The 140,226-nt window shown below is 35.0% G+C and overlaps 7 protein-coding genes and 2 pseudogenes across 17 annotated transcripts; 8 read left to right on the top strand and 1 right to left on the bottom strand.

The window, feature by feature from the left end:
• Nucleotides 1–29,003: 29,003 nt before the first annotated feature.
• LOC120090882 (2-isopropylmalate synthase 2, chloroplastic-like) lies at nt 29,004–34,674 on the top strand (annotated as a pseudogene). The gene is made up of 3 exons (XR_016524646.1): nt 29,004–29,648; nt 33,307–33,520; nt 34,505–34,674. The product of XR_016524646.1 is annotated as a 2-isopropylmalate synthase 2, chloroplastic-like (transcript).
• A 5,158-nt stretch (nt 34,675–39,832) lies between these two features.
• On the top strand, nt 39,833–41,056 carry LOC120091946 (small ribosomal subunit protein mL103 (rPPR7)-like). The gene has a single exon (XM_039050118.2). It carries the CDS (start codon nt 39,833–39,835, stop codon nt 41,054–41,056), a length of 1,224 nt encoding a protein of 407 aa, XP_038906046.1.
• A 3,518-nt stretch (nt 41,057–44,574) lies between these two features.
• On the top strand, nt 44,575–48,886 carry TAF15 (TBP-associated factor 15). Of its 2 annotated transcripts, none has more exons than XM_039050208.2 (8): nt 44,575–44,707; nt 44,975–45,128; nt 45,270–45,628; nt 45,751–45,951; nt 46,570–46,653; nt 47,596–47,677; nt 47,755–47,881; nt 48,433–48,886. In XM_039050208.2, exons 2-8 carry the CDS (start codon nt 45,009–45,011, stop codon nt 48,660–48,662), a joined length of 1,203 nt encoding a protein of 400 aa, XP_038906136.1. In that variant the 5' UTR covers nt 44,575–44,707; nt 44,975–45,008; the 3' UTR covers nt 48,663–48,886. The 2 variants fall into 2 exon arrangements, with proteins under 2 accessions (XP_038906136.1, XP_090163759.1); XM_090307633.1 differs by having other exon boundaries at nt 44,706–44,748.
• Nucleotides 48,887–50,049: 1,163 nt separating this feature from the next.
• Nucleotides 50,050–53,483, top strand: LOC120092023 (eukaryotic translation initiation factor 3 subunit I-like). Its single transcript, XM_039050215.2, has 8 exons — nt 50,050–50,487; nt 50,585–50,800; nt 51,494–51,621; nt 52,415–52,534; nt 52,642–52,731; nt 52,850–52,936; nt 53,020–53,099; nt 53,211–53,483. Exons 1-8 carry the CDS (start codon nt 50,304–50,306, stop codon nt 53,284–53,286), a joined length of 981 nt encoding a protein of 326 aa, XP_038906143.1. The 5' UTR covers nt 50,050–50,303; the 3' UTR covers nt 53,287–53,483.
• A 23,770-nt stretch (nt 53,484–77,253) lies between these two features.
• On the top strand, nt 77,254–80,571 carry LOC120089933 (palmitoyl-monogalactosyldiacylglycerol delta-7 desaturase, chloroplastic-like). Its single transcript, XM_039047379.2, has 4 exons — nt 77,254–77,541; nt 77,681–78,031; nt 79,531–79,637; nt 80,200–80,571. Exons 1-4 carry the CDS (start codon nt 77,284–77,286, stop codon nt 80,402–80,404), a joined length of 921 nt encoding a protein of 306 aa, XP_038903307.1. The 5' UTR covers nt 77,254–77,283; the 3' UTR covers nt 80,405–80,571.
• Nucleotides 80,572–82,183: 1,612 nt separating this feature from the next.
• Nucleotides 82,184–94,096, top strand: PTEN1 (Calcium/lipid-binding (CaLB) phosphatase). 8 transcript variants are annotated; one of them, XR_016524245.1, is made up of 11 exons: nt 82,184–82,641; nt 83,377–83,697; nt 84,118–84,294; nt 85,013–85,126; nt 85,761–85,949; nt 86,122–86,355; nt 86,849–86,950; nt 87,427–89,157; nt 93,484–93,625; nt 93,719–93,786; nt 93,868–94,096. XR_016524245.1 is itself a non-coding variant. In XM_090306541.1 (8 exons), the coding sequence occupies exons 2-8, from the start codon at nt 83,419–83,421 to the stop codon at nt 93,901–93,903; spliced, it is 1,131 nt and encodes a 376-aa protein (XP_090162667.1). In that variant the 5' UTR covers nt 82,184–82,641; nt 83,377–83,418; the 3' UTR covers nt 93,904–94,096. The 8 variants fall into 8 exon arrangements, 2 of the variants coding, with proteins under 2 accessions (XP_090162667.1, XP_038903304.1); XR_016524246.1 differs by lacking the exon at nt 93,719–93,786; XR_016524244.1 differs by having other exon boundaries at nt 93,484–93,786.
• A 1,779-nt stretch (nt 94,097–95,875) lies between these two features.
• LOC120090017 (uncharacterized) lies at nt 95,876–100,536 on the top strand. Its single transcript, XM_039047496.2, has 5 exons — nt 95,876–96,179; nt 96,736–96,800; nt 96,899–96,971; nt 97,771–97,836; nt 100,221–100,536. The coding sequence occupies exons 2-5, from the start codon at nt 96,769–96,771 to the stop codon at nt 100,275–100,277; spliced, it is 228 nt and encodes a 75-aa protein (XP_038903424.1). The 5' UTR covers nt 95,876–96,179; nt 96,736–96,768; the 3' UTR covers nt 100,278–100,536.
• A 989-nt stretch (nt 100,537–101,525) lies between these two features.
• LOC120090376 (U-box domain-containing protein) lies at nt 101,526–120,807 on the bottom strand. The gene is made up of 16 exons (XM_039047997.2): nt 119,799–120,807; nt 119,505–119,709; nt 119,126–119,277; nt 118,745–119,039; nt 118,443–118,595; nt 111,098–111,301; nt 110,889–111,001; nt 110,678–110,792; nt 104,239–104,328; nt 103,941–104,144; nt 103,727–103,822; nt 103,497–103,619; nt 102,701–102,793; nt 102,366–102,530; nt 102,050–102,139; nt 101,526–101,963 (listed from the first exon to the last, which is right to left on the bottom strand). Exons 1-16 carry the CDS (start codon nt 120,641–120,643, stop codon nt 101,781–101,783), a joined length of 3,126 nt encoding a protein of 1,041 aa, XP_038903925.1. The 5' UTR covers nt 120,644–120,807; the 3' UTR covers nt 101,526–101,780.
• On the top strand, nt 105,179–107,282 carry LOC150032982 (uncharacterized; annotated as a pseudogene). The gene has a single exon (XR_016524288.1). The product of XR_016524288.1 is annotated as an uncharacterized LOC150032982 (transcript).
• Nucleotides 120,808–140,226: the final 19,419 nt, after the last annotated feature.

Raw genomic sequence — 140,226 nt, 5'->3', positions numbered from 1 at the left:
GATATAATTGGCTAAATGTATGAGATACATTTTTTTGGAGGAAATTAGATATAAATATGATTTATATCAAGTAGAGGAGAAAATACTATAGTAGATATGTAATATCAAACTATAGGGTAAAAATATAATATAATTATATTTAAATATTTTAGTTGGTTAATTATATGATAACTTACCAAAAAATCACGTTCGGACGTGGATTAGTGGGAATGCTTCGGTTATTGTAACCGATGAATTAAAATGAAATTGGTTTTTATTTTGAATCAATCGTCTAAAAAAGATAGAGGAGCGCGCGTTAGTGAAAAGTAATCGATCGCTTAAATATTTCGAAAGCCTATACGATAGTCGCTTTGCGCTTAGACGATCGTCCACCTCACGCCTAAACGATCGCACATTAGTTCCTACACGATCGGATAGCTTCCCTAAACGATCGTATTGTGTGCCGAGTTTGCTAAACGATCGTATACCTTTTCCTAAACGATTCTTTAGTAAAATCAACACGATCGTGTATTTTCTCCTAAACGATAAGCATCGTGCTATACGATAGCGCCTTTTTCCCTTCTACTTGCTTATCGCCTACACAATCCGTTCGTTCTCCTTCTCTACCAAATTCACCAAAGACCATGCTTTGGGTTCTCACTCTGAGAATCTTGGGGCTCTTTTCTGGTGGTGTCGTCCCTGCTGCATTCGTGTTCATGCGGTTGTCCGAGCGTTGGTTGATCGGGTAGAGGCTTCCACTGCATAGAGTTCTGAAGTTTGAAGAACGTCTTCAACTAGTATGGCAACTCTTTCCCTCATTTATTTTTGTTCAAAGCATGCCTTTAATTGACTATTTGTTTGCAAAATTGTTCGTTTGAATGTATACTGTGTACGATCATTATGAAATTGGAGCGATCCGAACGTGATCATGGAAATCTTCGATAAGAGATCATTCAAAGACATACAAGTGGAACATGTTTAAGTGATAACCTAAACGATCTGTAGTAAATGGATAAGGTTGGCTACCTTATCCCGATGACACTATGAATACGGCTTGCTTTGTAGTAGTTATAATTATTGTAAAGTGCTACAAATGATCTAATCCTGATCATTCATGTGGAGACATGTAAGATTGAGCCACAAAATGAATAGTCTCTCTTATAACACCGTTATTAGAAGAGACTTATATTTCACCAAGATGATCGTAGATGACTTTACTTGAATCTTGAGTGAGTTGTGAACTCCTGCCTATGAAGACGGTCCTTTGATTTGCATGGGCGAGAGTGGCCAATTTCGCCGACTCTATATGCCTACCATTTTGGGGATTCATCTGATTGGGAGATGAGAACGGTACACTAGAAGGAATTCACTCCTTTTTTATAATTAGAGTAAGTAGAGAAATTGCTCCCTTAAGGGCTGATTCCGGGACTTGAACAATGTGACGCCACACCTTCTCTTAGCCTGAGAGAGGTTCGGTTTTAGTTGGACAATAACTTATTGTTCATTAGAGAGATCAGTGGTACTTAGGAGTTAAATGTAACTATAGAAGCAAAATGGTAATTTTGGCCCAACTATACTTATGAGTAATTTGTGAAGGGTCAATATATCGTTGATTGGTTATATCCAATGGACATAGAATATATCTGTAGTGCGAAGAGTGCAGCTATCGGTCTTTAGTGGACTGATCGAAGTTAATGGTAGTTGATTAATTTAATTAAAGAGTTTAATTAATTAATCAAGTATCATTAGAGCTTCAATCTATAGGTCCATAAGGTCCCCTTGGTAGCTCAATTGGGATTAATGAGAATCGAATAATTTTGGCTTAATTTGAATAGTTCAAATTAATATAGGGTATTAATTACATATGATAGAATTAATATAGAATTAATTATATGTGATATAATTAATATAATATATATGATACATTATAATATAAAGTTTTTATTTGAGAGAGAATAAAATTTTGAATATGATTCAAATATTAATTATATGAATATAACTCATATAAATACTATGATTCAATTTAATATGAATTTGATTCATATAAAATACTGTAGGTTAAATGAGAGAATGATAAACGTTAAGTTATATTATATGTGATATAATATAAACTATAGCTTATATGTTATATTAGATATAACATGTAGTTTCAATATATGATATATAGTAATTTGGTTATTATATATATATATAATTTAAAATGGTTTTTAAAATTAATTGGTAACTAAAGGGAGTTATTTTGATAAAATCCTTCCCCCTTAATTCTCTCACTAAAAGTGAGAGGTATGGAAGTTTCTTTTGGGATATTATTCTTGTTCCTTTATTGGAACGTAGAAGACAGATGAGAGCTATCCCAGAAAACTTCTCAGCAAAAATTCCCTCCTTGCCAAAATTAAATCGAAGCCCATAACTCTCGACGATTCTCACCCTTTTAGAATACTAAGGTTCAGTAGTGGTTTGTCCGAATTGGGTTCTACTTGCTGTATTTTTTTGCAAGTTTGTGCTCGAATTATTTGTGACTGGAGAAGATTTGGCGAAGAGATTGATCTTCAAAGGTAAGTGGTTCTAAATCCCTTATTTCCTCTTAAAATTCTGTATAGCATGCTTAATTGGAATGGTTTCCATGTTTTCATCCTCTGTCAAGTTGTGAGTTTCTGTAATATTAAAAAATGGGCTACAATCCTCTTCTATATCGGGTGTTCACACATCCTTCAAGGATTTATGTCTTAAATCTCTTGGTTCTCGTAGTTTGTAAACTTGTATGAACAAATTGTTATAATAAAATAAGAGTTATTTTATTTGTACATTAATTCAATCTAATGATCTAAGATTATTTTATGTAACTTAAACATGTATATAATTGACATACAAGTGGATCATGTTTAAGTAAGAACCTAAATAATCTGTAGTATATGGATAGGGTTTGGTGCCTTATCCTGGTGACACTGCAAATACGACCCACTTTACAATTGTTACAGTAGTTGAAAAGTGTTATAAACGATTTAATCTAATCGTTCACATGGGGACATGTGAGTGGAGGTATCCTATACAAAGAGTTTGTATAAGACCAGATCACGAAATGGTTAGTCTCTATTTATAACATTGTTACTTGAAGAGATTAACATTTCAATAGAATGACCATAAGTGACTCGACCTTAATCCTTAGTGAGTTGTGAACTCCTGTCTATGAGGAAAATCTTTTATTCTATATATGTGAGAGTGGCCAGATTCACCGACTCAACATGACTACCATTTTTCGGATTTGTCCGAGTAAGGAGTTGGGAACGTAGCTTCACAAGATGGAATTCATTACTTCTCGATTATAAGGTAAGTAGATGGATTGCTCCCTTAAGGATTGATTCCAGGTCTTGAATAATGAGGTGTGTCACTCTCTCACTGGCCAGAGAGAGGTATAGTTTATAGTTGGACTATAACTAACTGTCCATTAGAGAGTGATCAGTTGTACTTAAGAAGTTAGATTTAACTACAGGGGTAAAATGGTAATTTGATCCACTTGTAGTTACGAGCAATTCGTGAAGGATCGACCTACTATTGATTGGTTATATTCGTGGACACAAAAATATATCTATAGTGAAAATAGTGCAGTTGTTGGTCTTTAGTGGAGTGACCTACAATTAATGAATGCTGATTAATTAATTAATATCGTATTTTTGGAGCTTCTAATCTACATGTCCTTAGGTTCTTTTACTAGCTCACCAAGGATAAAATAAGAAATAAATGGTTTTAGAATAATTTGAATTGTTCAAATTATTTAAGGAAATTTTATATTAATATGACTAACATAAAGTATACTGTCTATTGATATATTATAATACATAGTTAATTATGAATATGATTTATAATTAATACTATGTATAAGAGAGATAAATATTTGAATGAGATTCAAATTAATGTATATTGATATGTCATATATATATATATAGAGAGAGAGAGAGTAATTATAAATATGATTTATAATCAATACTATATAATATACAAGATGAATATATTTGAATGAGATTCAAATATAATTAATATTAATGTAACTCATATAAATACTATAGGTTAATTTTAATATGAATGAGATTCATATTAAAACTATAGGTTATGAGGAGAATGTCGTTTGAATATAATTCAAATTAAATTAAATATATTATATTTAATTATTAATTAATTAATATTTTTTAATTATATATATATATTAAATGAGATTTAATATACATAAATATTGTAAACTAAATAAAAATATAATAACTCCCGGGAGTTATTATATGTGATGATAGGAAGAAGTTATAACTCCTCTCCATATTCAATCCTCCAATATTGATTCTCTCCTAATCTATCAAATACAAGAGTTCTGTAAAAAGTTACAGACAACAACAAGCACAAAAACTCTCTTAATAAATTTCTCTGGAAATCCTCTCTTCCCCTCTCAAAACCATAAAGGATCCCACAATTCATTGTTCCTTGCTTGAGAATAGCAAGGAAGCACAAGTGGTGGTGTCCCCTGTAACTTGTTTGGTTCATGGGAAGATTTTGTAGACTGAGGAGTTCGAGTTTCGTGTTATTTTCTTTCATGGAAAGGAGTTACGAGAAGAAGTAGTCGAGGGTAAGTTTTTCTCTTCTTCTTTATCTTCTCGGTAGTATACTTATATATCGATGTTTGTTCTATTTGTTTTCTCTGATTTATGTGTTTTTCCAAATTGTTTATATATCGACACGGCATTTACACGCTTCCGCGAGGAATTCAATTTCTTCAATTGATATCAGAGCCAGATTATGCCTTTTGATTTTCAATTTTGAATCGAAAAATTAGAGAAAATGTGGGTTGTTTTCTCTGCTTTTTGAATGTGAGTTTGGAAGTAGTTGTTTTCGAATTGGCATTATAGATTACTGTTTTTACTTGATTTAATCATGTAAGGGCATGGTTTTTTGGACGTTTAATTCAGTAATCGAGACTATAAGTCTATGTCTTAAGTTTTGACTAGAGTTTTTGAGGAAGGAGATGAAAAACGAAGGTTTTCAAGCGAAATCGAAGCAGAAAAGTGGCTTCTGTGTCAGAGCGCGAGCAAAGTGCCACGATGTGACAACACAGAGGGCCTAGCGCCACGGTGCAGGCAAAAGCGCTATGGCGCTACATGCAATGTTACAGATTGGTATATATTTTAGCATCACATTATATCATCAAAGTTTGGGCTTTCTAGTGGTTAAAGGCATGCCTAGATTATTGCAAGTTGTGGGTTCAAATATTAGTAAGGATAGTTTTCATTTTTAATTTTTTTGGAAATCAATGCAATTTTCATTTTTATTAATTAAATTAAAATAATATGATTATATTAATTTGATTAATTTTTTAAGCAATACCAAATTCGGTCTGTTTTGCTATTTAATTTAACTTATACATGTGATGTTTGAATAAACTAAAGTATGTTGCATAATGTATGCCATATAGATTGAAATCCCGCCTTAGAATAAACATGTTCATACATCATATTTAATATAAATGTTATATTATATGGTTGCATGATAAAATAAACATGCTCATGCATCATATTTAATATAAATATTATATCATATGTGGTTACATGTTTAAATAAGCATATCCATGCATCATACTATAATATAAATGTTAATTGTATGATGGATATGTATGATTTTTTTATTAGAGATTAATATAAATGTTATATTATATGTGGAAAATTGAGATGCATTGAGCATGACATTACTTAGTAAATATAATTGTTATATTTGGTTCATGTCATTAGAATGTATGTTATAGGTTTAATAATTCATTAATTTAAAAGAGTTATAAGTTTAATGTAATAGATTAAATTCTACAATAAAGAGTTGCATGCAAACATAAGATATTAATTTGTTTTAAATGGTTTAAGATTAATTCACCTAGACCTATATTAAAATATTTTTAATATGATTAGAAATAGGATAATCCTTTATATTTTATTTAATAGGATTAAAATGAATGAAATAAAAGATTAAATTTATAAAATATTTGCCTATAAGGGACCTTTGTCTAAGAAAGGTTTTATCTAGGATTGGGGTATTTAAGTGACCGGAATACCCCTACCTAGGAACCGGCCTAGAAGGTGAATTAGATAAATATTTTATAAGCATACAAAAGATGATTAGAATTTATTAAATTTTTTAATAAATGATAATCATACATTACTAAACTATCCAATATAAGAGTTATGTTGGACAAATTTAACAAAGAACTTAGATAAATTATTAGCCGGATTTACCTAAGTAATAAACCCTAGGTTTTAAAATACTTTTTTTAAAAAAATACTTACTGGAAAGAAAAAATGTATATGATATATCATTTTTCCACTCACGTTCACCTTTAAGGTTCATACCGTGAGATTTATGCTCGGTCTTGAGGTGTCTAGGAGCGTCTCCCTTCAGATGGTGTTTACATGGTTCAATATCAAGGTGAATGGAGAAAATATTTATAGTAAGTGGGAGAATGATATGTGTCACACGTCCTACGGTCTCCTTCATTGGTTTGCATCGTGAGATATTTTTGAATGGCCTCGAGGCACCCTGGGAGCATCCCCTTTCGGATGGTTTGTGCATTAGGTCAATATCAGCGCAAACTCCAGAAATGGATAGGATTGTTTTAATTTTTCCCTAATCGGTTTTTTCCCTTTAGTTGGCTCATTGGGGCAGAACTCTAAGGTCTAAAATAAAGAGTCATACTTACGAGAAATTTTTAAGCAAGTTAATGATTTCTTGACCAAATCAATGGTAACTAATTATTATAGGAATAAGAGTTATTCTAGTGTAATAATTGATTGAGAGTGTCTAAGTTCAGTGAAGGGGTGACTGATCACCATTCGGTGGCTTTTATCCTAAATCACTGAAGCATCATTGCAAATTTAGATGTAAAAGGGTTCATTAAAATTTTTGCTAAAACTTAATTGGATTTAGAACAGTTATACTAAAAATTAATGTAGAACAATTTTTTTTTTTTCAGCAATATGTCAAGTAAAGTTCTTACAATATTAGCCACTATAGAGTTGACCAATGAAAACTATAAGACTAATTTCGTTGTTGACGACCTAAATTTTTTCTTGACTGAAGAATGTCCTCCAGTCCCAACTCCTGAGGCAACATGAAATGTACGTGATGCATATGTAAAATGGACAAAGGTCAATAATAAGGCTCGAGTTTACATCTTGGCTAGCATATCTAATGTCTTAGTCAAAAGATGTGAAAGTATTGTCACTGCATATTGGATCTTGCAGTCATTGCAAGAATTATTTAAGTGGAAGTCCTCACATTTCAAGTAGATTAGGATTGTATTTGACAAAATCAGTAATGTCAACTTCCTAAATAAACTCCAACCCTTATTAAACGTCAAGGGACAAGTAGGGGAAGCAAATGTTGCCAACTTTAATGAAGTTTAACAAAGTGGTTTGACCTCTGTGAGTGGATTAAAGTTGATCCCACTATTCTCCATAAAAGGAAGAATTCCAACGATGGTAAATGTGATTTTCTTATCTTGGAAACGTGTTTAGTGAAGAATGATAATTCTCCCTGGATAATTTATTCAAGGGCCACTAATCATGTATGTTCTTTCTCTCAGGGATTAGCCTAGAGGCAGCTAGAAGTTGGAGAGATGAATTAACATATGACGTAGGTGTTGTTTCTAAAATTAAGAGAAATTTAATTTAAGTTTCTTATTTGATTGGACAAATGTATTCTTTCTTATTTGATTGGACAAATGTATTCTTTCTTTTTCTAAAAATAAAGTATTTATTTTTAAGAATGAAATTGAGATTAGTTCTGCTTCAATAGAAAATAACTTAGATGTACTAAAGTCATTAGTTACAAAGGCTATCTTAAATATTGAATTTTCATAATGGTAACACCAGCCAAAAGACAAAGAATTTCTCCTAAAGAAAATGTCCACCTTCTGCATCTACGATTGGGTCATATTAATCTCAATAGGATTGAGAGATTGGTTAAGAGTGGGCTTCTAAATGGTTTAAAAGAAAATTTTTTACCAGTATGTGAGTCATGCATTGAAGGCAAGATGACCAAACGACCTTTTATTGGAAAAGGTTATAGAGCCAAATAGCCCTTGAAGCTTATAAATTCAAATCTATGTGGTCCGATGAATGTAAGATCAAGAGAAGGGTATAAATATTTCATCTCTTTTATAGATGATTATATAAGGTATGAGTATCTTTACCTAATGCAACATAAGTCTGAAACCCTTGAAAAGTTTTAGGAGTATAAGACTGAAGTTGAAAACTGGTTAGGTAAGAAGATAAAAACACTTCGATCTGATCGAGATGAAGAGTATATGGACATAAGATTCCAGAACTATATGATAGAACATGGAATAACGTCTCAGCTCTCAGCATCTGGTACACCTCAACAAAATAGGTTATAAAAAAGGAGAAATAGAACCCTGTTGGACATGGTTCAGACTATGATGAGCTATACTCAACTTCTGTTTTGAGGATATGCAGTGGAGACTACAATTTACATTTGAATAATGATCCATCAAAGAGTGTTTTTGAAACACATTTTGAGCTTCGGATAGGTCGTAAAGGTAGTTTATACCACTTTAGGATTTGAGGATGTCTGGCACATGTACTAATGACAAATCCAAAGAAGTTTGAACATCGTTCAAGAATGTGCATATTTGTAGGCTATCCCAAGGAAACAAGAGGTGGGTACTTCTTCGATCCTAAAGACAATAAAGTATTTGTATCGATAAATGCTACTTTTTTTAGAAGAATACCACATGAAGGACCAAGAACCACGAAGCAAAATAGTGTTAAGTAAAATTTCCAATGGAACTACTGAAAATTCAACAAAAGTTGTTGAAAAGGCTAGTACATCAATAAGAGTTGTTGATGTTGGTTCTGTTGGATCGACATCATCACGCAGCGGATGAATTCAGGATCTATAAAAATTTTAATTCATTAATTTTGGTTGAAAAGAAACATGTTAAAACAGAGTATAATGGGTTTCAAAAACATACCTTAGCCGAACCATCGAAATCTCCATTTTTCAGCTGCAAAATCCTCTAAATCCTCGTGTAGACCACCACAAAATCTTCCCTACTATCCTCTTGGTGCTCTAGATTGAGTTGTGGGACTCAAAATAAGCCAGAATCAAAGGGAATATGGAGAAAGCTCACTGAATCAACCCATTGAAGAACACCTTCTTCATCTGAATTTTTCAGCAAAAATTCAGTCGGTTCATCCTTCATTCTTCACTCCAATCTCTTCAATATATTGCAAACTATCATGCAAAGAGATGTATTACATGGGATATAGCTCATGTATCACACCCCCTCCCAGATTACCTTTTTCATCTGGATGAGGATATGACCGTGGTAGTTACTAACCCTACTGCCAGTACCCACCACCAAAGCCTTCTAATCTAAATACCAACCTGTTTAACACATTAGTAGTATATGCATACAACAAGCCTCCCTTAAGGTTCTACAAAGATACATAAACACATGCATAAAGCCATGTCATAACATCTACGGAAAAATATTCACAAATGGCCAGAAACATTCTTAACAAAGTCCTAGTCCCTCTCAAAACATGTGTACATAAACAAGCCATCAACCTAAGTTCTTCTGAACAAGCCGGGCTTTTCAGTGGCAAGCAGCAGCAGGATCAACTTTGAGGAATCTAATCGCTACCTGAAAAGGAAAACATTTGAAAACGTGAGCTAAAAGTCTAATGAGTGACTTAATAAAAACATAAATCTCATGCTTAAACTGAAAGCTCGAAAACATAATATTGGAACTAAAATGTACCAAGCAAACGTGTACACAAAACCTTTAAAACCACCATTAAACATCATTATTCCTTAGTTGAGAACGAGCATACATCGCTCTAGCTCCCAACATCTGTTACCGGCCAAGAGACCCATAATTCGGCCTCTCTTTGCTGGTATATAGCCTATGAGACCCATACTTCGACCTCTCTTTATCTTTAGTTGAGAGTGAACTACAAGATCTAACCCTTAATGTCAACCTTAGTCGGGGAGAACCCTTTTTTTCTCAATCCCTCAAAGTTAACCTTAGTCGGGGAGAACCCTTTTTCTCAATCCCTCAAAGTCAATCTTAGTCGAGGAGAACCCTTTTACATAATCCCTCGATGTCGTATTACCAACGTGCACATGGTGTTTTCTATGTACCGTCAACACCTTCGGTACATTTATTCAGATACCGTCCTTACCTTCAGTATCCGGCTCACTTAAGCTATCAAGTTCTCGAAGAGCATTAAAAGAATAGTTTTCAAATATAACATAGAAAACTCTTTAGGATACCTTCCCTACCTTCAGTATCCATTTTCATTATGTTTAGAAATACCAATGTATGTACCTTGACAACCATAGGTATTTAAGCATAGTACATCAATACCGTCGTACCTTAGATACTTAACTAGGATACTTTCTCATTGTCTTTCAGTATCTATCATATAACTAGTCACAAAAATTTAGTTGAACACTAAGGCTTAGTGCTCAAATCATCATACTAGTTCATCATGAAAACGGAGTTACTAAAACATGCTGAAAGTATTTGGACAAGATAACATATTTAAATCGTGTCAATTTCCGTGGAAAACATGCTTTATTTAGCATGAGAAATAGCTTCAAACATATGGTGCTTTGCACTTCATTTGAACACTTAGCATGAGAAATATCTTCTAAAAAATCATAGTTTCTAAATTATTAAAACATTAAATTATCACACAGTCACTCACAGATCGTTGGCCTCTTAATGGGTTATATGCCTCTCCTAGCTCTTCTTGGCCTGAAAGGACATAATTTCGAGGTTAAACTACTCAGAATTCTTAGCAAAATACTTCATATAGTTCATTTACTAATTGAATTTCCATCATCAAAGACAGCTTTACTAGCGAGATACTCATCATGAGTGCATTCTTCTCATAAGCGAGATCCTTCTCATGAGCGAGATCCTCAGGAGCGAGATCCATCATCCTAGTGATACTCACCTTTCCAGCGAGATTCAGCCCAATTTCTAGCGAGATTTCCTTCTAGAGCGAGATTCTCATCACAAAATTAGCGAGATTTCCTTCATAAGCGAGATCCTCATTCTCCATATAAGTTGTTTGCTTGTTCTTCCTAAGCAGTTGTTTGCTTGTTCTTCCTAAGCAGTTGTTTGCTTATGCACAGCTTCTCTATTACAATTTCAAAAGTTCATAACTCAAAATCCAGCCCTCTTTTGAAGAAACTTCCTTCTACAAACATGTTTAAAACTGAGTTACTTTCTTACCTTAAAATTCCAACCAAAAATTCCTTATAGTTTGGCCTAGAGCTTCCAATCTTCATCTCGGTCCCTGATTAATCCGCGATTCTGCCACTTCTACAAATTCCTCACTTTTTGTTCTTCTTCTTCTGCAATCTTTCTTCTGCAAGACAACCTCGAAAACTAGATTCTCTCAGCTTTCAAACAGCATCAATTTCACTAAATTTGCTCATGTAGATTTCCGAAAACCAAGCCTTCGAAATTCCTTTTCCCTATTAATCTTCCTGCCGCCTCCCGAATTCAAGGATTAACCGCTACGTGCCAAACCAATAAATGAGTTTCCTTATTTAACATGTTTTTCCTTTCCTTTCTCAATAACTCCTATAAATAACATGGATTTTCACTTATTATATATTTAATATATCATTCCTTTGGCTAAACATGCTTGTTTAGGAAACATAGAATTCAGGGTTTACACTTAGTTACACAAGAACTTATTTCTTCTTGCTTCCATCCTCTATCCCTCCTAAAACATGGCTTCATTTAACTTACTAGAAAACATCACATTACTTACTCTTACTTAAAGTAATTAGGGTTCGGGTTTTACATCATGCTTGGAGTAAATCAAAGAAGAGGTGGTGGGTTCCTTGTAAGATACTTTGAAGATGAACTTGAAAAACCCATTTTTCAAGTTTGTGTGATTTTTCAATTTCCAAAATCTATTTTGATTTTAAAATCATATTTTATTTCTAAAATCAAAATTTATTAATTTTACAAATTAATTTCATAAATTAATTTTTTAAAAAAATTAATAAACAATTTAAATAATTCTAATTAATTTAATATCCAATATTAAATTAATTTTTACACAAATTCATCTTCATTTATTTAAATCATATTTAAATATATTTTCTCCAATTCCGTTTCATTCCAATTTGAACGTTTCAAATTAACTTATCACACTACTCTAGAACTAATCCATTTTCGAGTTAGTAGGGGAACCTCATGGACTTACAGATCATGGGCTCCAACGATTCGAAATTAAACGGCTAAACTCATTAGACCGATCTAACCCCCATTCGTTAACTAATGGGTCACTCCACTAAACCCATAGTTGAACTCCCCTCATTGTAGATATATTATGTCCACTTGATATAACCATGGTTTGTAAGTTAACCCTTCACAGTTTATTCGTAATAACGGTTGGGTCAAATCTCTATTTTACTCCCGAAATTACCTCTTGCTCCTTAAGTCCCCACTAATCCCCTAATGAACAATTGTTTTGTGATCCAATCACAAAATCAAGTCCCTCTCATACCAAATGAGAGGGCGGGATCTCTTGTTCAAGCCCCAGAATCAACACTTAAGGGAACAACCACTCTACTATCCTGAAAGCGAGTAGGAGTGAATTCCCTCTTGCACCCTATGTCCCCAGCTATCTATCCAGTCTTACCCTTGAAATGGCAGTCTTATTGAGCCGGCGCTGTTAAGCCAACCCTCACCTATGCAAATTTAAGGGCAATCCCGAATAAACAGGAGTTCATAGTTAGCTCAGGATTAAGGTCAAGTTACCTAGGTCATCGCTTTGAAATAGTTAGTATTAAACAGTAAACAATGTTATAAAGTAAGAGTGACTCATTTCGTGGTCCGATCTTGTACAAACTCTTTTGCACAAGGAAACCCCCACTCCTCATGTCCAACATGAACGAATTAAGATCACTTCGTTTGTAGCACTTTACAACTCCTTGTAACAACTACAGAACAGACCGTATCCAATAGTGTTACCAGAATAAGGTACCTAACCTTATCCATGTACTATAGATCATTTTGACTATTTACTTGAACTTGATCCACCTTTATGTCTCCACATAAAGTTCAAGTACTCTCCAATAGTCAAAGGACTTTTAGGTTTATTGGATTTCTATTCAAGCAATAGATCTATTCAATAGCACCTTTATTGAATTTTAAAAATAAGCTCCATTGTTTACATACCACGAGTTTTAGGACATAAAAGCCAAAAAACTCCCACTTGAACTAAAACTCCAGTGGTAACTTATACATCCAATATATAAGACTGAGTTTCTAAGTTGTATAAAGAAATACAATAAACTAGGGCATCCCATACCCATCTTTTACCATTTGGTATCTCTATACCCGATATTTCTCCCACTTGTCCTAGGTTATCTGGTATTCTTAGTCCTACTAGGTAATTCTCAAACACTTTAGTCGAACGAATTATTGTAATAATTTTAGTATACAATAGTCTTTTGATAAAACTATAAGGGGATTGCATCTTAATCTCAATAATGGCCAAGAAGCACACTTTCCTCCCACTACATTGAGGTACTCTCAACTCTTTAAGCAAGATGCATCTGACCTGTCTCAACAACTCTTTGTTGACAGTCAGATATAGAAATCTTTAAATTTTCTATACTTTGATCTAGCGATTTAGATATCTGAATATCTAAAAATGGATTTTAATAATTTGATTCTCAACAGAGGTTGCTAGAACAAACATAATTTTTGAAAATGAAATTTTATTTATCAAAAAAATATATACAATTTGTTCTATACAAGTTTTAACAAGTAAAAACAAGTAGCAACTTCTCACACTGGATGACCTGAGCAAATGGTCCCAGGGTCAAGTTAGCCTGGTTACCTTTTCTCTGCTCTCTTCTCAACAAGATATTAAGGGCAGTGTCTCCTCTAGTGCCCTTTTTCGATGCAGTGGAAATATTTCCCTTTGTAGCGCTATCCTTGCCTTTCAATCCAGTAGGCTTCTTCTTCCCTTTCCCTTTGCCTTTCTTCATAAGAATTCTCTTACTCTTCGAAGAGGAGGAAACTTCAGGCTTGGAGGACATTCCTCACTTCTCGGTAGTAGTAACATTTCCTTCTGACACCAGACCCTTTTGTTCTCAACATTGTCTGGTAAGTCTGTAGCTCACTCAGTAGAGTAGTCAAATTTTATTCATAAATGCATTCAAAATTGCAGAAAACTCTTCGGAAGAGATTCTATAATAAAACCAACTTGACTTCTTTCGTTCATGACACTACCGTTTACTTCTGCCATATGAAAATGGACTATCATGTCTAGGACATGTTCACAAACATTGGTCTCCACTTTGATGCGACTGTTGTAAACGTCTTAATGGCATCCCTCGCAGAGATTCCATAATCTCTTTGGCAGTACTCATATCCTCATGCTTCTTTTGTCAACACATCAGGTAAGCTGGCAAGGATATAAGCATAGGTTATATCATTAGCCTTGACCCATCGGTCATATACATCCCAAACATTTCAGTTTGTGTTAAAGCTAGAAATGGGAGAATAGTCCTCAGTTAAGATAAACCGCAAATTGTCTATCACAAGTATCGTGTTCAAATTTGATTTCCAATTCTTGTAGTTATCCCTGATAAAGTTTATCTGACGCCAACACTTGTATTAATGAACTTGTCATTCTAAAATTTTATATCCAATCAAATTTTAGCAATTTTAATAATTTACCCAAGATTATTCTTTTGCAACGATACTACATCAAGACATTCTTGACTAAATACTACCTCCAGAATAACTCATATTCTCATAGTCATTTAGGTACCGCTTTTGGTCAGACATTATTAACACTTAATAATTTTGTAAGTGTAGTCTCGCCATTTTCGGATCTTATAGAACGATATGAGTATCACTCCGAAATGGAAAACAATATCCAGACAGAACTATAAAATCCTATTTATTTTATTGAAGTTTGGGTTGTTCCGAATCCTATGTTACAACCCTCCGTAGGGATAACCGTCGTTAAACGACTAGCAAAGGGCCGCCTAAAGCTAACCAGCAGGTGAAACATAAGAATCTCACGGTTCAGACTAATGGAGGAGATCGTAGGATATGTTGACACATTTCCTTCACCCACTTACTGTGAACTACTTCCTCCGTTCACCTTGGTATTGACGCATACATCCGCTCTCCGTAAGGAGGTCACTCCTAGGGTGACACGAAGCGTCATATGAATTTCACGGTGTGAACTATGTAGAGACATGGCAGTTGAAATCGTACACTGGATTTTTGTTCAAACAACTTTCCCTTATTCACCAAAGTCTAAATTTAAGCTAACAAATACTCTCCGTAGGGAGGTCACTCCTAGGGTGACACGAAGTATCATATAGCAGTTATTCACTACCACTGAAGTGTTCTAATGTTTAGGTAACCTTGTACTTAGTTCTTTTTCGGCTAATAAAAATAACCCATAATCCATGTATAACTCTTATAAATGGACTTAAATCTACGATGTCTAGGTGATAAACATTTTTATTACCACACATCGCTCACGAATACTCATAAAACTGGTTACCAACGCTCAATTATTTAGCCATAATCCCAAAGTAGGAGGTGTTCGTAGACTGTCAACTTAAATACCCCCAACCTTCGACAAGATTATATACCAATTGATTTTGTAACCCTAGTTTTACAAGTTTAACGACTTATTTTAAAAAATTAAAACAAGTGGTTAACCTATGTGAGCATGCAGCTATTCTTCGTTATGGATTTTAAATGTCTAACCCAATTTTATAAAAGTTTATAAAACTTTAGACATGCTAAACATCCACAACAAACAGGCATTCAATATCTAATATAACACTTATATTAAATACAAGAAACCCTAACATGCATACTATATATTATAACAAATTATAACATACTTTTAATGCATGTTGCATGCTTCCTATGGTGGGATTTTAAATCTAAATGGCATACTATATGCACATACAAGATTTATTTAATTATAACATACATCCAATGCATAAATAATTAAACAAATACTGATATGGTTTTAGTTTTGGCAAAAACAAACAAACAAAAGCCTAACTATTATAAAAACAGTTTCAACACCGTTTAAGCCACTCCAAAACCGCTTAAACCGAACTCGAACTGTCTGAAGCGGACCAGTAGAGTCTGAACCAGACCAACCACAAACCATTTGAAGCTAAATCGGACCAGACCTCAAGAGAACCGGCCAAGCCGACTTCTTTTGCTCTCACCCAAAATCTTGCTAAGTCTGATTGTTTAGCAATGACGACCATCGTCATGCATTAGGCTTGATCGTTTAGCAACTAACGACTATCGTTTATCAAAACTACACGATCGTATAGTATTTGCCTTCTATCATATAGTGTCATCATCTAGCGTCGGAGGAAGCTACACGATCGCTTAGTGTCAAACACTATCGCATAGCTCCATCGTTTAGCACGAACAATTTACTACACGATCTTTTAGCTCCCATTGTTTATCATCGCGTCTTGATCGTTTAGTGTGCGCCCGAGGAAAGTGATCACCTAGTGTTATCGCATAGCAATCGACGAATCGCCCAGCTACCGCGCAAAGGTAAACGATCGTGTAAGCGATTTCTCAACGCCATCGTATTGTTGGATTTTATGTCCTAAAACTCGTAGTTTGTAAATTAATAAACATATTCTATTTTGTTTTTTGATAAAGTTGTTATTGAAATTGTAATCTTGAATCCAATAAACTAAGGTCCTGGGGCTCTTTAATGTAGTTTGAACTTTATGTAGTGACATAAATGTGGATCTAGTTCAAATATATAGCCAAAATGGTCTATAGTATATGAATAAGGTTGGGCGCTTTATTCTGGGGACACTATGGATACGGCCCACTTTGTAGCTAGTACAAACGATGTGATCCTGAATCGTTCATATAGAGATATGTAAGTGGGGGCATCCTATGCAATGAGTTTGCATAAGACTGAACCATGAAATAGTCACTTTTTACGTTCTAAATGCCGTTTTATGTATAACACTGACTATTTCATTAATTGATGACCAAGGTAACTTAATCTTAATCCTGAGCTAACTATGAACTCCTGTTCACTCGGAATTATCCTTAGATGTGCATAGGTGAGGATAGCTCAATATCGCTGGCCCAATAAGCCTTCCATTTCAGGGGTAAGATCGGGTGGATAGTTGGGAACATAGAGTGCAAGACGAAATTCACTCCTACCCATTATAGGGATAGTAGATAGGTTGTTCCCTTTAGTACTGAACCCAGGTCTTGAACAAGGGGCCCCACCCCCTCCTTGGCCCGAGAGGGATTCGGTTTATAGGTTGACCTTAAACCAATTGTTCATTAGAGGATGAGTGGAACTTAAGGAACAAGATGTAGTCTTGGGGGTAAAACAGTTTTTATGACCCAGCCAAGATTACAAACAACCTGTGAAGGATTAGCTTACTAATCATGGTTATATCAAATGGACACAAATATATCTATAGTGAGGGGAGTGCAACTACGAGACTATAATGGAATGACCCGTTAGTTAACGAATGTTGATTAACTCCGTCTAAAGAGTTTAGCCAGCTAATCTCGGATCGTTGGAGCCCATGATCTATAGGTCCATTAGGTTCCCTTACTAGCTCATATGGAATAAACTTATAATAGTATGATAGAATGATTCGAATTAGGTGAAGAGAGAGAAACCGACAAGTATATGTGATATAGTGGTCGGGTTTTCAGTTTAGAGATACAACTTTAATATTTAAATGTAATTTAAATATCAAGAATATGAATACGTTCATATTCGGAAGCTCGAAAATAATAGAAATGGTCAAAGATGTAAAAAGTCAAAGAGTTGACTTTTTATTTGAAAAGTCAAACTTTGACCGACCTTATCAAATGTGATTTGAATTTCGAGAAAAGAATGCGGATTCATGCTCGGGAGGTCAAAATTAGTCAACACGGGAAAAATCATAAAAAGTCAAAATGTTGACTTTATGGTCAAAGTTTGACTTTGACCAAATGACTATTTTGCCCTTTGACTAAAGTTAGTGGGAAAATCCAAACTTTTGTTAGATAATTCCACTAACAAAATAGTGGGCGAGGTGCTGGCTTATAGTGGAGACATTAAGCCCACTAAGATAGTAGATTATAGGTGTTGGATTTTTATAGATTTGGTTCATGCAATTGTTGCATGGTTTTTTCCACAAAATAGGCTTTCATTTTGAATGAAAAAAGTTTTGCCAATTTTGCCAAATAGTTTTTCAAAATTCGGCTGAAAAAAAGGAAAACCCAAATCCAAAACTCCATTTCTTTTTTCCATCTTTTTCTCTCTCTCGGTTTTCTTCATCCACCGGGTTCCACAACTCGGTTCTGAGTCCAGAGGATAGTAAGTCAACTCTAGTGGTGGTCTGGAAGAGTTCGAGTTGAGATTCAACGAGAAAAAGTGGTGTTCGGGAGCTACAAAGGTAATTATAATTACTGTTTTTCCTTCAAATTGCATGTTTTTTTCCTTTAAGTTAAAAGCAATTAAATTGTAATTAGATCCTAATTCCGCTGCGTATGTCTCGTGTTCCATCACGCATAGCTCTTCGCCGCATCACTTAGCTCTGATCAAATGTAAACGATCGTGTAAGCGATCGCTCAATGCTATCGCATAGCTCTTCGCTGCATCACTTAGCTCCTGATCAAAGGTAAACAATCGTGTAAACGATCGCTAAACGCCATCACATAACTCTTCGTCGCATTGCTTAGCTTCCACCCGAAGCTACACGATCATGTAGTGCCATCGCATAGCAAAACAATGCATCGCTTAGCTCCCGAGGTAGACGATCGTCTAGCGCACAACACCTAAACGATTAACACCCGAAGTTACACGATCGTTTAGATTTTCCTTCATGTCGTCTAAAGCATGATGCTAAACAATCATTTAGCTACTGAAGCTCAACGACGATATGAACAGAGGTTAATCGTCTTGAATCTACAACTCGATCCCTTCACTTGTTTCTTCGAATTATAGCTTAATTTCAACTCTAATGACTCCAAATAAATTATAGGCTCTTGGGAAGACATTAAAGCTCATCAAGCAAGAGCCAATTACAAATTTAAACGGGCAATAAAAGAGAAAATAAAGGCCAAATCTCAGAAAACCATATCATTACAGCAGTTTCATATTTTCATACAAAACATCCACCAAACCAGAATTAATCTGAATCGAATGCTTATAAGATGCTTTGATACCAGTTGTTGGATCGACACCATCATACAGCGGAAGAGTTTAGGATCCATAAAAAATCTAATTGATTAATTTTGGTTGAAAAGAAACATGCTAAAACAGAGTATAATGGGTTTCAAGAATATACTTTGGCCGAACCATCGAAATCTCCATTTTTCAGCTGCAAAATCCTCCAAATCCTTGTGTAGACCACCACAAGATCTTCCTTACTATCATCTTGGTGCTCTAGATTGAGTTGTGGAACTCAAAATAAGCTGGAATCAAAGGAAAAATGGAGAAAGTTCACTGAACCAACCCATTGAAGAACACCTTCTTCATCCGAATTTTTCAGCAAAAATTCAGTCAGTTCATCCTTCATTCTTCACTCCAATATCTTCAATATATTGTAGACTATCATGCAAAGAGATGTGTTGCATGGGATGCAGCTCATGCTAGGAGTAAACCAAAGAAGAGATGGTGGGTTCCTTGTAAGCTACTTTCAAGATGAACTTGAAAAACCCATTTTTCAAGTTTGTGTGATTATTCAATTTCCAAAATCTATTTTGATTTTAAAATCATATTTTATTTCTAAAATCAAAATTCATTAATTTTACAAATTAATTTTCTAATAAAATTAATAAATAATTATTTAAACAATTTAAATAATTCTAATTAATTTAATATCCAATATTAAATTAATTTTTACACAAATTCATCTTCATATATTTAAATCATATTTAAATATATTTTCTCCAATTCTTTTTTATTCCAATTTGAACGTTTCAAATTAACTTATCACACTACTCTAGAACTAATCTACTTTCGAGCTAGTAGGGGAACCTCATGAACCTACAGATCATAAGCTCTAACGATCCAAGATTAAACTCACTCGATCTAACCCCCATTCGTTAACTAATGGGTCACTCCACTAAAGCCCATAGTTGAACTCCCTTCATTGTAGATATATTTTATTCACTTGATATAACCATGATTAGTAAGTTAACCCTTCACAAGTTGTTCGTAATAACGGCTAGGTCAAATCTTTATTTTACCCCCGAAATTACCTTTTGCTCCTTAAATCCCCACTGATCCCCTAATAAACAATTGTTTTGTGATCCAATCATAAAACCAAGCCCTCACATACCAAATGAGAGTGTAGAATCCCTTGTTTAAGCCTCAGAATCATCATTTAAGGGGAACAACTTCTCTACTATCCCTAAAGCGAGTAGGAGTGAATTCCCTCTTGCACCCTATATCCCCAGCTATCTATTCAGTCTTACTTCTGAAATGGCAGTCGTGTTGAGTCGAAGTTGTTGAGCCAACCCTCACCTATGCAAATCTAAGGGCAATCTCGAATAAATAGGAGTTCATAGTTAGCTCAGGATTAAGGTCAAGTTACCTAGGTCATCGTTTTGAAATAGTCAGTCTTAAATAGTAAACAACGTTATAAAGTAAAAGTGACTCATTTCGTGGTCCGATCTTGTACAAACTCTTTTGCACAAGGACACCCTCATTCCTCATGTCCAACATGAACGAATTAGGATCACTTCTTTTGTAGCACTTTACAACTTCTTGTAACAACTACAGAGCAGGCCGTATCCAATAGTGTTACCAGAATAAGGTACCCAACCTTATCCATGTACTATAGATCATTTTGACTATTTACTCGAACAAGTTCAAGTACTCATCCAATAGTCAAGGGACTTTTAGGTTTATTAGATTTCTATTCAATAACACCTTTATTGAATTTTCAAAATAAGCTTCATTGTTTACATACCACGAGTTTTAGGACATAAAACCCAAAAGGTTCATCTAGTCAAGCACATTTATCTCAAGAGTTTAGAATGCCTTGACATAATTGGAGGGTTATGAATCCACATATTCGCTATATGGGTTTAAAAAAAGCCCAAGACATCATATCTGATGATGAGGTGTAGGATCCATTAACTAACAAGCAAGCAATGGAAGATGTCGATAAAAATGAGCGAATTAAAGCCATAAATCTAGAAATGAAGTCAATGTACTTCAACTTTGTCTGGAATTTTGTAGATCAACCTGATGGAGTAAAATCTATAAGTTGCAATGGATCTACAAAAGAAAAAGAGATGTAGATGGTAAGGTACAGACCTTTAAGACTAGACTAGTGGCAAAAGGTTATACCCAAATTGAGGGAGTGAACTATAAAGAAACTTTCTCACCTGTTGTCATGCTTAGATCGATCTGGATTCTCTTATCCATTGCCACATATTATGATTATGAGTACATAAGAAAACGTAATTGCAAGAAAGGTTAAAAGATCATATATTTACTTAGATTTTGTATTAAGTTTTATAGATCTAAAGTTTCCTACAAATAACTCTCTTATCTTTCTCTCCAATCATAAAACAACAAGATTAAAATCTTCATTCTTCTCTTTATTGCTCTTTTAAGATCAATTGGTCAAAAGAATAGTGTTTTTAGTTGTAGAGTTTTTAGCTTAACCTTTTAGTGCAAATTACTTTGAGCTATACAACGTTTCAGTTGAGTTGTTGTATACCAGATGGGACAAGTCAGAGAATATGTTGCACTAGTAATTGATATTATAAATACAATACACACTGCAAATGGAATTTTTTTAAAATAATGTTATTTTAATATATATTAACAAAAATAGGGTAGGGCTGAAAAGATGGACAAAAATAGGTGTTTTAATTATAGGGTTGAAAAGATTGACAAAAATAGGTATTTTAATCGTGTACCCAGTACATGATTAGATCTAAATCGTGTACCCGGTACACGAGTGCCTGTAATCTTGCACGCGGAGACTGCCAATGTGACAGTCATGCAACGTTGGCTGAGGTAATCGTGTACAGGTACACGATTACCCTAAGTCGTATATCGAGTACACGACTTCATTCTCCATTAAACCGCGGTGCCTCTTCTGCTTCCTCCTGCTCCGAAAACCATCTGAATCCTTCTTCTTCCATCTTAAAACCATTACCATCGTAGCCTTCTTCTTCCTCCAATTCCGTGAGCCGATCTACCGAAGGGTTTTCTCCATCCGAAACGTTTTCTTTGATCGAGGTAAAGTTTTTTCTTTAAGTTTTCCCAATATATGATTTTGTTTATAAAAATGAGGATCAAGTTCGAAAATGTATAGTTTATGGATCCATGATTTAAATGTATAATCTTCATATATATATAATTTTGTTTGCATTTGGGCTGAATTAAATGTGTAGTTTATGGATCCATGATTTATTTTTTGGATATATATTGAACTTAGAAATTAGAGTTTGTTGGGCTATTTTTTTGGATGATTATGTTGGCCTATTTGTTGCGCTAATTTAAGAAAATATATGTATATGTTTATAAAAATGAAGATTGCTTCATATATATATATATATATATATATATATATATATATATATATATTAGACTGAATTAAATGTATGATTCATGGATATACTATTTTATTTTTATTTGGGTTGATTTAAATGTATAGTTTATGGATCTTAGATTTGGGTTGATTTAAATTTATAATGTTTAGATCTTATATGTTAACTTAGAAATTGGATTTTGTTGGGTTGACATAATAACATATTTTTTGTCAACTATAATAGTTGAAAAAATTATAATAAATATGTCGATGCGTCCTGAAGATTTAGTTGTTCTTGAACCTAGAAATAATGGAGACGGTGATATATGAATTATTTGGAAACGATAGTAGTGGGGAACATGATCTTAAGTTGGTACCGTCAAATATGTTCACTCAAATAGATTGGAAAATTACAAATTCAACATGTGAATAAGGGTCAACTTTGGAGGAAAAGAGTATATGTGTAGATAATTGTAGTTTAATACAGAAAGGAATGTTATTTAATACTAAAGAAGATTTACAGCTTGCTATAAAAAAATATTGTGTGACAAAACACTATGAGATTATTGTAGTGGAATCAAATCAAGATCTTTGGTATGTCAAATGTAAACAGTGGAAGGATGGTTGTGATTAGAGGTTACGGGCATGTCGGCGTGAAACTCATGGGATGATCGAAATCACCAAATTTCAAGGGAACACTCATGTTTGTTTTCAGAATTAACACATGATCATTCACAGCTTGATTCAAATTTTATGAGTATGGAAACACAAAATTTGGTTAGAGCTGATCTGGGTACCTGTGGCCCTACTCCAAGAATCAATTAAAAAACAATATAGCTATAATGTTAATTATAGACAGGCATGGTAAGCCAAGGGAAAAGCGTTGATTGCTGTGTTTGGTGATTGGGAGAAATCATATTCAGAGCTTCTGTATTGGTTGAGTGCTCTTGTTCATTACAATCCAAGAACACGATCAGATTGGTATTTCCTTCCGTCTAATGTGCCAAATACGACTATTTTTTGTCGAGTTTTTTGGTCCTTCGGTCCTGCAAGAGAAGGGCTCAAACATTGTAGGCCATTAATCTAGATCGATGGAATTCATCTCCACGGAAAGTATAAGGAAAAATTATTGACCGCCTTATCTATTGATGCAAACTGGCATATATTTTCCCTTACTTTTGCTATTGCTGAAAGTGAAAATCCGTCATGTTGGTTATGGTTTTTGTGGGCATGGTGTGAATATGTTACCCAAAGAGATGGTATTTGCTTGATTTCTGATAGACATGGCATTTTTACCGCAATTAATAATGAGGAAATTGATTGGAATGAACTTAGAGCGTACCATCAATATTGTCTTCACCATGTTACCAGTAATTTCAATACGAAATATAAATCAAAGCAACTAAAAGATTTTGTGTTTAAGGTAGGAAATCAACACCAAAGGCGCAAGTTCATTTGGTGCATGAAAGAATTGAAACAATTGAACCTTGAATGCCTTGAATATTTTTCAGATATTAACTTGGAAAAATGGACCCAATCACATGACGGTGGGTACCGCTATGAGTGAATGACAAGTAATGCAATTGAATGCATGAATGGTGTTTTTAAAGGTGCTAGAATGTTGTCAATTACTTCTTTGGTTAGGCTAACATTTTATCGCACAATACTGTATTTTGAACGTCGAAGACAAAAGATCAGTGAAACACTCGATCATGGGGACATGTATACAGAATATGTCCTGAGAAAATTAAGAGGTGGGAAAAATGAGCATCTACGCACACAGTGACATCTATTGACAGGGAAACTCAAGCTTTTGAAGTACAAACTGACATAAGTATGATTTCTCTCTATAAAGGACAACACACACAAGTTTTGAGCTTGAAACAAGGAACTTGTTCTTGTAATAAGTGGTAGTCATTCAAGATTTCACGCTTTCATGTAATTGCAGTTTGTAATCACATGCATTTGACATACATACCTCTTATTGATGAATGTTACAAATTGTCCAATTTCAAGTGATTTTATGAAGGTCGCTTCCATCCAATAGAACACCCAGATTATTGGCCAGAATTATTATTTACAGAAGTTTGTTCGTATGCGGACTTACTAAGAGAACAGGGTCGGCTAAAAAATACGTGCATTCATAATGAAATGGATTGCAGAGAGGCAAGTCAAAAAGTTCAATGTAGAATTTGCAAGACAGATGGACATAACAGACATACTTGTTCACAATGTACATTAGGTGCTTCGTCTTCGGGTCATTAGGTGTATTTTTTATGTACTTATATTTTTTATGTAATTGTATATTTTATGTACTTGTATTTTTTATGTAATTGTATTTTTTATGTACTTATATTTTTTATGTAATAGTTTCATTTTATGTAATTGTACTTTTTATGTAATGAATTTATTTTTCATGTAATTGTATCTTTTTATGTACTTTTTATGTATCTTTTATGTGATGGATTTTATTATGTAATATAATTTGAACTTCTTAGGTAATGAAGTCTGGTCCTTCTAATCCTGTACAACTATATCAACATAATACGCATCGTTCACAATTGGATTTATACACTCCCAGCACTACACCAGATTGATTTGAGAGGTAAACACGACCAAGAATGGTGTCAAATTCACGCGGAATATATATCCTACTAGCATGGACGATATGATCGATGTGCACAGGGAGAAATAACAAATGGGCCAGCGGTATCAAATGACAACTTTTCCTAGTACGATTCAATCACGAGGCGATGCTTACTATTACTGCATGGTAAGAGATTTAAAATCAGATATTTCCATATATATGACATGAATATTGTTTAATATTTATTTTTTCATCGTATAGAATAATTTTATTGGAGATGTACAACAATATTCAGTGCAGCACAACTTACCAGAGTTGGGTTCAATGTGTCACCAAACATTAGTCAACATAGAAAAAACAAGACGACTCAATGTTGCTGACACTGATCGAAGACGTATTCATCGTAGACGACAACGACAGCAGAGTGAAGTTAATTTAGAGGCACACGAAGACAACCCCATGTGGGGTAAGGACCAGTGGGGTCGTCTTTAACTTTCTTGTAAACTTCAATTTTCAAATTAAAGAACTATTTATAAATCTTCTTTAGTATCATAACATCTTTTTTTTTGTAATATGAGTGCAGAATAATTATGTTTTCATTGTAGATTAAATATATAATTAAGTTTAATAATGAAGGAATTTGTGGACCGGTCCTAAAGTCTTAATATTGTTGTACATCTCCAATTAAAAAAATAATTAGTCCATGCGACCGGTCAACCAAGTCAACCGATGTGGTGTTGACTGGATTAAATGCTAATCGTGTACCCCGATTCTTCTAAATGCTAATCGTGTACTCTGTACACGATATCTCTACCCTACTTTTGTCAATACTTTTCATTCCCACCTATTTATAAAAATACTTTTCCATATACCCAATTTTTGTAAATAGTTTGAAAATACACTATATTTTTTTTAACTTCATCCCCGCAAATGACTTGAATCTCAATATTCAAGAGGGAAAAATATCTGCCTATATAACCTAATTGTTCCCAATATTTACTCCAATTTCTTATATTATTTATGTGTGTGTATGAAAAAGAATGCATAAACTTTATGAACCCTTTTGATATTCCAAACTATAGTACTTTTTAGAAGGAAACAAAGACGCATCTCATTGGAAATCAATTAATTCCTATTCACATTACCTGAAGAAATTACAAATTAGTTTTAACCGAGGATGAAAAGATTGATGTTAATATTGATATCGGTAACTAAAAAATTTTAATTTAGACAGAGCAAATGTAGGAGCCCTGATATAGTAAAAGTTTTTTTTTTTCTGAAATAAATATGATAAATGGTTAGAAATTGTCTCTTCAAGCTTTCATTTTACAAAACTAACACACATTTTGAAAAGTCATTCAACTAGTTTTTCTTAATCCATTTCAGATAAGATTAGCCATCGACATTTAATTAAAAAATTAACTTTTTCTTACTTATCGGCCTTCTTGATACATCTCGGCCATTATCCACCGAGATTCAGTTAATTTTTTCAAATATTATATAATCTTCCCAAATCTTATATACTTTCAAATATTTTCGTAATTAACTTATCTTTACTAAATATTATAACATAATTTTTCAAATATTTTCCATAATTATATGAATTTCCAAACTTTCAAATGGATTTATCAATTATATAAATGGATCTCAAGTTATTACATTTTAATTTTTTAAATTTTGCAAAAAAAGAAAAATGGTAAGATATGGAAAATATATAAAATCTATGTACTAATTTAGGGTAGATTAACACCGATATTTTATATATTTGAGCTTTCTCGATGAATTGTCAGACAAATTAACACCAAGATTCTACATATTTCTCATATTTTACTTAATTGTTTTTGCAAAATTTGTTTTTTTTTTATCAAATTTTAAAAATCACAATCAAATCACTTGAAAATCATTTGGATAATTCTGAAATTCAATGTAATTGTGGAACATAAATGGGGTTAAAGATTTGAAAAGTTATGTAAATATTTGATATAATAATTGGTTGAATTTGCAGAAATTTTGAAAATATATAAGACTTAGTATGAGATTTTGGAAGATAATATAATATTTAAAAAAATTAATAAAATCCTGGTGGCTGAGATGTATCGAGAAGGTCTAAATCAATTCGGAAGTAAAAGAAAAAAAACTATTCTAATAAATTTTAAAAAAACATGCTAGTTTTGAAAAATGAAAACTTGAAGAAGCTATTGTTTATAATTTTTCGATAAATATAGTAAAGATTCTAAATTATCTAAATCACAAATTATGTATTTTTAACCCGTAAATATGGTTGAATGGTTAAATTAGGTTATGTATTGAAAAAAAATGGTTGAACTAGTTATCTCCCTTTAAAGTTTGAATGCCCAAAGCTCAATATTACTCTTTTTTTTTCCTCGGATCATAACAAATTCGTACGTAAGTTGAGCTATCTACCTCCTCCTCCGTGCTCTCATTTATTTTAGTTAATATATGAAAACAATATATTATTTTATTATAAGTAATTGTTTTAAATAGTAAAACTGTTGAAAATATTTTGAAACATAACAAAATATAATGTCATTATCTATCAGTGATAGACTGCAGTAAACTTCTATTATTGAGCAAGTCGTGATAGAAGTTTATCGCGATCTAATGACATTTTATTATATTTATAATTAAGTTGACTTATTTTTCCTTATTTAAAAATAAACCTTTTATTAATTACTAATTTAAAAGTTGGGGAGGTTATAAGTTAATAGCTATTTAATGCTGTCTCTAATGGAACCGACTTGGTGGATATGTGAAAAAGATTGGTAATGCATTTACCAAATTGATTGATTTATTTGTCCCAAACTAGACGTTGAGATCTAGAGGTCTCTACTCTATGTGTTCAATTATAAGAACCATTTTAATTGTAAAAAAGTTGAGAAGATTTATGAATTCCTTAATTATTATTAGTTTTTTTGGGTTTTTTTTCCTTTATAGATATTTCTAATCTAATTTTCACAATACTTATTAAATTTCCAATATGGAAAATGATTATAAAATTAGCTTTGATTTTATCCTACCATCCCATGTTTCTATTTTTATTGAAAAATATTAAACTGAGACCTATTGGCTATTTAATTTGGTAACATCCTTGATTCTTGTACTATTAAAAATAAAAAATAAGAATAAGATAAAAATAAACCTTGATTTTTTGTTCTAGTTTTCTGTTTTTAATTAGGGCAAAACTGTATTTGATAACTTTTTTCATATCTTTTTTATTAAAAAATATATAAGATGTTTCATAGACATTTCTTGTCTTCTGTTTTATGAAATTATGAATTAAAAAAATTAATAACGTTAAATAAAAATTAGTTTTTAAATTTAAGAAATTTGTTACATTAGAATGAACTTATTAAAATAGCGAATTAAATTTTAAAACAAAAAGAATGAAGTTCTTCAATTTTACACCTTCTAATAACATTTATATTTTGATTTGAATTTTAACATAAAAATATAAAATTAATTTAAAACTAAGGCATTCTTTAAAAAAAAGATTAAATAAAACATAGGAATAAAAATGAGAATACAATTCTGAAATTTGACCTTTTATTAATTATTTTATAAAACAATTTTGACTTTTTGACTTGTTATGAACGATATTTTTTTCCTCTCTATACTTCCAAAAGCAAGCTGCAAAATTTCACGTGTAAGATTTGAGTTGTCTTCTTTTTTCAAAATATCAGAAGCTACTTTTCCTTTTATTATTCAGCTATAGAGATACCAATCTGTTTTTTTAAAAAATACGATAAAGAATATGTACTGCGTTATTTTATGTCCACAATTATATTGGTGTACTCAAATCACTCCAACAGAGAGAAGGGGAGACCTCAAAGATAATTTTCATTAGCCTTTTGCTGCCAACGTCGATGTCGATTTCGATGTTGATACCGATGACATTGTCAATACCTAATAACTATGTTAATATTGGCCGTCGTCCAATAACATCATGTTGTGTAGCTTCTTCGATTCAATAACGTCCACCCTATATCCCGAATCACATTCCGGATGCTTCCTACGTTCGCGTATTCGACACTACTCTTCGTGATGGTGAGCAATCCCTAGGTGCAGCTCTGACGTCGAAGCAAAAGCTCCACATTGCCCATGAGCTTGTGAAACTCGGTGTCGATGCAATTGAGGCGGGGTTCCCGACAGCCTCAAGGTAGGACTTTGAGGCTGTGGAGATGGTTGCGAAAGAGGTCGGGAATGTGGTCGGTAAGGACCGGTACGTGCCAGTGATTTGTGGTTTCTCGAGGTGTATCGGAGTGATGTTCGAGCTGCATGGGAGGCTGTAAAGTATGCCAAGAGACCAAGGATACATATGTTCATAGCAACAAGTGAATTTCATTTGAAGCATAAGCTTAGAAAGACAAGAGGGGAAGTGGTTGAGATTGTTAGGAATATGGTGAGGTTTGCATGACGTTGAGTTTAGTCCTCAGGATGCTGGCAGGTAATTTCTTCTTCATTTCTACATGTTGTCGAAAAATAATAAAAATACTAACCTATCGACACGTTAGTAAAGATCTTCTACTAATCAATAATCACTACAACAAAATCCATATATACTAGTTTCAATTTATGGTGATCACTTATCTAAAATTTAATAAAACCAAAGAAAACCAAAAATACGAAATAACTCGAAATCCCACCGTTCAAAAAGCAATAGAGAGGGGAAGAGAGAGAGAGAGGGGAAAACAAAAGAAAAGGGTAGAAACCTCACCTAAAAATTGACTAAACATGAAACTTGGCCATGGCCCACGGGTAAGGCCTAAACCACACTTTGACACATTAAAATCTAAAGCACCTACCCTCCCTCCTTTTTCTCAATTATTGGCTAAGTGAAAAAAAAATATATTTGGTTGTATCTCAAAACTGCATTCAATTACACAATTTAAAAAGACGTTTGGACAAGAGTTATCATCAAAATATAATAACCACCTAACTATTTTAAAACCTCCAATTAGCTACCATTAACACTATTTCAAAATCTCCATTTGCTACGATATTTACTATTTACTACAGGTTCTACTATTTTATATTCATCATTTTTTTATTATTTGCTATGTGTTTACTATTTCTTTCTCAAACTAAAATAATTTACACTTCGAACATATACTATTATAACCCAAACTAAAATAATCTACACCCGAACACAAGCTATCATAACCTAGAATTATAATAACTAACTCATTGCCCCAAACGTTCCCTAAATATTTAACTATAAATTGTCGTGGGGCAAGTTTCTCTTTTTTTAAGAAAATTTATATTTTTTCTTGATTAAAGAAATGTATGAAGATGGATATAGTTAGCATTACTCTAAGTGATTATAGATTTTATCCTTTGGTTTCCATTCCATTTGAGTACCATATCCCTCCTTCCCATCTTTTTGTTTTTTGTTTTCCAATTATTTAGAGTCCGCCATTTCTCCCTTTTTTTTTTTTCGTTTCTAATTTTTTTTGTCCCTTTTTTTAAGAATTAGAAAGAGAGACGTTAATAACTATCTTTAGTTCTTACTTCTTGAAAAAAAAAATGTAGAACCAAAATTATATTTGATAAAGTTTCTTTTTTCTTGTTTTTTAATTAAACAAATTTATTGCACATATTAAAGTATCATTTTGTTCTCTATCATTTCAAAATTGTTCGATTTTATTCCATATACTTTCAAATGTCCACTTTTAGTCCATGTACTTCCAATAAATCTTAACGTTGCACTACTAGTTCATTGTTGACTTTTTAAAATTAACTTTTGTTATATATGAGCATTTTCATAATAAATTTTGATAACATATTCACATATTGTATATTTTTTTTACATGAAATTATTATTATTATTTATCTAAATTCAATACAAATTAATTTTGATCAATTAAATTTAAGATTTATTAAAAATATATAAGTATTAAATTTGAACGAACCAAGATTAAAATGATACTCTAACCTAAAATATATAATGTGGATTATATTAAAACAAATCTACAGCCATTACAAAGAGTTTATAGCATTTAATACAATTTCAAGCCCAAAGCTAGATTTTTTAAAAATATAATTCTAATAAATTTTATCCCTCAAATATTGTTCAAATTTGATCTACATTGTATATCTCACTCCAATCAATTTATGTTAAATGATGTCGATTTACACGAGTTAGTCCAAATTAGACTAATTTATTAATTGTCCGACAAGTTTTATAAATTAAATTTTCAACAACATATATCTATGTGTTGACTTGTAATAAAGATATTTAGAACAGAATATCGAGCATACCCCATATTTAATTCAATAATAAACTTTATTCTTATCAAATAAGCCCTTAGGTTAACTATCTATTTTTCTTTTTTCTTTTTTTTTTCTCACCATTTCTTAATGGTAGTCTAGATCTTCTCTATGATAAACAAGATTTAAATTCTACCTCAAACTCGAAACAAAAATAAGTTTTAAAAAATTGTAATCTCGTTCAGTAACAATTTTATTTTTTATTCTTATTTTTAAAAATTAAGTCTAAGACGCTACTTCCACTCCTAAATTTCTTCTTTTGTTATCTACTCTTTACCAATGATTTAAAAAACCAAGCCAAATTTTGAGAACTAAAAAGTAGTTTTCAAAAAGTAGTTTTTGTTTTTGAAATTTGACTAATTTTTAAAAACAAAAATAAAAAACCAAATGGTTACCAAACGGGGCCTACATTTTCAGTTTTCAAAATTAAACACTCATATTGGGTAGAGCACTAAAACATAAAAACCAATAAAGTGAAAACAATATTTTTAGAAAATTTGACTAAAAATTCAACCATTGTATTAAAGAAATATGTAAAAATGCAGATGTAATGGGCTTAATTTTTAAAAACAAAAATAAAAAACCAAATGGTTACCAAACGGGGCTTACATTTTCAGTTTTCAAAATTAAACACTCATATTGGGTAGAGCACTAAAACATAAAACCCAATAAAGTGAAAGCAGTATTTATAGACTTAATTGTCAAAAAGAAAAATAAATATCATATGAAACCTTTAGTGCATGTTTGAGAGTGATTTTGAAATTATTAAATTCACATTTGTCATATTCAAAATCACTTTGAACATGCCTAATTGAATCACTCTAAATTAATTTAATATTTAATTTTACATTTTTAAATGTAATTTTCTTATTATCAAATTTGATTAATGATTAAAAGCATCTTTCAGAATGATTTTGAAAATGTCAAGAATAATTTTAACTATTTTAGAATCACTCCCAAGACAATCTAAATCTCATGAAAAATCTTTTATACCTAGGGCAATTTATTTTTTGGGAAGGTAGGTAACCGAAATCTTAGATACCGGAATTATAGATGTCCGACATCTTTACATTACCATGTTTGTTTTGTAGGAATATTTTTGCAGCTGAAAATATTTTTATAATGCCCGTACGACTATTTATTAATTTATAATTAATTTGATATGATTTAAACTTATATAAGATATTTGTTTTTATCAATTTGAATTTCTTTTAAAATTAATACAATTTATATTATTTTTGTATGTTATTTTTCTCAACAAAATAATATATCATAACTTAAAAATTTCTATAAAATAAATATTTATTTAAATTTCAATTTAAATATATTGCTAAAAAATAATAATAATTACAATATAACCGAAAATATATGTTATATATGGTTGATAGTATATATGTGTGTGCAAAATAAAATAAAAAGGAAGAACAAAAATGGAGGGTAATGCCCTCAACTTGGGAATCTGGAAACTCATCTTTTAGGAGGACATCTTCAGATGCCCTCCATTCGTGCATCCTAGGATGTCCAGAAATCTTTAGATGTATAAACATTTTACAATACCGCAAAACAAACACGCTAATCCAGATGTCTGCTCCATAGAAATCTAGGATGTTCGTGAAACAAACGGCCCCTAAACGTGTGTTTGGTCCAAGGAATTGAATAGTAGGAGGTGTAAATTTCTTTAAAGTTACTAAGAATCATAGCAAGTAAGTTTATCATTAATGAAATTCAAAGTAGTGAACTAGATTGGAAGAATAACCAATGTCCTATAAAATAAATAAATAAATATATAATCAACTGTTTATGTAATTTGGTTTTGTTGTGTTGTATATGATCAGATCTGATAAAGAATTCCTATATGAAATTCTTGGTGAAGTCATAAGAGTTGGAGCAACTACTCTCAACATAACAGATACAGTTGATTATACTGTGCCATTTAAATATGGGAAGTTGATTGCTGATATAAAATCTAACACTCCTGGCTTTCAAAATGTCATCATTTCAACACATTGCCAAAATGATCTTGGACTAGCAACTGCCAACACAATAGCAGTAAGTATTACTAATATGCCCTTTTTTTTTTCTTTTTGCCAAACACCTAATATTCAGTTTCTTTAAACCCAAGTTTTAAAAAAATAGTTTCAAGAAAGTTGTTTATATTTTTAGAATTTGATTAATAATTCAAATATTTTCAAATTATGAAAAAAACAAGTACAAGTAAAAATTATAAAAAAAGAAAAATTAAAATTGTTATCAAATGAGGTTTAAGAAGCATGTTTTATTGACATGATAGAGCTACGATCATTCCAATATATATACTTTTAGGATATAATCATAATTCTAATTATTTATATTATCAAAATTAGTTTGCATTCAAGGGAAAAATATCTTTAATACTATTATTGTCTAAAAAATTTAGGTCAATTTTGATAACTATTTGATTTTTTGTTTCTGTTTTTTTTTTTAAAATTAAACATATTTCATCCACATTTTTTACCATGGTTTGCGTCTTTAAATACAGGGGTTGAATTCTTAGCCATTAGTGAAAAGTAAATAACAAAATGAAGAAATTTGAAGTTTGAAATAGTGTCCATAAGCTTAATTTTAAAAAATAAAATGGTTACCAAACGGGACAATATTGTTTGTCAAGAACATTTGAAGAGACTCATAAAATAAAATAATATATTATCTAATGATTAGTCCAAATATGAGTGAAAAAAAGTATATGTGTGATGATCGCAAAATCCGGATAAGGAAATTCACTTGACCTTCACATGCCTTGTAAATTTATTATTTTGGAGAAGAAAGACAATCTACAAGACAAGAAAAGAAAATACCGGTGTGGTGCCTATCACAGAACGTTCGATGTTTAAGTTAATGTCTAGCAAAAGAGATAGAGCAAGCTAGAGTTGAACGAGTAGAACTTACCTTTTGCAGGGTTGTCATGCTCTATTTATAATGGAGCATAGGGGTCTTTTTTATCCCTTTCGGATTTGGAATCTACGTCCTCTACTTATTTGAAAATCGAACATTTAGGACTGGATTTGGACCACTAGGGATGTTCCAGAATAGAGGGTCGATCCGGATTGGCCACTCGCGAGGGATTACTGAGTTTGGCGTCAGTTTGACCTGGGCCTCAACTATCGAGATCGAGACGATCCAATCGGGTCTTGGCCAAATTACCTTTTCTCCCTATTTATTATAAATCCTCCTAGTCCTACTACCGGTCACTTTTGGATTTTTTTTTTTTTTTTTGGATTAACTCTCTTAATTTTACTTTTATCTTTATGTTTTACCGATTTGAAATTATCCATAACAACGTGTAAGAAATCTTTTCTAAGATATAGACTTTTTTTTATCGGTTGATCTTTGCTCCAAGTTCCAAGATAAGGCAGGTTTGATTTTGGTCTCTTTGGTGCAAGGCAAGTTGAGGTCACAATAAATGGCATAGGTGAGAGAGCTGGAAATGCTTCGCTAGAGGAGGTAATTTATTTATATCTATCATATATGGGACTCTTATATCCTAAATGAACTAAAAGAAAACAAAATTTGCTTTAATTAACAATAAAATTTATTTGAGGAGAAACAAATTAGATCGTATCATTATCAAATTGAAGGTAAAATAGATGCATTTTTTTCCTATCCCAAATCCCGAAAGTTACCTAGAGACACTCACACTAACCTGCTTAATTTGGTGATCAATAAACACGATATATATTTACTTTTACCAATGAAATAATATTGTTTTCTAAAATTTCATACCATTTTATCCTTAGATGACAACAATCATATCTAACATCAAATAGAAGTTCAAAGCATCTTTTAGTTAAACATATTTATATCCTTTAATCTTATTGTAAGTTCATCGTTACGTGGTTTTTTATTTTCAATACTTGCGAGATAGGAAGATGAAATATCGACTTTTGATATGATAATAGACATCTTTATCCACGTATCTATTTTCGAGTTGAATCTAAATTGCTTTAATATCAAATTAATAGAACAACTTAAAGCAAAAACTATTATGCGTAATGAATATATAGGAGTGTTGATATCTTCAATTCCAATTATCATTTTAATTACAAAAAGAAGTTATTAAAAATGATGTGATAAAATTATTGAAAATAAAAAGGGTTATTTTAAATTAAATGAGAAGGGTAGGTAAAATTGAGTGTTATATATTCTTCAGGTAGAAGAGTATGATTGAATCTACAGCCACACAAAGCTATTGTTGGAGCTAATGCTTTTGCTCATCAAAGTGGCATTCACCAGGTCACTCTTCATCTATTTTTACTCATTGATACACTTTTCTTTGGTCTTATCTTCATTTTAGATATATAAATTATCGTAACTTTACTTTTAATTTCTCGTAAAAGAACCTCGTATTACTAGAGATATAGTTTTCATCACTTATATATTATGGATCTTTTCCCTATCTAATAATCTTGGGATTTTGATTGCGCTTCAACAATATTTCTCCTCTCGAATAAAAGACGACCAAAGTCTCCTCTCGGATAATGATTTGTTAGTGTTTGCTCTCAAACAATCACTTTTAGCTAAACAACTGGAGTCCATTACTTGTTTGATTAGCACAACTGAGGAACATAATGACTACGTTATATATCGATGCACACACCTATACACATATCTAAGTAAAGATTGTAGCTTTGATACCATTTCTATGTTAGGGCATAGCTTACCTCTCTATATCTCTATGATGGCTTGTGATATTGTCTCACTTTGAGCATAAAATTAAATATTACAGTTGTGTTTTTGGAATCCCCCAAAATGTCTCGTATTAATGGAGATATTGTCCCATTCTCTATTTATATATGATATCTTCTCCTTTTTTAAGTTAACGCGGAACTTTGGTCACACTTCCAATAATTCTTTCCTTGAATGAAGGACCTCCAAAGTCTCTCTCTAGAGATTTATTTGACATTTTTAAATAAAATATAGAGACATGTTAGATCTAGTATTACAAGTTTAAGGACCTATTAGATACTTGTTAAAATTTATAAATTTATTATGAAACTTTAGGAACTTAAATTGTATGGTTAAATATGATATTTGGTAAACAGGATGGGATGCTTAAGCACAAAGGTACTTACGAAATCATTCCTCCTGAAGATATTGGCTATGAACGATCCAATAATGCTGGTATTGTTCTAGGAAAGCTTAGGTATGCTCTGTTTCTTTAATTACTGTTATGGGCCCTGCTGGTTTAAAAAAGAAGAAGAAAAAATGTTCAACTTAAGACTTCAGTTTTCAAAGACATTTTAAATAAATAAGCTTAGTTTTAGTTTAATGTGGTTTGTTTTATGGGAAAATAATTTATTTCACTTTGGTAATCTTTTTGTTGTTTATTTTTTATTTTTGAAAATTAAGTATATTTCTTTCTCATTTCGTATCATGATTTGTATCTTTCGTAAATATAATAATGGTTGAATTCTTAATTAAATTGGAAAAAAAAAAAAAAAAACATGAACAAGTATTGAAAAGCTATTTTTTAATTTTCAAAATTTGGTTTGGTTTTTTAAGCCTTAGTAAAAAGTAGATATAAATGAAGAAATTTGGAGGTAGAAGGAGTGGTCTATGGACTTAATTTTTTTTTAAAAAAACAAAATAGTTATCAAACAAGACATTTATTTTTAGTTTTCTATTTTTGAAATTTATATTCGTTTCCTCTAAAATTCCTTACTATGATTTTTATTTCCTTAAAAAAATATTTAAATTCTTCATTAAAATCTAAGTACGATAACAAGTATTCTAAAACTATTTTTTTTAATCTTCAAAATTTGATTTGGTTTTCGAAAATATTGATAGAAAATAGATTAAACAACATAGAAATTTATGGGTGAAAGTAGAATTTAGAAACTTGATTTTCAAAAATAAAAAATAAAAAAACGAAATGATTATCAAATAAAACTTGAAAAAAAAAATCCCCATGTTATATATATATTTCTAATGAAACTAGCATTCAACATAAGAGATATTATAATAATATTAAGGGAAAATAGCAACTTATACCCCTAAATTGCAGAGGTTAGTATCAATTATAATCTTAAACTAATAATTATATCAATTTAAACCAATTTTTGTAAGTATATCAATTTATATTGTATGTTACGCTACATTTAAAGAAACATTATGTGTCACTTGTAATTTAACAATTAAACCCAAAAATTAAACTTTCATAAGTAAATCAATTTAAATTCTCACAGGATATAAGGTTACAAATTAAACTTTCATAAGTAAATCAGTCTCACGGGATATTTTCTAAACAAAATTGAAAGAAGGTTACAAATTTGATACACTTACAAAATAGGTTTAAATTGATACAATTACTATTCCCAAAGTTAGATTTTGATAAGGTTTCTCTTTTTTCCAACGAGAGCTCAACCCTTTGACTTTCTTATGTTTATTTATTTCATAACATTTTACAACAGTGGACGTCATGCTCTTAAGAGTCAACTTCGAGAGATAAATTGGGATCTCTCTCTATCTGTTTATATATATGTTATGTTTTTCTCGTTAGCATTAGATAATGTATATTATGCATATATTATTGTTGTAATATATGGATGAGAGATTCAACCTCCAACCTCAGGATTTATGCTCATGTTAATATTTATATGCGTGTTCGTTTTTTCAGCTTGGTTATGAGATGGACAATGACAACCTCCACAGTGTATTCTGGCGTTTCAAAGCAATAGCTCAACAGAAAAAGGTAATTAAATTAAATTAGTTTGCAAATATAATTAGCTGATACCAATTGGAATTCTACTAATTCGACTTACAATTACTTGAAGAACACATAAATTATAATTACTATTCATCAATAAATATTTTCGTATAATATTTTATTTTTTTACATTTCAGGAAGTTACAAATGAAGATCTTCTAGCATTGGTATCTGATGAAGTTTCTAAGAAAGTTGACATTAAGATGGCTGAAAAACAAACATCATCTAAATTATTTTAGTAAAGTTGATGTGTGTTATGTGAAAAATTGTATGTGCTTTTTTTTCCTTTTTTAATTTCTTTTCTAGGGAAATTTTTGTACAGGAAGTGTGGATAAATTGGTAGCTCGAATTTCGGATTTTCCCAAATTTCTAAAAATTTCTATGGAAATTTTAAGGTATTTTAAAAAAAAATAGCAATTAATTATACTAGCTCAATTGACGTTTCCTCTCTTTTACCATAAAAAATTTTCATTTTCAAAAAATTACATATTTTCATTCAAATCTTCTAAATTTTTATGTTTTTTACATTCTTTAGGTTTGATGTTATGATTTCTCTATCCTTATTATGCTATGTTAGTCTAATGCTATGATTTTTTATTTTCGTATCTACTTCATTTTATAATAAATAATTTATAATTATTTTATATGTAAATATTTTATGTTCTTTAATTTTGTAATTAAAGTTTGATATTCGATATATTTTATAATTATTTTCCCTTTTTTTTTTTAATTTTTACTCTCACATCGACCTTTACAAAAAAAAATTTACATCAAAATGTTGTCTCATTTTATAGAAATGATAATTGAAAATGGTCAATTATAATCTAATTTAGTCACAGTCAAAATTTCATTAACTAATTATGATAATTTTCATCCATTTCCATAAAGTTTCGCAAAATTTGCAATACTTCCATCGAAATCTTCCGACTCTATTTCTCTTCTAATATCTTTAGTTTTCCACTTTTCTCGATCAACTAGATTTTCTCCAAGCTAGAAAATTATTATACATAGATAAAGCATATAACTTTTAAATGAGACATTAGTATATTCAGGTTATGTTTGGATGTATGTCCTAAAATCTCAATAAATTATAATTTATTATTTAAAAATAATTTTGATTAATTTTATTTGCTTAAACGTTAGTTTTTTTTTTTTGGGAAAAAAATTAAAATGTTAGTACAAACTATCATTTAATCATTTTAATTAATTTTATTTTGATTAACCCTAATGGACTAGAAGTGTATGAATACCTGAAGTATGGGAAATTTTTCATAAATTGAAAAATGATTATTTTTAAATATAAAAAATGAACTAAAATATTTACAAAAGTTAGCAAATTTTCAAAATCTATGAATGATAAATATTGATAGATGCGGATAGATTGGTCAATCACCGATAGATACTGATAAATAGTTTCGTTATTTTTCTATTTTTGAAAATGGGCCTAAATTATGTGCTATTTTCCTAATTTTTATTATTCATTTTCTTTACCTCCGGTTCTCACTCGCCTACCCGATACAGTGGGATTCGGCATAACACACAAAAATGGGCTAAAGTTAAACCCTACCATCGCCATTGAAGACTGTGATTTTCACATCTAAAACCCTTCGCCATCCGCCATGGCTGCGGCTCTCTCCAGAACTCCAAGACGCCTGTTTCTCCCCTCCAGATTCCATTCTTTCACATACTCAACTACTCCTACTCCACCGCTTCAACCGAACTCCGATTCCCCTTTCGCTTCATTTCGTGCTGCTAAATCCGCCATTTTGTCTCAATCAGATCCCGAAAAGCTTGCCCAATCCTTCATCCAAGCTTCCAAGCTTCCTGCCTTCCGTCGCTACCGCCCAATCTACCACCATTCCATCCGCAAACTCGCCCGTGCTCAACGCTTCGACCTCATCGATGGCATCATTCAATCCCACCACAAATCCCCCTCCGCCATTTCTGAAGGATTCTGGATCCGCCTCATCATGCTCTACTCTAGCGCCGGCATGGTCGATCAAGCTCTCCACACTCTTGATCAGGTAATCCTTCACAAACCCTGTGATTTGTCAGAGAAATCGCTTTCTGCTGTTCTCTCTGTTTTTCTCGACAATTCCATGCCTGAGAAGGTCCATGAGATGTTCAGATCCATTCCGGAGAAGATTAGTGTTACTCCGACGGTGGTTTCTTACAATCAGGTATCGAAGGCTTTTGTTCAGCAAAACGATCTTCAATCGGCTCGGAATTGGATCGATGAGATGTACAAGGATGATGCTAAGGTCGTCCCTAACATTGACTCCTACAATATTTTGCTAGGAGCTCACTGGAACAATGGCGATTTGGTCGGATTTGATGGGATTGTGAAGGAAATTTCAAAGAGAGGTTTGGATTTCAATTTGGCTACTTACAATTACAGGATTTTGAGGCTGTGCAAGAATAAGGAGTGTGCTCGGGCTAAGAAAGTGATGGATGAGATGGTTTCAAAGGGTGTGAAACCTAATTCTGGTTGCTATGATGCAATCATCCATGGCTACTGTAATGTTGGGGATATAGAATCGGCTATGAAAATTCTGAAGAGTATGCTGGAGGATGGCTATGCTTCTCCCAGTTCCCGGAGCTATTATAGTTTGATTCGAAGCATGGTTAAGGAGGGGGAGTTTGATTTGGCATTGGAGACATGTAGAGAGATCATAAAGAGGAGATGGGTTCCTCCATTTGAGGCAATGGAGGGTCTGGTTCGTGGGTTGGTGGATATGTCGAGGATTGAAGAGGCAAAAGAGGTTGTTGAGAAGATGAAGAAGAGGCTCAAAGGGCCTGCTGTGGATTCATGGGGAAAAATTGAAGCTGCTCTTTCCCTGTAGACTGAATGTTGGGTTGGGATTACAGAGATGTCTGTGAGACTGTGATGTGTTTTACATCCACGCACATATTTGATTTTGATATGTTTTGTAGGTTATAAGGGCTAGCGAACGAGCGACTACTGTAACTGTTGGATTTAGATTCAAATAACCATTAGATATAGACTCAAAATGGGTTTGGTGCAATACTACCATTTCATGACATGGCCTTGTTTTATACAATGCTACTCATTTGAAAGATTTGAGATGTGATGGTGATTATATTTATGTAAGCCGGGCAACTGGATGGTGATTGAAGTTTTCTATTTAACAAGAGAAAAGGCATCACAGTCTCACTTATATCTGGCTTTGTTGCTGCTCCACTCGTCTATCATACTGTATGGAAGTTGTTACTCGTTTGCTCTTCTTCTGCCTGTTTTTCCTCTGTTTTAAAAGAAAGGAATGATGAGTTCTACACTGTCACTACAATTTTCTTCCTTGGGACTCCATGAGTTGAATAATAGAGGTTAGAACCAACAATTGAATTGAGTACGAAAGAAATTGATAATAAAAAGAGGAACTCATCTATCTTATAAATATTGCGAGGTTTTTTACTATACGAGAGTTTTAACATGTCCCTCAAGATGCTGAATATTTGGATTCAACATTTTTTAATCGGATTTTAATTTTATTTTTTGGATTGAATGCCTGATTGAGCTAAAATTAGGTATCATTTATCTCAAAATCAGTTGACAATTATAGAAGAGTAGATTATTTATCTTATAAATATTATTAGGTCTCTTGATTTTTGGTGAGCTAAACTTTGGTCAGAGAGATTGAAGCTGCACTTCAAGATTATTGAATGAAGGGACTATGTAATAAGTTATTAGATATAGATTCATTCAAAATATGTTAATCATTTATCTCTAGCAGGTACATTGGCGGTTTATGTGCTGTTTCTGATTCTCCATTACTTATTTTTAAGTGGAAAAAAGGAACAAATAGGAATGATAGTTCATTTTCCTCGGATTTTAAATGAGACTATTTTTGCTAATTTTAATATAATTCTCCATTTTCATATTTTACGTTAGATATCGTAAACGATAGTGTAGTGGTGATAGTAAAAAGACAATGACCGCATGGACCATGGTAATATAAATGATTCCCATATTGTAATAGTAACAATGATGGTGGTGGGTTTCATGTAATTTTCAAATACAATCGATGTTGGGTTCCAGTAATTTTCAAATACAATCAAATTAAGCATAGTTGTTTTAATTACAAATTTGGAGATAGGTCCAAAATTCATTTCTATTACAAACACAAAGATAAATAACTAATCAAATGGGGCCACATTTTAGATTATCATCAATATATCTGCTGTTTTCAAAATATAGGAAAATGAATCAAAATATTTATATATATAACAAAATTAAAATTTTATTGTCTAGAGATAGACTTAGATTGTGATATTTTACTATTATTTATAAATATTTTTTTTTTTGTTATTTTGTCATTTAAAATAGGGAATAAAACTTTTTTGGTCCCTAGGTTTTTATTCTAGTTTCTATTTTATCTCTAGGTTTTAAAATGTTGCACATTTAAGAGTTTTGAGTTTTGTTTCAATTTAGTCTCTATGTTTCAAAATGTTACAATTTTACCTTTGAGATTTAAATTTTGTTTTAATTTGATCTATCGATTTCAAAATTTTACATTTTTAATCTCAAATTTTCATTAAATACTTACTTTCAATCATTGACTTCAATTTTTATAGACTAATTAAAAACAATTAGAACTAAAATTTTAGATTTAATTTTAAAAGTGATAAAAATAGTAAAACTAAACTAATTATAATTTTTTTTTATGATTTTTAATTTATTAACATAAATTAATCCCAAAAGACAGAGTGGTAAACCTAAGAGACCAAATTAAAACAAAATTCAAATGGGGTAAAATTGTAGCATTTTGAAATCTATGACTAAATTAAAACTAAATTCAAATTAAATGTGTAATATTTTGAAATCTATAAACTAAACAAACTCTACCCAAAATCTTGGAACCAAAAATGTATTTTCCCCTTTAAAATAACTTCCCTAAAATTTATGGAGAAAGTTAAAAAAAAAATACAGTTGTTTTTTTAAATAATGACAAAAATGGGGTATATGATAATTTAAAAATATATATATATAGGTGGGAATGAAAAGTATTAACAAAAATAGGATAGAATTGGTGAGGAAGGGAAATCGTGTACCCGATACATGATTAAGCTTTAATCCGGTCAACGTCAGCACGGACAGTGGACTGGTCAACCACATACTTGTTGACAGGGTCCACGATTGCTTTTTTTTTTTTTTTTTTAATAATTATATATTTAACCGTAAATTATATTTTCTTTTTTTCTTTTTTAATCAATGTAACGATTCATTTTCTAATTTTTAAGTAATCCTCAATTTTAATCAATAAAAAAAGTTGTGACTTCACTAAGTAGTATATCTCTTTACAAATGAATAAAAAAATAAAAAAAATATCATGATACTAAAGAAGATTTACAATGAGATTTAAGGACGACCCTGTAGCCTTTACCTCACATGGGTTTGTATTTGTGTGCTTTTAAACTAGCTTCGCCATGTTGCCGTTGTCGTCTACGACGAATACGTCTTCGATCATCGTCAACAACATTGAGTCGTCTTGTTTGTTGAATAATAGTTTCTATGTTGACCAACGTTTGGTCACACATTGAACCCAACTCTGGTAAATCGCGTTGTACTTGTACTCATTCGATAAAATTATTTAATACGATGAAAAATTAATATTAAACAACATTCATATCATATATTTGGGAATGTCTGATTTTAAATCTCTTACCATGCGCGCCGTCAATTGTGATAAGTGTCTCTTGATTGAATCGTATTAGGAAAAGTAGTCGTCCGATACGAATCTAATACATTTAAATCAGTCTAAATCTATAAAGTATAGATAAATAACCCAAATCATATAAACAAATAAACTCAAATCATACATGAATCTATCTATAAAGTATACATAATCATATAAACAAATCTATATATAAATCAGGCCAAATAAGGCCAAATCAGACCAAGTATACAAATTTATAAACAATTATATAAAATCATATAAATAAATCTATAAATCAACCAAAATAAACAAATATATAAAAGCCCAAATATACAAATTCATATATTAGAAAAAATAATTATTTTTTTTTTTATTTAAGGTAGATGGTGATGGTAAATCGCTTTGCGGCGGCGGTGACAGAGGGAGACAGCAGACAACATGGCGACCGGCGACAGTGGGAGGAAGAAAACGTTTCGAATGAGAGAAATAAGAGAAAGGGATGGGTTTAAGGACCACTAAGTTGTATGGGTAATCATGGACCCGTCAACATTGCATGACTGTCCATGTGGCAGTTTGCAACGGATACAATTACAACACACAATATTTTTCACCCAATCCTATTTTTTAATAATTATTAAAATAACATTATTTAAAAAAAAAATTCAAAATTTATTATTGTTATTTAAAAAAGGAAAAAAAGGTTTTGATTTCATTTCATTGTGAGAACCCGGTTCACCCCATCAAAGCCACAAGCAAGGGACTGAGAAAAAAAAGCAGAAGCAAACCAAGAATCGAAAGTCTAAACGCAACGCAACTCAGGTAACCCTATCGCTTGTCTCTTCTCCATCTTCCTCGTACCTGTATTTGCTTTGAGATCCATTCTCTCCACTACCCATTGATTCAAATTTGTTGCCTTCTTTGTTTTTCTTCATTATCACTCCATGATTTCTGTTTTCTCTGCTTTTCAATTCGAGATCTATTTTCTTACAGTCCCCCTCACGAAGATTTATGTTGTCTATATTGGGTTAAATTTTAATTTACTATATACAGTTTCTCTTTATCTAAACTGGCGCATCTTTTGTGTAGGTTGTAAGTTTGATTTCATGAAAATTGGTAAATAATGGCTAGCTATGCGGGTAAAGGATCCCCCTCAAATGGGTCTGTCTACATCTGCAATCTTCCCTATGGGACAGATGAGAATATGCTTGCTGAATATTTCGGGACAATTGGGGTATTAAAGGTTGGGAATTTTGCTTGCCCGTTTCTATGCGTATTTGCCTTTTTGTTCTATTAATATTAGGCTATCTCAAGATGCTTTACTGTCCTTTTATAATAGTTATTGCACTTTTTTTTTTTTTTGTCGCTTGTTTAATCTTCAAAGAAAGACAAGCGAACAGGTAGACCAAAGATTTGGTTGTATCGTGATAAATCAACGAATGAGCCTAAAGGAGATGCTACTGTAACATATGAGGATCCGCATGCAGCCTTTGCGGCTGTTGAATGGTTTAACAATAAGGATTTTCATGGTAGCATTATTGAAGTTCATATAGCAGAGTCTAAAAGTAAAGATGATCTTTCGTTTAATGCGGGGGTGGAACCAATTGTTGCTGCTGGTGATGATCTTGGTTTTGAGGAAAATGCTGCGGGTATGAACGGGGGCGGTGGAAGGGGGAGAGGTCGTGGTGATGCTCCAGGAAAAGCATGGCAACAAGAGGGAGATTGGCTGTGTCCAAATACAAGGTCTGTGATGTGATATTGGTGAGCAGCTCCTTCTTGCTTCTTTCAATTAATCTATCTCTGTTGCCTTCTAGCTTTCACTTATTGTTGTTTAAATGACTTCTCATGCTTTATCCTACTGGCAGTTGTTCCAATGTTAATTTTGCATTTCGTGGTGTGTGCAATCGATGTGGAAGTGCTCGACCTTCTGGTGCTGCTGGTAGTGGTGCAGGCTCTATAGGTCGTGGCAGGGGTCGTGGCACTAGCAACCAGGACTCTGGAGGCAATAGTCGTCAAGTTGGTGGCCCTACTGGGCTCTTTGGTCCTAATGATTGGCCATGTCCAATGTAAATAAAAATTTCTTTTACTTATGTGCTACCAGTATATTCTACTTTGCATTAGGTTTAGTCTTACAGGAATGTATTACCTTTGCATTTCCTTTTATGCAATATCATCATTTGGTATGTTATGAATTAGAGTCAAATTTTGTAAAACCTACTTAAATTAATTGATTCTTTTCAGTGCATATACAGATCAAAGTGGACAATATTTAGTTAGAACTTAGAAGATAAAATCCCATCCAAATAGAAAAGTAGAAGAAGATAGTATGGTTTAGTATTAAACGGCAGGAAGTTCTCTCTGCAATAATTGATTCCGCGCATCTTTGTATCCTGTCTTTCCTGCTTATCATAAGGAATAGAATAAGCATTAAAGAGGATATTGCCGAGACATTTAAATTTATGAAGTTTTTGCGTCATAATTTTACTTTCTTGTTTCTTTGGGTGTTCTCCACTTTGCCGCCGCCACCCCCCCCCCCCCCCCCCCAATGTTTTTAAATATCATGGGAATTGAAAGGATGCATCTCTGGAGAAGGATCTGAAGGAGCTGTTTCTAGATACTCGTTCTCTGCTTGGATAATACTGCTTGCTTGTATAACTGGTTCTTCCTTGGGCTTCATGTTTCAGGTGTGGTAACATTAATTGGGCAAAGCGTACAAAATGCAATATTTGTAACACAAACAAACCTGGTCACAATGAGGGTGGCGTAAGGTATAACATGAACTTTTTTTTTTTGTTACATTTTTTCTGAAAAGCACATGATCTTATTTTCTGATGACGAGTTTTGTTTTGTTATAATTCCTTTTTGACTTTTGATAGAAAATGGACTTATGTATTTCTCTAGGGAAATGCCACCTTTTATTTGATTAAGATGTCCTCTAGACTTTCTAACAAATTGACCTGAATTTGACTTTCGAGATTGACTTCTGAGATCAATCAATACAATTTAAAGCAAATTTATGATACATATGCAGTGTTGTGAACTTTAACTTTTTGGTATATCTAACACAATAGTTTAGAAAATGGAAATCAAGACCTGTTGTTGAAAATGAAAATGGGAACACAGACTTTTACTAGACCTTTGAACATTTTTTGTCTTGAAAATATGAGACTTCATGCCCCGACCAGGAGGTTAGAGGTTTGCATCCTCCCACCCCCTCTTGTTGAACACAAAAGAACTATGAAATTCTTACTACTTTGATAAACTTTTAATCTTTGGTAGTGGTCTCTCCGATCATACAAATGAAATGATTTGTAGATTAGCAAGGAATGATTTTGAAATGGTAAAAATCTCTTAGGGTGATCTATTTGGGAATGGTTTTGAAATGGTTAAAGTCACTTTTATCATTCTTTAAAATCATTTCGAAACATGTTTTTAAGGATTTAAAAGCAATTTTAATGCTATGAAAGTCGTGTTTAAAAGTGTAAAATTAAACATTAGATTGATTTTGAATGATATTTCTTAAGTGATTTTGAACATGAAAAAAGTGATTTGAACAATTTCAAAATCACTTCCAAATATGTCCTAATTGCCTTACCACGAACTCACTTGAATAGATCTGTCAAATTGGTTGTGTAAGTAAGTACTTGAGTTGTACTAATAATAATAGCCTACTACAAAATTCTCTTATTTTTTCAATTATGATTGAACAGAGGAGGGCGTGGTGGAGGTTACAAAGAACTTGATGAAGAAGAGTTGGAGGAGACTAAACGACGGCGACGAGAGGCTGAAGAAGTAAGATGATGGACCATTATTTTGTGAAAAAACAGTTTTCTGATTGCGATTTGACAATCTTTTAATTATAATCTCAGGATGATGGTGAGATGTATGATGAGTTTGGAAACCTTAAGAAGAAGTTTCGTGCCAAATCCCAGCAAATGGAAGCTGGTCGGATACTTCCAGGTGCTGGACGAGCTGGATGGGAAGTTGAGGAACTAGGTACGAATCTGTTCTTAAACACCATGTGGTTGAACTTGAAATTATTTTGAGAATTCTGCTTGTGTGTGACTGTTAAATAAAAGCTTGCAATATCGTTGGAAAATTTAGCCCCCCAAGAGGCAGTTAGGATCTGCCGTCTCTTAGTGTTACTACTTGAAGATCGCATGTTCGAATATATTTTTCTCTCTTTTTGATGAAAGAAACAATTTCATTGATGGTATGAAATTACAAGAGAGGAAAGACCCGAAAGGGAGTTACAAAAGACCTTTGAAAGGGGTCTTTGAGTTACAAAAGACCCGAAATGGAGTTAAATTCTCGATGTCTCCAAAGTTTGGGCCTTGGGGCTGGTCGGGCCTAATAAAATTGTCTGGAAATTTTCGTGTTATGTTTTTGAAGTTAAAAGGAAATTGTAAGGAAGGAAGTTTGATGGAGAAATGGAATTTATTATGTTCAAAATCCCAAATATTATGATCGTACTGATTATCCTGATAAAATGATTTAGCTTGAAATAAAGCAACCTAATTACATGGTATGTAAACTTCTTCTTCCAGGTGTAGTTGAGAAAGATAGGAGGGAGAGAAGTAGAGACCGAGGAAGGGAATGGGATGACCGAGACAGAGACCGAGACGGCAGCAGAAACAGAGAAAGAGAAAGCAGGGAAAGACATCGGAGTCGAAGTAGGGAGCGAGATAGGGGAAGAGATCGTGATCGAGATTACGAGTACGAGCGAGATAGAGAATATGGGAGAGACAAGGACCACCGGAACAGGCACCGATATTGAGATCGAGTGCGGGTCTGTCTGTGAATTGATAACCTTTGGGAATATAATTTTGTCGAGGACCTTGGTGGGAATGGTTGAAACATTTGGTTTAGAACAATATGGTAGAACCTCATGGGTCTTATTTTTATGAAAGATATTCTATTTAGTGCTGTGATACAGCTTTTTGTTACTTGAAGAAATTCAATCAGATTCGTAATCGAATTTGCGAAGCGATTGTAATTGTCTTGGCTGGCCTCTGACCAACAATTCCAAATTTGGTTTGAGTTGCACTGTTTTTACTGTCTTTTGCATCCTTAATAAGTAATAAAAAGATCGGATCAGAAAAGAATCATGAAAAATTCGAGCGTTGACGTATTTTCATCCGGCCGACTAATGAAATTAGGAAAAGAGAACTCATTTTCATTAACTAATTAACAAGTTTTTGATTCTAGTAAAGTAATAAAGAATAATAATAAGGAAAGGAATGGAACCTTGATTCTATATCAGCTTTTTCTATATCATAGGAATCGAAATAATAAATCTTCTTATGATTCTTGATGTTTCGATTTTATTTGTTTCAAAAACATTTTGTGTTTTCAAATCAAATAAATAATTTTATCTACGATTCATTGGAACAAAAAAAGCCTGACTAGGTAAGGTTTGTGATAGCAACAAACGATGGATAATTCAGAATTTATGATGAAAGTATGCCCTACCCACCTTCCATGAACAAATGGATATCCAAAGCCTTCTTGATTAAGTTACAATTATACTCGAGAATCCTATACAAGTGAGAATAATTATCTCAAAATTACGAGAATTTATGTCTAAGATAGATATCTTTTGTGGAAATAGGTGTGAATCTTCCATCTTTACAACCTAAGGACTAGAAAGTAAAACTAGTTGTATTCAAATTGAAGTACAAAAATGTTCCATCTTAACAACGGACTAGAAAGCAAAGTCAATTGTATTCAAATTAAAATACAAAATAATCAGAAGTGCTATGAAAACCAACTAATTAAAAAATAGCTCAAGATACTATGGTCTATCTTACAACTTTGGTATATTCTAATTTCTATATTTTGAAATTGTTAATTTTAATTGTAGTATTTTAGCTTTGATTCAATTTGGTCCTTATACTTTTAAAAAGTGATAATTTTTGTCTATTCATTTTCAAGAAATCGAAACCGTCATTTTTTTTTAAGTTCAAGAATTAAGATGAAAATTTTGAACAGGAACCAAAATAAATCCAAACCAAAGTTATGGAGACAGAATAAATAATATTTGAACCAATTTTTTTTTTTTTTTTTTTTTTTTTACTATAACACCACTTTTTTAAAATATTTAAACAATAGTATTAAAATTAGGGATTCATGCCAAACTCGCTCTAAAATCGGCACTAGGTGATGGGGGCAGGCAAAGATGAATCGGCTCGGATCGGTTCAAATCCAGAGCGAACCGAATCGTTAGCCGCTCATGTTAAGCCGCATAAATACCGGGCCCAAGCCCAAATCTAAATTGTAAGAACATCTACCCTAACCCTAAATTTCCCACACTTCCTCTCATTCCCCATCGCCGGCGTCTGTTGTGGTTTGCAGCCTCACCTCCGCAACCGGCTCTATATTTTCTACGAGCAGATTTTAGCTTCGAACTTCATCGAAAATGCGCCCAATCTTGATGAAAGGCCATGAACGGCCATTAACTTTCCTCAAGTACAATAGGGATGGCGATCTTCTTTTCTCCTGCGCTAAGGATCACAACCCCACCGTCTGGTACGCCGACAACGGCGAGCGATTGGGGACTTATCGTGGTCATAATGGTGCCGTTTGGTGCTGTGATGTCTCCAGTATGTTTTACCTTCTTATTTTTACCTTGTGTTTATTCGGATTGGCTAATGGAGTAATCTGAGTCTGAACTTGTGTCCGGCTCTACTTTAATTTCAGGAGATTCAATGCGGCTTATCACTGGAAGTGCGGATCAGACAGCAAAATTGTGGAATGTACAAACTGGACAGCAACTCTTCTCCTTCAATTTCGATTCACCTGCTAGGGCAGTTGATTTCTCTGTCGGAGATAAGCTTGCAGTTATTACCACTGATCCTTTCATAGAGCTGCCTTCTGCTATTCATGTCAAACGCATTGCCAGAGACCCCTCGGAACGTAAGCTATGTTTTTTTCCCAATTATTTCTATAAGCATCATTATCTGGTTCTTATGTACTGTGGTTGTTCTTCGAATATGAATTTCATTCAATTGAAGATACTTCTTTTCTTCTTTTTAGGTATCAATTATGTACTTCGTTTCACGATTTTGAATTCTCAATCGTGCACTTGAGTCGTATAATACATGTTATAAGGGTTTTGGTGGATTGCATTCTGTTTGCTTATTCGTGAATATTGTTTACTTCAGCATTGTTCTTTTTAAGCAAACAAATATTGATTGTGAGCGAGGATCTTGTTGTAGCTAACATGAAAGCTGTTTTATTGTGAAGTAATAGGATTGTCGTACACATTTTCAGATCTTCAACATGCATATTTTCACGCAATAAACTTACAATAGCTTTGAGGAAATAAGCAATTTTCTCTGTCGTAGAGATACTAGGTCACAAGGCCCCAGGAGTATCTAGATGATATAATTTGTGTAAGATTACTGCAGATTTCTTTGCGTTTTATCGGTTTTGATGCTTGTTCTCCCTTATAAACAATTAATGGGCTTATGCTACTATAAGTTTGTTTTGAAATTGATGTCTCAGTGAATATTGCTGAATTCAACAATTTTGGGATTAAAATGGATATTTGTTTTTGGCTCTAAGCGATTTGTATATGCTCATTAAAGTATTTCTGATATGCTGCAGAGACTGGTGAATCTGTGCTCGTTCTTAAGGGTCCCCAAGGAAGAATCAATAGAGCTGTTTGGGGACCTCTAAATAAGACCATTATAAGTGCAGGAGAAGATGCTGTTATTCGCATTTGGGATTCTGAGGTAATGATCGTGCTACTGGATGCTTGTCAAATAGTATAATAATTTATTATGAATCCTATTTTTTTAAATAAAAGTATAAGAACATTCTGTAGGTATTTTATTGGATGTTGGACTAACATTCAGTAGGTATTTTATTGGATGATGGACTAACATTCAGTACGTATGTTATTGGATGTTGGACTAGATCTGTCATATTTGAATTGTTGAAGATGTATTGCTTTGTTTATTTTGATCTGAGTAACTAGGGCGAGTGGGTGAAGTGTTGGGAACTTGGACAAATGATGTCTTCCTAGCCAAGTCGCTTGTTCTAACCATAACCCCAGCAACTTGTCTATTATGCTCTCCACATAAAAAAGTTGCATTGCACTTCAGACTACAGTAGTAGAGTGTATGAAGAAAGTTGAAACATTGGTCAAGTGTATTGTCTATGCTATATTTATAAACTTGTTTGCTTGAGAATTATTGTGAAAAAATTGCAATAACAAAAACTAGAAAATTGAACATTGTATGTAAGAGGTAAAAATTAATATATACTTTTGGAACTGAAGTCTTTATATTACATTCAAAGGCTCTAAGGTAAAGGGCCAACAAAAGTTTCCCCATTGTTTACACTCTTATGTGCAGTAAAGGAATTCATCTCTGATCTATAATCAAGATGTGCGGTTGCTGAATTTAATGATCTAACTTTTTGTTTATTGTTTGTGACTTCTACTTATATTTATAACTTTTTTATGTTTCTCGGTGAATCTGGTTTATCCTCCACTTGATGCTTAATTCAATAATTTAACTGCAGACAGGTAAACTTTTAAAAGAATCTGACAAGGAGACCGGCCATAAAAAAACAATAACTTCCCTTACGAAGTCTCCTGATGGTTCACATTTTATCACTGGTTCTTTGGACAAGTCTGCAAGGGTACCGTACTCAGATCTCTGATTCTTCAAATCCCCCTCCCTCTCCTCAACATTTGGTTAATAGATTAACATTTTGGTGGTTTAGTATAACATTGTTTTTAAATCCAGCTGTGGGATACAAGAACATTGACGCTTATCAGGACATATGTGACAGAACGCCCAGTCAATGCAGTTACAATGTCTCCACTTCTTGACCATGTATGTATGAGTGAATTGCCAAAGTAGCGTTGCTAGAGTTCTGTTTGTGAGACATTTGTGCTTGATTGTCTGGTATGTTGTTTAATATCTCGACTCAGATTGTTTTTATGGCTTTTAGGTGGTGCTTGGTGGTGGTCAGGATGCATCAGCTGTGACAACAACTGATCATCGTGCAGGAAAGTTTGAAGCTAAATTTTATGACAAGGTTCAATCTTCTATTGGATTTTTCTTGTGACCAATAGAGTTAGAGTCAGTTCGGTTATATGATATTTCTCTTTTGTCTAATAGATCCTTCAAGAAGAGATTGGAGGTGTGAAAGGGCATTTTGGACCCATCAATGCCCTGGCTTTCAATCCCGACGGAAAGAGGTATGGTGTATTGCACTGCTTGCATGTGAAAAACGAACCAAACCATTGCATTGATTGGCTAAATATTGGACAATGATTTATATGCTTATTATGGATTTGGTTTTCTTTTAGTTTTTCAAGTGGAGGTGAAGATGGTTACGTAAGACTGCATCATTTCGACCCTGATTACTTCAACATCAAGATTTAAATTTGCTGAGCGGGGAGAAGGAATATTTTTGTTGCTTTTTGGGATGCAGTTCTGTATGGAGGCCTCGGTGATGAAATTTGCACAGCGATGTATTAAAAGGATGGGCTTTACGTGTAGTCAAGAAACCTTGCCTCATAGATTTTTTACATGGTGATTAATTCAAATATCTTGTGGAATGATATTCATATTTTGTGTGACGAGAGGCAGAGTCTTAAGAGCAAACGCTCTGCACTTGGAATTCGATTGCAGCATAACTTAAAGAGGATATGTTGAACTAGTAGGCACCTTCAGTTCGTTATAAATTAAAGCTAATCCCCTAGGAGAGATTCAAACAAAAGGCACTAGTTTTGGCTGGAGACATGCAAGATTTGTAATGAATGATAAGAGAATAATTTTTTGCCATGTGGATGACTTACCATCAAAATCATAGTTGCAGATTTTGAAAGGTTACTTCCTAAATTTCCTCTTGTGAAGGTTTTATAGTGGAAGTACTTTATCCTCGTTATCCTTGCTAATTCTCCAACTTTCACTTGACAAGCATAGCTTAATCTTGCAAAAATTGAGGCATTTCTTAGCATAGGATAGTTGGAAGCTTAAAACAACTCAACTATTAATGTACTGAACATTTGGTACTTAACATGGAAATTTGAGATTGAAGTCCTAACAATTGTCTGGTTTGTCTTGGAGTTCTGTTGTTCATCTTTTACATTAATTTCTTTATTTAATTACTTCAATTTCATTACCTTTCATTCATTAAATAAAACTGGATGTTAGTATTTGCGGGTACTTACATGAGTTAGAAACCCAATTCGAAAGATAACTCATAATGTGTACATCGTGTTATAACTTGATCCCTACAATCGCATTAGGCATTTTTATATGCTTCGAGCACGAACTCAAGATATCATATGTGTGTCTTACTTTTTGGTGGTCAAAGCATACAAATTTTAGAGTTAATTAATCACATTGACTGAAATGAACAGTTGTTAGATAGATTATTTCACTTTTTTTAAGGTATGCGAGTCTCAAAAGTATTCTGACAGGACCTATGTTGGTCAAGAAATAAAATCTCCACTCTTAAGGTCCATGTAAGTCTATAAGGATGTTTCAAATCATGAACTTGGACTCTTGCACTTAACTTTGCGTCTTAGTAAGGCAGTTGAATAGTTTGGAGCTTTGTTGTTCAATTAAGCCTTCCCTTTTGTTTTCCATTAACTTTGCTTAGACTATAGCTTAATTTTCCCTTATGTTTTCTTAGTTATGTTGGTCAATTACGGTGTCTTTTCTCCATCATTTGTGTCTGCACTTTGTGTATGGCGTGTGTGATGTTGAAGTTTTAACATACTTAAATTTGTTGTGGTTCCATTAGTTTAAGGTTCTGAGTTGATAGAAAAGTTTTAACATCATTTGTGTTTGCACGATAAATTTTTTCCCTTTTTTTTTTTTAAAAAAAAATCAATTAACTTAAATTATTACTATGGAAAAAGATATAATTAAATAGTCTAAGTTTTTCACTAATTTTTATATGATTAATTCCACATGGACAATTTAAATTTAAAGAGAGATTACTCAAATTTTCTAGTAGAAAGAAATAATTATGAATCTATCTATCTATATATATATAAACATTCAATTTAAATATATTCATTATCTTGACTATTAAATAATTAAATTTGAAATTTAAATATACTATTTCTATAATAATAATAATAACAACAACATAACATTAAATTATTATAATAAATAAATAAAGGTTAACGTGGCGGGATTTGAGATTCCTATTCTTGTTCTCATCCTCGTTTACCTTACAAGAAATTTTTTTTTCCACACCCTCCCTCATTTCTCGCCCAAATGGAATACACCTTGAGCCCATTCTAGAAAATGGACATCTCTACAAATAACACTAGTTTTAATGAAGAGTTAAATGAAGGGATAGTTAAACCGAAAATAAATATAAAATAAATGATATGAAGTATTGGCCGACTTGAAGTAAATGACAATATGAGAGTCAAATTAAGAGGTGTTAATGGGTTGGGTTGGTTGGATTGAAGCACTTTTTAGACTCAATCTAATCGTTTGGACTGTAAATTTCTTCAACTCAAACAACCCAACCTAACCCAACCATGAAATATTTGGGTTGGGTTGGTTCGGCTTAATTTGGCCATTATTTAAATATTTATCTTAAAAAAGTAGTAACATGTTAATATGTAAAAGAATTTGTTTAATTATTTTCACATATTAAATTAAGATTAAAAATCAATTTTAATTGTATTATGAAAAACTTATTTCCATATTGTTAAAAAGATATTTTAAATAATTGGTGGATAATAAATAATCTAAAAAGATATGAAATTAAGTAAAATTAAAATAAATATATGTATATATAATTGTATTGGAAGTAAAAAAATGTTTAATATTAATTATAAGTTTGGGTTGATTCGTTTATTCTGAACACAATCTAATCCAAATGAATTAATAACTCAACCCAAATCGGATGGATTGAATTGGGTTGATCGAATTTTTTTAATACCCCTATTAAGATGCATAGGCAAGTAAGAAAATCGCCTGAGGTAACCGATTTTTGGATGCCACGTTTTCTTCATATACATATATATATATATATATATATATATAAGAAAATCAGACATGAGGATTTCCATGAGTAGCGGAAGGATCGTTTCAAATCCATTCGAAATTGAACATAAACAATTACAGTATAAGAAACGGAAACTAATAGGTCATGCATAACAAGAAATTGCAACATGCTTTAAGAGAGAGTCAAGGGATAGAGTATGTATACCTTTGAAGAAACATTCTTCACGATTCTCTCGATCGATCTCCAAGCATCTAAGACAACAATACACAACCCTCGAACAACACGACCGGTGCACAACACGAACACAACGATCATGAACCCAACAAACGACCTCTAGAACCTCGAAATTAATCAAGTTGAGTGAGGACACCACCACAATAGTTACCTTGGTATTCTTAATGTGAGAATCCAGGAGTGTGGGCTCTGTATAGACTTGGTTAAAGAAAGAGATAGGAAGAACAACAATCGTGTAGACGATCAAGCAAGTGGGAGATGGTATGTTGTCTATCGTATAGACGATGTGATTGATCGTGTAGAAGATGACAACCTATCGTATAGACAATACCACGCGATCGTGTAGCTACGACCAGCTGAATGAATTATCGTATAGTTAATGTCCACGATCGTTTAGTCTCTCTACTAGCTATCGCTTAGTGAAACATTTTCACTTGATAGCTTTTCTGTGAGTACTTTCTGAATCAAGTAACTTCTAATTTTAGGTAAACATTTTTCCTTATATGTCACGGTTACCATAAAACCACCAGTAACTTCCCACTCAATTGGTTATTAGAGAAAAATAGATAATTATCAAATAATTAATATTATTATAAATAAATATGATAACCAACTTACCATATTATATTTATAACTTATAGTTTTAATATTTCATCTCATGAAACATATAAAGCATAGTTCTTTTTCTATTTTATGGTACTTAATATAAATCATATTTACATTAATCATCCACTTGATGTATCTCATACATCACACTAATTATATCATATATAATTAAATTTTCTCTTGTCAATTTGAACATTTCAAATCAACCCCAAAAACTGATTCTCAACTTGAATCCATTGAGCTACCAAGGGACCTTATGGACCTGTAGCTTGAAGCTCCAATGGTACGTGAATAATTGACTGAACTCTTTAGTTACGGGATCCACCATCGTTTTACGAAAGCAACATACAAGTAGGTAGTCGATAAGGTTGCGGTAAGATTGTCGGTATTTTTTACTTCACTTCTGGTAAGGCTCATCGGTCTTCACGTTAACTGCCGGATACTCGATTAAAGACCGACAGCTGCATTCTTCTCACTACGAATATATTTTGTGTCTATATCAACCAAACAACAGTGTGATAATCCTTCATAAATTGCTCTTAAGTACAGCTGGGCCAATTTACTGTTTTGCCCATGTAGTTCGAATCAGCCCTTTAAGAGAGCAATCTATCTACTTACCCTTGCTTTGGGGAAGGAGTGAGTTCCATCTTGTGTAACTAAATTCCCAGCTCCCAAATCAGACAAATCCCCATAAAGGTAGGCCTGTTGGATTGGCAATCTGGTCACTCTCACCTATACTAATCAAAGGACTGTAGGAGTTCCCAAAACACTCAAGATTGAGGTCATGTCTCCTATGGTCGTTTAGGTGATATGTAAGTCTCAAGTATCAACGACATTATATAAAGAGACAAATCATCTCGTGGTCCAGTCTTATACAAACTCTTTGTATAGGACACTCTCGCTCGCATGTCTCCACATGAATGATCAGGACTAGACCATTTGTAGTAGTTCACAACAATTGTAAGCCTCTATAAAGTGGGTCGTATCCGTAGTGTCACTAGGATTCCAAGTAAATTAACAGTTACATATATATATATATATTTCACCGGGCAGGAATACGAACACACACTGAATCAATTATGGTAGCTAGTTGTACAGGACTATGGTATTTTTTAAAAATGTTTGTGCTAAGAGTATTTTGACAACTTTAGAATCCCAGGAAATCCTCAATCCCAGCTTAATCTAAATCATGGTCGCATCTATATTTTAGCTTGAAAGAGATGGTTGGGAGAGACGTCCAATAGTTTGAATTGGTTGGTATACCGTAGACATTCAAACCTCAAATCTTTAATTGAATACATGTCTCTAATTTTTTTTCTTTTAAAAAAAAATTAAAACATTCGTCAAAATCCCTATCAACAAGACAGGTAAGCCCATTCGAAAAATTGTCAAGTCATAACATTGAGTGGCAGAGAACACCTCCACCGGCCAAAGTGTCGGCCACCACATTGTAATTTCTACTCACGACGTGTGAATGTAGCCAGTTTATTTACAGAGCTGCTTTATATTGGTGATGTCTCTATTGATATGGCTTAAGAATTTGTGTTTCTTTTATTTATTTTTATTTTTTTTATTTTCATGTACACGCAAACTTTAATTATCACATTAAAAAAGAAAATTGTAGGGTTGAAATTTTAAAGATTGTTTTAACTTTCTCCCGAAGTTAATAGGAGTTATTTATAGTTCAAACTAGATAAATAAATAGTATTCAATGCTTTGTTTTCGTTTTTTCTTTCCTTTTTTTTATCAAATTTTTATATAATCTTAGAAGACCAGATATGAAATTAGAAATTAAGAAGATGAGAAATTCAAATCTACATCGACTATCTTACTATTTTGAGTTATATTGTTCAGTCGGGAAAATAAACAAATAAATAAAATAACTAAAATTATGAAAATTAGATAATATGAAAAGTTGAGTGGAATTTTGAAGTGAATTTCTCACCAATATGTGTTATTTCAAGATCCACCAAATGTTATTATTTATAAACAAAGTGGCAAATAGGATGTGGTACACTTTGGACACTATGCATAAGTGGTTGAATGACACATGGACAACATATGTGGTAATGGAAAAATGAGATTTGACATTGAACACTAAGTATGGACATCTAACACCTATTTATAATACTCCTCCTTAGATGACCATTGTAAATATATGAAGTATGACTCATTGAAAAAAAATCCAATGAGAAAAAAATCCTAGTGAAGGAAAAATAGTACATATTTCATATAATCGAATAATCCTAAAAGAATGTAATATATTCGCTCCCCTCATGGAAACATCACTAAGATCTCTGAATCACCGCATTCCAATGTTGTGTACCAATTTCTCAAAGGTTGCGATAGGTAATGCTTTTGTAAATAAGTCGACTAGGTTATCATTCGAACAAATTTGTTATACACATGTCACCATTTTCTTCGAGACCATGAGTGTAGAAAAGTTTTAGTGAAATATGTTTTGTTCTATCTCCTTTAATATATCCTCCTTTGATTTGGGCTATACATGTTGTGTTGTTTTCGTATGATATTGTTGGAATATTTTTTTAGAAGACAAGCCACATGTTCTATGAATGTGCTAAGTCATTGATCTTAACCATACACATCCTTGACTAGACTCATGAATTGCAAGAAGTTTAGCATGATTTGACGAAATGACCATTATGGTTTGTTTCACCGATCGTCATGATATAACAGTTCCTTCACGTGTGACCAGATAACCTATTTAAGATCTAGCTTTGTGTGGATCAGATAAATATCCAAAATCTGCATAACCTAGATCAAAATTTGATTTATTTGAATAAAACAAACTCATATCAATAGTTCCTTGTAGATAACGAAATATATGCTTAATTCTGTTCCAACATCTTTTTGTTGAAGAGGAAATATATCTTGTTAATACATTTACTAAAAATGTAATATCTGGTTTTGTATTATTAGCAAGATATATAAGTGCACCAATTGCACTAAGATATGGTACTTCGGGACCAAGAAGTTTTTCATTATCATCTTGAGGTCGAAATATATCTTTCTTCACATCCAGTGAACGAACTTCCATTAGAATGTTTAATGTGAAGGAACTCTTAAACAAGAGTATCCATGAGCGGGTTTGAATCTTTCCTATTTGATTGTGACCGAATTACCACACACTCATTCTAACAAACAAATATGCATTTTAAAACTAATTATAGGTATGCTTTGACAAATAAAATACAACAGATTGAGTATATGTACCAGTTGAAGACAATCTTCACTTGAACTCAATCCAGCGAAAGTGACTCCTTTACGATCCAAATCGCCCAACAATCAATCGCCTGACAGCACCACGATCATCTATACGAATGGTAGCGCACGAACAAGTAGCAACCGGGGACGACACCATCACTTGAAGCCCTTGGTATTCTGGAAGTGAGAATCCAAAGAGTGGACTTTGATGGAATTGGTAGAGAAGGAGGAAAGGATGATCGTGTAGAACGACAAGCAAGTGGGAGATAGTAGGTGACTATCGTATAGTTAGGTGCTTGTCGCTTAGAGAAAGGTATAGAATCGTATAGGTTTTACTCAACAATCATCTAGCAAATAGTAAACGATCGTTTAGGAAAGCTCGGCGCGCTAAGCGATCGTTTAGAGAAGATGAGCAATCGTTTAGAGAATGTGTGCGATCGTTTAGTGCGTGGGTGTGTGATCGTTTAGGCGATGAGCACTATCGTATAGGCTCTCAACTAAGTGATCGTGAAGTTTCCACACTGTGAGCGAACTTTTCGAACTCTTTACAAAATGAAAAAAAACTTCATTTTATTCTTCAGTTACAATAACCGAATTCAATTTTCCTACTTTCGCACGATTTAGGAGAAATTCACGACCAATTATCTCATAACCGCCTATTCAATTAAATAATGAATATAATCATATTATATTATTAACCTATAGTTTGATATCACATATCTACTATAGTAATTTCTCCTTTACTTGATATAAATCATATTTATATCTAATTCCCTCTAAAATAATGTATCACATACATTTAGTCAATTATATCATATATAATCGAACTTCTTCTTGTCAATTTGAACATTTCAAACTGACCCAATAACTGATTCTCAACTTTATCTAAACTACTAAAGGGACCTTATGGACCTGTGGCTCGAAGCTTCAACGGTACATGAATAGCTGGCTAAACTCTTTAGCCACGAGATTCACCATCCGTTAACTTCCAGGCATTCCACTAAAGACCAACAACTGAACTCTTCTTACCACAGATATATTTCTGTGTCCATTAAATATAACCAATCATGAGTACAATGACACTTCATAGATGCTCGTAAGTACAGCTGGACTAATTTACCATTTTGCCCCTGTAGTTACAACTCACTCTTTAAGTACCACTGATTCCTCTAATGAACAATACAACATAGTCTAACTATGTGTGAATACCTCTTGGACCAAAAAAAGGTGTGTGGTGCCACATCGTTCAAGTCTTGGAATTAGCCCTTAAGGGAGATATCTATCTACTTGCCCCTGCTTTGAGGAAGAAGTGAATTTCTTCTTGTGTAGCTAAGTTCACAGCTCCCAAATCAGACGAATTTCCAAAGTGGTAGGTTTTAGTCGACGACCTGGCCACTCACACCCATGCAAATCAAAGAACCACCCTCAATGGCAGGAGTTCCCAACCCACTCAGGATTGAGGTCATGTTACCTATGGTCATCCTAGTGAAGTGAAATCTCTGTCATGAACAGTGTTATATAACGAGACGTTAACACTTCGTGGTCAGGTCTTATACAAACTCTTTGTATAAGACGCCCCCGCTCGCATGTCCCTTACACGAATGACCAGGATCAAATCATCTGTGACAAGTCACAACACTTGTGACCATTCCACAAAGTGGGTCGTATCCGTAGCATTACCAGGATAAGGTTTCCCTCCTATATCCATATACTACAGACTATTTTAGTTATCACTTAAGACACGATCCATTTGTATGTCACCACATACATGCTTAAGTTACATCCAGATAACCAGGGATTTTATGTTTATTGATTTGTGGTAAAGAAAATAAAACAATTAACTAAAATCAAGAATTGAAGTAAAATATCATATATTATACATCACAAGCGTTCGTACAAACTGTTTACAAACTATAGAACATGAGACTTTAGGGCATCAACTCCAACAATCTCCCACTTGTTCTAAAGTGAAGTAGGGTGTACAAAAACTAGTACAAAATAATAAATTAGGGCATAAAAGCCTAGTATAAGAAAATCTTCCACTTGCCCTAGTCCAGTTTGGGCGATCCTGTAGACCCATGCTCTGAAGGTGACCCTAAAATACTGTAGTCGTGAAAGCCTTCGTAAATAGGTCAACAACATTGTGCTCCGAAGCGATCTTCGTGACAATCACATCCCCTCGATGCACTATCTCGCGGATCAGATCATACTTCTGCTCTATGTGTTTGCCACACCTGTGACTCCTAGGCTCCTTGGAGTTCGCCATTACCCCACTATTATCACAATAGAGAGTAATGGGCCTAGACATATCTGGAACAACTTCCAGTTCTGTCAAGAACTTCCTGAGCCAGATGGCTTCCTTAGCAACTTCTCAAGCCACTACGTATTCCGCCTCCATAGTGAAGTCGGTGATGCACCATTGCTTAGTGCTTCCCCACACTACAGCTCCTCTGTTAAGAGTAGAAACTGACTTTTACGTGGACTTGCGAAAGTCCTTATTAGTTTGAACGTCAAAATCCGTGTATCTAGTAAGGATTAAATCCCTAGATTCATACACGAGCATGTAGTCCTTTGTTCTCCGAAGATACTTGAGGATGTTCTTCACTGTGGTTCGGTGACCCTTGCCTGGGTTAGACTAATACCTACTGACTATGCCCACAGCGTAGTAGATGTCTGAACGAGTACAGAGCATCACATACATTAAACTGCCAACGGAGATGCATATGGGACCCGTCTTAACTCCTCAACCTATTGAGGTGTCTTAGGACACATGTTCTTAGACAAAGTGACTCTATGCCTGAACGACAGTCCTCTTGGAGTCTTGCATCGAGTACTTGAGCAACATCTTGTCAATGTACAATGCCTGAGACAGTACTAACACTTTGTTCTTTTGATCCCGAAAGATCTGTATACCTAGAACAAATTGAGTCTCTCCCAAATATTTCATTTGGAATTAGGTCACTAGTCAGTTCTTAACTGTAATTAGTAGACCTATATCATTCCCAATGAGTAGTAGATCGTCTACATACAATACTAAGAATACTATTGAAGTGTTGATAATCTTCTTGTTGACATAAGGTTCATCAACGTTCTGGTTAAAGCCATACGACTTGATTGGAGTATCAAACTGTATGTTCCAAGATCTAGACACCTGTTTCAGCCCATAAATGGAACGATTCAGCTTGCAAACTTTTATCTCTTGACCTTGGGCTATGAATCCCTCGGGTTGCACCATGTAAATGGTCTCCTCAAGATTGCCATTCAGAAAGGCTGTCTTGACGTCCATTTGCCAGATCTTATAATTGTATAAGTTGCAAATGACAGGAGGATGTGGATTGACTTTAACATGACAACAGGCGAGAAAGTCTCCTCATAGTCAACTCCCTCTACCTGGGCATAACTCTTTGCCACAAGTCGAGCCTTGAAGGTCTGTACCTTCCCATCAGCATCCCGTTTGTGCTTGTAGATCTATTTACAACCTATAGGTCTTACCCCATCAGTCTGATCTACAAGATCCCATACTGAGTTGAAGTATATCGACTCCATCTCGAGATCTATGGCCTTGACCCATTCATCCCGATCGACATCCTCTATTGCCTTCTGATAAGACAACGGATCCTCAACATCGCCATATGCTACCATACCTAGGATTTCCGTGAAACCCAGATAGCGAATGGGCGGGTTCACAACCTTTCCACTGCGTCAAGGTTTCATCTACTCTTGAGGGGGAACTGACCTACTAGATGAACTACCCCATCAACAACAACTCTTGCTGATGAAGCAGACTTTTCAACAACTCTTGTTGAAGTTTCAGTAGTTTCATTAGAAAGCTCATGCAACACGACTTTACTTCGTGGACTATGCTCCCTAATATGATCATTCTCCAAGAAAGTAGCGTTCGTGGAAACAAACACCCTATTTTTTCGACGGATCATAAAAATAACCCCCTCGTGTACCTTTGGGGTAGCTTACAAAGAGGCATAACCTCGACCGTTGTTCCAACTTCTTGGGATTTTCCTCAAGCATATGTGCAGGGCAACCTCAAATATGGAAGTGACGTAAACTAGCTTTACGCCCGTTCCACAACTCCAGAGGTGTTCTCGCAACACTCTTGGAGGGAACAGAGTTGAGTATGTATACCGCAGTCTCCACTGTGAAACCCCAAAACGAGTCCCGTAAGGAAGCGTAACTCATCATCGAACGAACCATGTCCAACAAGGTTCTATTTCTCCTCCCCGCTATACCATTTTGTTGAGGTGTACACTGAGAGTTAGGAAATGATTCCATGTTCTATCAAATAGTCCTGGAATTACGAGTCTAAAAACTCTCCACCTCGATTTGATCGAAGTGTTTTAATCCGTCTATCCAATGCGTTCTCAACTTCAGCCTTGAACTCTTTGAACTTTTCAAAGGATTCATATTTTCGTTGCATAAGATAAACATACTCGTACCTAGAGTAATCCTCAGTAAAACTGATAAAATACTTATAGCCACCTCGTGCTTGCACATTTATTGGACCACAAAGGTTAGAATTTACTAACTCAAGAGACTCTTTGGCTCGATCACCTTTTCCAGTAAAAGGTTGTTTAGTCATCTTACCCTCAAAGCAAGATTCACACACCGGTAAAGAATTTTCTTCAACTCACTTAAAAGTCCATTCTTCACCAATCTCTCAATCCTATTGAGATTGATGTGCCCTATTTTAGAGAAATTCATTGACGTTTAGATTGAGTTACGACAGTTTTAAACAATTCTGTAATATGGAGGGAACTAATGGCTAATGGTCTTAGCACATACAAGTTACTTTCCAGATATGCTGTACAAATATTAACACCATTTTTATGAATAAACGCTTTACCCACATTAAATGAAATAGTGTATTTACATTGTAGCAAGCACTTTACAAAAATAAGGTTCCTCTTAAGTTCAGAAACAATATATACATCATTCAAAATTAGAAACCTATTATGTAAAGATAACTGGATCCCTCCCACTGCCACAGCTGAGATGATGTGCCCGGTGCCTACTCGCATCGTCATCTCACCAACCTTCAGCTGTCGCCAGGATCTAATCCCCTAAAAAGAAGAATAAACATGGTTAGTGGTGCCCAAATCAATTATCCAGGCAAAATCTTCATTCTTCACTAAACAAGTTTCAAGTACAAGTAAATCATATTTACCTTTATCTGCCTTGACCTTAGCCTTGGCGGCCTTCCTTTCCTTAAGCCAGCGAGGACAGTTCCTCTTCCAGTGTCCATCCTGGTTGCAGTAGAAACACTTTCCCTTTTCAACTTGTGGCAGACGCCTTTTTGGGGCAACAGGAGGCGGGTTAGCAAGCACCTTCCCTTTCCCTTTACCACCCTTCTTCTTCTTCCCCTTTGTAGAGTTAGATGTAGAAAGTGCAGACTTCGTTCCTGAGGTTGAAACTCTATGAAACGTCCTAGAAGATGAAGCAACATTTGCCTCAGCTTTCTTCCTCTCTTTACTTTTCAGTAACAATTAGTAGGTCTGCAACTTGTTGAGGAAAGTTGTAAGGGTGTATTTCACTTTGTTAAGAATCACATTATTAACAAAGTGCAGGAAGCTCTCCGGCAATAAATGCAGGATTATGATAACTTGGCTGCCCTCATCAATGATAGACCCATTCAACTTCACCACATTGAAGTGTACCATCATGTTAAGCACATGTTCATGAACAGAGGTGCCTTCTTCCATTTTGGAGTTGAATATATAATTTAGAGCCTCGTGCTTGAGCTGTTCAGACGGTTGTCCAAACATCCCCCACAGGGACTCCATGATCTCACGCGCTGAGACCATGGGCTCATGCTTCTTGGCCAAGACGTCATTAAGACTTGCCACGATATAGGCTCGGGATTCGCCCATGTCCATCGCTCATATGCCTCCCGAACATTTCGAGTTGGCATTCGAAGCTAGAATAGAAGGACAGACCTCCGTAAGGGCAAACATGAGATCTTCGATGAGTAGTATCGTTGTGATCATATGTTTCCATGTTGGAAAGTTATCGACAGTTAATTTTTTGGCGCTAAGCAAAGCAATTGTGGTTGTGGCCATTTTTCAAAACTTGTTGTTGAAAAATGAACAAAACTTTTATTAGATTTTGCTAAACTACATTTTAACCAATTAATTTTGCAAAACAGTTTCAAGTACCCTAAGTGAAAAACTTCTATTTTGCAATGATGCCCCAGTGAGGCAGGACAAACATCACCGGTGAGGTGATCAGATGCTCCTTTACTGAGATGAGACTTTCTCAACCATTAGGCAGAACCAACTCTTGGAACTGGACCCAACAGCCACCATTTATTTGGTCCAAAACTGTTAATCTTTAACAATTTCGCGTAAGTGTGACCCTTCTCTTTCGGTACCAGAGTCTCGCCCTAATGAGCCCACCGTAGAGAAGAAGCAGATTAGGACAAGAGACTAATGTGAAACCCAAATTTCCATTTTCACTACTTAAACAGGTAACTAAGGGAATTAACTAAGTGAAAGTTAAATCCTATGTTGAAGAGAAGGAAATTTCTAAGTGTTGAATGAGTTTTCCTTGAGTAGTTTGCCTTTATTAGTGGAATTTGGCTGAGTATAAAGTCAAAAGGAACCATGTGTTTGGTGTTAACGCATGAGATGGGGCTAAGTGTAGCCGAAGGCAACCGTGCGTGAGCTGGTGAGGTTAAACACATGATTGGCCGAGGTGTTGATAAGAGGCATTGCCTAAGTTGCTCATGCATTTAGGCTGTGTGAGCGAGATGTTGAGTGCAAGGTGCTAGGCAGACGATCATGTAGCAAATAAGCGATGCTACAAGATGAGGTAGGCAATCGTGTAGCAAATGAGCGGTGCTACACGATGAGGTAGGCGATCGTGTAGCAAATGAGTGGCGTTACACGATGAGGTAGGCGATGAAGAAGGCGATCGTGTAGCAAATGTCCAGAGCTAAGCGATGCGCTAGACGATCATGAAGATGCACACAGCGAGAAGTGACGTGCTAGACGATCGGGCTATACGATAGGCATTAAGCACTACATGATCAGTGTAAGCCCTAGACGATAGCGTTAAGCATTAGACGATGCGCGAACGCTAAGCAATAGACTATACGATGGCGTTATGCGATGGGCGTGAGCGCTAGATGATAGCCGTGTTGTGCTAGACGATGGGCGTCAGTGCTACACAATGGGCGGAATACTAAGCGATGAGCGGATGCATTAGACGATAGGACGTCAGTGCTAAACGATAGAGGTAAACGATGGGTACGGCAGCTAAGCGATAGGCTATGTGCGAGATCGTTGAGAGTGAGATCGTTTACTAAACGATTGAGCTTCACGATAGGGTGTTGGAGCTAAGCGATAGATGCAAGAACTAAGCGATAGAGCGGTGCTGATGCTTGCGTTACATAAGGTTGATGAGCTCATTTGGACAAATGGCTATACCCAGAGAAGGTTCAACTTGAGTTAGTATAAGCTAGATGAATTAAGTTTCATGTAAAGAAAGTCTTATGCATAATGAAGACAACTAAAGTATATGAGTGGCATGAGAGTAGGTGAATGTCAAGGGAGTAGGTGGTGGCAAAACATGGTGCAAACACTCCAAAGTAGGAGGTGTCTTGCGTTGAGACTTGGTAATGATGATAAAGATCATTTCCTTTGGCCTATAAATACCACCACAAGATGTATCTTCCATTCACAAGCCAAATCCTTTTCAAAGAACGTGAGGAAGAGTGTTAGAAAGTAAATTTGAAGGAGAGCGTTGGAAGTGAGATCATGTGTCGGTCATGAAATTCCAAAAGGAGAATATGCTATCAGACAGTGAAGTCTGGAAGTAGTATCAATTTGGGATGAGGATTTCTCCCAGAATACTCGTGTATTTAGAGTGATTTTAAAGCCACTTGAAAGATTTGAGAGTTTAGTTCTTAGAGTAGGGCTGCCAGAAAAGAAGTTTCGAGGAATTGGTCTGAAGAATGAGGAAAAGACAGAAGGGTCGAGCTGTCGAGTAAGCTTGAGCCAGTATTGATGTTTTGATGATTCTGGCCAGACCATGAGGAGTTCTAAGCTAAGTTTTTAAGGTAAGATTCTTGAGACATTGTAGAGAATGTTTGTAGAAGGAAGTATCTCGAGATAAGGCTTAGAATTATGAGTAATATGAGCTTTAATTTGAATATGGATCCTAGGGTTCAAAAGGGAGCCTAAAGTGATCAAGGAACTTTTAGAAAGGAAGACTCCAACTTTACCAAGGTGAGTGGTACTTTCCTTTAAGTCTTAACCATATCTCTTAGAGTAAAATGCATATGCTGATGTTGTGAATGAGTAATTAGCATGAAAATGAGAACATATGATCGGGATGGTCAGGGGGTCAATAGACCTAGTTCCTGAGCCCCAAATGGAACCTCACAAAATGGTCAGGGGACCGAGAGGTCTAGTTTCTGAGCCTGTGGGAACAGCCTCGTATGGGATGGTCAAAGGACCGATGGGCCTAGTTTCTAAGCCCATAAGAGGGGAGCTATGTGCACATAGGGAACAAAGGGAACACAAAAGAGTAAGCATTTATAATTAGTAACAATTAACTATCTACCGTGCGTGTAGATAGAAGGTGAGACCAGACTCATTCAAAGATGAGGTTTGAGTACTAACCTTGTATATATATGATATGCTTGTTATTTATGAGTTGAAATAGATTCTAGAAGTTACTTACCACTCACTGAGCTTTGTGACGCTCATTCTTTTCTTTCATGTTTTCTTCCCAGGTAGCGAAAGGTGAGGAGTTCCAGGATGCTGCTAAGGTCAAGGACTGCCACAAGCCATAGTTACACTTCCAGGGTTTTAGAGTTGTTAATGTAAACTTTGTAGTTAAGTCGTGGAGTTGTATAAACATTATATTGTTGTAATAAACCTACTCAATTGGTTATTGTTTATCTTCTTGACTTAAAGTTTACTGAGAGCAATGAGGTTTAGTTGAACAGTAGGTATCACAAAAGAGTAATATCTTCGGTCCCTCACACCTCTCCTTGGGTTCAGGAGGCGGGCTCAGGGCGAGGTATGACAATTAAGTAACCTTATCCTCTTACAGGAGATCCAAAGAAACACGCAAAACTGCCATCCTATAGGAGGACACTCTGTACCGCAGGTTTTGATAGGTATGATTGATGATGTTCTATGCTTGAAATGATGCGATACTACTTCTAAATATTCGTTAATTATGGATGTTCATGTAGCATGCCATGCGTTGTCACAAGCTTCCTTATGATAGAACCAAGTGTAATTCCACCGCAAGTTTCTCAGTGTGATCCGAGGTCGAACACGGGGACTGATTTAGGTTATTGTGGTATGTCATGATATATACGACCAAGTTTTCAATCTTTAAAAATGTGTTTGTACAGGTATATAAATTGTGATAAAATAAAGTAAAGCAGTAAAGATGCGATAATAAAATGAAATACAATAAACCTAAGTTAGATGATACAAGATACAGGCTTCATGTTACACAATGTTGGGGTCAAGGCTGGCTGTGAAAGTTGTGCAAAGACGTGGAATACGGCGACAAGTCTTATGAACAGAATAGAAAGAGAAAGAAAAATAATATAAACAACGTAAGTTCTCAATTGCATTGAAGCTACAAATCCTGTTCCGCTCTTCTCTTGGCATATACCTTTCAGTGATCGGCCGCGTTCCCACATGTCTGTGGTGAAACAGACACTAACGTATTGAACGTAAGGTTGCTTCTATGTCTGGAAGTACTACTCGCTTTAGTTAACGCATTCTTCTGACCTTCTCTCGATAGATTAGAATAGCATCTTCACTTCTGCTCTCACAGGTGAAGATGTCGTCCAGCATGCCTTAGCTAAACACATTTTATATCTTTAACACAGATTAAGTACTTAGTTAATTCATATTGCTTATCAGGGAATTAAGAAGACATCATGAAGAAAGTGATTGACGGGTGAACAGAAATAGACAGAAAATGATAAAGGAAAGCTATCGAAACGTTTAATATCTCTATTAAGCGTTTGATACATGGTGTGAATGAAAAGATAATGAGAAAGTGAAATATAACGATGAAAGAGATAGAACAGATATAAACAAGTGCCAATGTCTTGGCATAGATTCGATGAAGATCTGCTTGCCAGATAGGATGGATTTGATGGTAGGAAGAGCTTCCCTCTCAAGCTTGCTCCACCGGTAGCAGGGATCTTTGCACAGAGCTTTCAATCGGGTGTTTGGCAGGGTAGATCTGAGATTCACCTCTCGGCCTTATCTCGTCTTCTTCCCGAATTTCTTTACTTAAGCACTCAGCTCAACCTTTTCTCTCAACAGTTTTGCAACATTTACCCCGTATCCCATAGCATTCTTTTTCTCTGAAATCAATGGGTTATTTATAGGTGCAGATCTTTGACTCTAGCCTTGTGGTCCCCACTTGATTGTCATTGTAATTCCGAAGATGGAGGGATATTATTCCTTCTGTTATGCAATCAGACCGTCAATTCTGCACAACCATTAGTTGTAGACGTGTCTCAATCCTCTGCTTTTGCATTGCTCAACTGCATCTTTCGATCATGGATTCACATGCGGTGTTGTTTTTATTACCGCATGCGGTTGCATACTGCTCTAGATCGACTATCACATTGCGCCGTCATTGTGATAATCGTCTCTTCATTGTTGACTGACAGGCGCAATGTGACAGAGATGCGTTGATCAGTTTCTCGTGAGCCTTGAGCGCAAATGGTGACTTGGTCTCCTGCAAAATAGAGTAAAATTCAGCTTGTCTTCCATCTTTATGGTGTTAGTGGGTGTAATTGCAAACATTTATAATTATTGTAATACTAGGCTAATTTTCATACAATCGACGTATATTCACTAACTTTTGGCTGCAATATCTAGATAAGGTGGCATAAATAACTTGTATTTCTACAAGTTATCACACTCCCATGGTGCCTCGAGGCGATGCGCAGAAACTTTATTCAATCCAACGAATGAGACCGTGGGATATGCTGTCACACTTCCTGCTCCCATTTACTATGAACATTCTCTCCATCCACCTTGATATTGACCTACCTAAACACCATCCTTTAGGGGGACACTCCCAAGGTGCCACGAGGCCGAGGGTAGATCTCACGATGTGGACTATATAGGAGAAACGTGAAAGGTTTAAGTGAAGCATCATATGCCCCAAGTACTTCCCATTGAATGTTCTACCTATGGGTTCATTAACCTAGACAATCAGCTACTGATTTTAGTCTAAGTAATCTTTTTAAGTCCGCTCATAAACAACTTTTGTCTATGAAAAATGAACAAGTTCAAGTAGTCACATTTAAACACTTTAATGAACTGTCATTAACTTGCATGCATGCATCAAATATATCTAATTCACCTTTCCAGGTAGGTTCCCAGGTAGGGGTGTTACATTTTTGTCAACTTAAATACCCCAACCTAGACAAAACCCGCCTTAGACAAAAGGTTTCTTATAGATAGATTTGCTACACTTTAACCTTTTATTAGTCAATTTAATCCTATTAAACTGATTAAAAGATTAAAGCTCAAGGGTTGCTAATCATATTAGAACCATGATATTAGGTCTATGTTATCCAAGTTTTTAACATTTTAAAACCATGAATTAAACTTAAGTGAGCATGCATGTCTTTCTTATTACTTTTAGTTCTAATTTCTCTTTAACCATTAAAAAGAAACAACTAAAATACATTGTGCATAACTAGGTGTTTATAACGCTTATAAAGAAACCTATATGTCATGTTTCATGCAATGTCCGATCATTACTATACATAACTTTTATATACGCGTAATAACCAAGCAAACATGCTTTCCATATACCCTTATACTATAACAATTATATTATAAAGATGATGCATGTCAATGCTTTTATGCATGCATAAATATAACTCTTATATTATATGATGCATGAGCATGCTCTTACTTAATTAAATCATGTTTCTCTAAATTATAACATTTACAATAAAGAGATGATGCATGACCAATGCATAACCTAAGGTGTGATTTACTATATGTGCATACCCTATGACATATAAATAATCATACATCTCATGTATTAAATCAAGGATTAATGGACCAAGATGAATCTTTACAAAAACCAGAATGAAATAATTCTATCTACTACAATTTTTACCGAGCAAACCATTTCACAGGCGAACCGGGTCTTGAACCGCCAGGAGAAAATCCATTGTTTAGTAAACGGCGTAGGTAAACGATCGCTTAGCGCACACTAGACGATAACGTGAAAAAGCTACGATCACTTAGATGACAATGAGGCTACAAAGTTTGATCGTCTAAGCGATCGCTTAACGCGGAAAAGGTAAATGATTTACCGTGCGATATTCCATGATCGATTAGTCAATTACTAAGCGATGATGCTTGCTGAGCTAAACGATTGTCTAGTGCGTGTGCATGAAATGATGCCCGATCATCCGATATTCAGTGATTGCTTACCTCATCGTCTACATGACTCGATCAACTCTTGATCGTCTTCTTCCTTGAAGACCAGCAACCCTTGCTCTGAACTTCTTCATGAACGACTCAAGACTCAAACTGACTTTGAATTACAGGCTCGATAACAATTAATTGTGCCAAAAAACGCAGGGGCCTTTACAATTAACCGAAAATGCAAAAGAATTAATCAAACTGAGGTTACATACCAGAAAATTCCATGAGTCCGCACATCCACAAACAATTTAACAATTAAACAGAGAGCAAATATGCACCCACCACGAATGTCTATGTAATTCGTTGCATCAATGAAATTGGAATATCAGAACCTGGCTCTGATACCAATTGAAGGAACTCTTAAACAAGAGTATCCATGAGTGGGTTCGAATCTTTCCTATTTCATTGTGATCAAATTATCACACACTCATTCTAACAAACAAGTATGCATTTTAACACTAATTATAGACATGCTTTGATAAATAAAATACAACAAATTGAGTATACGTGCCAGTTGAAGAAAATCTTCACTTGAACTCAATCCAGCGGAAGTGACTCCTTTACGATCCAAATCGCCCAACAATCAATAGCCTAACAGCACCACGATCGTCTATACGAACGGTAGCGCACGAACAAGCGCAACCGGGGACGACACCACCACTTGAAGCCCTTGGTATTCTCAAAGTTAGAATCTAAAGAGTGGACTTTGATGGAATTGGTAGAGGGAAGAGGAAAGGACGATCGTGTAGAACGACAAGCAAGTGGGAGATAGTAGGTGACTATCGTATAGTCCGATGCTTGTCGCTTAGAGAAAGGTACAGAATCATGTAGGTTTTACTCAGTAATCGTCTAGCAAATAGTAAACGATCGTTTAGGAAAGCTCGACGCTAAGCGATCGTTTAGAGAAGGTGAGCAATTGTTTAGAGAACGCGTGCGATCGTTTAGTACGCGGGTGTACGATCATTTATGCGATGGGCGTTATCATATAGGCTCTCAACTAAGTGATCGTGAAGTTTCCACACTGTGAGCGAACTTTTCGAACTCTTTACAAAATGGAAAAAAAAATTCATTTTATTCTTCAGTTACAATAACCGAATTCAATTTTCCCACTTTCGCATGATTTAAGAGAAATTCATGGCCAATTTTTTCATAATCGCCTATTCAATTAAATAATAAATATAATCATATTATATTCTTGACCTATAATTTGATATCGCATATCTACTATAGTAATTTCTTCTCTACTTGATATAAATCATATTTATATCTAATTTCCTCCAAAATAATGTATCACATACTTTTAATCAATTATATCATATATAATTAACCAGTTCAATTATATCATATTCGAACTCCCTCTTGTCAATTTGAACATTTCAAATTGACCCAAAAACTGATTCTTAACTTTATCCAAGCTACCAAGGGGATCTTATGGAATTGTGGCTCAAAACTCCAACGATACGTGAATAGCTGACTAAACTCTTTAGCCACGAGATCCACCATCCGTTAATTGCCAAGCATTTCACTAAATACCAACAACCGAACTCTTCTTACCACAAATATATTTCTGTGTCCATTGAATATAACCGATCATGAGTACGATGACTCTTCACAGATGCTCGTAAGTACAGTTGAGCCAATTTATCGTTTTTCCCCTATAGTTACATCTTACTCCTTAAGTACCACTGATTCCTCTAATGAACAATACAACATAGTCCAACTATGTGTGAACACCTCTCCGGCCAAGAGAAGGTGTGTGGCGCCACATCATTCAAGCCCTGAAATCAGTCCTTAAGGGAGCTATCTATCTACTTGTCCCTGCTTCAGGTAAGGAGTGAACTTCTTCTTGTGTAGTTGAGTTCCCAGCTCCCAAATCAGACGAATCCTCAAAGTGGTAGGTTTGAGTCGGCGATCTGGCTACTCGTACCCATGCAAATAAAAGGACTGACCTCAATGCCAGGAGTTCCCAACTCAATCAGGATTGAGGTTATGTTACTTATGGTCATTTTAGTGAAGTGAAGTCCCTGTCATAAACAGTATTATATAAAGAGACGTTAACACTTTGTGATCAGGTTTTATACAAACTCTTTGTATAGGAAGCCCCCGCTCGCATGTCCTCTATATGAATAATCAAGATCAGACCATCTGTGATAAGTCATAACACTTGTGACCATTCCACAAAACGGGTTGCATCCGTAGCATTACCAAGATAAGGTTTCCCTCATATATCCATATACTACAGACAATTTTGGTTATCACTTAAGACATGATCCACTTGTGTGTCACCACATACATGCTTAAGTTACATCCAAATAACCAAGGATTTTAGGTTTATTGATTTGTGGTAAAGCAAATAAAACAATTAACTGATCAAAATCAAGAAGTGAAGTAAAATATCATATATTATACATCACAAACGTCCGTACAAACTGTTTACAAACTACAGAACACAAGACTTTAGGGCATCAACCTCAACCATTTCCTGCTTGTCCTAAAGTGAAGTGGGATGTACAAAAACTAGTACAAAGCAATAAACTAGGGCAAAAAAATCCAGTGCAAGAAAATGTGGTAGAGTCGCCTGAACAGATGCTTTATCCATATAATGGATGTGCTTTATCCATATAAAATATTTTCAAAACTTTTCCTGTATAAGTTGACTGATGAACAAATATCCCATCTGCTAAATGCTCAATTTCCAAGCTAAGGCAAAATTTTGTTTTTCCTAGATCTTTCATCTCAAATTCTTTCTTAAAATACTATATTGCCTTTGAAAGCTTTTCAAGAGTCCCAATTATATTTAAGTCATCAACATATACAGTCATAATAGCAAATCCTGACTGTGATTACTTTATAAAAACACATGAATACATTGGATTGTATTGATATCCTTCTTTCAAAAAATATCCATTCAAGCAATTGTACCACATTCATCCTGATTGTTTCAATCCATATAGCGATCTCTATAACTTTATTGAATACAATTCCTAGGAACTTGATTTATATGCTTTAGGTACCTTAAGTTCTTCTAGGATTCTCATATAAATATCATTATCAAGAGATCCATATAAATATGTTGTGACTATATCTATAAGATGCATGTTCAGATTTTCATACACAATCAAACCAATTAAATATTTTTGTGTAATTGCGTCACCACCAGAGAGTACATCTCCTCATAATTAATACTAGGTCTTTGTGAAAAACCTTATGCAATGGAAGCTCGTGCTGATAATGTGTTGTGAAATTTAGAAGCATAATAGAAACACAAATATAGAGAAAATATAATATAATAATATACAAATATAATAAAAAAACTAAAATTATGAAAAATTGGATAATATGAAAAATGGAGTGGGATTTTGAAGTGGATTTATCACCAATATGTGTTATTTCAAGATCTACCAAGTGTCACTATTTATAGACAAAGTGACAACTAGAATGTGGCACTTTGGACACTATGCATAAGTGATTTGATACATGGGCAACATACGTGGTAATAGAAAAATGACATTTGACATTGTACACTAAACACGAGCATCTAACACCTATTTGTAATATTTATAATAAATACTTTTTTATTGTAATTTTATTTGGTTGTTATATTTTAAAATATTATTTTTTTATCATTTGTTTTGAGTTTAGTATCGCTTATCCAAAATTTTTATGGTTGAATTTTCATTCATGCTCATTTTTAAGTTTTAGTGTTAATTTTCGATTTATTAATTTAAAAAATAAATTAATTATAATTAAATTAATTTTCATTAATTTTTTATCCTATTAAAATTAATATAGAAATCCACTTAATAATTCTTTTAAATTAATTAATTAAAATTAATACCACGTGAATGAAAGGCAAGCATTAAGTTTTTCAAAATGAAAAAAAAAAAGGAAAAAAAAAGAGGCAAGCATGAAGTAGAAGTAAAAAGTCTAGATATATAGGGACCAAAAATAATTACAATTCATTTATGAGCCGAAGAGTTATTTTCATTTTCAAGCTGTGTTTTCGGTCAATTACATATTATTCGATATTCAAATGTAACATTTTAAAACATAAGTGTCAAATGAAAATTAAACTAAAAAGTTATAAAGGAAAACTTATATTCAAAATTTAGGGATAAATTTTTTTTTTATAAATATGGTAATGGAGAGGTCATTGGAAAATTTTGAAGTTTCAACTACACTCAAAACTTAGTATCTAAGGTCCCGTTTGATAACCATTTAATTTCTTTTCAATATTTAAAAATTAAGCATATTTCATCGACATTTCTTACTATGACTTGCATCTTTCAAGTACAATAGTTAAATTCTTAGTCAAATTTAAAAAACAAAAACAATTTTTTGAATGCTATTTTTGTAGTTCTCAAAATTTGGCTTGCTTTTTAAACCATTGGTGAAAAGTAGATAAAATGGTGGAAATAATGTTCATAGACTTAATTTCCAAAAACAAAAACAAAAAAACAAAATGGTTACCAAACGGAACCTTAGTTTTTTTTGTTTTTGTTTTTGAATATTAACCTTATAAACACTACTTCCACCTCCAAATCTCTTTTTTTGTTATCTACTTTTTCTCAATGGTTTAAAAAACCAAGTCAATTTTTGAAAACTAAAAAAAGTAGCTTTTGAAAATTTATTTTTGTTTTTAAAATTTGGCTAAAAATTTAATTAACCATTGTACTTAAAAAAAAATACAAATTATTATATAAAATTGAAAGAAAATAAGCTTAATTTTTTTTAAAGAAATGATTACTTAACTAGGCTTAAATTAGCTAAATTAAACTCAAAACGTAGCTAAATTAATCAGTTCAACAAGTCTTAAATTATATATACACACACATGGGGGTTAGAAGATATATAGTCTAATCTTTAGCAAGCCCTTACGAAATGGCAAAGCCTTCTAGGAGAGAATGGACGAAGATCGACAAAGGAATGGCTTCCTTTTATTTCTTTGTTCATGTGCTTTGTATTTTTGCCCCATTTTATTTCAATTGGAGTGCATTTTGGGTTGCTTTTGCATTACATAACATTACGGGACTTTTCGGTATTAGTATTTCATATCATAGAAATCTTTCACATCGAAGCTTTAAGCTCTCTAAGTTCTTTGAATACTTATTTGCTTATTGTGGAGTTCATGCATTACAGGTTTGACATCTAATAACTTATATAATTACTTATATATCAACATGAAGATGGATTGTTACATACAGTTGGCTAACTTAGTATATGAAAATATATCTATTGTCTAATAAAATCTTTCATTGTTTCTCTTTTAACGTTTTAGGGTGATCCAATCGGTTGGGTGAGCACGCATAGAAGTCATCATCAGTTTGTTGATACTGAAAGGGATCCACATAGTCCTGTTCAAGGATTTTTGTTTAGTCATATGACTTGGTTGTTTGATTCCAATTTTTATGCTAAAAAAGTTTGTTCAAATCCGTCCTTTAATAATTTTAAAGAGATTGAAAAAAAGAATTTTTTAAGTGTTAGGAAATATGGGAGAGCAGATAATGTTGGTGACTTGGAGAAGCAAACTTTCTATAGATTTATTCACAAAACCTATCTTCTTCATCCAATTATTCTTGCAATCCTACTTTTTCTTGTTGGGGGAACTCCTTTTCTCATATGGGGAATGGTAAAATCTCTCACTTAATTTGTTTCTTTCAATTATTATTTTTTTCTGCGAAAATATTTCTTTAATCTCTTCGTTTTAGATTGAGTTTTTATTTGGTCTCAAGGTTTTATAATGTTATATTTTTACTCTTAAATTGTAAGATTAATTTCTTTTTTATCTCTAGATCTCGGAATGTTACGTTTCTATCCTTAAATTTTGTTTCAATATATAGTCTTTATAGCTTCAAGATTTATATTTTTAACTTAATTTTTCACTAAATATTCACTTTATGTGTCTGTGACAATGTCTATTAATTAATTTAAATGAATTACAAATAAGTTAGTTCTCACTCATGAATATTCCATCACTATTAAAATTAATTAAAAATTTTAACATCACAATTATTTCAAATTAATTAACTTATATCTTATGTCAATTTTCAAAGTGAGCATTAGGAAAAATTTGGGGATAAAAATGTAAATATATGTTGAGATGTATGACCAAATGAAAATTGAACTCAAAACTAAGGGTAAAAATATAATACTATGAAATCTAGTGATAAAATGAAAATTAAACTCAATATTAAGAGGTAAAAGTGTGTGATTTTAAAATCCAAGAACCAAATAAAAACTAAACTCAAAACTTACAGACTACACGAATAATTTTATTTTAATTTTTTAAGTACAATAAATAGAAGGGTGAGATTTGAATTTCCAACCTCATCAGAAGTATTACATATTAATTACCATTTAATTAACTTGTGTTTACTTGCTCCATTATCAATTTATTAATCATGAAAAAGTGTAGATTATTTTATTTACATTAAAATCATTTGATTAGCGTGTAAAGAAAATCAACTCCAATTTAATCAAATGATCCTCAAAACATAATATTTTTCTAAAAAAATATGAAATCTAAATATGTTTAGTTTATAATTAAAATATAAGCCTACCATAAAGTATATAAATCTGAGATTTAAAGATCCGTGATTCAAATATCTCCTTCAATATTGAACTCAAAATAATAATAATAATCAAATGAATCAAACTACTCTTTTCTTGTTACGTGAGTTCGGTGTGCTAGATTTATTATTGAGGTTGTAACACCTAAATTTCAACTTTACATTCATTTATAATGTAGATAAAATCATTCATAAATTTATAGAAAGAAACCGTGTATGACATATGATACAGGGATGAAAATATTTGCAGATATACAGATATGTCCATGGATATTAAATATTCATGGATATCTCCAACATCTTTTATAAATGCTCGTAAAATATAAAAAAAAGGTCATTTCTATTTAGACTAATACAAATATGATTACTAATAATAATATCTACAACTTAGTTTTGGAATAAAAACAAACTTAATTATCAATCTAAATAAATTTTATAAATTCCGCGACTAATAGAAATATTTGTCTAGATCGAGATTTTATCGATTCATCTGTAAAATTACAATCTCAATATGAACATCAATATTTTAATCCTTGGTATGATACTCGTTTCCATGCAGGGCGTGAGGATTGTAACGCTCCTACACTCAACATTTATGGTAAACTCAATATGTCATACATGGGGAAAGCAACCATGGAAAAATAACAATTTATCTACAAACAATTGGTAAGTGTGAAAAATAACATTTTTTTTTAAATGCTCATTTTAATTTAACATTTTTTTTCGGTTGATTTTAATTTGACAAAACTTATAGATAACAGTAAGTAGTTTGTTTATTATTTCATTATTAAACTATAATGTAGATCGATCTATATTACACTTCTAACAAAAATAATTGTCAATTTTTTTTTAAAAGAAAAACTTCCAAATTACTAATATATTTGTATTAACTTATTTATTTATATGACTTTTGGTATAGAGTATATAAAAAAGTATCATTAATTTATAAGTCATAAGATAATTTATCTATTATTCAACTAATAAATCATATATATTCCTTTAGATGTCACATACTCTTAGTCACAATTTTTTAGTGACAAAAGTATTGTAGTTTATTGTTTATGATATACATTATTTCAAAATTGAAATATTTATCGATATATTAATCTTAAAAAGATATAATTTATTAATTTGAATATGCGGTCGGATTTCAAATTTTATCGATATATATTTATATCGAAAAATTGAAACTTCGATCATATCGATGTTTTAATGTTTGATGATATAGGTTACTGGGTTTGGTTGTATATGGAGAAGGGTGGCACAATAATCACCATGCTTTTGAGTATTCGGCTAGATTTGGACTAGAATGGTGGGAAATCGACTTTGGTTGGTATGTGATTATGTTACTTCAAGCCATTGGAGTGGCCACTAATGTCAAACAGCCTTCCCAAGCCCACAAACAAAGAATGAACCAAAATGCCTCATTGTAGGTATATTAATGAATGTATGATCCAAACTCATATAATTATTATTAACGTTTTGAACATCAATGTGAAATATGGATAAAATGTTATCTTGATGGATATCTTTAAGAAAAAAGATATTTAAATTAATGACGAACCATTTCAATAAATAAGTATAAGTTTCTTGTTATCAATTTAAACTTTCTACACTAGTGATATTTTATTGATATATTTGTTATATTTTATTTACTTTTTAATGATAAAATAACAATGTTGGCTCTTAGGGGTGGAAATGGTTCGGTTCGATTTGGTTTGGTGGTCAAACTGAAACGAATCAAATTTTATAATATGTGAAACCGATGTTATATTATAAAATTTTATAATATCTTAAACCGGTTCGATTTGGTATATATGCCGTTTAGTTCGGTTTCAAATTCGATTTTTGCATTTTTAAAAAACTTATGTTATATTTTTTTTTTAATTAAAAAACGGTTTGGTTTGGTTCGACTCGGTTTTAAATTCGGTTTTGTTCTTTAAATTAAAAACGATTCAGTTTTAAATTCGGTTTTACTCTTTTTTTTAAAAAGATATATATTATAGTTAAAAACGGTTCGGTTCGGTTTCAAATTCGGTTTTCAAAATTGAAACCGAACCGAACCGAATTAATTCGGTTCAAATTTTTTTCAAACCGAATCGAATCGCATTTTTCGGTTTCATTGAGTTTTCGATTCTATTCGGTTTGGTTTTTAAGAATGGCCACCCCTATTGACTCCCCGTCCTTGTGGTGGTTGAATCAATGAATTTAAAAAAGATGAATGTAACTTTGATTGTTATAATGTTGGTATAATATATTATATAATGGTGGAACTTGGGATTTATCAGTTCATTAAATTGAGAAAAAAAATATTATATATTTTATTTGATGATGTATGCGACTCAATCTTAATATTGAATGAGTTATGAACTCATCCAAGATCCTCAAATCAAACAAAGAAATCTCTAGTAAAACCAAAAGCTTATTGGCCAAAATTGAAAATTCATTGTGCAATTTTCTACTTCGACCTACACAAAATCATGAAAAACACAATAATAAGTTCCATAATCAAGAATGGAGACTATTCTTACATCCTCACAAGATTTCTTTTCAATTTCAATGGAATTCACTAATTGATAAAGTCAAAAGTATTAAAAAAAATATATTTAATAAGTTCGATTTAAAAGCTATAATTAAGATATATCAGTCAAATATCTAAATTTTAATTTTGGATGATTGAAGATTTCAGTTATTTAAATTTGCTTTATTTGTTTGAATGTATAATAAAAAATGAAAAAAATATTTAAAAAAACGAAAACTTGTTGTTGAATGAACGACATTCAAAAGGTAATAACGAAACTTCAAAACGTACATCTATTCTTGATATAAAAGAGACTATAAACAAGAATCTTTACGTCTTCATTTTGATCTTATATTTTTCTTAAATTTTTATTATACCCAAATTGATGGGATGTGATTGATTGTAAATGTCTTTTTAATTCAATCAACACAATTGATGCTAATAAAACACAACTTTGTGAGTAAAGAGATATTGCTATTTGTCCTTATATTTAATGGTATATAATATACGATTGTGTTACAAAAAATATTAGTTTAAAATTTTGAAAATGTTTAATTCACATTTATTATAAATTATGTTTATCTTTCTATTTTATAAATTGAGCTATAGAAAAGAATTTTTCTAATTTTCTATTTTGGCTTTAAAATTTTGATAATAAAACTATAAATTATGGCACGTGTTATGAAGCAACATCCAAATAAAGGTAAATTAGAAATCGGTTATAATGGGAAGAAGAAGAGAGCGGGGAGTTCATATTGTGCCGCCAAAAGCAACGGTAAACGGAAGTTGCCCTCAAATTGCTTCCATGTTCCATAACCATCAACCCTAAAAGCTTCCAATTTTTAGTGTTTTGCCCTATAATGGCGGCCATTTTTCCTCCAAATTTGGGGCTGAGAAATTCCCCCCTAAACTCTCTCTTCTACCTCCTACATATCATTCCCTTCTTAATTTTACCTCCCACTTCCTGTCTTGCCCTAATATGGACGTCTTCTTCACCTCCCGGCCTCCTTGAATCCCACCTCTATTTTCTTTTCAAGCTTTTCTAGGGTACTCCAAATCTCTCATTTTGCACCCTCTTTACCCAATTGGGTGCCCTAGAACTGTCTTCTCTTTCTTTTCATCTCAGCAGCTTATGATCTACCATTCCTGGTAATTACTTCCTTCTCGTTTCCTATATTCTCTTACCTCTGGTTTGTTTACACCTCTGCTTTGCTTGAATTTTGTAACGTTGTTGAGAACCATCAGATGACATAATTAAATTTACCTTCATTCATCGACTTTTGGGTCAATAATGATTTTAAGATCGTATCATACCAGGGTATTCAACTAGTGTTACTTCCTTTCTAATTAATATTAGTTTTCACTTATTATATCTTCTTTCATATTTCAAGCCCATGAGCAGAGGAGTGTTAGATAATATAATTAAATTTACCCTCATCCATCAACTTAAGTTTTTGGGTCTATCAGTCATTTAAAAAGAACATAATGTCTCTTTAGAAATTGGAAAAATTATAAAATGGTTTGTTAATCTTATGGAAAAAGATAATTGCAATTGTTAATTTTGTGTAAATCACAATCCTTTCACTCTACTGGATCAAGGAAGATAAATCTCTTTTTCTCAAGTAGAGTAAGTTTTGGTTCATTGCTCGAGATCTTGTTGAATGAAGTGATTTAAATTCTTAATCACTTATTTCTCCCTCATCCTCCGGTAGCTAAGTACAGCAGTTCAATTCGTCATTCTTCAACTGCAGAACCCGTAAATGCCACTTTATGAATGATTAATGAGGGTAAAATATTGAAATCAATCGTCTTTTATACGAAAGGGGCTCCAAAAATAGTAATTGATGCATGTATGCTATTCTGGACTAACTGCTTTCTTGACAGGTAGCTTACTATCTATGAGGAGGAGCCTGTCATAGAGGTCAAATGGGATTTAAATTTTCAAAGCCAAGTCAGGGGAAGGTGGAAAACCTTAGTCTGCAACACCACCTGATCAATTATCTCTCTAAAAGCTTTTACATCCGTAACTTGGTATCCAAGCAAAGGAGGCGCATGCTTGTTGCTGGCTATGATCTTGACATGTCATACATCACTGATCATGTACTGGCAATGTCATTCCCTGCAGAACGGATGCGCGCAGTGTATCGTAATCCCCTATGGCAAGTTAAGTCCGTATTGGACATGAGGCATCAAGGACACTACAAGGTATCATTTTGTGTTTGCCTGCTTAATAATAAATCATTCAATCTACCATTTCTTTCTACTTGGTCTTGCTATAATTTAGATGTCGTCTAGGCTCTTATTTTACTACCTTAGGAAGTTAATACTTCTATACACAACCATATTGCAAGGAAACTGATTATAACCATAAATTTTATGTTAAAATTGCAGTTTGTAATGTACAGGTATCCTAATGGAATTTTAACTAGCATGAATTTATATATTATTCATGAGGATGATTTTTCCTCTTGCGGTCCTTATGATTGCTATATTTTAAGAGCTTATCACTTCCTGTACAGTTATGCATTTGCCATCCAATTTTATTTCTCTAACTATTTCTAGTTTGTGCCATGTAAAACCAACATGACTCATGTGCATCTTGATATTTCTTTTGGGACAACACAGATCTATAATCTCTGTATTGAAGAATCATATGATCCATCACATTTTCATGGACGCGTGGAGTCATTTCCTTTTGATGATAATCATGTTCCGCATCTACAGATGATCAAAATCTTCTGTGAAAATGTCTCTTCATGGCTATCATCCCACCCAAAGAATATTGCGGTTATACATTGCATGGTAATTGTGACCTCCTAGACAAGTCTAAAATGGTTGTTCTACTGGAACTCAATATTTTTAATTTCCCCAACCCATTTCAATGCTATACATTGCATGGTAATTTAGTATTTCTAGTATGATCAAAATATTTTGTCAGTTGAAATAGTTTGAACTTTGGAAGTCTTTGCTTATATGCATAATGATAATGATCTGATGCCTTTGCTCTATTCAAAGAAACTGAACCCTTGTCATGAGACATGTAACACGTTGGCCTACTCTGTCCCTTTAGCTGAAGGATTAGATGGGTGTATGATAATCAAATTTTACCAATAAATCAGCCCGGATGGAACAAGCCTATCCTCTCAGTTTCGGGCTGAAAGAGGTCATTTTGTTGCTAGTATTTTTCTTTTGATTTCTTGCAATGCTAAAAAATGGTTATCATGTACAGGGCTAATTTCTTTTGCCATTAATGAGCATAAGATCTTAATTAGTTTACATTGATTCCTACTTCTAGAAAAGGATCATCAGATATCTTTACTTTAATATTTGGTGGATGGTTGAAATCCATCATATAGCTAACAGACAATTGATTGAAAGCCATGGGAAGAGCATGACTGCTGTTTAATTTTTGACATACTCTGGAACAAGAAAAACTAAGAAAAAAATCTCACCTCTTTATCGTACTTATTTTTTTGCTAACTCCTTTTTTAGTTTCAAATTACTTGTAACTATCGTTCAGGCTGGAAAAGGTCGAACGGGATTGATGGTATGTGCCTACTTGGTTTACTGTGGCATGTCAGTCGAGGATGCACTTCAGCTGTATGCTCAGAGGCGGACGACCAATAACGAAGGAGTAAGTCATGTTAGGTGCTAGAGTTTAATGGTAGTAGATGGATGGATTTAGTAGCATAAAACTATTGATTTGAAAAATCAGGTCCCTTTTGTAGTTAATATTGGACTACAATGTAATTTTAGCAATCTTAGGCTGAGAGAGGGATAAAATATTGACCTTGCCTTGTGCTAAATTACTATTGAACCCAAAAACTGAATTTGTTGGACTATAAGTTTGATTTCATTACATTCTTAACATTTTTGCCCAGTTGTGAGCTTAAATTCCAGTTATTTTTCATGATATTTAACACATGGATTATTGATATAAACTAGAATAAATATCATCATTTAATATGATCTCAACAAGACTAGGAAAAAGTTGTTATGACTTAAATCTATGTAGGCAGATAAATAATATCCGTCTGGTAAATAAAAGGATGAAAAGACAAGTAATTCAAGGTATAATGTGAAGATTAAAAGTTTGGTTAACGAAAGGGCGAATTGAAGCTATTCTCTAAAACAGTCTAGCTCAATGAGCAATTTGTTATGTATGTTTCTCTTCATATCTTTTCTGAAGTATATATTTGTAAATCAAATATAAAATGTTGAGTGTGGTGCTTGGTCTATCAGAATAAGTTTGCTTCTAATGTTAACAGGTATCGATTCCAAGCCAACGACGGTACGTGGGCTACTGGTCAAAGTGCCTTTCCTTTCCCAAGGGAGTTTATAATGGACCTCCTGAGGTGAAGTTGCCCAAACCATGTAGGAGGGAGTTGCAGAGAATTCGTCTTTATGACACAGTGAACACTGAATCAATTTTCTTTGTGGTCTCAGAATTGCAGGAGGTAGTTTAAGTCCATGTGAATTACTTCTCACACTCTCCTTCCATAAATTGATAACATCATCTCTCCATTGCTTTTATTGCGATCCTTAATTTGCTAATCTAATGAAGGGAACAAGTGATTATATTATCCTCTTTTTTATGTACATTAAGACTTTATTCATTAATGTTTGTAGGTTCCTTCTCAGCTATACCGTCCATCTATGGAACTTACCAGGAGTTGTTGCAGACGATTTAAGAGAGGATATGAGAGAAGTAACAGTCCTCGTTATTTTCTATCTTTTGTTGAAGGCGAAAATGAAGGGAGCAAGTCCACAGTAGAGCCCCATCTCATTGTTCAAATGGATACTGAGAGTTCCGCACTATACCATAAATCCTGCCTTGACTACAATTTTGAGAAGCCTTTACCAGTAAGTAACAAAAAGGCAGCTTTTTTCTATCATTACGCTTAACAATCAGTTGAATATTCGTCATTTCTTGCCCATAATGTACACATAATTTGAGAAAAACTGATGTCCTACACCTGGTTTACTAAATTTGTTTTGGAAACAATTCAGCAGGCCTCTGTCAAAAAGTAAAATAGAGTAAAATCACTAGGTCTTGCCTCGGGAACACATTGATTGATCTACTGAGGGCGAGTTTGGTAAGACTTTTAGAAGAGTGAAAATTGATTTTAGCTTACTAAAATTACTTTTCCAAAATTTTATAGCGTTAGTTTTGTTGACTTAATTAAAAAGCACTTTAAAGTCTTTTTAGAGAAACCCCTTAATCTCTCAATGAAAAACATGCTCATCCAGAAGTACTACTTTGATAAGTTATCTGAAACTCACTCTAGAAGTTATTTGTATACTTTGAATTTTGTTTGTCCTTGCTTTTGAAAAGCTATGTAATTTGACTGAACAGCTAACTGGAGATGTGCGCATCATATTCTACGCAAAGATGTTTGGAGGGCGTCTCTTCTATGCTTGCTTCAACACAGCTTTCATTAAAAACAGCTTGCTACAGGTACCCTGACACTGATTTTCTACTGGTTTTAAATCCTTGCTCTGCGCTTGAAAACCATCATCTCGTACAACATGGTTATTCTTTGTTTGAGAAGGCTTCAACTTGCAGCTGAATGCTGTGATAGCATTCTCACATTTAAGGCTGACTTAGAGAAAAAGAACTAGATTAAGTTACCAATTTAGTTCTTATGGTTCATGCTTGGTTCCAATTTAATCCCTGTAGTTCTACAATTTTCCTTCTCCCTCTCCTTATCCGAAGTGGTTTGTTTTGTTATTGTCTCTTGATGTAATTCTGTTGGTTGTTTGTGTGTCATTCCCTTGAAAAAGGGGAAAAACAAACACTAACTATAGGACTAAATGGTAATTTAACCAAAACACTGTGATGGATAGCCTAAGCAAACTTTTCCCAATATTGAAGAACTAGGGAAAGTGAGAGACTTTTTATTCTCACCCTTTAATTGATGGTGCTTGTTGCAGCTAAGGTTGCAGGATTTGGACAAAGTTGGGAAAAAGGGAAGGTCACTTTGTGGTCCTTCCTTCTGTTTGGAGTTGGTATTTGGTCCTGCCAATGCAAAACACTCGTATTTGACTTCATCGGATGACGACGAAGATCCTCAAAATGATTTGTCTTAAAATCTCAAAATGTAGAATAATTCTTCTTCATTCTTCTTCATTCTTCTTCTTCTTCCAGACAGACAGGGAGAGAATAGTTTTAAACACATTATCCCCTGTAATCAAATCATCTTCTCAGAAAGCAAACAACCCTTGTGAAAACCATTTGTATTTAATTGGACTTTTTATTGGTGGAAGGAAGGCATTAGGAGGAATAAACACAAATTTTGTATTTTAGAGTATAAGATTTTGCAGGTCCCCGTCCCTACCACACCCCCACCCCCCCACCCCCCAACAAAAGAAATGTCAGTTCTGTATATACTTCAAAGTGATCACAATTCAATTTTTATGAACTTGCTCTTATACCTATTTTAAGTGAGTTTAAGCAATTCTCATTAAGGATTATCAATGGGGGAAAAAGAACTAATAGTCAAGTGTTTATTCTTTTAAATATTTTTAATGCACATTTTTTATATGTAGCAATATCTCGCGAAAAAAAAATTGTGTAAAACTAATCCAAGATAAAAGAATGTAATTTTGAACTCATTATTCAAAGAAAACAACAAGGATACTATCTTGAAATAGCCTTGAATTTAATTGTAAAACAACTCCTATAGAATGTTAAAATTTGACCTACAAACTTACTCTAGAAATTAGACTTCCAAATGATAAAACTTATTTAAGTGTTCAATTTTTATCATTTATAAGTCCAATTTCTACAATTATTATAAATTTGAGGTCTAATTCTACTACTTGTATAAGTTTGAGAGCTTAATTTTTACAATTAAACGTTTTAGGGTTTAACTGTAACTAATACCGTACTTAATGGGTGGCTCATACAATTTAACCCAAAAAAAAAACCCTTGGAAAAAATTAGTATTTTTACCCATTTTGGAAGAATATGATATTAGTATACAAAACTTAGCTATGAATAGAGGTGTTCAAAAAACTTGATAACCCGACCAACTCAGACTAAGGGTTGGGTTGGGTTAAAAAAATTTAAAAATTTTAAATTTTAAGTCGGGTCTCGGGTTGCTCACATTTAGGGTCAGGTTGACCCAACCTGACTCGTACATATATATATATATATATATATATACATACATACACATATATATATATTACATATTACATATACAACAAAGTAGAAAACCGGTTCACGCAGACGCTCCTTCGCATATTACATATACATACACATATATATATTAAAAAAAAAAACAAAGCAGAAAAGAGAAAAGAAATAGAAAACCCTTGCCTTGCTAGTCAGTTGCCCTCCCTCGGCCTCACCCAGTCGCCCTCACGTCGCGAAACGCAAACGAAAACCCTCCTCTCAGTCTCACTCAGTCGCTTCGCTCGCCCTCACCGAACAGTCCGAACTCCAAAGTTCGAATCCTCCTCTCAGTCTCAGTCGCTAGCCCTCGTCTCAGTCTGAACTCCGAAAACGAAAACCCTCCTCTCACTACTCTCAGCCTCACTCAGTCTCAAATCGCTCGATCCGGTCTGAGCGCCTTAGTCCCCTCGTCGCTCCGGCCCATGCCTCACGCTTCCGGTCCGGTCTCCCCTCAGTTCCCTCGCTTTCACTAACTCACGCTTTCGGTACATTTTTTTATTCTGGGTACTTTTGCTTCTTTATTTAATTTTGGGATTTTTATTTGGGATTTGTGATTCCATTCAAACGTGGATTGATTAATAAATTAATCGAACAAATCGCATTGTCTTTTGCTTTTTAGGTAGGATTGGGAATTTTAGATACTTTTGCTTGTCTATTTAACCGAACAAATCGTTATTCCATTCAAACGTAGATTGATTAATAAATTAATTTTTGTTCAACCTCACAGTGTCTCGTTAATAGTTAGATTCTTCAAAGTCGTCATGATTGATGATTGATCTTTATACATGAGTTGTTAAGAGTTGAGAAACTAGTGATTGTTTTTTTTTTTTTTTTTGTTTTACTTGTATAGGTAAGTATAATTAGTTGTTTACTAGTTTCATTTATTTTATAGTGGTAATGCAAGTGGAATCGGTAATAATGAAATGTATCCTCCTCCTCTCCCTCCCAATGTTAACCAAACTCCTAAAAATATACCACCCCTACCTCCCAAGTCCAATCGAAAGAGACCTAATAAACCAACTTCATGGGATCATTTCACAAAAATGGAAGCGAGTGCTAATGATGGAGCAAGATGCAAGTATAACTATTGTGGTAAAGATCACGCATGTGATAGTAATATTTGTGGAACTAGTACTTTATGGAAGCACTTAAGAAATCAATGTAAAAAGTACCCATATAAAGAAGAAGAAAAAGAACAAACTATACCTTCAAATGATGGAAATGAGTCAATGCTAGTAATTTTGTGATGACATTGTTTAGCCAACAAGCGTGTAGACTATCATGCACTAAGATGATAATTATGAATGAGTTGTCATTCAAATTTGTTGAGACAAAGGGTTTTAGACACTTTTGTAGTGTTTCGTGTCCTAAGTTTGATGTTCCATCGAGAGTCACAATCGCTAGAGATGTATATCAACTTTATTTTGAGGAGAAAAAAAAAAAAGTTGAAATCATTTCTAGTTAAAAACTCTCAAAGAGTTTGTCTTACTACTGACATATGGACTTCGTTACAAAATGTGAACTACATGGTCATCACTGCACATTTTATTGATTCTGAATGGGTTTTGCATAAGAAGATTTTGAGTTTTTGTCAAATTACTAATCATAAAGGGAGACTATTAGGAAGATGATTGAGAGTTGTTTGTTGGAATGGAGGATTGAAAAAAAAAAATTCCATCACCGTTGATAATGCAAGTTCTAATGATGTGGTTATTTCTTATGTTAAGAGTGAAGGATCTCAAATCGAGAGTTCTATGAGCGTGTTCAGATCGTTCCAATTTCACAGTGACCGACATACAAATGATATACATTCACATATACAGTTATGCACATTAATCTAATTATCGACATGCTCAGAACAAAATGAATAATAGGGAAAGGGTTCCATATCAGTTGAAGACTCTCTTCGAACTTCTGAACCCTAAGCAGCGGATCCCTCCAACAGATCTACCAATACTCGACGGGAATGTCAACTGCAATAGCACGATCAATACGAACACGAACACTGCAGCGGGGACGACACCACCACTAATGAACCCTGGGTATCCTCGGAGTGAAAACCTAAAGAGTGGGCTTTGGTGAGTTTGGTAGAGGACAGAGGACAACGAGTCGTGTAGACGATAAGCAAGTGGAAGATAATATTGTGCTATCGTATAGCGGAAGTGCTTATCGTATAGAAAAGCTACACGATCGTGTATGAAAAGCTGAATGATCGTTTAGATAAAAGTATACGATCGTTTAGAGAAATCATGAGGTAAACGATCGTTTAGACGGAAGAGCTTCTATTGGGCGGTCGAAAATAATGAATGCACTATACAAAAAATGAAAACTCTTTTCATTTTTAACCCACCAGTTACCATAACCAACGCTGTCCACTACCCACGTCCGAATTTGGAAAAATTGATTAATTATCATATAATTAATCAATCAATTAATTGATAAATATAATCATATTATATTTATATCCTATAGTTTGATATCACATATCTACTATAGTATTTTCTCATCTACTTATATAAATCATATTTATATCTAATTTCCTCCAAATTAATGTATCTCATACATTTAGCCAATTATATCATATATAATTAACCAGTCCAATTATATCATATATAATTGAACTTTCTCTTGTCAATTTGAACATTTCAAATTAACCCAAACACTGGTTCTCGACTTTATCCAAGCTACCCAGGGGACCTAATGGACCTATGGTTCGAAGCTTGAATAGTTGACTGAACTCTTTAGCCACGAGATCCACCATCCATTAACTGTCAGTGATTCCACTAAAGACCAACAACCGAACTTTTCTTACCACAGATATATTTCTGTGTCCATCAGATATAACCAATCATGAGTACGATGACCCTTCATAGATGCTCGTAAGTACAGTTAAGCCAATTTACCGTTTTGTCCTTGTAGTTACATCTCACTCCTTAAGTACCACTGATTCCTCTAATGAACAATACAACATAGTTCAACTATGTGTGAACACCTCTCAGTCCAAGAGAAGGTGTGTGGCGCCATATCGTTCAAGCCCCGGAATCAACCCTTAAGGGAGCCATCTATCTACTTACCCCTGCTTCGGAGAAGAAATGAATTTCATCTTGCGTAGCTAAATTCTCAGCTCCCAAATTAGACGAATCCCCAAAATGGTAGGTTTGAATCAGCGACCTGGCCACTCACACCTATAAAAATCAAAGGACCACCCTCAATAGCAGGAGTTCCCAACTCACTCAGGATTGAGGTCATGTTACCTATGGTCATCCTAGTGAAGTGAAGTTTCTGTCATGAACGGTGTTATATAACGAGACATTAACACTTCGTGGTCAGGTCTTATACAAACTCTTTGTATAGGACGCCCCCGCTCGCATGTCCTCAACACGAATGATCAGGATCAGACCATTAGTGACAAGTCACAACACTTGTGACCATTCCATAAAGCGGGTCGCATCCATAGCGTTACAACGATAAGGTTTCCCTCCTTTATCCATTTATTACAGACCATTTTCGTTATCACTCAAGACATGATCCACTTATACGTAACCACATACATGCTTGAGTCACATACAGATATCTAGGGATTTTATGTTTATTGGTTTGTGGTAAAGCAAATAAAACAATTAACCGAGCAAAATACAAGATGTGAAGTAAATATCATATATTAACAACACAAGTGTTCGTACATACTGTTTACAAACTACGGGACACATGACTTTAGGGCATCAACTCCAACAAAGAGAATACTTAAAAGTTGGAAATCGGTTGTTTTAGATGGAGAACTATTACACATGAGGTATTGTGCCCACATTATTAATCTTATTGTGAATGATGGACTGAAAGATATGCATGATTCTATTTCCAGTGTTTGTAATGTTGTGAGATATGTTCGATCATCACCTAAAAGAATGGAAAAATTTTAAGTTTATGTGAAACAAGAAAAAATTCAGTGTAAATCTCTTGTTTGTTTAGATGTGGCAACTAGGTGAAATTCTACTTATTTAATGCTTGAACACGCAATTAAATTGGAGAAAGCTTTTACAACTTTAGAGCAGAAGAAAGAGAACTCAGATTTTGTTGATTACTTCAAGGAAGATGATCGTGGAAATAAAAGATTGGGGCCACCAAGTACATCTGATTGGTTGACTATAGGTGTGTTTATTAAGTTTTTAAAAAGGTTTTATGAAACCACCACAACGATAAGTGGATCTTCATGTGTGACTTCTAATGTTGGTTATAAGGAAATTAATAAAATTCAGTTTGCTTTAAACAAATGGAGCAACAATACCAACTCTGTTTTAATTATGATGGCTATGAATATGAAGACAAAGTTTGATAAGTATTGGGGTTCGCTTGAAAAAATGAATAGATTGACGTTTGTGGCTATAGTGATTGATCTTCGGTACAAGTTAAAGTACTTGAATTATTGTCTTTCCAATGTTTATGACAGTGATGTGGTTAAGAATATGGTTGAGAGTGTGAAATTATATTTGTATCGTCTATATGACTTTTACAAATCACATAACACTTCGTCTCGAGGTAGTCATAGTACCAATGATTCTCAACAATCAAAGACTGTCATTATAAATGAAGATGATCATAGGGTGGACGAAGAAATAGATGATTCGTGGATAACTTTTAAGAGATTGAAAGAAGAAGAAAGTTCATTGGAAGTGGAGAATTATTTGACTTTTTATTTGTCTGACAAGGTTATAGAAATAAATATGATTTTGAGATATTGTACGGGTGGAAAATGAATGACTACAAATATCCCATTTTATCTATCGTCGATTCTGAATCTGCGTTTAGTACAGGAGGGAGAATTCTTGATTCCTTTCGAAGTTCTTTGACTCCAAAAACAGTGGAGACCTTGATATGTACACAAAATTGGATTCGTGGCAAGTTACTAGATCTCCATCCACAACCTGAAGAGTTAGAGACTTGTGAAAATGTTGAGTTAAGTAATTAAATGAATTTTTATTGTACATATCTAACATGTATCATGCTCAAATAATTAATATATTTAATTTTGCATGATTTGTTTTATAGAGAGCTCATCATCCTCTGTTATTTTGAAATAAGGAATTAGATTTGGAGCATAATGAATGATATTAATAGTAAGGTTTACTACCATAAGATCAAATATTATTATTACTTATAAACGATCCTCTTAGTTTAATGTATTTGTAATTTTTCAGGCATTGAGAGGTGAAAAGACCAAAGATGAAGAATAAAAGTCACTCAAAAACTTGGACTTTTGTAGACTTTAAATATTTTGAGTAGTGATTTGAACTTGAACATTGAATTGAATTATTTGAGGAAGTTTCTTTTGAAGTTTATATTGAATTATGGTGGTTGTATTTTAATGTAAATGCTAAAATTTTGCATAGATTATATGTTTTTTATTATTAAATTTTTATTAATTAATCTAATATATTTAGAATTAGTTCACTTTTGTAAATACGAAGTTTTATTGACCCACAAAAAATGCAGTCAAAATTCAATTTAAAAAAAAAAAAAAAAAAAATTGGATTGGATTGGGTTGAGCCTTAAAAAATTAAGGATTTTTGGGTTGGTCCATGAAATTTTTTCCATTGGGACCATCTACACCCTAGCTATGAAATGAGGTTTATGTTCTCACTCAGTAAATACTACAGAAATAAATATTTATCAACTATTTTTACCTACTTTACCTATTAAAATTGACTGAGAAATTGTAAAACTGGACTTTTGTTCCACATTTTCAGTTGATGCAATCCTCTTGAATCAAATAATTCTTTTTTTTTCTAAGTGTATAAACTTCTTTAACGAAATTTCCTAAAAGGATTATTTAAGATGATTTTTTTTCTTTAATCCTAAAAATCTAAAAAAAAACAAATATATAATTTATTTAAAATACAAAAATATTAAAAAGGAAAAAAAAAACAGCAGTTGATTTCTAAAAACAATAAATCTGATCGAAATTTATGAATCTTGGCGAGAATCATGAATTGAGATTGAAATTCTTGAATGTCGATCGAAATTTGATCAGAATCCATGACTTCCGGTAGGAAATTGACTATAATTGATGAATTTCTGTTGGATTTTGCTCGGAATTCATCTAATTTTACTGGAATTAACTGAGATTCAAGTTTTTTTTTTTTTTTTCAATTTTAAATCTTTAGTTCTAAAAACCCAAATCTTGTTGAAATTGATCGGAAAATTAAAAAAGGAAAAAAACTAATATAACAAAACAACTTTCAAACTCAACCTCAAGCGCAAGATAACTAACTTAAATCTTGTATTTTAAAATAATAAAAGTAAAATGCTAACTTCAAATTATCTAAAACTTATCGGATTCTGATAATATTATTAATAGGAAATTTGAAAACAAATTATTCATACTTATATTTTCATTTTCTAGATATGTGTTTCACAGCATATTTAGAAATTATATTCTAATTTAAACCATGATTCTATCTCTATAAATCATAACTATAGATATCTATTAAATATTAATTGACAATAGATGTTTATTGATTTATTTACGAACACGTTAAAAAAACATTTCAATTATTATTTTATAATATTATATAATTTACAATACATATTGTAAATTCTTTTTTTAAAAAAAATAATTGAACTTATAATATGACATGTTGTATTTCTAAATATTTTTATGTTTATTTAATATAATTATACATTTTATAATTTAAAATCCAAAATGTAGATACTTTAAAAATATAATCTCGTTTTTAGATTTTGCACGATCATAAAATCTGAAAACAAATTTTAAAAACATATATTCCCTACATTTATACAATATGAAAACATAAAATATAAATTAATTACAATTATAAAATGAGAAATTTTTAGTAAGAAAAATGTCAAACTATTTACAAAAATAGTAAAAGAAAAAGCACTAATACACATTAACAAACTTTTATCAACCTCAATGTAAACTTATATCAGTTTCTATCACTGATAATATCAATAAAAGACTTCCATTAATTTTTATCATTGTTAAACATTTCTATCCGTGTCTATTACAACTATAATTAAATTTTACTATTTGTGTAAATATCTTTTTCTATTTTTCTATTTTTCAAAATTTTCTAATAAAATAGGTATTTTCATTGTATATAAAATTATTATATTAAAAAAACGTGTCATTCAAACTAAAATATAGGGAGACTATTTTTACAATAACCAATTTCCTTTTTTTTTATTCGAAACAGCAATAGTCCAATTTTCAAACACTTCAATTCTAATTTCCAATGCATTTCATATTCATGGTAAATTAACCTAAAATAAAAAATATATTGTCTAAAAAAAACGAAAAATATATAATTTTTGTCTAACCTTTCGTTAGAAAATCCATACTCATAACTCCTATGTTCAGTGATTAAACCGACCTCTCCGCTTCCCTTGCTCCTCCATCGTCGCTCTCCCTCAATATCGCCGTCATCGCCGCTGCCGCCGGCGTGGAGCGTCTGCCAGATTTCAGAAGCCAATCTGTTCACTGGCGACAGTGAGTTTCATTTTTATTCTTAACGCTTTGTGCTTCCGCCTTCTCATTCTAATTCACTTAGCCATTAATCAATTGATAGACGAGATAATTTGGGTGCAAAGCGTAGCATATCTTGCTTTGTCATAGTTAGAATCCACTTTCTTGCCAATCTCAGTCAGATAATTGATTTATTATGTTAATGTAATAGCGAGTTCTTACCGATAATCAGAATCAAGTGTCGTAGAAGAGTATTATTCACCATCGTACTATTCTCTGTTCGCACCTATCTGAATGTTGGACAGCAATTTTAGTTTGATAATAACTTCGAGTTCTTGTTTGTGTTCCAGTATTTCTAGGATGCTTTTATGTCAATTACATTATTGTTTAAAAGTTGTTTTCAATGGAGGATGTCACAAACGGGAATCTGATTGCCTCAAATTGCTTGTTTTTTTCTTACTGGATCGTATTTCATGAAACTCGTCCAACCAATCTAAATAAATAATCCCTTTTAAGCTTTGCAAACTTCTACATGTTCATCACTGATTTAGAGTGGTTTTTTGAAAAATTGAAATCTTAGTTTTGGATCCTCTTGAAGTCTAAAGCTCTAGGAATGGACCCCAAGCACACAGGAGAGATTTTGAAGTAAGTTCTTTTCAACGAACTTTTTTTTGTAATCCCTTTAGTATCTTTGGATATTGGATGCCGATCAGTGATCATTAACTTCTGATTTTATGGTGCAGGCATTTGGAGAAGCAGGATGAGTTTCTTATGGATGCTTATAGATCAATGTCCCATGAACTACATAAACTTCAGGTTCCTTTTTTTTTTTTTTTCTCTGGATTTATAATTTATTTGATGAACCTGTTTTACTGATTTAATATTATTTTATCTGAGTCCGTTCTAATGCAAATGTTTGAGCTGTATTGCACACCTTTCTAAGGTTTTACCTTACCGAAAAATTTGGAAGGAAACTGACATATTAATACATCTATGATTTCATAACTCTTGTCTTTACGTAATTACCTGACTGGCATCCGTGAATATTTCATTCAGTTTGAGACTTTATTTCATTTGACTTACATTTTTTAAGTTCTTAAGGTTGTAGACCTCTAACTTGTGTTGTTTTGATTGCTGGATATAGTTCTTTTAGAAACTGCAATTATAATGTTGTTTTAGTTTTTTGAGTGTTACCAGTATTTCATCGATTTTGATATGGTTTTTTATGATAATTTTGTACTATGAAGAGAGAGCCTGGGAGGTAGGTTGCCAACAACATTTGAGTGTGCTTAGTTTCAGATGTAATCAATTAGGATTACAAGATGAAGTATTTTCTTTTTGGATCATTGAAGTAACTTACCGTTGTCATGTTGCCTTGTTATTACAAGTGTAGAAAAAAGAGAAGTAACTGGTATTCACATATGCAAACGAGTCTTCATTTAATGCAGTTGAAAATTCAAAATCAATGTAATATTGTTTTATTTTATTAGTCTGTAATATCAGCTCTTGAGATGAATCGTTGCTTTTTGAGAGAACTCCTGGAATTTCGGGCTAATATTTGAAGGTTGTTGGTTCTGTCGCTAGTGCTTAAGTAATTGGAATTCTAATATTTCAGGTAGAAGAAGAAATGCTCATGCGCAAGTTTTATGAAATAATGTCAGCTCATGGTCTAACAAAGAAGGTAATAATATCCAAATTGCTCATTATTATATCTTGGATGTTCTTTTTATGTGCTCAAAGAGCTAAAATGCTTAATAAATCTGATTTAGTTATGAATCTCTGATCTACCTTGAGAACTGGATAAGGTGGCTTAAATGGCTAAGTTATTATCTTATATATATATATATATATATATATATATATTGGTAGGAAACAAAAATTTCATGAAATGGCTTAAGTATTGCAAGCTTTCCAGTTACCACGAACTCTACCTTTTGTCTAAACTAGGTCTCGTATAACTCTCAGGCCTGGCTAACCAATTAATTATTGAAGACCACAATGGACATTGTGAAACATAAAAGATATTGAAGTACAATCAGGACAGTATGATAACAACCTATGCATCACTCAGCCCTAACTAGGATTTAACTCATCTTTTGATTTAAACAGCCACAAAAATGTACATAGAGTGGGAAACATATAGATTATCCACAATGCATGTCAAGTTGGCGAGAGATATGTTCACTGGTACTTTCACTAATGGGAAAGAAGGGAAGTCTGGGTTAATACTGTAAAATACTTTTTGTGGAATATATGGCTTGAAATGAATAATAAACTCTTCGATGATAGGTCTAAGGACTGAGGAGAGGTGCTTACCGATCTAAAGTTAGTTGTTCTCATTTGATTAACAGTAGTTGTTGGAGGTATTTCTTCACTAATGAGGTAGGGTGTGACTTGTATTCCTGTTTCTGGTATGGTTCTTGTGACAGAGGTGATTGGCTGTGTTTTGTTTGGTTCAATCTTTTTAAATTTTCGTTGGAGTTTCTTTCTCCAAAAATAAACTAGAATTAAATTCAGAAAAAGTTGAAGCATCATCAAGAAAGTATCTAGAGTGTAATAATCATATAGATTTTGTGTGAAAATACTAGTTAGGGGTATATGGATAATATTAGTATAATATTGATAAATTAGCTAGGAGTGTCTTGGTTATAAATAGGAGGGTGCTAGTGTCCTTAGAGGTGGGAATCATTTTAGTGAGAGTTTCCATTGTGAGACTTTGGGAGAGGATATCTCTCTTGAAAGTCTATTTTAGTATATTGTAACTTCTCTTGATAATGCGATTTGAAATGATGAGTGGATTTACACCAAGAAAAAGCTGAAATCAGAACCAGTACTCAACTCATAGCTTTGTTGTTGGAAGTGTGGTGGTTTTTTTCCTTCCAGAGCAGCCAGAACTTCTGCATACAGCATATATAGTGCCAGAGGGTCCAAGATGACTGCCAAAAAGGTCTTTTGAGCTGAATGCCTCCCTCATTTGGCTCTAAAAGTCCACCACAAAAGTACAGGATATAAAGAGGTGGTTTTGATTTTGCCCACTTTTTTTGCAAATATAGCACCAATTTGGAGAGGTGAACTGGTAGGAAGTCTCTTTCAAAGGCTATCCCCCCTGTCTACTCCTTGTGCAAGCTCTCATAGAAAGAACTTGGATTTTTTGGGGAAGGATCCTTTCCAAATGTAATAAAAAAGAGGCCTTTTCTTTCTTGGATTATGAGCAATAAGTTCTAGATTGAGAGATTTTGCCATGATACTTGATGTGGAGTCCATAATCCATTTCCATTCTTCCGATCTCTCATTTAGCACAATTTTGGAAAACAAATGCTCAAGCAATTCTATGATTTTATCCTCCTTCAGGTTTCTTCTAATGTCAAGCAACCAAGAAATAGAATCAGGGTTCCAATTGTCGTGAACAGTAACCCTTGGGCTATTAGATAAGCTGTATAATTTAGGGGAGTCGGAAGAGGCAATCAAATTCCACTGATCTGTCCAGAAAAGAACTCCCTTTCATAGCCAATCTTTATCCGAACTCTTTGCTGTACACCGCTAGACATCTTAGAGATGTAGTGCCAAGGGGCTGTAATTGTGCTTTTACTATTCGGTATCGGTCATTAGTTCTTTTTTATGTCAGATAGTATTTAGCACAAATCAATAGCCGTGAACAGTAGCCCTTGGGCTATTACTTAAGAGTTACCTAGTTGCATTGTGAACTACACAAAGCTATTACGCCTACTTTAATCACTATAGCTAAATCACAACAATTTATTATTACTTTTCCAAATACTATAATCTATTTCACGTATAAGATTGAAATTTATCAAACTCTAATTTACTTTATATTTGAGCTGATTTTTTTTAAATTACACTTGCGCGAGCAAGTATTAGGAAAGGTTAAGCCATTTCAAACTAAGCCCAACACCCTCCTTATAACTGGTTTAACTTTTTAGTAAGTTACCAACTAATTCCTTAAACTCCCCTAATGTCATTCTTAGTAATATGCTCTAACCTATTGTCTTGTTCCACTTGTTTACTTTGTTGGAAAAAAAAATGTTATTTATTTGTGCTTTGCAGAGAGAAGATGATCATAATAGTTCTGGCAGCGTAAGGAATGGCGATAACAACAACTAATACTGACACCAAATGGAACTGGAAGGTAAAATTTACCAAAGCCACTCTGTCCACCGGAAAAGGAAAGTCTCGATGTGACACATGTTTTTACATCTTTTTTTCCATACTATAAATGAAACATTTTGTTCAAATATAGGAAATGAAAGGGAAAAAATTATATATTTGAGTCATGAATTATTATAGCATGTATCAATAATAGTAAACCAAATATGTATATTGATATAATAATAATTAATAAATAGTATTGGATATCAAAAAATGAAACTGAACTTAAATAATTTATGATAAGAATATTTGGTCAAATTCGTAACTCAATAATATGATGATGCTCTTCAGGGTATTAAACTAATATTAATAGAATTGATTTGATAATGATGGTATTTCTCCCCAATTCATTATATCTTCTTAATTTTTGTCATAATTTGAAGTTTACATGCGAGTATCACCGATCAATTCTTAAGATTGATATCATTACAATGATACATTCCATCAAACCATGTCTCATTCAAACAAGAATGCTTTGAAGAATGAAGATTTTGTAGAGGTTGAGAGTTTTTAGTTTGGTTTGGTAAAGAATGAAATATAAGACTGGCATATATTTCAATGTATGATGAAATTGTTGGCCTTCACTATTAATACTACAATCATTTGAATGAGTATAGTTACTGTTGCTTTACATTGCCCTTGTTCATATTAGATAAGCGAGCGCTCTCGTCAAATTGAAAATCATAATTCATGGGCCTTCTTCCAATGAAAGGTTTTTCTCTCCAATTCTTGGTCCATCAGTCCTATATTCATGTATGACGTGCAAATTGCAATTCCCCAATGAAGGGCCAAGTCTTTCATATCCTCCCCTCGCCTCCGCATCATCATAATTGTTACCGTCACTCGCATTGTTGCATCAGTATTGCTTTGATCATACTTTTGCTCTCTGTAGTTGTTAAGTTATAGTGTGTGACAATATGGTTTTAGCTACTGTTACTATTGTCATACTTGGGAACATTTGCGAACATAATTGAGTCTTCATCAAATTATAGTTACAGTACTTTTGGATATGATAGTTACAGTTCCTTGAGAACTGATGAAAATGTCAAAGGTAGATCTCCTCAGTATCTAACTCAAAGTCACAGCTATACCGACAGTTTTTTTCTTTTTTTTGAGTTTGTGAATGAAACTTTGGTAGCTAATTCAAGGGATAAACTATTATTTTAACTTTAGTAGCTTGTAAATGATCAAATCAAATGTGCCTTTTTCTCAACCTATAGTCTCATTTCATTTCATAATTTCATCATTCTTCCTTTCGGATCATTTTCCAGTTATTACTTTCCTGATAAGTTACAAATCTTTATTTTCAAATATTACAACTTACAAGGTTAGGCAGCATAAGCACTGAATAGAGCCCAAAGATAATAATATAAATCATCAAATATAAAAATCTTTCAGAAAATATTTAATTCCCAGACCATAAGATAACAAGCAATTATGTTATTTCTCTACTTTTAATCAATCAATCAACATTTCTCCGATTGTGGGTTGGATGGTTGCCTTGCTGCTCTGCATTGCAACCCCTCCATCCAGTTGCTTCTTCAGTTCTTGTGACCTGATAAATTCTTCAATTCTTGCTTTCAATTCTTCATTCGGTATTAGCATGTCTGCGGTCAGATGAGACCGATTGAATGGGTCAGTCTGCAAATTGTGTAAAGTTTAGCAAAGAAAACCCAACACTTTATTTCGGTAGGAGAGATGTTATTTGACGGAAATGAAAGTCTTACACTATCGCTGAGGAGATGTCTTTGAATGACGGGTCTGTCGACTGTGATCCTCGAAGAAGGTAAGATCACAGGGTCCTTCATTAAAGTGTACTGCATAAGAGGAAAGATAATCTTTAACTGGTTTATCCCCAACATAGGTATCGGTTTCATTTTTCTTAAGCTTCAAATATGTCTGATCAAAACCATTAATTCTTGAGGCACACATCAAAAGCTTCTTTAGCTCAGTGATCATACATAATGAAATCAATAAATTGGTAACCCGAAAGAGTGATTGAAACGCGCAACATAAACATATAATGAGTGGAGCAAAACATACTTGGATTGGGTCGAGGAATTCGTCCGGTATATCTCCTAGAGTAGCTTCAGCATCCATGGCCTCGGAAGCTGCATCCTTGGCTTTGTTACCAAGATCAATAAACTCTTGTATTATCCTACCATCTTCTCCAATTCGGTTAAGTACAACTGCTGCGGCAGTGAACAACTGGAGAAAGCTCCAATATTCAGGCAGAAGATGCACAATGATAATAATATACATTTCTTTATTTAACTGTGGACAGACACTGTACTTATACTAGGACGTTCTCTTTTCCTTTCAGTTCAATGGAAGTATCTTCCCAAGGGTTTATCACAAAACAAGCGTAAATAAATTACCTGCTCATTGTACGATCGGCCGTCCTTTGAAATGGCAGCTGGGAAAATATTCTCCGAATCGCCTCGTGCCAAATGAACATATATGTGAACAATCTTCAAAACCAAACAAAAAAAAAGTCGGACACCGAATGCACAACCCAAATAATGAGTTAATAATAATAACTGCCTAAACTTCCTTTCCAAGTGCCCTAAATACATCTGCGCTATTAGCAGGGAAGCATTTCATATTATTTCATCATAGTAAACAAAAGGGAAAGACAAAAATTGGCTAGAAATTGAAAATGACACATCGAATTTAAACAAGGATATCTATAATTCAAAATTATAATATATATATATCATAAGGTATGGACTCTATATTTCTCATGCATCAAACTCTGCATTTCGCCTAATAAGTAATAATCAAGAGAATGTATGTGGAAAATGTGGGTACATGAACTTACCCACCTTAGATAACATTAAAATAGCTAATCCTTTTTTTTTTTTTGAACCAATCGACTGCAGCCACTCGAAATACTTCGGGGCACGTCAACGAGGACGAGCTAGCCCGACTGTTTGATGCCCGAGCACCAACATTAAAATAGCTAATCTTAGTTGTGATGTTAGATCCCATATAAATTTAATTACTTTTCCCCCACATGATTACATGAACAAATAATCCAATCATGCTACCACTCCCTCAAGTACAGACAAATTACAAGACAACAATTACGTCTATTTACGCTAATGTCACATTAGAAGATGGAATAATCTAGTTGCCTATAATAATAGAAACTAGAATCTAATTTTCACGTACCTGCTTAAGCAACTCTTTTGGACGGAATTCATACTTTTCAGGGTCTTTCAGACTAAGAGATCTTCGCTGAGGACCAACAAGTTGTAGGAGAAAATAATTAAGCATGCTGGCCACCCTTTCAACCTGTAAGGAAAAATTGGAAGCATAATTACCAAATGTGATAAAATAAAGAGGAAACTGTAGTGAAAACGCATAGAAAGTATGCTTTGTGGGCAACAGTGGGAGAGTACCATCTCCGGAAGTAGGAAAGGAGCCGTGATTTGCTCTGAAGTAAATGCCAGCATGCTCACGTCCTCATTTGCTAATTTCATATCAATTCGAATGATCTGAGAATATCAAATAATGATAGAACCAGATACTCAAAATTCAAGATCAATATCAAGGCTTTGAGAGTAATTTACAACAGTTGACAAGGTGCATTCATAGAAGGGTCATCAAACCAACATTCTCTTGGGAGTGAAACAGCCGAGTTCTCTCCTGCCTCTCTTGAGCAGGTCTCCGTTCCCATTCTGCGGTATTTGACATTTCAGCTTCAAGCTCTTTAAGTTCAAGAATCTTATTAAGGCTTTCATCAAGAAGATAAATGCTATCATTGATTAGGAAGTTCAAGAAATTCAAGTAGACGCCCTTCTCTTCTTCCTTGGCAATCTGGGATGGCAAATTAAGGGAAATGACATGTAAAAGATAGAGCCATAACGCCAATCAACTAAAAAATTACACGGAGGAACAGGAAGAACTTTACCATTCTCCAAGCATTGCGATGACTAGGAACCTGCCAAAGGTACTCGAGAAGTTCGGCAATATTATGACGGATGTTGAACTTGTCATAAAACTGCAGCCGAGGAAAGAAGACCGGTCAAGCAACGTTGAAAATTCCCAATTCCTCAAAATTGGATCAGGCGTAACAATAACTCAATCTCAATTTGAGTAGACAAAATGAAGGTCTCATAGCCTTAAAAAAAATGATAACACATAGCCTTAAAATAATATCCAAAACGTTTCCTAGACTAATTTTAAGATCTTGAACAAGAGGGCAGCTTATTTTGTTATTTTTGAATGTAAGTCATTAGTCATTTTTGTTATTGCATCGTATACATTCTAATATCCTGCAGGATCAGCTTTGAACTTGATAAAAGCATAAATCTGTTAGGAACCAAGATAGTATGGGATGCCTTTGTCCCACATTGGTTAGAATGGGACGACCGATGTGGTACTTAAGTGGCTTGGCTCTCCCATCCCAATTAGCTAGCTTTTGGGTCATCCCATTATAACCAATGTGGGACAAAGGCATCCCATACTACCTTGGTTCCTAATAATACCCCATCCCCGAAAAGTTGACGTCCCAACGACTGCTCCGGCTGTACTTCACTCTGCCACACCCGGTCAGAACCCTCCCCTGGTTCCACTCCAGAACGTCGACAACCGACTCTGATACCATTGTTAGGTACTTAAGCACCTTGGAGAACCTATAAGACCACAAATTATTTATACTTACAAACGAAGGAGTAAAAAGGGAATTGAACAATCATCTATGGGAGCAAAGGAAGGGAGTGTTGAGTAGGGGACCACCAGATGGTTATAAAGGACAACAATGGTAAGGGAGGAGGTCAAAGAAGAATTTGGTAAAAGCTAAGCAGGCTTTTTGGTTGGAGAGAAATGCCCGGCTCTCTCAAAGGTGCTGGGAGTGATATTTTCCTTTTTTTGGTCATTAGCCTCGAGAGTTTTAGAGGGAGTGCTAGTGTATTTTGGGAAGGAATTGCAAGGGAGTTTCTTTGTCTATGTTAAGTCTTGAAGAGGAAGTATATAAATAAAGAAACAACCATTGTTTTGCCCTATTATTCTCTGTTCTTTTCTTCTTTTGTTCTGTGTTTGTTAGCTGTTTCTGTGTAGGGAATCGAAGAGTCTTACAAGTGATATCAAAGCCTGCTTCATCCTGGGGCGAACACGAGCTATGGCTCAAAAACAAATAGAGGAAAGAATGGAAAAAAACGAGAAAGAAGTCTCCGAAATGAAGGAGATGCTGATGGGACTTTGTAAGAACATAGAAAAACTCACGGAGGAGATGAGAGAGAGAAATGTTGCTCGAAAGGCTGAAGAATCGGGAACAACTGAAGGACAAGGAATGAAGCTTGGAAAGATCGACGAGGCCGATTCAACACCCAGAATGGAGGGGGAGGAGCCGATAGAAGCAAATACAAAAGGTTAGAGATACTTGTGTTCGCTAGAGAGAACCTAGAATCATGGGTGTACAGAGTTGAGCATTATTTTGAGATTCACGAGTTGTCCGATCAGGAGAAGGTGAAGGTAGCAGTCATCAGTTTTGGGCTAGATGAAGTCGACTGGTTCCGATGGAGCCACAACCGAAAAGCAATCAATACTTGGGAGGAGCTAAAGTGGAGAATGTTTGAATATTTCAGACCTACCGGAGAAGGAAGTCTTGGCGCGAGGTTGTTAAGGATAAAGCAAGAAGGATCGTATACGGACTACGTGAAGAAGTTTATGACATACTCAACCCCCCTGCCTGACCTGGCCGAAGATGTTCTCAAGGATACTTTCATAAATGGGCTGGAACCAACGTTGAGAGCAGAGGTTATCAGTAGAAGGCCAAACACCTTGGAAGAATGTATACACGAAGCCCAGCTGGTGAGCGATAGAAACATGGCCCTAAAGTTAGCTTTAGCAAACCTAGGGGTAGTTGGGCCAGGCAATAAGGAAGCCCAAGTGAAGGAGAGTGTGACAACAAACAGAAAGAGCGGGAAAATACTAGAGACTCAGGCGACTAAACGCATAACACTACCTATGAAGGGCAACCTCATGAGGAAGGACCCACCGATGAAGCACCTCTCTAACAGTGAATTTCGGGACCGACTTGATAAGGGACTATGTTTTAGATGTAATGAGAAGTATGCACCTGGACATCAATGCAAAGCTAAGGAAAACCGCGAGTTAATGTTGTTTATTACCAACGAAAGAGAGGAAACAACTGGAGAAGGGGAGGAAGGAGAGGAACCGAGAGGAAACGAAGACCTAGAAACAGAGGAGACGGCAGAGATCACGTTGAGGTCTATGTGTGGGCTGTCTGCCCAAGGCATAATGAAGTTGAAAGGAAAAATGAAGGGGAAAGAAGTGGTAGTGTTGATCAATTGTGGAGCAACCCACAACTTCCTTCACCAAAAGATAGTGGAAGAGTTGTAACTTCCATTGAACAAGAAAAACTTCTCGATGATGATTGGGAATGGTGCAACCATACGAGGTGAAGGTTTATACAGAGCAGTAGAATTGAAGCTTCCCAACCTGACTGTAAAGGCAGATTTCCTGGCAATCGATCTAGGACAAATGGACCTGGTGTTAGGGATGCCATGGTTATACACAACAGGGTTTATGGGAGTTCATTGGCCATCGCTAACCATGTCTTTCTTGGCAAGGGAATCACAAGTCATGCTGCGAGGTGATCCATCATTGACCAAGGCAGAGGTGTCCTTCAAAGCATTAACAAAAACCTGGCAAGCGGAGGATCAAGGATTTCTAATAGAATTCCATAACTTCGAATTCGAGAATGAGGAAGGAGATGAGGAGATGATCGAACCAAATGAAGATAAAAGTCTACCAGTCATGATCAGAGCCCTATTGAAGCAAAACCTAGACATATTCGAAGAACTCACAACATTTCTCCCTAGAAGAGCAATTGACCACCGCATCTTGATAAGTCCAGATCAAAAGCCAATTAATGTGAGACCCTACAAATATGGCCATAACCAAAAAGAGGAGATTGAAAAGTTAGTGTAAGAGATGCTCAAGGTCGGAATCATACGACCAAGCCGCAGCCCCTACTCCAGCCCTGTTCTGTTGGTGAAGAAGAAAGATGGTGGGTGGAGATTTTGTGTCGACTACCAGAAGCAAAACCAAGCGACTGTGGTTGATAAGTTCCCCATACCAGTAATCGAAGAGCTGCTAGATGAATTGCATGGAGCGGCGATTTATTCTAAACTCGATCTAAGGTCGGGTTACCACCAGATCAGAATGAGTGAGGTGGACATTGAAAAGACAGCTTTCAGGAATCATGAAGGCCACTACGAGTTCTTAGTGATGCCCTTTGGTCTCACAAATGCCCCGGCCACCTTCCAATCGCTCATGAACCAGGTATTTCAACCATTCCTTCGTAGATTTGTCCTAGTTTTCTTTGACGACATTCTGGTGTACAGTCCGGACATATCAACTCATGAGACACATTTGGGAGTTGTATTCAACATCCTTCGTGATCACCGGCTGTATGTCAATCGAAAAAAAATGCACATTCTGCCAAACCAGGGTCCAATATTTAGGCCATTGGATATCACCCCGAGGGGTGGAAGTGGATGATGGGAAGATCAAAGTGATGAGAGAATGGCCCCAGCCACAAAATGTATCCAAACTGAGGGGATCCTTAGGGCTCACAAGGTATTATAGGAGATTTGTTCAAGGATATGGAAGCATTGCAGCCCTCCTTATCAAGCTCCTTTAGATGGAAGCATTGCACCCCCTTACCAAGCTCCTTTAGACGAATTCATTCAGGTGGGGCGAGGAAGCCACTCAGGCATTCGAAAAGTTGAAGCAAGCCATGGTGGCAGCTCCGATATTAGCCCTCCCTGACTTCTCCAAGACCTTTGTAATAGAAACTGATATGCTTCTGGATTTGGGTTAGGAGATGTGCTATCGCAAGAATCGAAGCCTATAGCCTACTTCAGTCAGAAACTATCAGCAAGGGCTCAAGCCAAGTCCATATATGAGAAGGAATTGATGGTTGTAGTCCTAGCCTTACAGAAATGGAGACACTACCTACTGGGAAGCAAATTCACGGTGATATCAGACCAAAAAGCTTTAAAGTTTCTGATTGAGCAACAAGTACAAACCCCAGTTCCAACGATGGTTGACAAAGCTACTCGAGTACGACTTTGAGATCCTATATCAACCAGGCCTGCAAAACAAGGTGGCGAATGCATTGTCTAGGGTGCCGGCTTCTGTGGAATTGTGTGTCATGTCAGCCCCAACTATAATCAATATTGAGGTAGCACTCAAAGAGGTTGAGGAGGACGAAGAACTTCAAAAGATCATTGCCATTTTGAAGGAAAATCCGGAGGGGAAACCGAAATACAAATGGCAACATGACAGATTGACATATAAAAACAGGTTGGTACTCTCTCGAAGGTCTAGTTTGATTCCTTCGTTACTTCATACATTCCACGATTCAGTGTTAGGTGGACACTCCGGATTCTTAAGGACCTATAAAAGGATGAGCCGAGAATTATATTGGCAAGGGATGAAAACGGACGTGAAGAAATACGTGGAAGGATGTGAAATCTGCCAAAGAAACAAATGTGACGCTCTATCTTCGGCTGGTTTATTACAACCCCTCCCATTCCTTGTCTGGTTTTGGAAGATTGGAGCATGGATTTTGTGGAAGGATTACCGAAAGCAGGGGGTTATGATTCCATAATGATGGCAGTGGACCGTTTAAGTAAGTATGCACACTTCATACCCCTCAAACACCCCTTCTCGGCCAAACAAGTAGCTGAAATATTTATCCAAGAAGTGGTTTGACACCATGGAGTCCCCTTATCAATTTTAACAAATAGAGATAAAATATTCTTGAGTAACTTTTGGAGGGGGATGTTCACGACCATGGGGACTCAACTGAAGAGAAGTACTTCGTTCCATCCCCAAACAGATGGACAAACTGAGAGAGTGAACCGCTACCTTAAGACCTATCTACGCTGTTTTTGTAATGAACAACCGACGAAATGGAACAAGTGGATAGCTTGGGTACTATGGTACAACACGACCTTTCACATCTCTATTAAGACAACCCCATATCAAGCAGTCTATGGAAGGCCTCCTCCACCCCTAGTCACATATGGAGATAGGAAAACCTCCAACAACTCGGTAGAACAGCAGCTACAAGAACGTGACCTAGCCCTCAATGCCCTAAAGGAAAACTTAGTCATTACGCAAAACTGAATGAAGAAACAAGCAGACAAACACCGAAGATAGTTGACTTTTGAAATTGGGGAAGAGGTTTATTTGAAACTACGACCCTACAGGCAGAAATCCTTAGCAAAGAAGAGGAGTGAGAAGTTGGCACCAACATTCTATGGTCCCTATCAAGTAGTCGAACGAGTGGGGGAAGTTGCTTATAAATTAGCCTTACCGGCTAAAGCTGCAATCCACAATGTGTTCCATATATCGCAATTGAAGAAGAAGTTGGGTCAAGGCCATCAAATCCAACAACATCCACCCATCCTGACAGAAGAATTTGAGCTGCAAACGATTCTGGAGACAGTCTTGGGAGTAAGATGGAATGGAGACTTAGCTACCAACGAGTGGCTTGTCAAATGGAATGGACCGACTGAGAATGAAGCTATTTGGGAAGATGTGCGGATCATGAACCAACAGTTTCCTCATTTCCACCTTGAGGACAAAGTTCACTTCGAGAGGGGAGGTATTGTAAGACCACAAATTATTTATACATATAAACGAAGGGGTAAAAAGGGAAATGAACAATCATCTATGGGAGCAAGGGAAGGGAATGTTGAGTAGGGGATGAGGTTATAAAGGACAACAATGGTAAGGGAGGAGGTCAGAGAAAAATTTGGTAAAAGCTGAGCAGGCTTTTTGTTGGAGAGAAATGCCCGACTCTCTCAAAGGTGCTGGGAGTGATATTTTCCTTTTTTGGTCGTTAGCCTCGAGAGTTTTAGAGGGAAGAGTGCTTGTGTATTTTGGGAAGGAATTGCAGGGGAATTTCTTTGTCTATGTTGAGTCTTGAAGAGGAAGTATATAAATAAAGAAACAACCATTGTTTTGCCCTATTATTCTCTATTCTCTTCTTCTTTTGTTCTATGTTTGTTAGTTGTTTCTGTGCAGGGAATCGAAGAGTCTTACAGAACCACATCCCAAAAGCTAGCTATTGGTGGGAGAGCCAAGTCACTTAAGTACCACATTGGTCATCCCATTCTAACCAATGTGGGACAAAGACATCCCATACTACCTTGGTTCCTAATAAAATCATTTCAAGCGTTCATAGAATAATTAGTGCAAGATTAATAGAATATTATACAGAAACACATGGAAAAAGGAGCCGAGCTCTCTCTGAAAACAGAACAATTGCCTTTGCCTACATTTAAGTTAGCTGTTCAACCGTGCTGTACCTGCGTATGCGAACCAGTGAACTCAATGTCTACATAGAGTTTTAAAAGATTCCTAACAAGATACTCGAGCGATAGTTGGTGGCCTTCAAATAATGTTGCTGTTACAGATGAACCACTGCATGTAAACAAGAAACCCGTACTCAACTTCAAAATGAGCACAGAAAAAATATTAATTGATCAATATATGTATATATCAAGCACGTAAAATAACCTTCTACGAGGAATCCAGCAATTCAGAACTTCAACCATCTTTGCTCTTAAGTAAGGATTTCTGATATATTCTGGACTTGCCATGAACATAATAATGAAGTTCATAAAATCATCCTGTCAAAATGAAAACAAAATATAAAAATTTTCCACACAACAGGACAGATGCTCAGCTTTAAGATATGCAAGAATTGATTAGGATCAGTTAAATACCAAATTGATACCATCCAAAGCTTTTGGAATCCGAGAAGCAAATATAAGCAATTCCATCGCATCTTCCACAAAATGTTCTGGCATGGATGCAAATTCCATTGGGCAAGTTGATGGAAGAGGCATTTTAAATCCACCAACCAAACCAACTAACCAGACAACCATCAATCGATAGAAAGTAAGAGCTTGCTGGATTAGTGTCCCATCCTGTAAAGAGGACAAAAAAATAACCACCATTGTTGGCAACGGTCAGTTACAAACATACGGTCAACTGATATACCCAAAAATCAACCACAATCAAGTTCATAAAGGTTAAAATTATCTCTCAAGTTCCTAATTCAATTCAAGATCAAGAACGATCTCAACTGGGAATCAAATGTTTTGTAGCAAAAATAAAGATCACATTTTTTGGTGTAAATATTATCTTTAAATTTTCAAATAAAGATGGTGAAGGAAACTGCAGATGTGTATATACAATGATAGCTTCCAGTAGATGAGGAAGGTTGAGGATATAATAATTACACAAAGGATGAACTTGTAGGTCTTATAGTATCCATTCAATTTCAATTCACTAATTGCAATCAAACTCATTATATATATAAAAAAATAATAATAATAAAAAAAAAATTACAAATGAAGATTTCAAAATCTCAAAAATCATAAATTATATATATATAAAAATAATTGTTGAAATATGTTGAATTAGCCCCAAGGGCGTTTTTGTAGTTTACTCTATATTTACTAAATTAGGGTTTCCCCTCATCCTATTTATATCTGAGGTTGGGGTCTCTTGTAAGCATGACATTAAAATAATAAAATATTTTCTATCGTGGTTTTTCTTCCCTGAATTAGGGTTTTCCACGTAAACTCCTTGTGTCGTTTCTTTCCTTTCTATTTCAATATGGTATCAAAGTAAGGTGATGAAACCCTAGCCCCGATAGAAGAAACTCAGTCATCAAACTTGATAGGTGAAGGTACACTAGCAAACAAGACTAATGTGGCTGTGTTCAAGCAGTCGTTGATCGATATCTCCGAACCATCTTAAACCCAGCGCAACCCAACCCATCTGGAGCCCCGCTGCCAGACTTCAACAACCCAGTCAGCACGCACCTTGGACAGCTTCAATCGTCGAGCATCACCAACCCAGTCGCCGTGCATCTCGGACCTCAGACTCGACTTGGATCGCGATCGACACGGGGCTCTGGTGGGTTCGCTCTAGCCGGCACGCCGAACATCTCCCAGACTCAACGTACGAGCCCGTTCCACTCAAACATCGCCGATGGGGGTCCTTCGACTTTGCACACGATCGGGTTCGCTCCAGATGGCCGTGGGTTCGCTCCAGCTGCCGGGTCAAGTCAGATCGACGTGTTTTCTTCAACCTCGCAGCCAATTGCCGAGCCCTCTGGCCGTTACCCACCATCATAGCCATCTGGGAGCAACGCCGATCACGGGCCACCGTATTTTGCGCCAGTGGAATTCCAGCAATAGCCTCCTCACAGTACCATGGTGGACAGCCTCTTCCTCATGTGTACCCAGTTCAACCTCAGTTTCGAATGGGCGATTCCGTTGAAGAAAATTCCATGACCTATGGACAAAAACACCCCAGATCTGAATCTCATGGGGAACTCCAACAACAAATGGCCGCTCTCGGAGCCAGATTGAATGGCCATGATTCTTCCTTGATTTATTCAGAAAATCCGATAACAATGTTTCCTACTCTTCCTACTACTAATCTTTTATCTGAGATTATAGGAAACTCTGCAGGAATGATCACGGGAGAGAAGATAAATGAACAAAATTATTTCTCTTAGTCCCAAACAATTAAAATGGTTTTTGAGGGACGCCATAAGTTTGGATACTTGACTAGAGAGATACCACGACCGAATCCTGGGATCCTCAAGAGCGTGTCTGGAAGGTAGAGGATTCATTGCTCTGCTCAATGTTGGTCAATAGCATGGAACCACAAATTGGGAAACCTTTACTCTATTCAGCCACTGCCCGAGATATTTGGGATGCAGTCCGACGGTTATATTCGAGGCGTCAGAACGCATCCCGCCTGTATACTCTACGTAAACAGGTTCATGAATGCAAACAAGGGAGCATGGATGTAACGTCATACTTCAACAAGATGTCTTTGTTATGGCAAGAAATGGATCTATATCGAGAGATCATCTAGAACTGCCCACAAGATGGAATTCAGTACTCGAAGATAGAAGAGGTTGAGCGATGATTTTCTTGCGGGGTTGCACCCCAAATTTGATATAGTTTGGAGTCAAATACTAGGGCAGAAACCAATACTGTCTCTCGTGGAGGTTTGTTCAGAGGTTAGATTGCAAGAAGATAGATCAAGTGCAATGAATGGGCCGGGTGTTACCACTGTAGAGTCAGCTGCCTTTAGGGTGAAATCTGCTGGATCTGATGGTGACAAGCAGAATAGTAAAACACCCCCAGTATGTGAGCATTGTAAAAAACAGTGCCACACGAAGGATCAATGCTGAAAACTGCATGGTCGACCTCCAAATGGTAAACGTCACCCTCCAAATGACAAGTCGAAATCTGGTCGTGCTCTAGTGAGTGAATTGGTTGAGGGGGCCACACAACCTCAGACACAGCCTCCAATGACCAACCCGGGTGATTCAGGTACCATAGGGATCGAAACAGTTGCTCAATCAAGTAACCCTCAATCTTTTAGTTTCCTTGTTGAAGGGAATGAGTTATGGATTCTAGATTCAAGAGCGATCGATCACTTGACTGGCTCATCCGATCGATTTCTCTCATACTATCCAAGCGCTGGAAATGAGAGGATTCAAATTGCGGATGGGTCCTTCGCTCTTGTTGCTGGAAAAGGCAGACTATCACCATTTCAGGGATTAATTCTACAAAATGTCCTACATGTGCCCAAAATTTCTTACAACTTGTTATCAATAAGTAAAATAACAAAAGATTTTACCTGTAGAGTTGTCTTCTCACTAGATGCTGCTTTGTTTCAGGACTTGAGCTCGGGGAAGACGATTGGCACTGCCCGATATGATAGAGGCCTCTATTTCCTTTCTGAAGATGCTTCCTCCAGGAACTTGTTTAGGACTAGCCTTTTATCCTCTTTTACTATGCCTAAAAAAGATTATTTATTGTGGCATTTTCGTCTTAGACATCCAAGTTTCAATATATGCGATATTTGTTTCCCCACTTATTCCATAATGTGAATATTTCTTCGTTATCTTGTGATGTCATTATCTTGTGATGCCTATATACGTGCTAAACAACCTCGTGTGTCTTTTGTTTCTCAACCCTATAAACCTACCCAGCCTTTCCACCTAATCCACAGTGATGTTTGGGGTCCCTCAAACATCTCTACCCTGTCTGGTAAATGGTGGTTTGTAACTTTCATCGATGATCATACCCGACTTACATGGGTATATCTCCTTGCTGATAAGTCTGAGGTTCCACCTACCTTCAAACAATTCTATGCCACTATATTAACACAGTTCAACACAAAGATTGTCATTCTTCAGAGTGACAATGGTCGTGAGTTTGTCAATCACACCCTCCAGGAATTCCTAGCATCAAAAGGGATCATCCATCAAAACTCGTGTGTGTATACTCCACAACAAAACGGGGTGGCTGAACGGAAAAATCACCATCTCATTGAAGTTTCTCGCTCCTTGATGATTCCAGCATCTCTCCCTTCGTACCTGTGGGGAGATGCAGTGCTTATCGTAGCCCATCTCATTAATAGGATGCCTTCACGAGTTCTAAAGTTTCAAATACCTCTTGAGTGCTTCAAAGAGTCCTGCCAGTCTACTTGTCTTATTCCTGAGGTTCCTCTTCGTGTGTTTGGGTGTACAGCTTTTGTTCATACTCATGGTCCACACCGGACTAAGTTTGCCTCACGAGCTCAAAACTGTGTGTTTGTCGAGTATCCCCTTCATCAGCGAGGCTATAAATGCTTTCACCCATCTTCCGGAAAATACTTTGTCATTATGGATGTCACGTTCCTTGAAGATAAACCGTTCTTTCCCATTAGTCATCTTCAGGGGGAGACCACAAGTGAAGAGACCAACAGTTCCACATACTCTGTACCTATTAGCTTCAATCTTGAGCCTAGTCCTAATATTCCTGAATCCAGTCTACCTAGTCTCGAACCTAATTCTGCTCCTGCTATTCCAGTGTCTGTCCTTCCTACTAGATAAGTGCCCTGGATAACATATTATAGGAAGAATCTCAGAAAGGAAACTCAGGAAACCCTTGATGTTCCATCGGAAAGTGTCCAAGCATCGGAACCAGCTCAAGTTCAAGATCCTGTTGTTTCAGAGGAGATTCTTGAAGAGAAGTCTGGGAACATAGAAAATGATGAGACGAACTCAGAGAAGGTTGAAATTTTAGGAGATAATAAGTCCTCAAGAAGATGCAGAATTGTCTCAGAAGTCTGATACCGGAGAGAGACCGACGAAAACTGGCAATTATGATACCACTCTAGATATGCCAATTGCTCTGAGGAAAGGAACCAAGTCATGTACAAAGTACCCTCTGCATAGTTTTCTGACCTATAGTAACTTATCTCCTAGTTTTAAGGCTTTCACTACCTAACTGGATGCTCTAGCAATACCTACCAGTGTACATGCAGCCATGGAAGTTCCCGAGTGGAAAGCGGCAGTAATGGAAGAAATGAGAGCTCTTGAGACAAATAAGACTTGGGAGTTAGTAGCTCTCCCTAGAGGTCACAAAATAGTTGGTTGCAAATGGGTGTTCACAGTGAAGTATAAGTCTGACGGAACGCTCGAGAGATATAAGGCCAGGTTAGTTACTAAAGGGTTCACTCAGACATATGGGATTGATTATTCAGAAACATTTTCCCCAGTGGCTAAGTTAAGCATGATCCGTGTTCTTCTGTCTGTTGCCGTAAATAAAGATTGGCTCCTACATCAACTGGATGTAAAAAATGCCTTCCTGAATGGTGAGTTAGAAGAGGAGGTTTACATGAGTCCGTCTCCAGGTTTCGAAGCTAAGTTTAGGAATCATGTTTGCAAACTTAGGAAGTCCTTATATGGGTTGAAGCAGTCCCCTAGGGCATGGTTTGATAGGTTCACAGTGTTTGTTAAGTCCCAAGGGTTTGTTCATGGGCATTCTGATCATACCTTGTTTACCAAAAAATCACCTTTAGGGAAGATTGTTGTGTTAGTGGTGTATGTTGATGACATCATTTTATTAGGAGATGACACGACATAAATTGCTAAGCTGAAACAAAGGATGGCAAGCGAATTTGAAATCAAGGATCTTGATAGTCTGAGGTATTTTCTCGGGATGGAAGTGGCGAGATCAAAAGCAGGAATATCTGTATCTCAACGGAAATACACTCTGGACTTGTTGACGGAAACAGAAATGACCGGATGCAAACCCATTGACACTCCTATTGAGGTCAATGGCAAACTGAAAAGCATTTCGGAAGGAGTTCCTGTGAATAAGGAGAGGTATCAACACCTGGTAGGAAAACTGATTTACTTATCTCATACTAGACCCGACATCTCCTATGCTGTGAGTGTGGTAAGTCGGTTCATGCAGAATCCATATGAGGAGCACATGGAAGCAGTGACTCGAATTTTGAGATACCTGAAGTCTACCCCTGGGAAGGGCTTAGTGTTCAAAAAATATGACACACGGAGCATCGAGGCGTATATTGACTCAGATTGGGCCGGATCTGTGACTGATAGAAAGTCAACCTCAGGATACTGTACCTTTGTGTGGGAAAATTTGGTGACTTGGCAGAATAAAAAACAGGGTGTAGTGGCTGGAAGTAGTGTTGAGGCAGAGTATAGAGTTATGAGTCTGGGAGTGTGTGAAGAAATCTGGTTGCAGAAAGTTTTGTCTGATCTTCACCAGAGTAGTTCGGGTCCCATGAAATTGTATTGTGATAATAAGGCTACCATCAGTATTGCTAATAATCCAGTGCAACATGATAGAACCAAACACGTGGAAATTGACGGGCATTTTATTAAAAAGAAGTTAGACCGTGGAGTTATCTGTATTCCCTATGCAGTCCAACAAGTTGCAGATGTTCTTACGAAAGGGTTATCGAGACAGACGTTTGAAGCTTGTATTAGCAAGTTGGGGCTTGCCGATATCTACGCCCCAACTTGAGGGGGGTGTTGAAATATGCTGAATTAGCCCTAAGGGAGTTTTTGTAGTTTACTCTATATTTACTAAATTAGGGTTTCTCCTCATCCTATTTATATCTGAGGTTGGGGTCTCTTGTAAGCATGACATTAAAATAATAAAACTTCTTCCATCGTGGTTTTTCTTCCCTGAATTAGGGTTTTCCACGTAAACTCCTTGTGTCGTTTCTTTCCTTTCTATTTCAATAATAATAATAATAAATAAATAAATAAATAAAAGAATGAAAGCTTCCGAGCTAAAATAGGGTGATTCAACACGAGTAATTATTGTTGCTCTCTTACTGCCCATGAAAGGCTTCATATGTTAAACAAATTCTATGAGTAAAAATGGTATAAATTAGCTAGCAAAGTTCATATCATTACAGCGATCAATCGATCATTAAGGTTCCAATGCCACATCACCCTACCTGCAAGTCCCCTACAAGTGGACTTGCCAAGACTAGAGGCAAGAAAAGTGTAGGGAAATTTTCTTTTTTTTATGCCAATGGGTCAAATTGTGGAGCTTTTTCTTAAAACTCACTTTACCTTTAATTCATCCAAATGAACACTAAACTCAAATGAGCATTCTTATTGTATCTTTTTTCTTTTCTTTTCTTTCCTTTTCTTTGATAACCGAGAGTCATTGCTTTGCTCCTCTATGCTCAGGGGTACCTGCGCCTGGCCCAAGGCCTAAACTGGGGAGACAACAAGTATTTTTAGTATTAAGCTCTCCTTGAAGGTTTGAGCTTGGGACCTCTAAGTCAATATGACCAAGAGACCCCAAGCCATTGCCAACAGAGCCACCCCTCGGGGGTACTGAGCATTCTTGTGATTTATGAGACTTTTTTGGTGGATATTGATTTATATAATCGCTTTGGATGGTTTTTAGCTGGGTTTCACCATCTTATTGTTAGGTGGGAGGTTCTTACCTACTTGATTTCGTAGCTTGATTGATGAATTTCAAGTTTCAGTTTTTGGGTTGAGTTTGCATGATTTATCGATTGGTTCTTGAGCAATTTTCTAATTTAGTTTTCAACACTAATTCAAGTTTAAAGTTCAATTTTACAAAATAAAAGGTTAAGTTAAAATTGATTCACTTAGCCAAGTATAGTGTAAATGTGTAATATTATTTTTTCCCAAAATTCAATAATGCAACATTCAATAACCCAATTCAAATAAAGGGTGAAACAGAAATATACCCTCAGTATTTGAGCTTCATAACAAAGCTTTTCCTGTGAATACAACTCTATTTCCTTCTCAAGGCGAGCTATATCCATTTCAAGCTGTGGGGCAGGCCCTTGTCCCTGCATGGCTTTAAGCGTGGACAGTGTATCTTCACACCTAGATATATCCTGAACAAAAAATTAATTGAATTGAAAAGGTCCATCAAACAGAACAAATGAAAGACAAAAATATAAAATGAATATAAATTATTAACCAAAAAAATCAGAAAATTGTATGCGGCATTTCATTTATCCACCAATGCATGATTTATAGCTACCTGTACTAAATGCTTGAAGTCTGAAAATGCTTTTAACAAGCCCAAATTCAGCACCCTTGCAGTCATAAAGAAGCACTCACATATGAAAGGGTACCTAGTTTTATCACTACTCAATCTTGCTTTTGCAGTAGAAGATCCAAGAGTAGCATTACTGCCAGAACTGGAAGCTTCTTGTGATTGTAGCAAGCGACTTTCACTGTCGCTGGACTGCCCAGAGTTATCAGTTCTCAACTGAGTACCATTGTTAATCCATTCGGTAACTTCTTCCGATGAAGCATGTAGAGCAGTTAATCCTCTGACGATTACATACCCACATTTAAGAAAACTTGTAATAGGTCAATTACGAACAATAAGATCAGCAAGAAAACAAAATCCTCTTACCTTAACTCCAAGCGGTTACTATAACATACATATTTTGGATCAATTTTATCCCTTTTGGTCAAGTTTGCATCTAGAAATGGCTCACAGAGACGTAGCATGATGGCACTGAGATTAACAAACATGCCCGAACTTGCACAGGAGAGAGGGTCAACCTTCAAAAAGAAAATGTATTGCATAGATTGTTAGATGTTACCATTCATCAACATTTCTCTATAGTCACCAAAAAGAAAGATAAACATAAAAATACAAATAAAACATCGACCTTTGAGCTTAAAACTAAATCATTCTTTTGAAATAAAGAACATTGAATATGGCTACAAGTTGACAATAACCAAACTCGTGATGTACAGTTGACACCACTAAACTCATATTAAAGTACCTGTATATGAGCCCTTGATGAGTTTCTATTTATCACCTCTGCAAGATACTCAAGAACATTTTCACGGGTCTCTGTGTTCTTAAGAAGGGAGAGAAGAACTTCCGCAATGCCATCATATAAGTTATTCATGACTGTCTTAATTGTAGTGAATGAAGATAGTAAATCAGCTGGTCTACGAGTTGATGCTTCTGAAAAGCACTGCTGCCTGAAGTTCCCAACAAGACATTCACTGATCAGAACAGAACCAATGTACATAAAGAAAGAAAACCTCAGAACACATTAATAAACACTCACCCAACATCAGGTTGGCTCTTAAAAATGGCATGGTCAGGCAGAGCACTGACATGGAAGAAAGGCCCCAAAATGCTTGTCATCTCAATGACACGCCCATTGGAATATTTACCAGTGGGAATCCACCAAGGATGTTTGACAAGAGACTTAGCACCAACAGGAAAGCTGACCAGAAACCTAAGTGCTCTTAAGGGCTGCTGGAAGTTCCCAAGAGCAGAAACTTTAAGGACACTACCCCTTAAATCCTCATATAATCCCTTCAAGATGGGGTCTAATGTATCAAAATCCGGGTCACGAAGAAACTCCTCCAGGAAACCCGGAGGGCACTGAAAGGCTCCACCAACACTGGTACTAGCCCCAAATCCATCCATGGAGCTTCCAACCTCAGAGAAAATCAAAGGAAGCAAAGGCGAAGTGTTGGAGTTAGGAGTACCTAAATCGGCACCCGAAAACAATTCGGGATTCCCCAAATGAATCCTACAATACGAAATCGTCAACTTCTTGGCTTGCTTGAGGGAAATTTCAATATGAGAGCGCAGAGTCTTATCCTTCATGGAAGCGATTTTCTTACTCTCGTCGTGAGCTCGACGGTAGCAGCCGATTAGGTACTGAAAAGGGGGTTCGGCGGAGGGGAAATTTCCGGAAAGACGATCGATTATGATGCGCTCCATAATATCTCTTGAAATCCTCAATTGTTTGCCCTCGCTTAGGAGTTCGGCAGCGGTTTGCTCGAGATAGACGATTCTGGAATCGGAATCGGAAGAATCGGTGAGAGAAACGAGGAAGACTTTTCGAAGGATAATGTCTTCGACCTCCTCAGGTGACCTTTGGGGTTTTGAGGTCGCCATTAGAGTTGAGAATAAGGAAGAAGAAGAAGGAGATCAAAGGACTGAACCTTTTTTTTTTTTTTCCTGTCAATGCTAAAGAGAAGAGAAGGGAAGACGGGGTATATGTTTTGTTTTGCCTACACACTAAGAAACGGATGAACCTCACCATTTTCAAAATCTCATATAAAATTTCTCTCAATTATCATTAAATCTATTATCAAAATCTATCTTATTTTAACTAAAAACCAAATAAAATCTAACTAAACCAATTTTGACACGATTAGGTAATTATTTTGTTTTTTATTTTTATTTTTAAAGTTAATTCTATAAATATTATTTTTACCACTAAATTCCTTCTTTTTTTTATCTAAGAAAACTAAATAATATGCAAATCATATTTTAAACAAATAAAATTTAGAATTTGCTAAGAAATTAATCATTCTACTTAAACAAATATGTAAATTATAATGTGGGGAAATAGATTTAATTTTAAAAATCTAAAATAAAAAACAAAATAGTTACTAGCCTAATTATTTTAACTCATGTTTTAAACTTATATTGAAAGATTTTAAGTTAGTTATGATTTTAAACAAATTCACATGGAATTTAAAACCAATTATGATTTTAAAATCTCATTTCTCAAACAATTTAATCTCACGTTTTTTTTAATTAAAGTTATTCATTCATCCATAGTTTCTTATTATCACTACAACAATGTGTGCATGTTTGAGAGTGATAAAATCATTTTCTTATTTTAAAAATCATTTTGAAATATCATTTTAATTATACGAAACGAATTTTGATAATATTAGGTGAATACTACATATGTTGCATGTGCTTCATGTTAATCATAGCTAACTAATTGGTTTGGATTGTTAAATAATAGTTACTTTTCTATTTAGTTTAAATTCTATTTTTGTCCTTAAACATGAAGCTTGTTTTATTTTGATTCTTGAACTTTTAAAAATATCTATTATAGTCATTGAACTTTTAGAAGGTGTTTACTTTAGTATCTGCTACTAAAATTAGGTTAACCCTTAAACAAAATAATGGGATGACTTATATTTTTAGATGACTAGACTACCAAATAAGTTAGTCATGCTAAAAAATGTAGGTTTCAATTTTGAGTTAGGTGGTAAAGTGATTTTCTATAACTCAAAAATCATTTTACATTTTGACATATTGGTTATTGACATTTTACTTCCCTTCATTTTGCTGGTTAGATGCAACTTCATCAAATAGTTAATAAATCTTAATTGTAGAGACCAAAATAAACACTTTTTAAAAATCTAGGGACCAATCTAGGATTTAAATTTTGTATTTTAATTTAGTTAAGGAAGTTTTGAGCTTTTCTATTTAAGTTTTCTGTATAAATACTGCTCTGTAATATTCATTTGAGATAATGAAAAAACTCTTTCAATGTAGTGAAAGATTATTAAATGGTATCGGATTTCTCTCTGACTAACGTCACGATCCTTCACCCTTCTACTATTCCTTTCTTCTTCAAACATTGTCACGATTCTTCTTCCTTCTTCTCGCCATGGCTGACTCTACAAATAAAGATCAACCTCTGCATTCACCAATCTTTTTACTCTCCAATATATGTAATCTTGTCCTATTAGGCTTGAATCTACCAGTTTTGTTCTCTGGAATTTCCAAATTACATCAATCTTGAATGGGCACAAACTATTTAGCTTTATCGATGGTTTTAATTGACACTGACACCTTCTTCAACAGCGGCTACTACGCCATCAGATTTTGAAATTGAAGATTGGATTGCTAAAGATCATGCACTAATGACGTTAGTTACTGCCACCTTATCACCTTCAGCTCTCGCCTATGTTGTTGGTTGTACCTCTTCGAAAGAGTTGCGGGAAGTTCTTGGTAAGCACTATTTTTCTCCTTTTCGATCTAGCATTATCAATCTGAAGTCTGAGTTACAAACTATTACCCTCTATGTTTAGGTTAAAGAACTTGAAGATAAACTGGCCAATGTTGATGTTATTGTTGAAACTAAAGATCTAGTGATCTATGGTTTAAATGGGCTCTTTGATGACTACAATATGTTCCGTACATCTCTGAGAATGCATGGTCAAACCTCCATTGAAGAACTTCATGTCTTGCTAGTTGCTGAAGAAACTGCCATTAACAAATATATCAAACATGATGAAGCTTTTGCTCAGGCCCTACTCTTAAATCGTGCAGATTGGGTATCCAAAACTTGGTTTTGAAGTCGTCGGATGATTTGAGGATCACTAAATATACCTTGTCATTTGGACAAATGGTTGGAAGGTGTTGGACGCCGTTGAATTAGTGATTCACTTTGGCAAATCCATGACCAACTTAACGAGGTAATCAAAGACCATGAAGCCTTCGATACTAAATTTAATATTTTTTCTTGATTTGGTTTATGGTAGTGTTTGAACATTACTCTTTGTAATCATCATTCATCAAATTTCATATGGTGGAGAAGAACTTGATTTTCTTTGTTGTTAAACTGATGGGAATTTAGTTTTCTTTGTTGTTGACATAAAATTGTGAATATATATTATTTGTTTATATGGTTGACAATATTGAAAATGTCGTTTATTTGATTGATGAATATTCTTTGTCTTATATATATCAGTGTGATTGTTGGACCTCAAAACAAGAGTAATTATATAGGTAATTTCTAATAGTTTTGAAATCCTTATTCATAATAAATGTCAAGAATTTAGATACTTGATACTTAAAATAAGTCAACAAATCTCATATACTTGACAGTTATAACATATCAAGTAAATTGTAGTTTGACGCTTTTAGCCAGTAAAAAAATTCTTTTATTCTTGACACTGGATTACTTGACATTTTTAAAAACGTCAAGTAACACTGACACTTATTGCGAAAAAACATCAAGTAATACAATTTTTGTAGTAGTGAATTATAAATGTTTATCCTAGTTTCTCTGTTTTATTTCTTTGTGTTTTTAATTTTTCAAAATTGACTATCAAAGGCACGACGTTCACACACTTTTCGCGAGGAATTCAATTCTTTCAGGTACAAGAACCTCTACATCAGTCTGACATGACGAGTTTCATAAACACTATGGTTTAGGACAAAAGTGACCGAAGGGTGTGTTGGGATTGATGCCCTAAACTCTCGTTGGGTCTTGTAGTTTGTAAACACTATATTGAACAAACGCTTGTGATGTAATAATATATGATATTTTCTTCACTGTTGTCTATGAAACATGGGACGTTTTAGTTCCTTTACCACAAACCAATAAACTAAAATCCCTGGTCGTCATTGTCACTTAAACATATATGTAAAGACATATAGGTAGATCATGCCTTAAGTGATAACCAAAATGGTCTATAGTATATGGATACAAGAGGGAAACCTTATCCTGATGACACTACGGATGTGGCCCGCTTTGTAGAAGAGTTACAATTGTTGTGACTTGCTACAAATAGTCTGATCATGGACATTCATGTGGAGTCATGCGAGTAGGGGCATCCTATACAAAAGAGTTTGTATAAGACCGGACCACGAAGTGTTATAGTCTCGTTATATAACACTGTTCATGACAGAGACTTCACTTCACTAGGATGACCATGGGTAACATGATCTTAATCCCGAGTGAGTTGAGAACTCCTACCTTTGAGGGCAGTCCTTTGATCTGCATAGGTGCGAGTGGCCAGATTGCCCACTCAAACCTACCACTTTGGTGATTCATTTAATTTAGGAGCTAGAAACTTAGCTATACAAGATGGAATTCACTCCTTCCTTGAAGCAGGGGTAAGTAGATAGGTTGCTCCCTTAAGGGCTGATTCCAAGACTTGAACGATGTGGCGCCACACACCTTCTCATAGCCTGAGAGGTGTCCATATATAGTAGGACTATGTTGTATTATTCATTAGAGGGATTAATGGTACTTAAGAAGTGGGGCTATGTTGTATTGTTCATTAGAGGGATCAGTGGTACTTAAGAAGTTAGATGTAACTACAGGGGCAAAATGGTAAATTGGTCCAGCTGTACTTATGAGCATCTGTGAAGGGTTATCTTACTGTTGATTGGTTATATCCAATGGACACATAAATATATCTGTGGTGAGAAGAGTGCAGCTGTCAGTCTTTAGTGAAGTGCCTGGCAGTTAACGGATGGTGGATCTCGTGGCTAAAGAGTTTAGTCAGCTATTCACGTACCGTTGGAGCTTTAAGCCACAAGTTCATAAGGTCCCCTTGGTAGCTCAATAGATTCAAGTTGAGAATCAGCTTTTGGGTCAGTTTGAAGTGTTCAAATTGATAAGAGGGAGTTTGATTATATATGATATGATTAAACTGGTCAATTATATATGATATAGTTGACATGATGTATGAGATACATTAATTGGAGGAAAAAAATATAAATATGATTTATATCTAGTGGGGGCGAAAAGAACTATAGTTTATATATTGCATATGATGTGATATTAAAACTATAGGTTAAAAATATAATATGATTATATTTATTTATAATTAAACAATTATGAGATAATTGTTGGTGGTTTTCTCCATAGCTGTACGTGAAAGTGTGAGATTGCATTCAGTTTTCATAACTGAAGGATAAAATGAAAATAGTTTTCATTTTGCAAAATTATCGAATTATCGCTTCACGATTTGTACACTGCCCATCATATAGCTAACAAGAGCCTACACGATAGCTCAATTTTTCCTATGATCGTGTACACGCGCAGGCGACCTAAAAGATCGCGCGTGAGAGCGAGATTACCTAAACAATCGTCTAAAAGATCAGATACGATTACCTAAACGATTGTGCACCTTTTTCTAAACGATCAAGCATCCGTCTATATGATAGACACAAAATCTCTCCCATTTGCTTGGTTGTTGAATACGATCGTGCTTTCCTCCTTCCCTCTACCAAATCCAATAGAGCCTAAACCTATTGGATTCTCACTTTGAGAATAACAGGGGTCACTGAGTGGTGGTGTCCTCCTTGTTGCTTGTTCGTGTAGAAGACCGTGCGGTGGTGAGCGACAACGAGATTTGGTGGACGATTGACTTAGCAATCACAGTGACAACTAGAGTTGCCGATATTAACGAAAGCGAGAGATAAAGGGAGGAAAAGTTCTTCAAAGGTAAGTCTCTTGTTCCTTTATTATTTATTTGTTGAAAGCATGTTGTAATTTTTTCTGAAATGCATAACTTGTATGTATGTATGTGAATGTGGTATTTTTGTCACAGTATATTTGGAATGATCTTGCTTCTGCTCATAGGTTCTCTTTGATAAGAATTCCTTCAGGGTGGTTGATGGCTTATTTTATGAAGTGGAATTATGGATGAAATGCGATGATGAAAATGAGTTGAGCACTTAAGTTTTCTCAGTGGAATCCAAGTGTAAACCCCACTAAATTTCTTGGTAAGTCCAGGGTCGAACTCAGGACTTGAGAAACAATGTGCGGGGGTAATTTCTCGGAAGACTTTGCGGTAACCAAACAAATCAAGTAGTTGTTGGGAATGTTGTTTGCGATAATAAAAATAAACAAATGCGGCGGAGTTCGAAAAGAGTTGATAAAACGGAAGATGCGATGAATATGCAGTGAACAGGTTGAGAAGGGTTTCGGCTAACACTGCCTAGGATACGTTCATGCTATGCGATCATGCAACACACATACGATAGTAAACCATCTCTCGATGCGAATGTTACGGCTTCTAATGCAAGAACGCAGGTGATATATACAATAAGTCTATAGGACCTACACATAAGCCTCTATTCTTATTTATGCGATGACAAAATGACAAACACACAAATAAGGCGACCACATAATATCATAACTATCTCTAGAATGCATGCGATGCAGGTTGGCAAACAAAGCTTATCTCTAAGTCCCTATCTCTTGTTTATGTAGTTCTAATCTTGCTCTCTCGAGTCTAGATTCTAACCTAGCTCTCTCAAGTCTTAGGTTTTTTCTTCATACTCTATCTCGAGTAGCTCTAAAGGTATGTTGGGCACAACATAAAACAAGATAATCGCAAGCAATGAAGATCCTAGGCCATGTTAGCTTAGTTCTTCTCAACTCATTCGAAAAGTTCAGCTACTCATACGTGCTAAGAGAGTGAACAGATGTAGATAAAGAACTTCCATTGTATAAATATAGAGTTGAAGTACAAAATAATAATGAAAAAGAGAATAAAGAGCCTGGTAGCAATCTCTTGCTTCCCAGGCTTTTATACTGTCTTTTCTACTCGTGTTCAAAAGATAATCTCGCTCTCGCGAGAGTCGGCCCGCTCTCTGCTTTCTACGCCTCCGGGTTCTCTCTCGAGTTGCCCTGAGCGATCTTCCGACGTCTCTTTTCTTCTTTCCCTCTGCTTTAAAATAAAAGAAAACTATGAACAAAGACTTGTTGAATTCTGAACTCCTGAACAGGTGAACAAGTGAACCCCTTTTCTAAAGGATGCCTTCGGTATTTATAGAACTTTGAGGTGAAGGGCGGCTTCCCTCTTATGATTGCACAGATGGGATGGCTTTAATTCTCTGACTGATGCGCCGAATATTTGTCACCGAAAAGCTGAGTGTACTTGTTATCATTAGCGGCTTATCAACTTAATTCGGATTCGACCGTCATCAATTTTCTATCTCATCGTGATTAATTATGCCTTTCACCCAGATGCGCCCACCAAGTTGCGTCGGCTCTATGCAGCAATCCTTCTCGAGCAAATGTTTGCGAGCAAAAATCATCGCAAAGTCGTGCGATAATGCTGCGATCGACCGAAGATTTCTTGTGATCGCGCTTTTCGCCTTGCGTCAACACATATTCTGCATAAAAACACAAAAGTTAACTGTTTCTCTACGATGAACGCATGCGATCGCAATGTTATAAACTTAATGATTTTGGAGGCAATCTAGCATATTTTATCAATGCAAGTCAACATTATTTAAGAACTTAGCACCATAATAACGTGCATTTCTGCCCGTTATCAGACTCACAAATTTAAACAATGTTTGTCCTCAAGCATAAGCTAAAGATTTCCTTTAGCAAGTCGACCGCAATTCTTTTTTCCTAGATTTCTCAAGGATACTTCATTCGAATCCTATACACCAAAATTTTCTTAAGTCTTATTCAAGTCTCCTCTGAAAATATTTCTAAGACTTAGGAACCACAAGCTTAACCTTCAAAATGACTTTACTAAATTCCGGGACATCGCATGATTTATTTCAAAAAGAAAACTTTTCCATCAGGGTGTCAAATGATTTTTATCCTTGCATATTTGTTGAGATTATTTTTTTTTCTGACCTTGCATTGATCCAAGTGCCTTGCCTTCATTTTGGCTTGCCCCCACATGTGTCATGCGGACATCCAACTACAAGCAATGCACTCTTTCTCAGACTAAATTCATACCTACTTAGCAGCGGAGTTACGGTCATTTATTTATGCATTAATCTTGGCGACTTACTTTCATTTTGGCTTGCCTCCCACGTGTGTCATGCGGACATCCAACTACCGATGATTTCTTATGATTGCACTTTTCGCCTTGCGTCAATGCATATTCTGCATAAAAACACAAAAATTAACTGTTTCTCTGCGATGAACGCATGCGACCGCAATGTTATGAACTTAATGCTTTTGGACGCAATCTAGCATATATTATCAATGCAAGCCAGCATTGTTTAAGAACTTAGCACCGTAATAACGTGCATTTCTGCTCGTTATCAGTGGTCAGTCACCTCTCCACTGAATTGAGACACTTATCAACCAATCATCACACCAGAATAACTCTTATTCCTATGATGATTAGTCATTTCTCGGGCTATGATAACGAGCGGAAATGCATGTTATCATAGTACCAAGTTTTTAAATAATGTTGGATTGCGTTGATAGAATATGTTAAATTGCGTCCATTAAGCATAAATTCTACAACATTGCGGTCGCATGTGTCCAATGCATTAGGACAGTTGAACTCTATATTTTTGTGCAGAATAATGCGTTAACGCAATACAAAGAATGCGATCATAGGAACACATCGGTCGAGCGCAACTTCACCACAAGACTTTGCGTTGATCATGCTCGTAAACATCCACTCAATAAGAATCACTGCAACATGGTGGGCGCATCCAGACAAAAGGACAATTAAGATCGATGGGACAGAAAACTGACGGCAGTAAGATCCAAATTAAGTTGACAGCCGATAATGGTCACAAAGTACATCCAACTTTATCGGTGACAACTATCCGGCGCATCTGTCAGGAATTAAAGTTGTCCCATTTGTACAACCAGGAGAGACAAGCTGCCTTTCACCTTTGATGTCCTATAAATACCAAGTGCATTCTTCAGAGAAGAGGTAAAGCAGTCGATTACTTCATCACTTTATAAGTTCACACCTCTATTCATAATTTTCTTTTCCATTTCACTGCGGAGCTAGAGAAGAGTGGTGACGCCAAAGATCGTCCAAGGCAGCTTGAGAGAGAACCTCGGGGCATAAGAGTAGAGAGCGGGTTGACTCTCGCGAAAACGAGAATATCTTTAGAGCACGAGTAGAACAGTGTAACACCTAGAGGCAAGAAATTGCTCTAGGCTCTTTACTATACTTGCATTGTTATTCTGTACTTCATCTTTTATCTATTCAATGGAAGTTCTTTTTCTACACCTACTCACTCGCTTAATACGCATGAGTAGCTAAACTAGTTGAATGGGTTGAGAGGAACTAAGCTAACATGATCTAGGAAGTTCATTGCTTGCGATTGTCTTGTTTTATGCTGTGCGAAACCTCCCTTTAGAGTTGCTCGAGAGAGAATCTAAAGAAAGAACCTAATGTCTCGAGAGAGCTAGGTTAGAATCTGACTTGAAAGAACAAGATTAGGTCTGCATAAACAAGAAATAGGGACTTAGAGATAAGCTCTGTTTGTCAACTTGCATCGCATGCATCCTAGGAATAGGAACGATATTATGCAGTTGCATATTTGTGTAAATGTCATGTTGCATTGCATAAATAGAAAAAGAGGTTTATGTGTAAACCCTGTAGACTTATCGCATATTTATCACATGCGTTCTAGCCTGAGAAGCCGTGGCATTCACGCCAAGAGGTGGTTTACTATTGTATGCATGTTGCATGATCGCAAGGCATGAACGCAACCTAGGGAGTGTTAACCAAAACCCTTCACATCCTGTTCACCGCATATTCATCGTATTTCCCGTTGCCAACTCTTTTCGAACTCTGCCACATTTATTATTATTTTCATTAACGCAACAACAAAGCAACCACCTTATTTATTTTACCAGTTACCGTAAAGTTTTCATAAGAAAATTATCAACGCAAACTATTTTCACAAGTCCCTATGATCGACCCTGGACTTACCAGGAAACTCAGAGGAATTTACACTTGGATTCCGCTGAGGAAACTTGAGTGCACAACGTTATCCATCAACACATATCGTCCATATTTCACACTTAATAAAATAACGCATCAAGTTTTTGGCGTCATTGTCGGGGACTTCCACAAAATAGTTGTTAACGGTAATTTTTGTGAATTCCTTGCAGAACTCTCAATCTTTGACGAAATACGATCTGGAGATTGAGAGAACATTTTGAAGGAGACTAAGGAACTGCCAACAGCAACCACAATTCGATAAAGAAGAGATGGCGGGGCAGCCTAGGAATGAAGCACCAAACAACAACAATGTCATGGCAAATCCAATTCTATTGGCCAACGATCGTAATAGGCCCATTAGAGACTATGCATCGTCAAACCTCTATGATTTCTCTCTGGGAATCATGATGCCTGCCTTAGACGGAAGTAGATTTAAAATGAAACCAGTGATGTTGTAGATGATCCTGGCTACAGGTCAATTCGGAGGAAGGCGTGGCGAGGATCCGCACGCCCATCTCCGAAGTTTTATTGAAATCTGCAATACTTTTGTGTTCCCGAATATCTCTGATGAGGAGGTTCGACTAACGTTGTTCCCATTTTCTCTCTATGATCAGGCTAGGAAATGGGCTTATTCGCTCGAACTAGGAGAGATCACTTCTTGGGAGCAGGTGGTGGAGAAGTTTATGAAGAAATATTTCCCACCTACAGAGAATGTGAGATGAGCTTATTACTAATTTTGAACAAGATATGGATGAATCACTCAGCGATGCCTGGGCGAGGTTTAAAAGGTTGGTCCGAGATCGTCCACATAATGGACTGCCAGACTGTCTTTAAATGGAGATTTTCTACCACGGTTTGAATCCTTATTCGCAGACCGCTGCCAATGCGGCAGTAGCTGGTGGTCTGCTTGACAAAACTTATGATAAGGAGAAGAATATCCTGGATCGCATCTCCAAGAATCATGAAGACTGAAGGGAGAGCGACCAGAGATTAAGACTCAAAGATTCTGATGCAAATAACGGTTTCATTGTAAAACCAAATGACCGCAATGATGAATTTGATTCAAGGAATGATGATTAGCAGTCCAACACCACAAGGTGGACAAATCAACGCAATAATTCAAAACACCGCAAGGTGTTTGACTTACGATGATGGGCATGCGATGGGAGATTGTCCACAAAACCCACAGTCTATATATTTTGTAAAGAACAATCCCTTTTCCAACACCTACAACCCCGGGTGGAAAAACCACCCAAACTTTACTTGGAATAATCCACAACAAATTTTTCAATCTATGGCATAAAAAGAAGGGCCACCAAGGTTCTTTCAATGCAGCAACGGTCAACAGAGCAACCAAGCGAGTAGCTCACAACAACCACTGCAATATTCTTCCTTAGAAGGCTTATTGAAGCAATATATAGAGAAAAATGAGACGGTGCTTTGAAGCCAGGCTACGTTCATCCGCAACCTTGAATTGCAAATAGGCCAGATTGCAAGAGCTCAAAAGTAGATCGCAAGGGGTGCTGCCAAGTTCAACCGAGCTTCCATGTAACCAAGGGGGTTCAGGTAAAGAACAATGTTAGGTTGTGACATTGCACAGTGGAAAGACTGTGGAGGGAGAAAAGAAGGAGGAGAACAGATCAACCTCCATCGCAGCTGAACCTGAGATTGCAGCAACGCAAGAAGAAGAAAAAGAAAATGAAGCAGTAGAACCTGAGGTTGCGTTAACCTCAAAGTCAAATGAAACAGGAACCGTGAAAGTCCAGTTACCACCTTTCCCCCAGAAGCTAAAGAAGAAGAAAAACGAAGAGGTACAGTACCAATGCTTCCTATCTATGTTAAAGCAATTACATGTTAACATTCCTTTCAGTGAAGCGATCGAGAAAATGCCTGCTTATGCCAAGTTTCTGAAGGACATGGTAACCAAGAAAAGAGGCATTGAAAAATTTGCCACGGTGGCATTAACGCAAAGTTCCAAATCTATTATCCCACCAAAGATGAGTGATCCTGGGAGCTTCACTATTCCTTGCTCCATAGGAGGATTCTATATTGGGCAAGCCCTGTGTGACTTGAGGGCCAACATAAATTTGATGCCGCTATCAATCTTTCGACAACTAAATGTGGGGCAACTTGTACCTACATTCGTGACTCTCCAACTGGCTGACAGGTCTCTGGTTCATCCAGAGGGTAAGGTGAAGGACGTGCTGATCACAATTGATAAATTTATTTTACCCATCATTTTGGGGCGACCTTTCCTATCAACAGATCGTGCTTAAATTGATGTGCACAAGGGCACGATCACTTTGAGCATAAACGGATAGAAGCTCAAATTTAATATAATTCGTGCCATGAAATTTCCTGATAAGGAAGACCTACAAGATTCGGAAGATGACTTGAATTTGATTGAAGAAGAAAAGTTTGATGAAGAGTATGAAGAAGAAGATGCTGACGCATCCGTAGCTACCTGCAATGCGATCGTAGCAAAAACAAACAAAGAAGAAGGATCGATCGCAACGCAAGAAGAAAAGTCGAAGGAAGAAAGAAAAATAACGCAACATTCTCTCGTGGAGCCACCAACCCTTGAACTAAAAACCCTACCAACACATCTGAAGTACGCATTTATGAGGTAGAATGAGAAGCTGCCAGTGATCATTTCCTTCGCACTTAACGCAGATTAAGAGAATGCATTGATGAGCATTCTAAAAAGCATGTGCGAGCAATCGTCTGGACGCTCGCTGATATTAGAGGAATTAGCCCTTTGTACTGCATGGACCACATTCGTCTTGAGGACGACCACAAAGCAACCATTGAGAATCAATGCAGACTTAATCCTGCGATGAAAGAGGTCGTCAAAAAGGAAATTATCAAGTGGCTGGATGCGGGCATTATCTATCTCATTACAGATAGCACGTGGGTCAGCCCCGTGTAATGTGTGCCAAAGAAGGGCAGAATAACGGTAGTCCCCAATGAGAACAATGAATTAATACTGCAAAGGACCATCACTAGATGGTGCATATGTATAAACTACCGCAAATTGAATGCGGCCACAAAGAAGGATCACTTCCCTCTGCTATTCATCTATCAAATGCTGGACAGATTGGCAGGGAATGATTTTTACTATTTCTTGGATGGATACGCCGGGTACAACCAGATCATGATAGTTCCTGAAGACCAAGACAAGACCACATTCACCTACCCATATGGAACATTCGCTTCCCGCCACATTTTGTTCGGCCTCTATAATGCGCCAAGCACGTTCCAAAGGTGCATGATGGCAATCTTTTCAGATTATCTCGAGGACTCAGTAGAAATATTTATGGATGACTTCTCCATTTATGGGAACACTTATGGAGTATGCCTGGCCAATTTGGAGAAAATTCTGAAAAGATGTGAAGAGACGAACCTGATGCTTAACTGGGAAAAATGTCACTTCATGGTGACATAGGGTTTAGTGTTGGGGCACAAGGTCTCTTGAGAAGGGTTGGAGGTGGACAAAGAAAAGATTGACACGATTGAAAAGCTTCCATCTCCAACCAACGTAAAGGCAATACAAAGCTTCCTGGGGCATGCTAGATTCTACAGACGATTCGTTAAAGACTTTTCTAAGATAGCAAGACCATTGAGTGCGTTACTAGAGGCAGACAAAAAGTTTGAATTTGACAACAATTGCCTCGACGCATTTTGAATTTTAAAGGATGCGCTGATTACCGCACCCGTCTTAATTGCGCCGGATTGGACAATGTCGTTCGAAATCATGTGCGACGCAAGCAGGTATGCGATGGGAACCGCACTAATGCAAAAGAAGAAAACAATTTTGCACCCCATCGCATATGCAAGTAAAACCCTGAACCCTGCTCAATTTAATTATACCACCACCGAAAAAGAGCTCATGGCTGTGATTTTTGTGTTGGAAAAATTCCAAGCATACTTGTTGAGAACCAAGGTACTCATTCATACTGATCACTCATCAATCAAATATTTGATGACAAAGAAGGACGCAAAGCCGAGATTGATCAGATGGTTTCTCCTCCTTCAAGAATTTGATATCGAGATAATTGATTGAAAGGGAACAGAGAATCAAGTTGCAGATCACTTGTCCAGACTGGAAAATCCTGAGGTTGATCGCAATGAATCTGAAGTGAGTGTTGTGTTCCCAGACGAGGAACTATTTCGCATAGAAGAACTGCCATGGTATGAGAACATCGTTAATTATTTGGTCTGTGAACAATTTCCTAAAGATTACACCTACCATCAATGGAAGAAGCTCAAGAATGAATGCAGACACTACTATTGGGATGAGCCGTATATGTATAGAAAAGGTGCAGACCAAATCATTCGATTATGCATACCAGATCCTACTCAACAATGCATATTGTCATAATGCCACGATTCACCTTATGGAGGGCATTTTGGAAGACAACGTACTGCAGCCAAAGTTTTATAAAGTGGATTCTTCTGGCCTTTGTTATTTAAGGATGCTACTGACTATACAATGAAATGTGATCGGTGCCAGTACACTGGCAACATTTCATGGAAGAACGCAGTGTCGATGAATACTATCTTGGAGCTGAAACTATTTGATGTATGGGGGATTGATTTCATGGGATCATTCCCTCCTTCAGACAGTAAGCACCATATTTTATTAGCCGTTGACTATGTCTCCAAGTGGGTAGAGGCAATTACATGCGCCACAAGTGATGCGGCAGTAGTCTTCCAGTTCCTGAAGAAAAATATTTTCATGCGTTTTGGCACTCCCCGTGCCATCATAAGTGATGAAGGATCACACTTTGTCAACCGCAGTATAAAGGAGCTGTTGCGCAAGTACAACATCCTCCACAAAGTGGCCACCGCATACCATCCACAAACAAATGGCCAAGATGAAGTGTCCAATTGGGAAATTAAATCAATACTTGAGAAGGTAGTCAAACCTTCGCGGAAAGATTGGGCAATGAAGCTTGATGATGCGTTATGGGCATACTGGACCGCATTTAAAACACCTATAAGCATGTCCCCCTATGCGTTGATATTCGGCAAGGCGTGTCACTTGCCCTTGGAGTGGAATATAAAGCATTGTGGGCGGTCAAGAAACTGAATTTCGATTTAAAGGGGAAGCGCGAAAAATGTAATTGGTCGAGCTAGAAGAATGGAGGAACAACGCATATGAAAATGCAAAAATTTATAAGGAACGCACCAAGCGCTGACATGATCAACGCATATGCGACAAGAACCTCCAAGTCGAGCAGAAAGTCTTGCTTTTCAATTCACGTCTGCGACTCTTCCCGGGAAAGCTAAAGTCTCTTTGGTCCGGACTGTTCATAATTCGACAAGTACTTCTGCATGGCGTGGTGGAATTATCAAATGACGACGGTACCAACATATTCAAAGTCAATAGGTAGCGAGTAAAGGTATACCCTAGAGAAGACTGACATCGCCAAGTCGACTCCATGGAACTAAGAAACTTTGAATAAAGAAGGAAGAAGGTGGTCCCTGCGTTGTCACATGATCGCAATTTCTCGGGGATGCAAGTTTTGGAAAACTTCAAGTCTTCAACTCTTTTCTCCACTACTCAGAATCTTCACTATCTTTCAGCTATCTTATTAAAAAAAAAAATTGCGTTAATGATTTTTCTTTTGTTTAAAATAATTTGACCCACTCTTTGTTTTTCTTACAATGATCGACGCGCTGGATTACAGCGATGTTATGCGAAGAAGCATTCATCTTATTCCATAACCACAACCCATAGAAGAAAGATCGCCGCAAGGATGGATGCATCAACACAATGCGGGCAACAACGCAAAATTTGGGGGTGTACTCTTCCTTATCTTTATTTCAAATTTAGCGCTATCACATTGTATTTTGCTTTTCGAAGTTTTATCACAACATCCTTCTTGATTACCGCAATCATTTAACAAGTAGATAAATTTAGTAGTTTTCCACATTCTGTTTGTTTGCCAAGTAAGATTTCAATGATGAAAAATATGCTTATTCTATTTCTTTCGTATATATCAAAGTCAACTTAATCTTAAAATAGCCACCTCATAAAATATTTCTAGAAGTTAGGGGTTTGCTAGCTTTCTTTCAAACTCTCTTACTACGCATTCTAGAACATCGCATAACTTATTTTAATCTTCTGGCAATAGGGACATTGCCGCATTTTAAATTTGGGGGTGAGGTATTTATTTTCGACCTTACTATTTTTGGTTCTATCAAAAAAAAAATTGAGAATAAAAACTCCACTATCAACGTAAAGGGGAAACCCATGTTGATAAGAGTTAAGTTGTGAAAGGCACTTACCCGTAGTTGGATGTCCGCATGACACACGTGGGGGCAAACCAAAACGAAAGTAAGTTACTAGGATCAACGCATAAATCAATGACCACAACTCCAATGCCAAATCAGTATGAGTTTAGTCTGAGAAAAAGTGCATTGCTCATAGTTGGATGTCCGCATGACACCTGTGGGGGCAAGCCAAAACGAAGGCAAGGTGCTCAGATCAATGCAAGGTCAAAAAAAAAATAGTAATAAAGAAAATTTTTGTGCAAGGATAAATCTTTTGTCACCCCGGTAGAAATTTTCTTTTTGAAATAAATCATGCGTTGTTCCACAATTTAGTAAAGTCCTTTTGAAAATTAAACTTGCAGTCCCTAGGTCTTAGAAATATTTTAAGAGTAGACTTGAACAAGACTTAAGAAAATCTAGGAAAAGAACTTTGCGGTTAACTTGCTAAAGGAATCTTTAGCTTATGCTTGAGGACAAGAATTGTTTAAATTTGGAGGTGTGATAACGGGCAGAAATGCACGTTATCATAGTACTAAGTTCTTAAACAATGTTGGATTGCGTTGATAGAATATGTTAAATTGCGTCCATTAAGCATAAATTCTACAATATTGCGGTCGCATGCGTCCAACATATTAAGGCAGCTGATCTTTATATTTTTGTGCAGAATAATGCGTTAATGCAATACAAAGAATGCGATCATAGTAATACATTGGTCAAGCGCAACTTCACCGTAAGACTTTGTGTTGATCGTGCTCGCAAACATCCACCCAAGAAGAATCATTGCAACATGGTGGGCGCATCCGAACGAAAGAAAAATTAAGATGGATGGGATAGAAAGCTGACGGCAGTCGGATCCAAATTAAGTTGACAGCCGATAACAATCACAAAGTGCATCCAGCTTTATTGGTGACAACTATCCGACGCCTCAGTTAGGAATTAAAGCAGTCTCATCTGTACAACCAGGAGAGAAAAGCCGCCTTTCACTTTTAATACCCTATAAATACCAAGTGCATTCTTTAGAGAAGGTGTTAAGCAGTAGATTACTTCATCACTTTACAAGTTCACACCTTTGTTCATAGTTTCTTTTCCATTTCACAGCGGAGCTAAAGAAGAGTGGTGACACCGAAGATCGTCCAAGGTGGCTTGAGAGAGAACCTTGGGGCGTAAGAGCAGAGAGTGGGTTGACTCTCGCGAAAGCGAGAATATCTTTAAAGCACGAGTATAACAGTTTAACACCTGGTGGCAAGAAATTGCTCCATACTTGCATTGTTATTCTGTACTTCATCTTTTATCTATTCAATGGAAGTTCTATTTCTACATCTGCTCACTCTCTTAATACGCATGAGTAGCTAAACTAGTTGAATGGGTTGAGAGGAACTAAGCTAACATGATCTAGGAAGTTCATTGCTTGCGATTGTCTTGTTTTATGCTGTGCGAAACATCCCTTTAGAGTTGCTCGAGAGAGAATCTAAAGAAAGAACCTAATGTCTCAAGAGAATCTAAAGAAAGAACCTAATGTCTTGAGAGAGCTAGGTTAGAATCTGACTTGAAAGAGCAAGATTAGGCCTGCATAAACAAGAAATAGGGACTTAGAGATAAGCTCTGTTTGTCAACTTGCATCGCATGTATCCTAGGAATAGGAATGATATTATGCAGTCGCATATTTGTGTGAATGTCATATTGTCATTGCATAAATAGAAATAGAGGTTTATGTGTAAACCCTGTAGACTTATCGCATATTTATCGCATACGTTCTAGCCTTAGAGGTGGTTTACTATTGTATGTATGTTGCATGATCGCAAGGCATGAACGCAATCTAGGGAGTGTTAGCCGAAACCCTTCTCAACCTGTTCACCGCATATTCATCGTATTTCCCGTTGCCAACTATTTTCGAACTCTGCCGCATTTATTATTATTTTCGTTAATACAACAACAAACCAACCACTTTATTTATTTTACCGATTACTGCAAAGTTTTCATAAGAAAATTATCAACGCAAACTATTTTCACATGTCCCTGTGATCGACCTTGGACTTACCAGTAAACTTAGAGGAATTTACACTTGGATTCCGCTGGGGAAACTTGAGTGCACGACACTATCCATCAACACATATCATCCATATTCCACACTTAATAAAATAACGCATCAGGCTAGTGAGAGGTTGAGGCCTTAATGTTCAAGACTCGGAATCAGTTATTAGGGAATTAATTTATCTACTTTCTACAAAGACGGGAAAGAGTAAATTCCATCTTATGTAGCTGTGTTCCTAGCTCCTCACTAGTATAAGTACCCAAAATGATAAGCTTGTTGAGTTAGCTAATTTGACCACTTTCACCCATACAAATCAGAGGATTTCCCTCATAGACAGAAGTTTACAACTTACTTAGGATTAAGGTCAAGTCACATGTGGTCATCCTAGTGAAATGTAAGTCTCTTCTAGCAAAGAGACTATTCATTTCGCAGTCCTTTCTTATACAAACTCAAAGTAGAGAATACCCCCGCTCGCATGTCTCTACATGAATGATCAGAATCAGATCATTTGTAGCAATTTATAACAATTGTAACATCTACAAAGCAGGTCGTATATGTAGTGTCACCAGGATAAGGTATCCAATCTTGTCCATATACTACAGACCATTTAGATTATCACTTAAACATGATCCACCTGTATGTCTCCACATACATGTTTAAGTTTCATAAAATAACCTCGGATCTTAGTTTATTAGATTGAATTAATGCAATTCAAACGTTAATAAAATACTTTTATTTTATTAGATATGTAATTTGTCTTTACAAATCACAAGATACATGAGATTTAGGACATAAACTCCAACAAAACTTTGATGAGACCTATGAAGTGTGTTATATATTATGGCATGTTTTGATTAGCTAGGAAACAAATGTTTTCTAAAAGTCATTTTCATTTAAACACTTTTTTATAAAAATGGGTTAAAATAAAACACTGGTTTGTTTGGTTATATTTTTTTTTAAAATTCTTTTTATACACATGTTTGTTCGGTATGCTATATATTACAAATGTTTATATTGACATCAAACTATTATAAAATTAACTATTAAACACTATGAACCCGTCACGGAGTTGGTCGTTAGAGTTAGTCGCATAAGTAGTCATCGAAGGTGATCGTCGGAGTTAACCATCTAAGGTCGTTATGGCCGAAATTAAGTGTAAGAAGTGGTTTTTGTTGGAGTTGGTGACTAGATGTAGTTGCCTAAGTTGGCTACCAGAGTTGGTCACCGACGGTGGATAATTGGTTATTTTAATCATCGAGTTATAAATATTATTACTTTAATAAAACGTGAGTTAAAATAACTTTTACCTATTTTCTTAATACACACCCCGAATGTCGAGTAGGCTCTTACTATTGGGATGTATGCCCTATAGCCTTGTAGTTATTATGTTATTTGAAATAATGGTTGATTATTTTATGTATGCAACTATCCATTAAAAAAAGATCCAAGGTTACTTTATGTAACCTAAACATGTATGTGGTTGACACATAGGTGGACCAAGTTTAAGTAATAACCTAAATGGTTTGTAATCTATGGATAAGGTTGAGTGTCTTATCCTGGTTATACTATGGATATGATTGATCTATCTAAAAGAGCTATTTTTTCTTGGCTTAATATGTGCTCGTTCCTTGGTTTTATAGTTTAAATTGTTGGTTTTGTAGACTATAGGCAGTTAGAAGGTAGTTGGGGCATGAGAGTTTGAAAGAGACTTGAATGCATCCCAATTGAGCTCCGGAAGCATCAAACAAATGAAGAGACAGGGAATGGAATTTGGAGGTCTGTTGAGTGTCACTGCACTAGCCTAGCACTGGCCTTGATGCCCTAAAAGTCTAATCTCCAATGTAACTCATAGGTTAATTGAATGTGTAAATTAAGCTATCTTGTTTCTCATTCGTCTCGATAATTCATTAATGTTCTTAATGCAAATCATTTTGGTTTCCAAATGGTCT

This window comes from Benincasa hispida, chromosome 11 (genome assembly GCF_027475165.1).
Source record: "Benincasa hispida cultivar pf3 chromosome 11, pf3_genome.v1.1, whole genome shotgun sequence".
Taxonomy (NCBI): Eukaryota; Viridiplantae; Streptophyta; class Magnoliopsida; order Cucurbitales; family Cucurbitaceae; genus Benincasa; species Benincasa hispida.
Note: the sequence above shows the minus strand (reverse complement) of the source record. Positions and strands in the feature narration are given on the sequence as shown.

What these genes read in the sequence shown, in the direction of transcription:
- LOC120091946 (XM_039050118.2), top strand. Translation starts at nt 39,833, where the DNA reads ATGGCTGCGGCTCTCTCCAGAACTCCAAGACGCCTGTTTCTCCCCTCC.
- TAF15 (XM_039050208.2), top strand. Translation starts at nt 45,009, where the DNA reads ATGGCTAGCTATGCGGGTAAAGGATCCCCCTCAAATGGGTCTGTCTAC. An exon ending in GGACAATTGGGGTATTAAAG is followed by an intron (nt 45,129 to 45,269) that starts GTTGGGAATTTT and finishes TAATCTTCAAAG; the next exon opens with AAAGACAAGCGAACAGGTAG. An exon ending in TGGCTGTGTCCAAATACAAG is followed by an intron (nt 45,629 to 45,750) that starts GTCTGTGATGTG and finishes TCCTACTGGCAG; the next exon opens with TTGTTCCAATGTTAATTTTG.
- LOC120092023 (XM_039050215.2), top strand. Translation starts at nt 50,304, where the DNA reads ATGCGCCCAATCTTGATGAAAGGCCATGAACGGCCATTAACTTTCCTC. An exon ending in TGCCAGAGACCCCTCGGAAC is followed by an intron (nt 50,801 to 51,493) that starts GTAAGCTATGTT and finishes GATATGCTGCAG; the next exon opens with AGACTGGTGAATCTGTGCTC. An exon ending in CTTTGGACAAGTCTGCAAGG is followed by an intron (nt 52,535 to 52,641) that starts GTACCGTACTCA and finishes TTTTAAATCCAG; the next exon opens with CTGTGGGATACAAGAACATT.
- LOC120089933 (XM_039047379.2), top strand. Translation starts at nt 77,284, where the DNA reads ATGGCAAAGCCTTCTAGGAGAGAATGGACGAAGATCGACAAAGGAATG. An exon ending in GTGGAGTTCATGCATTACAG is followed by an intron (nt 77,542 to 77,680) that starts GTTTGACATCTA and finishes TTAACGTTTTAG; the next exon opens with GGTGATCCAATCGGTTGGGT. An exon ending in CTTTTCTCATATGGGGAATG is followed by an intron (nt 78,032 to 79,530) that starts GTAAAATCTCTC and finishes GTTTCCATGCAG; the next exon opens with GGCGTGAGGATTGTAACGCT.
- PTEN1 (XM_039047376.2), top strand. Translation starts at nt 83,419, where the DNA reads ATGGGATTTAAATTTTCAAAGCCAAGTCAGGGGAAGGTGGAAAACCTT. An exon ending in GGCATCAAGGACACTACAAG is followed by an intron (nt 83,698 to 84,117) that starts GTATCATTTTGT and finishes GGGACAACACAG; the next exon opens with ATCTATAATCTCTGTATTGA. An exon ending in TTAAAAACAGCTTGCTACAG is followed by an intron (nt 86,951 to 87,426) that starts GTACCCTGACAC and finishes TGCTTGTTGCAG; the next exon opens with CTAAGGTTGCAGGATTTGGA.
- LOC120090017 (XM_039047496.2), top strand. Translation starts at nt 96,769, where the DNA reads ATGGACCCCAAGCACACAGGAGAGATTTTGAA. An exon ending in CACACAGGAGAGATTTTGAA is followed by an intron (nt 96,801 to 96,898) that starts GTAAGTTCTTTT and finishes TTTATGGTGCAG; the next exon opens with GCATTTGGAGAAGCAGGATG. An exon ending in ATGAACTACATAAACTTCAG is followed by an intron (nt 96,972 to 97,770) that starts GTTCCTTTTTTT and finishes CTAATATTTCAG; the next exon opens with GTAGAAGAAGAAATGCTCAT.
- LOC120090376 (XM_039047997.2), bottom strand. Translation starts at nt 120,643, where the DNA reads ATGGCGACCTCAAAACCCCAAAGGTCACCTGAGGAGGTCGAAGACATT. An exon ending in TCACTGGTTCGCATACGCAG is followed by an intron (nt 104,329 to 110,677) that starts GTACAGCACGGT and finishes CCTCGGCTGCAG; the next exon opens with TTTTATGACAAGTTCAACAT. An exon ending in GCCGATCGTACAATGAGCAG is followed by an intron (nt 102,531 to 102,700) that starts GTAATTTATTTA and finishes AGCTTTCTCCAG; the next exon opens with TTGTTCACTGCCGCAGCAGT.